The sequence below is a fragment of the Manihot esculenta genome, chromosome 5, assembly GCF_001659605.2.
Source record: "Manihot esculenta cultivar AM560-2 chromosome 5, M.esculenta_v8, whole genome shotgun sequence".
Classification (NCBI taxonomy): domain Eukaryota; kingdom Viridiplantae; phylum Streptophyta; class Magnoliopsida; order Malpighiales; family Euphorbiaceae; genus Manihot; species Manihot esculenta.
The window spans coordinates 26,547,073-26,689,793 of record NC_035165.2 but is presented as its reverse complement, the minus strand read 5'-3'; the positions used below and the strand labels follow the sequence as shown (position 1 = coordinate 26,689,793).

The 142,721-nt window shown below is 40.3% G+C and overlaps 8 protein-coding genes and 2 non-coding genes across 14 annotated transcripts; 2 read left to right on the top strand and 8 right to left on the bottom strand.

The window, feature by feature from the left end:
• Window positions 1-57,969: 57,969 nt before the first annotated feature.
• LOC110615414 lies at window positions 57,970-58,916 on the bottom strand. The gene is made up of 2 exons (XM_021757255.1): window positions 58,603-58,916; window positions 57,970-58,324 (listed from the first exon to the last, which is right to left on the bottom strand). The coding sequence occupies exons 1-2, from the start codon at window positions 58,914-58,916 to the stop codon at window positions 57,970-57,972; spliced, it is 669 nt and encodes a 222-aa protein (XP_021612947.1).
• Window positions 58,917-61,309: 2,393 nt separating this feature from the next.
• LOC110615637 lies at window positions 61,310-66,211 on the top strand. Of its 3 annotated transcripts, XM_021757626.2 has the most exons (6): window positions 61,311-61,612; window positions 63,136-63,180; window positions 63,261-63,666; window positions 64,591-64,622; window positions 64,742-65,723; window positions 65,818-66,211. In XM_021757626.2, the coding sequence occupies exons 3-5, from the start codon at window positions 63,336-63,338 to the stop codon at window positions 65,702-65,704; spliced, it is 1,326 nt and encodes a 441-aa protein (XP_021613318.1). In that variant the 5' UTR covers window positions 61,311-61,612; window positions 63,136-63,180; window positions 63,261-63,335; the 3' UTR covers window positions 65,705-65,723; window positions 65,818-66,211. The 3 variants fall into 3 exon arrangements, with proteins under 3 accessions (XP_043812838.1, XP_021613318.1, XP_043812839.1); XM_043956903.1 differs by having other exon boundaries at window positions 61,310-61,612; window positions 63,093-63,666; XM_043956904.1 differs by lacking the exons at window positions 61,311-61,612; window positions 63,136-63,180; window positions 63,261-63,666 and having other exon boundaries at window positions 63,673-64,657.
• A 1,233-nt stretch (window positions 66,212-67,444) lies between these two features.
• TRNAL-CAA lies at window positions 67,445-67,528 on the bottom strand. Its single transcript has one exon. It is a non-coding gene; the product is annotated as a tRNA-Leu (tRNA).
• Window positions 67,529-69,517: 1,989 nt separating this feature from the next.
• Window positions 69,518-72,623, bottom strand: LOC110614305 (protein YeeZ). Of its 2 annotated transcripts, none has more exons than XM_021755811.2 (8): window positions 72,345-72,623; window positions 72,097-72,189; window positions 71,516-71,594; window positions 71,334-71,409; window positions 70,943-70,982; window positions 70,722-70,856; window positions 70,318-70,455; window positions 69,518-70,007 (listed from the first exon to the last, which is right to left on the bottom strand). In XM_021755811.2, exons 1-8 carry the CDS (start codon window positions 72,554-72,556, stop codon window positions 69,719-69,721), a joined length of 1,062 nt encoding a protein of 353 aa, XP_021611503.1. In that variant the 5' UTR covers window positions 72,557-72,623; the 3' UTR covers window positions 69,518-69,718. The 2 variants fall into 2 exon arrangements, with proteins under 2 accessions (XP_021611503.1, XP_021611504.1); XM_021755812.2 differs by having other exon boundaries at window positions 69,518-70,004.
• Window positions 72,624-73,501: 878 nt separating this feature from the next.
• TRNAL-CAA lies at window positions 73,502-73,585 on the bottom strand. Its single transcript has one exon. It is a non-coding gene; the product is annotated as a tRNA-Leu (tRNA).
• Window positions 73,586-75,530: 1,945 nt separating this feature from the next.
• Window positions 75,531-79,445, bottom strand: LOC110615498 (26S proteasome regulatory subunit S10B homolog B). Its single transcript, XM_021757364.2, has 10 exons — window positions 79,287-79,445; window positions 78,632-78,751; window positions 78,001-78,137; window positions 77,688-77,849; window positions 77,500-77,586; window positions 77,323-77,409; window positions 77,101-77,238; window positions 76,442-76,633; window positions 76,268-76,366; window positions 75,531-76,077 (listed from the first exon to the last, which is right to left on the bottom strand). Exons 1-10 carry the CDS (start codon window positions 79,387-79,389, stop codon window positions 76,003-76,005), a joined length of 1,200 nt encoding a protein of 399 aa, XP_021613056.1. The 5' UTR covers window positions 79,390-79,445; the 3' UTR covers window positions 75,531-76,002.
• Window positions 79,446-82,131: 2,686 nt separating this feature from the next.
• On the bottom strand, window positions 82,132-86,423 carry LOC110615497. 2 transcript variants are annotated; one of them, XM_021757362.2, is made up of 7 exons: window positions 85,968-86,422; window positions 85,736-85,878; window positions 84,655-84,926; window positions 84,329-84,483; window positions 83,220-83,482; window positions 82,894-82,956; window positions 82,132-82,578 (listed from the first exon to the last, which is right to left on the bottom strand). In XM_021757362.2, exons 1-7 carry the CDS (start codon window positions 86,257-86,259, stop codon window positions 82,333-82,335), a joined length of 1,434 nt encoding a protein of 477 aa, XP_021613054.1. In that variant the 5' UTR covers window positions 86,260-86,422; the 3' UTR covers window positions 82,132-82,332. The 2 variants fall into 2 exon arrangements, with proteins under 2 accessions (XP_021613054.1, XP_021613055.1); XM_021757363.2 differs by lacking the exon at window positions 82,132-82,578 and adding an exon at window positions 82,581-82,714 and having other exon boundaries at window positions 85,968-86,423.
• A 659-nt stretch (window positions 86,424-87,082) lies between these two features.
• LOC110615664 (peroxidase 9) lies at window positions 87,083-89,784 on the bottom strand. Its single transcript, XM_021757661.2, has 4 exons — window positions 89,212-89,784; window positions 88,616-88,807; window positions 88,336-88,501; window positions 87,083-87,595 (listed from the first exon to the last, which is right to left on the bottom strand). The coding sequence occupies exons 1-4, from the start codon at window positions 89,479-89,481 to the stop codon at window positions 87,183-87,185; spliced, it is 1,041 nt and encodes a 346-aa protein (XP_021613353.1). The 5' UTR covers window positions 89,482-89,784; the 3' UTR covers window positions 87,083-87,182.
• Window positions 89,785-89,927: 143 nt separating this feature from the next.
• On the bottom strand, window positions 89,928-94,808 carry LOC110615663 (GTPase HflX). Its single transcript, XM_021757660.2, has 14 exons — window positions 94,239-94,808; window positions 93,759-93,901; window positions 93,449-93,565; window positions 93,026-93,140; window positions 92,718-92,855; window positions 92,397-92,492; window positions 92,165-92,278; window positions 91,835-91,903; window positions 91,550-91,620; window positions 91,367-91,460; window positions 90,633-90,761; window positions 90,390-90,479; window positions 90,201-90,282; window positions 89,928-90,114 (listed from the first exon to the last, which is right to left on the bottom strand). The coding sequence occupies exons 1-14, from the start codon at window positions 94,596-94,598 to the stop codon at window positions 90,056-90,058; spliced, it is 1,677 nt and encodes a 558-aa protein (XP_021613352.1). The 5' UTR covers window positions 94,599-94,808; the 3' UTR covers window positions 89,928-90,055.
• Window positions 94,809-98,492: 3,684 nt separating this feature from the next.
• LOC110614461 (probable ubiquitin-conjugating enzyme E2 18) lies at window positions 98,493-101,465 on the top strand. The gene is made up of 6 exons (XM_021755996.2): window positions 98,493-98,651; window positions 98,753-98,856; window positions 98,967-99,069; window positions 99,324-99,387; window positions 101,053-101,141; window positions 101,247-101,465. Exons 1-6 carry the CDS (start codon window positions 98,622-98,624, stop codon window positions 101,340-101,342), a joined length of 486 nt encoding a protein of 161 aa, XP_021611688.1. The 5' UTR covers window positions 98,493-98,621; the 3' UTR covers window positions 101,343-101,465.
• The last annotated feature ends 41,256 nt before the right edge of the window (window positions 101,466-142,721 follow it).

Here is a 142,721-nt window from a genome sequence, read left to right as displayed (position 1 = left end):
CTGGTAAGCGAGCTCCTCCTACGGAGATTCCTACTGCGGCTCCAGCCCCAAAGAAGGCTCGCACTTCCAAGAAGCCTACCACTGTGCTCCCTCCTGGTGAGAAGAAGGAGTCTATGGAGCTATTGTCTTCTGCTCCAAATAATGAAATTTTGAACGTTGATGAAATCACTCCTCAATCCACCGCGACCTCTATTGCTGAGCTGCTACAGGAGAGGATATTCGGTGGGATTGCTGATGTCTCAGATCCACATTTACTTGCTCTCACCAGCCTCTTAGCCTGCTCTACTCGGCAGCAGGTGGCTTTTCACTCTCGAACTCAGGAGGAGCTAGGAGATAGTCTCTGAGAGATGCTCCTCATGGTGAGTCACTTCGCTATTTTGAGTTGCTTTTTTTTTGTTATTTTTCTAATTTCTTTTGCTATTTTTTCCTTCCACCAGGTGCTGGGTGTCTTTATGGATGTAACGACCCGGAAACCGCTACCCCTCTGTAACGGCCCGAACCGCTACCGGCACTAGGATCCAGATCGGCTTAAGGCCGCCGGGACCCGTAGCAAGCCTAACATACATCCTATCACCTGGTCAAATCCCATACATGATCAAAACTTTAACATAAAAACTTAAACATCTAATGCAAACACCGAGCTTGACCTGTATGCGACATAACTGAAAACATAAAAAACCCCCTACTAGAGCCCTCATCAAAACTCTAGCTGGGTCAACATAACATACATCAAGCTAGAGTCACATCCAATGAACCAAAACCTAACCTGTGCATGCATCAAAACCATAAACATAAGACCTCCACTAGAGTCCTCATCAAATACTCTAGCGTGGTAAACAACACATGCCACCAGTTTGGTTCACACACAACTCAACATTAAAACATTTCATACATCATGTACAAAAAGGGACTAACCAAGCCTTAGGGCCAAGCACAGTACTAATACTTAACACAACTCTACTACTTGCATTACATTACATTTCATTATCTTACAATCCATTATATCAATTTACATTACATGTCCACACTAACACACTAATCTATTACATAAGCAAAACCTTAACTCTTGAGACTTCCCAATCTTCCTCAAACCTGCAACACTGGGGTTAGGGGAGAGGGGTGAGCTAAAAAGCCCAGTGAGTAGAAACAATGAAAACAGTTCATTAATTACATGCTTTCATGAAATGCGTCACAACACAAACAATTCACATCACGGATTGGACATGACCTCCAAAGCTCCCTCTGTCGGTGCCCGACCCCCAAAGGAGCTCACACAGGACTTTCATTACATAACATGGTGCCCGGCCCCCGAAGGAGCTCACACAGGACTTTCTACATTGTGCCCGGCCCTCAAAGGAGCTCCACAGGACTTCTCTTATCATGACAGATCGTGGGCCATTGGGGTCGCCTTGGTCCATCCACATCAACAGTAAATAATGCAATGCGTCATATTCGTGTAACTAGTGCAATTAACCTATTACATATAAACATGATGCATGAACATGCTTTAGGCATTTGATTTCGTAAAATAAAAGATTAAATTTAGTTCTACTCACCTCTGGCAGACGCTGGACTGACTCTGCAACAGCTAACACTGATGGCCTCCTCGGTCCCTCGGGTCCGATCCTACACAGGTGGACTCGAATGAGGTGCCAAACACACTCTAAACAACTCATAAACAACTCCCCAAAAACCCCTCAAACATCACCAAAGCATGCATAGAAAACAACCATGAAAGGGCTGGACAGGGCACTTTCGACGGCACTTTTGGCGGCCGAAGGTCCCTTCCAGAGCCGAAAGCCATGCAGGTTCAGCGGCATGTTCGGCGGTCGAAGTCTCTCTCCAGATCCGAAAGTCAGGCACTTTCGGCGGTCGAACATCACCTTCGGCGGCCGAAAGTCTGCTCCAGATCTGAAATACAACTTTCGGGGGCAAGGTTAGGCGGCCAATCCATGCATTCATAGGCAGGTTCGGCGGCCGAAACTACCTTCGGCGGCCGAACCTGAGTTCATCAGAACTCAGCCTCTCGTGCATACCAGCCTCCAAAACCTTACCAAACACCCCAAACAAGCACCCAACCTTTTAAAAACATGCATAAACCCTTAATCATGCACAAAGGAGCTTAACAACTAGATAAAACTCCAAAAACAATATCATAAAGTATACATAAATAGCTTATGACCCACATAAGCCAAAACCATCAAAACTACTCAAAACCTCACTTGCTCTTTCCCAATCATGCATACACTCTCCCACATGCATAAAGGAGCATAAACTAATATAAACTCCTCAACACAAACATCACATAACATACATTGGGCATAAAATCCACATAAACCTAAACATGCATATCTACCCATATTCAACCATCAAAACATCATTAAACTTACTTAAAACTTCATTGAAACGCAAGGAAAGCAAGGATCTACACTTACCTCTTGAAGATCGAGGGGTGGTGCGATCCCTAACTTGGAGGTGTAGAGGATCCAAGCTCCAAAAGCCTCCAAGCTCCCAAAACTCCTATTTAAGCTTCAAAACTTCAAAACAAGGGTAGAACTCATGAAAACTTGAGGGATGGGTAGAGAAAGCATGAAAATGACCAAAGGAGAGTATAAAATCACCTGAGCTCGAGAATGGGGAGAAAACTCGCCCATTTCCGATCTGAGGGCTCTTTATAGGTGGCCTGGTCAACGACCTTCGGCAGCCTAACGTGCTCCGTAAACTCATGCATGTTCGGCGGCCGAACTTAAGGTTCGGTGGCCGAACCTTGGTTCGTTCAAACAAAGCTTTCGGAGGCCAAAAGCGCTCCTGAAACCTTCCCATGTTCGGCGGCCAAACTTCACTTTCGGCGGCCGAACCTGGCAAATGCCTCCTTGGTCTTTTCTTTTCAAAACTCAAGTCTTTTTTATTTAAAACCATGAAATCAGTAAAAACATTTTAGAAAACACATTTTACCCCTCTAGAAGACTCTGGCATCTTCAAAATTCTAGATTCCAACGGAGATTCCGCCGGAAGGTAGGGATTTCGATGCCGGAATCTATCCGGGTATTACAATGGAGATCGTTGCTCGTGATCGGTCACTTCAGAGCTCGATGGACCGCAGGATTAAGGAGGCCCGCTGTGAGGAGAATCTCGTGGCTACTAGTGATGTCTGAGGCTAACTCGCTGCAATCCATGGTCATCTGGGGACCCTTAGAGATGAGTTGGCTTGGGTGTAGGATGATGTCAGGAATGCTGACAAGAGGGCAACTATAGCGGAGTCTCGTCACAATGAGGTTTTGGCGCAACTGTCCTCTATGGAGGATGCTCAGCGCGAAAGGGATGAGACCGTGGTCCATCATGACAAGGCCTAGCGTCAGTGTGAAGCAGCTAGGGAAGAACATGACGACGTCCAGGCCTGGTGTGAAATGGCAATTGCCCAGAAGGATGAGGCCCTAGCTCAGATTGTTGTTGTAACAGCCCGGAAACCGAACTGCCACCGGCACTAGGATTCAGATCGACTTAAGGTCGTCGGGACCCGTAGTAAGCCTGCTATCCTGTCTGAATACCTGTGAAATCCCATACATGATCATACATTTTCTGTAAAAACATAAAACTTTTCTTCATTCCAAGGCTTAACCTGTGCATGCACTCTCTCTGTGCTCTACCAATCCCTACTAGAGCTCCTCATGGCTCTAGGCGGATCAAACTCATAATGTTAAGCCTGGTTTTGCTCATAAACATACATCAATAAAGAAACATACATACACTGATCATGTGACTCCACAAAGGGATTACAAGTCTTATAAGTCAAGCACTATTCTATACATTGTACATACACTGTACATATCCATTATCTCTATACATTTACATGTCCACACTAGCTATTACACCACTCTGAACTCTTCCTGTACCCTGCTGAGTTCTCTCTGACCTCTGAACCTGCACAACTGGAGTTAGGGGAGAGGGATGAGCTACGATAGCCCAGTGAGTAGAATAGGCAAATAACAGATGATAAAACATGCTCTCATGGAATGCAACACATAAGCACATCACCTCGGCCGGACGGATCAAAACTCCCTCTATATCATCTGGGGTACCGGAGTACCATGTGCCTGGTCCCCGTAGGGCTGTTCCAGGTCTTTGTGTGCCTGGTCCCCGTAGGGCTGTTCCAGGTCTTCCTCTGAGGGCTAATGAATCCTCACGAAGTCCGTGCCGTCTCACATAAGCAATGTACAAGGAGCAATGCCAAGTACAAGGATAAATGCAATGCATCATCTTTGTGTACACTAATGCACTCACCCTAGAGCATATTCATGATGCATGAAGCATGATAAAATATTCAATTCTCAGATTAAAACATTAAGTTAAGTTCCACTCACCTGGTTATCTCTGCACTGACTCTGCAGGTTCGGACACTGGACTCACTGCTGACTTCCCTGATTCCTCTGGTCCGTTCCTACACAGGTGGACTCAAATGAGGGACCAAACTCACTCAAGAACATCTCTAAGAAACTCCCCAAAACCCCTCTAAACAATCCTAAAACCATCACATACAACATGCAAAAGAAAGCTGGACAGGGCACTTTCGGCGGCAGGTTCGGCGGCCGAAACCCCACTCCAGAGACGAAACTCATGCATGTTCGGCGGCACCTTCGGCGGCCGAAGGTCTCGTCCAGAGACGAAACTCACACACTTTCGGCGGCCGAACTCCCTCTTTCGGCGGCCGAAGTCTCTTTCTAAACCGAAAGTCTAGCTTTCGGGGGCAACCTTTGGCAGCCGAACTGCCTCCACAAAGGGTTCAGCGGCCGAACCTTCCTTCGGCGGCCGAACCTGGTTTTGCCCGAAGGACAGAACCCTGCTCTGTTTCATGCAAACTTTGCCCAAAAACCTACCAACATGCATATCACCTACTCCCAACTAGCATATACACATAGATATGCACCAAGGGGTCTAAAACTACCCTAAAACCCCAAACAAACAGAGCACATAACACTTAATCATGTTGGAACACCTCAAAACACCAAAACCTCACCTAAACCTAAACATGCCTACTACCCATACAAACTGCATAAAACCTTTCAAAATCATCAAAGAAGCTCAGGATCTTCACTTACCTCTTACACAACTTGAGGATGAAGGATCCTAACGTGGAGATATGAAGAAAAGCTCTTCCAAAGCTCCAAGCTTCAAAACTTGGTTCTTTTGCTCAAAACCTTCATAAGTCACCAAAACTCTTAAAACTCTTGAAAGATTTGATGAAAATCATGGAAAACATGAAAGTCAACGTAGGAGAGGCTGAAACTCACCTCTGGCTGCAAGTGGAGGAGAAATAACCTCCTTCCACCGACCCTTGGCCCTTTTATAGGTGGCTGGCCAGACCACCTTCGGCAGCCGAACGTGAAGCCGCAACCATGCAATGTTCGGCGGCCGAAAGTGACCTTCGGCGGCCGAACCTTTGCATTTCTCCCTTGTTGCTTTTCTTTCAAAACTCAATGCTTATCACACTTCAAAACATGAAAACAAGTGAAAATACCGTAGAAAATATGTATTACCCTTCTCGAGGGTTCCGACACCCGAGATTCCACCGGACTACAGGAATGCCGATGCCGGACTCGAGCCGGGTATTACATTCTCCCCCCCTTAAGAACATTCGTCCCCGAATGTCCCTAACACAACATAAACACATAGAAAAGGGGAAAAACTAACCTTAAAACAGATATGGGTATTGCTGGAGCATGGACTCCCGAGTCTCCCAAGTACACTCTTCTAGGTTGTGGTGGTTCCACAGAACTTTCACCATTGGTATATCCTTGTTTCTCAGCTTTCTGATCTGGGTGTCAAGGATCCGCACTGGCTGCTCTTCATAGGTGAGATCACTTAAGATTTCCACCTCAGGTTCACTAAGAACCTTCTCTGGATCTGACACAAACTTTCTCAACATAGAAACATGGAATACCGGGTGAATTCTTTCCATAGAAGCCGGTAAATCTAGCTTATACGACACAGGCCCGATCTTCTGCAAGATCTCAAAGGGACCAATGTACCGTGGGGCTAGTTTACCCTTCTTTCCAAACCGAACCACTCCTTTCATTGGAGACACTTGAAGCAATACCATATCCCCCTCCTGGAACTCTATCTGTTTCCTACGGATGTCTGCATAGCTTTTCTGTCTGCTTACAGCTGTTCTAATCCTCTCTCTGATGATAGGCACTAACTTGCTGGTTATCTCAACTAACTCTGGCCCTGCAAGAGTTTTCTCTCCTACCTCTTCCCAGCAAACAGGTGTTCGGCACTTCCTCCCATACAGAGCTTCATAAGGAGCCATCCCTATGCTAGCATGATGGCTGTTGTTGTAGGCAAACTCCACCAGAGGTAGATGCTGCCTCCAAGAACCGCCAAAGTCTAACACACACATTCTCAGCATATCGTCAATGGTCTGGATGGTTCTCTCTGATTGACCGTCTGTCTGTGGATGGAAAGCAGTGCTGAAATCCAACCTTGTGCCCATTTCATTTTGCAGACTCCGCCAAAACCTGGAGGTGAACTGAGGTCCTCGATCTGATACTATCGACACTGGCACTCCATGCAACCTTACTATCTCGTCTACATACACCTGCGCCAACTTGTCCACAGAGTAGTTACTCCTAACTGGAATGAAGTGAGCAGATTTAGTGAGTCTATCCACAACCACCCATATGGAGTCTAGTCTGTTAGACGTCGCCGGTAACCCCACTACAAAATCCATAGCGATGTGCTCCCATTTCCATTCTGGAATCGGCAGTGGGTTAAGCATTCCAGCCGGCTTCTGGTGCTCTAGCTTCACCCTTTGACATGTCTCGCAGGCTGACACGAACTGTGCCACTTCTCTCTTCATTGCTGGCCACCAATACACCCTTCTCAGATCTTGATACATCTTGGTAGCTCCCGGGTGAATGCTATACCGCGTATTATGAGCTTCCCTCATAATATCTGCCTTCAAACTGCTATCATCTGGTACACATAACCTCGTACCGTGCCGAAGAATCCCCTCACCGTCAACTCGAAACTCGGCACTATTGCCCGACTGAACAGTCCTGGCAATCTTTACTAACTCGGGGTCTTCGTGCTGTTTCAGAGCCACTTGCTCTAGAAACACTGGTGTCACTCTCATCTGTGCGATCAAAGCACCTGTACCAGATAACTGCAACTGTAACCCTTCTTCCATGAGTTTGTAGAACTCCTTCACCACCGGTCTTCTCTCTACTGCAATGTGGGATAAACTGCCAAGTGACTTTCGGCTTAAGGCATCAGCTACAACATTAGCCTTGCCCGGATGATACTGGATCTTACAATCATAATCACTGAGCAATTCTACCCACCTTCTCTACCTCAAGTTTAACTCTCTCTGACTTAAGATGTGCTGCAGGCTCTTATGATCCGTATAGATCTCACATTTTACCCCATAGAGGTAATGCCTCCACATCTTAAGTGCAAAGATAACAGCTGCCATCTCAAGATCGTGTGTCGGGTAATTCAGCTCGTGCTTCTTCAGCTGTCTAGAAGCATAAGCTATCACTCGGTCATTTTGCATCAACACACAACCTAATCCCACTCGGGATGCATCACAGAACACTGTGAAATCTTCATCACTGATCGGCAGAGCTAACACCGGTGCTGAAGTTAACCGTCTCTTCAACTCTGCAAAACTTTCCTCACATTCCTCTGACCACACAAACTTCTGATTCTTTCTGGTCAGTCTGGTCATAGGAGCAGCTATCTTCGAAAAGTCCTGAACGAACCTCCGATAGTAGCCTGCCAAACCCAGAAAACTCTTGATCTCAGTCACTGTCGTGGGTGTAGGCCAGTTGGCTACTGCCTCTACCTTCTTGGGATCTACTGCTATTCCTTCTTCTGATACAACATGTCCCAAAAAGGAAATGCTCCTTAGCCAGAACTCGCACTTGGAGAACTTGGCATACAAGCCATGCTCTCTCAAGGTTTGCAGCACTATCCGCAGATGCTGGGCATGCTCTTCTGCATTCCTGGAGTACACCAAGATATCATCTATAAAGACGATCACAAAACGATCCAAGTACTCCCTAAAAACTCTGTTCATGAGATCCATGAATGCTGCAGGGGCATTAGTCAACCCAAACGGCATCACTAGGAACTCATAATGCCCATATCTGGTTCGAAAAGCAGTCTTGGATACATCTCCTTCCCTGATCTTCAACTGGTGGTATCCGGATCTCAGATCTATTTTAGAAAAACAACCTGCTCCTGCCAGCTGGTCGAAGAGATCATCGATCCTGGGTAATGGATACTTATTCTTGATAGTGACTTTGTTCAACTGTCTGTAGTCGACACAAAGTCTAAGAGGTCCATCCTTCTTTCTGACAAATAATACTGGAGCACCCCAAGGGGAGGTACTCGGGCGGATGAAACCCTTAGCTACCAAATCCTGTAACTGCTCTTTCAACTCTCGTAACTCTGCTGGTGCCATCCTGTAGGGAGGAATAGAGATCGGTCTGGCATTGGGCATCAACTCAATCTCGAACTCTATTTCCCTATCCGGTGGTAGTCCTGGAAGCTCTTCAGGAAACAAATCTGGGAAGTCTCTAACAACTGGTACTGAGGATGGTTCCCTAACCTGACTGTCTAGCTCTCTCACATAAGCTAGGAACCCCTGACACCCCTTCCTTAACATCCTACGAGCCTGGAGGGCTGATATCAAACCCTTAGGTGTCCCTCTCCTGTCTCCTCTGAAGACACACTCTGACCCATCCTGGTCTCTGACACTGACTACCTTGTCTCTACAGTTCAGGGTAGCATCATACGTAGATAACCAATCCATCCCTAGAATGACATCAAAATCTGTCAACTCTAGAACCACCAGGTCAGCTGGAAGGTATCTACCCTCTATGCACACTGGACTGAACCGACAGACTGACTCTGCCAAAGATGGATCACATTTGGGTCCACTGACCCATAGAGGACACTCTAACTCAGACACTATCAGACCCAACCTCTCTGCAGCTCTAGAAGAAATGAAAGAGTGAGAAGCACCGGGGTCCATTAAAGCATACACCTCTGAACACCCAATGATGAGATTACCTGACACCACCGTGTTCGACATGTCTGCCTCCTGCTGAGTCAGGGTGAAAATCCGTGCTGGGGCTGACGGACCTGCACCTCGGGAACCCATCCCTGATGAAGAGGCTGCCCCTCTTCCTCTTCCTCTGCCACTGCTTGGTGGAATGGCTGAAGCTACGGGCTGTACTACACTGCCCGCACTCATCTGCTGGGATGGTGCAACCAAAGTCGCCTGAGGACATTCCCGTGCATAATGTCCCTCCTGCCCACATCTATAGCAAGCTGTGGATCCCAACTGACAAGCTCCTCTATGCTGTTTGCCACACCTCTTGCACACTGGAAAATCTGCGCCAGAACTGGAGCCACTACTCATTCCCAGACCCGACTTAAGCCTGTTCCAGAACTTGCCTCTCTTTCCTCTGAATTTCTCCCATCTCTTCTTACTTGCACTTGTTGTACCCTGTGAGGAGGAACCTGGTTTAACACCAGAAGACTGTGCCTTGACTACACCTTGACTTATAGCACTGGCCTCCATCTTTCTAGCAGCATCCACAATAGAGTGGAAACTTTCCTTCTCCGCATGAAGAATCAAAGAGAAATACCTGGGGTGAAGCCTTGTGGCATATCTCTTTGCCTTCTTCTGATCTGTATCATATGCCTGACCGACATATGGCAACAATTCCAGGAACTTATCTGTATATTCATCAACACTCATCTCCTCCGTCTGTCGCAACTGCTCAAACTCCACAACCTTTAGTTCCCTGGAACTGTCAGGAAAAGCCCATCCAGCAAATTCGTTGGCGAACTCTTCCCATATCATACTCTCAAGTCTCGGGGTCACATAGTTCTTGAACCATTCTCTAGCTTTCTTACACTTTAACGTGAACCCTGCCATCTCAATGGCTCTACCATCATCTGCTCCCAACTCACTTGTTATCATTCTAACTGCACTGAGATACTCAAAGGGATCATCTCCTGTATTGAATTTAGGAGCATCCAACTTTAAGTACTCGGTCATCTTCACCTTACTTCCCCCTGACGAACTGGGTTGCTGTGCTTCCACAACAGGGGCTACTGGTTCAGGAGGTGGTGGTGGAGGAACTAGTTCCCTCACTTCAGGCTGTACTGGACTTGGATAAACAGGTGGGGGTGGATACATGTGATATGGTGGATAAAAGGAAGGATAGGGTATATAGGGCATGTAGGGTGGATATGGGGCAAAACTGGAGTAATCCGACGTGCCTCCCATCGGATACTCTGGACCCTGTGAAAAGGGTGGATAGCCAAACCCCGAGGCCTGAACGCCTCCCTGGGACTCCCCCATACCTTCTTCTGACCTTCCTACACCCATGCTTACATCTCTACTCTGATCCTCTTCCATCACACCTCTTTCTTCTACTGACCTTCCCCCTCTGCTTACTCCTCTCCTGCTCTCGTCAGAAGACCTTCTAGGGTCTCGTGACGTTCCTTCCCTGCTTGACCTGTGAGATCTTGCCCTTGGCAAGGCAGGTGGACGAGCAGCTGTACCCTCACTTATAGGTGGGACTCCAGTCAATCTCGCGGATCGACGAGTTCCTCGCATCTTCACTCTCTGGCAAACAACAAATCACATAACACATCAGCAACACATCAAAAACATGCACATGCATAACTCAGGGCATTGCACATCAGCATATAACGACAGGACTGACATCCTATCCTAGTGGACATGTTTTTCCCTATGTGCTTGACCTGCTAAACCTCTCTATGAGCCCAACTCTCTCTCTATAGGTCCGACCATGTGCACCTAGGGCTCTGATACCAATCTGTAACAGCCCGGAAACCGAACTGCCACCGGCACTAGGATCCAGATCGACTTAAGGTCGCCGGGACCCGTAGTAAGCCTGCTATCCTGTCTGAATACCTGTGAAATCCCATACATGATCATACATTTTCTGTAAAAACATTAAACTTTTCTTCATTCCAAGGCTTAACCTGTGCATGCACTCTCTCTGTGCTCTACCAATCCCTACTAGAGCTCCTCATGGCTCTAGGCGGATCAAACTCATAATGTTAAGCCTGGTTTTGCTCATAAACATACATCAATAAAGAAACATACATACACTGATCATGTGACTCCACAAAGGGATTACAAGTCTTATAAGTCAAGCACTATTCTATACATTGTACATACACTGTACATATCCATTATCTCTATACATTTACATGTCCACACTAGCTATTACACCACTCTGAACTCTTCCTGTACCCTGCTGAGTTCTCTCTGACCTCTGAACCTGCACAACTGGAGTTAGGGGAGAGGGATGAGCTACGATAGCCCAGTGAGTAGAATAGGCAAATAACAGATGATAAAACATGCTCTCATGGAATGCAACACATAAGCACATCACCTCGGCCGGACGGATCAAAACTCCCTCTATATCATCTGGGGTACCGGAGTACCATGTGCCTGGTCCCCGTAGGGCTGTTCCAGGTCTTTGTGTGCCTGGTCCCCGTAGGGCTGTTCTAGGTCTTCCTCTGAGGGCTAATGAATCCTCACGAAGTCCGTGCCGTCTCACATAAGCAATGTACAAGGAGCAATGCCAAGTACAAGGATAAATGCAATGCATCATCTTTGTGTACACTAATGCACTCACCCTAGAGCATATTCATGATGCATGAAGCATGATAAAATATTCAATTCTCAGATTAAAACATTAAGTTAAGTTCCACTCACCTGGTTATCTCTGCACTGACTCTGCAGGTTCGAACACTGGACTCACTGCTGACTTCCCTGATTCCTCTGGTCCGTTCCTACACAGGTGGACTCAAATGAGGGACCAAACTCACTCAAGAACATCTCTAAGAAACTCCCCAAAACCCCTCTAAACAATCCTAAAACCATCACATACAACATGCAAAAGAAAGCTGGACAGGGCACTTTCGGCGGCAGGTTCGGCGGCCGAAACCCCACTCCAGAGACGAAACTCATGCATGTTCGGCGGCACCTTCGGCGGCCGAAGTTCTCGTCCAGAGACGAAACTCACACACTTTCGGCGGCCGAACTCCCTCTTTCGGCGGCCGAAGTCTCTTTCTAAACCGAAAGTCTAGCTTTCGGGGGCAACCTTTGGCAGCCGAACTGCCTCCACAAAGGGTTCGGCGGCCGAACCTTCCTTCGGCGGCCGAACCTGGTTTTGCCCGAAGGACAGAACCCTGCTCTGTTTCATGCAAACTTTGCCCAAAAACCTACCAACATGCATATCACCTACTCCCAACTAGCATATACACATAGATATGCACCAAGGGGTCTAAAACTACCCTAAAACCCCAAACAAACTGAGCACATAACACTTAATCATGTTGGAACACCTCAAAACACCAAAACCTCACCTAAACCTAAACATGCCTACTACCCATACAAACTACATAAAACCTTTCAAAATCATCAAAGAAGCTCAGGATCTTCACTTACCTCTTACACAACTTGAGGATGAAGGATCCTAACGTGGAGATATGAAGAAAAGCTCTTCCAAAGCTCCAAGCTTCAAAACTTGGTTCTTTTGCTCAAAACCTTCATAAGTCACCAAAACTCTTAAAACTCTTGAAAGATTTGATGAAAATCATGGAAAACATGAAAGTCAACGTAGGAGAGGCTGAAACTCACCTCTGGCTGCAAGTGGAGGAGAAATAACCTCCTTCCACCGACCCTTGGCCCTTTTATAGGTGGCTGGCCAGACCACCTTCGGCAGCCGAACGTGAAGCCGCAACCATGCAATGTTCGGCGGCCGAAAGTGACCTTCGGCGGCCGAACCTTTGCATTTCTCCATTGTTGCTTTTCTTTCAAAACTCAATGCTTATCACACTTCAAAACATGAAAACAAGTGAAAATACCGTAGAAAATATGTATTACCCTTCTCGAGGGTTCCGACACCCGAGATTCCACCGGACTACAGGAATGCCGATGCCGGACTCGAGCCGGGTATTACAGTTGTCCTTGAGCAGGAGCTTAGCAAGTGCGTCGAGGACCTAAAAGGCCTGACCTTGGTAGCCGAGGAGTCACAAATTCAACAACAGCAACTCTGCCAAGAGGTTAAAGCTCTGGAGGGGAGGTGTTCTACCCTGCTTGAGGATGCCAAACTTACTGAGGATAAGGTCTGGTTGGCCTGTGAGGAGCGCCTGCAGGAGTATAAGGGCTCTGCTGAGCTGAAGACTAAGATCGATCAAGCTTGCGAGAGGTGCTTATAGGAGTATAAGGACTCTTCAGAGTTAAAAGCTGAGATCAAGCAAGCCTGTGAGGATCATCTACAGCACTATAAGGACTCCTCCGAACTAAAGACCAAGATCGAGGAGGCCTGTGAGGTGCGACTTGCAGAGTTCAAGGCCTCTGACACGATGAAGGAGGAAATATGGAACAAAGCCTTCCGCATGTTCGCCTTTGGGTTCAACCAAGGCCTGAAGGCAGCCAGGGATACCCCCTCCACCCCCTTAGCTCAGCTTCGAGCTCCTAAAGCCTATTCTAATGGCGAGGAGGTGCGTTATTGGGAGGATGATAACCCATTGCCTAAAGGTGCTCCTTCTTTGCCAACTGGACCTCAAGAAGAGGGTACTGGGCCTCAGAGAGTGAAGTTGGGTCCCCAGCAGATGACGTTGGGTTGGCAGCAGGGACTGCTGGACTCCCAAAGGGTCACAATGTAGATAATGTAGATAATAGTGTAATCAATGAGGTTGAGCCTCTAAGTATTATTTTGCCTTTGGGCTTGTCTCCTGTAATTATAGATGAATAAATAAAAACAGTGATTTTCCTTTCTTGTATTTGTGTTACCATTTTTACTCTTTGCTTTCTACTTTGATGCTTGAGTGTATGATGATCTGGGAGCGTGTGTCTTGATGATGGACGATATTTTTACCTCGGCTTTGTAATACCCGGCTAGATTCCGGCATCGGAATCCCTACCTTCCGGCGGAATCTCCGTTGGAATATGGAATTTTGATGATGCCAGAGTCTTCTAGAGGGGTAAAATGTGATTTCTAAAATGATTTTTACTGATTTCATGGTTTTAAATGAAAAAGAATTTAGTTTTGAAAAGAATAGACCAAGGAGACATTTGCCAGGTTCGGCCGCCGAAAGTGAAGTTCGGCTGCCGAAAGTGAAGTTCGGCCGCCGAACATGAGTTGGTTTTGGGAGTGCTTTTGGCTTCCGAAAGCTATGCGTGAACAAACCAGGTTCGGCCGCCGAACCTCAAGTTCGGCCGCCGAACATGGGGGTGTTTCGCATGCACGTTAGGCCGCCGAAGGAAGTTTGGCTGGCCACCTATAAAAGCCCCTCAGACCGAAAATGGGCGAGATTTCTCCCCATTCTCGAGCTCAGGTGTGTTCATGTCCTCCTCTAGTCGTTTTCTTGCTTTTTCTTCAAATCCTTCACGTTTTATAAGCTATATGGTTGTTTTGAAGAGTTTTAAAGCTTGGATCAAGGTTTGGAGAGCTTGGAGACTTTAAGAGTTTGGGTTCTCCACATCTCAAGCTTTGGGTCGCACCAACCCTCGATCTTCAAGAGGTAAGTGTAGATCTATGCTTTCCTTTATATATTAAAGAAGTTTTAAGCAAGTTTGAAGATGTTTTGATGGTTGAGCATGGGTAGATATGCATGTTAGGGTTTATGTGGGTTTTATGCCCAATGTATGATAATGTATGTTCATGTGATGTTTGTGTTGGGGTTTAGGTCAGTTTTCAAGCCCCTTGAGCGTATGGGAGAGAGTATGCATGATTGGGAGAGAGAGTATGTGAGGTTTGGTTTGTTTTGATGGTTTTCGCCTATGTGGGTCATAAACTATCAATGTATGTTTTAGATGTTGTTTTTGGGAGTTTAAGCTTGTTTGAACTCCTTTGTGCATGGTTAAGGATGTATGCATGTGTTTGAGAGGTTGGATGCTTGTTTTGGGGTGTATGGAAGGTTTGGGAGGCTTGAAATGCACAAAGGCTGAGTTCTGGATGAACTCAGGTTCGGCCGCCGAAGGTGGTTTCGGCCGCCGAACCTGCCTGAGGATGCAGGGATTGGCCGCCTAACCTTGCCCCCGAAAGTTGAGTTTTGGCTTGAAAGCAGACTTTCGGCCGCCGAAGGTAATGTTCGGCCGCCGAAAGTGCCTGACTTTCATCTCTGAAGAGAGGGTTCGGCCGCCGAAGGTGCCCCCGAACCTGCCTGACTTTCGTCTCTGTCTGGGACTTTCGGCCGCCGAAGGTGCCGCCGAAAGTGCCCTGTCCAGCCTTTTCTTGAATGTTTTCTATGCATGTTTAAGTGATGCTTTAGGGGGTTTTTGGGTAGTTGTTTATGAGTTGTTTAGAGTATGTTTGGCACCTCACTAGAGTCCACCTGTGTAGGATCGGACCCGAGGAACCGAGGTGTTTAGCAGTGTTAGCTACTTCAGAGTTAGTCTAGAGCTAGCCAGAGGTGAGTGGAACTAACCCTTATGTTTTAAATCAAATGTTTTCAGCATGTTCAAGCATGTTCATGCATCATGAATACCATGTTATGCAATAGGTTGTTTGCATTAGAATTCACGAATATGATGCATTGCATAATACGATGATAATGATGTGGATGGATACTGGATGATCCTCTAGCCCTCAGTATGTTATGACATGATGTGGAATGATATGATATGGCATGTATGATATGATATGAGATGAGAAGTCCAGGTGTGGCCGTATCGCCCCTGGCATAGAGCATGAGAAGTCCAGGCGTGGCCGTATCGCCCCTGGCATAGAGTATGTGAAGTCCAGGCGTGGCCGTATCGCCCCTGGCATAGAGTATTGTTGACTTGTTATGGTACGAGATTGATATGTAGAGGGCTATTGGTGACAGATTCATCCTTGAGGTGATATATTTGTGATGTGACGCATTCCATGATAGCATATGTTAAAATGAACTGTTTTCTTTTATGGTTTCTGCTCACTGGGCTTTCTAGCTCACCCCTCTCCCCTAACCCCAGGTTTACAGGGTCAGAGGTAGTTCAGGAAGACGGCAAGATATGGTTATGGTCATGATATGTAATAGAATAGAAGTGGACATGATGTAATGTAAGGTTATGTATTAATGTAAAAAGAGATGTTTTGCATAATGATATTATGATATATGTTCAGAGTTATAGTATTGTGCTTGGCCCGAGTTGGTTAATCCCTTTATGCATGAGTTTTATTTTATGTTGTTACATGTGTTGGACCGAGCTTGACATAGGGTATGCTGACCCTAGGGGTTCTATGAGTTCAGTCATAGTGCATACACAGGTCAAACTGGTTAAAGGTAAAGTTTTAAATGTTTTATGGATATGTTTGATCATGTTTGGGATTATACCAGCTGTACAGGATGCATAGCAGGCTTGCTACGGGTTCCGGCGGCCTTATGCCGATCTGGATCCTAGCGCCGGTAGCGGTCCGGATTTCCGGGTCGTTACAGAATGGTATCAGAGCCCTAGGTTCACATGGTCGGACCTATAGTGTGTCGGGCTCATAGAGGTTATAGTAGGGCAAGCACAATAGGAAGATCATGTCCACTAGGATAGGATATGGAGTCCTGTCTTGTATGATGATGTGAAATGCCATGATGATGAGCATGTGCATTAATGTTATGATATGTATGTTATGTATGTGATGCAGGTTCATGTGTTTCCACATGAACCGTATAATGCTAATGTTTATGTGCTATGTTATGCTTTCAGAAGTCAAGATGAGAGGAACTCGTCGATCTGCGAGATTGACTGGAGCTCCGCCAGAGAATGAGGGCATGGATGCCCATTCCCCTGCTCTGCAGAGGGCAAGATCTTGTAGGACAATCAGGGAAGGTACATCAAGGGACCCTAGAAGGTCTTTTGATGCAGGTCGGAGGAAATCAGTTCATGAAGGTATGTCAGCGGATATGATGGAAACAGAGGAGGATAACCAAAGAAGAGATAGTAGTTTGGGCGTGAGTATGTCAGTAGAGGATATGGGAGAGTCCCAAGGAGGCACTCAGGCCTCGGGCTTTGTTCCACCGCAGTATCCACCCTACCCGCAAGGGCCAGGGTATCCGATGGGAGGTACATCGGATTTCTTTAGCCATAACCCATATCCCACCTTTATGCCCTATCCTCCCTTTTACCCACAGTACCCCATGTTTCCATCCTCACCCTTTTTCTCAGGTCCAGCAAACCCTAACCCAGGGGATGCTGCACCTCCTTCTCCACCAGCAGAACCAATAGTCCCTGATGTCCGGATACCCAAACCTGGTTCATCAGTTGGGGGTAAAGTAAAGATGACAGATTACCTCAAGTTGGATGCCCCCAAGTTTGAAGCAGGCGATGACCCTTTTGAGTACCTCAGAACGGTAAAGATGATAATAGATGAGCTAGGAGCAAGTGACAGTAGAGCCATTCAGATGGCAGGGTTCACATTGAAATGCAAGAAGGCAAGGCAGTGGTTCAAAAACTATGTGGACCCAAGGTTGGAGAGCTTATCCTGGGAGCAGTTTGCCAATGAGTTTGCAGGATGGGCTTTTCCAGATAGTTCCAGAGAACTGAAGATGATTGAGTTTGAGCAGCTAAGGCAGACAGAAGAGATGAGTGTAGAGGAGTTTACGGACAGGTTCCTGGAGCTGTTGTCGTTTGCAGGACAAGGTCTTGACACAGACCTGAAGAAGTCTAGGAGATATGTTATGAAGCTTCACTCCAGGTATTCCTCGTTGATTCAATCAGCAGAAAGGGAGAGCTTCCATGCTATAGTAGATATGGCACGGAGAATGGAGGCTAGTGCCATTGTCCAAGGGACAGTTAAACAGTACGTGGCACAGTCTTCGGGTTCCAAACTCCCGGGGACAAGTGATGTTAATCTCTCCTCTCTGAGCGAGGCTGTCACAAAAAGTAAGAAGGGAGACAGAGGTCTCAGAAGATCAAAGAAGAACAAGTTCTGGAATCGGATAAAGTCTGGTTTGGGATTAGGAGGTGGCTCGAGCTCAAGCACAAAGGTTGCAGAGTGTGCAAGGTGCGGTAGGCCGCACAAGGGAGTTTTTCGGTTTGGGACTACAGCATGTTACAGATGCGGCCATGAGGGGCACATAGCTCGAGAGTGCCCTAAGGCAGCTTTTATGACACCGTCCCATCAGACAACTCCAGGCAGTATGGCTCAGCCATCAGCTCCAGTCATGTTTCAGGGCAGTGGTAGAGGCGGAGACAGGGGGACAGCCCCTTCTTCAGCAGGTTCCCGTGGGGAAGGTCCATCAGCTCCAGCGCGGATCTTCGCCATGACCCAGCAGGAGGCTAACACATCGAACCCGATGGGATCAGGTAATCTCACTCTGGTGTGTTCTGATGTGTCTGTTTTATGAACCCTGATGTTTCTCTTTTCTTTGTTTGCTTGTGAGCCCTTGTGAGGTTGGGTTGATAGCTTATGGGTTAGAGTATCCCCTTGGGGTCAGTGCACCCAAGTGTGATCCATCTGTGGCAGAGTCAGTTTGCCGGTATAGTCAGAGTATGTGTTGTGAGTAGATGCCTTCCAGCTGACCTAGCGGTTCTAGATTTGACTGTTTGACGTCATTCTAGGGTTGGATTGGTTCTTCTACTAGTGGTACTACCTAGTCTGCAGAGACAAGGTAGTCAGGTTCAGAGGTCAGGATGGATCAGAGGTAGTCCTTAGAGGGGACAGAATAGGGATACCTAGAGGTTCAGTATCAACCCTATAGGCTCGTAGGTTGTTCAGGAAAAGTTGTCAGGGGTTCTAGCTCTTCAGAGAGAGTATAGCAGTCAGGTCAGGGAGCCCGCCTCAGTGCCCATTGTTAGAAAGTTTTAGATGTTTCCCCAGACGAGTTCCCAGGACTACCACCTGTCAGGGAGATAGAGTTTAAAAAATAGAAGTAATGCATGGAATTGGACCAATCTCTATCCCTCCCCACAGGATGGTATCATCAGAGTTAAAAGAGTTATAAGGATCAGTTGTAAGAGTTGGTAGTTAAGGGTTCCCATCTGACTGAGCACTTCGCCTTGGGGTGTTCCAGTGTTGTTATGAGGATGAAGGATGGATCCCTAGGACTTTGTGTCGACCACTAGTCGTTGAACAAAGTCACTACCCAGAACAAGTATTTGCTACCTTGGATCGACGATCTATTTTAAGCCAGCTAGCAGGAGCTAGTTGCCTTTCCAAGATAGATCTGAAGTCTAGGTACCATCAGTTAAGATCAAGGAAGAAGATGTATAGAGAGCAGTGTTTACAACCAGATATGGGCACTATGAGTTCCTAGGAATGTCGTTCGGGTTAATGAACGCCCCTACATCATTCATGGACCTCATAAGCAGAGTTTTAGTCGGTTTCTGGATCACTCCGTTATTGTCTTCATTGACGGTATCTCGGCGAGTTCCAGAAATGCAGAAGAGTATGCCCATCATCTGAAATCAGGATTGCAAATCCTGAGAGAACATGGCTTGGATGCCTAGTTCTCCAATGTGAGTTCTGGTCGAGGAGCATATCCTTCTTGGGTCATGTGTGTCGGAGAAAGGAAAGTGAAGTAGACCTGAGAAAGTTGAAGTTGTAGCCGACTAGCCCAGGCCCATGGTAATGACTAAGATCAAGAGCTTTTTGGGTTGGGCAGGTTACCTAATGGAGGTTCATCTAGAACTTCTCTAGAGTTGCCGCTCCTATGGCCAGATGGATCAAGAAGAACCAGAGGGTGTGTGGTCTACTCAAAGTGATGAGGGCTTTGAAAAGCCAAAGGAAATGTTGATGTCAGCACCAGTGGTGGCTCTGTCCGCCAGTGATGGAGGTTTCACAGTGTTCTGTGATGCGTCCCGTGTGGGACTAGGTTGTGTGTTATGTAAAGTGGTAGAATGATTGCTTATGCTTCTAGGTAGCCGAAGAAGCATGAGTTGAATCATCTTACACACGATCCAGAGATGGCAATGGTAATACTTGCACTCAAGATGTGGAGGCGGTACCTGTATAAGGTATGAGGACAGATCCTTACAGATGGAAAGAGCTTGCAATACATCTTGAGTCAAGAGAGGAGAATCAGAGGCAGAGAAAAGGAGTAAGAGCTGCATAGTCAGAAGATGAGAAGAATCAAAACTGCTGTAAGTCAGCAGGAGAGTATGGAGTCGTCCGCAAGAGGCATGAAGAGTTTCAGAAGAGAAGAAGAGTTTTGTCAGAGTGCACGGCGGAAGTGTGTTGAGGTTCTCGAGGAAGTTGAGGTTTGCTGGAGGTGTCTCCTAAAGAGAGGGTGATTCGTTATGGGCAGAAAGGTAAATTAGCTCTCAGATACATTGGACTCTTTGAAATCCTGCAAAAGGATTTGGGAATGCATCCCAGGAGTTAGATTTACCCACTTCAATGGAAGAGATCCATTCGTTTTTCCATGTTTCCACAATATATGAGTTCGTGTCGGGTCCGAATGAGGTTCTTAAAGGAACCAGAGGTGGAGATCATAGAGGATCTCACCTATGTTAAGCAGCTAGTACGGACTGCAGACACACAAGTCAGAAAGTGTGGAAACAAGGAAAACCCGATGGTGAAAGCCCCTTATAATCACCTAAAGATGAAAAGTTCACCGGGGAGACCGAGGGTTTATACTCCAGCAATGACCGTGTCTCTCTTTCAGAAGAGAGGTTTTTAGGTTTTGCTTGCTTGTTGCTTGCTTGCTTATGTATGTTAGATGATATATTTTGAGTTGCCTGTTTGTTTGTTTGAACATTCGAGGACGAATGTTCTTAAAGGGGGGAAGAATGTAATACCCGGCTAGATTCCGGCATCGGAATCCCTACCTTCCGGCGGAATCTCCGTTGGAATATGGAATTTTGATGATGCCAGAGTCTTCTAGAGGGGTAAAATGTGATTTCTAAAATGATTTTTACTGATTTCATGGTTTTAAATGAAAAAGAATTTAGTTTTGAAAAGAATAGACCAAGGAGACATTTGCCAGGTTCGGCCGCCGAAAGTGAAGTTCGGCCGCCGAACATGAGTTGGTTTTGGGAGTGCTTTTGGCTTCCGAAAGCTATGCGTGAACAAACCAGGTTCGGCCGTCGAACCTCAAGTTCGGCCGCCGAACATGGGGGTGTTTCGCATGCACGTTAGGCCGCCGAAGGAAGTTTGGCTGGCCACCTATAAAAGCCCCTCAGACCGAAAATGGGCGAGATTTCTCCCCATTCTCGAGCTCAGGTGTGTTCATGTCCTCCTCTAGTCGTTTTCTTGCTTTTTCTTCAAATCCTTCACGTTTTATAAGCTATATGGTTGTTTTGAAGAGTTTTAAAGCTTGGATCAAGGTTTGGAGAGCTTGGAGACTTTAAGAGTTTGGGTTCTCCACATCTCAAGCTTTGGGTCGCACCAACCCTCGATCTTCAAGAGGTAAGTGTAGATCTATGCTTTCCTTTATATATTAAAGAAGTTTTAAGCAAGTTTGAAGATGTTTTGATGGTTGAGCATGGGTAGATATGCATGTTAGGGTTTATGTGGGTTTTATGCCCAATGTATGATAATGTATGTTCATGTGATGTTTGTGTTGGGGTTTAGGTCAGTTTTCAAGCCCCTTGAGCGTATGGGAGAGAGTATGCATGATTGGGAGAGAGAGTATGTGAGGTTTGGTTTGTTTTGATGGTTTTCGCCTATGTGGGTCATAAACTATCAATGTATGTTTTAGATGTTGTTTTTGGGAGTTTAAGCTTGTTTGAACTCCTTTGTGCATGGTTAAGGATGTATGCATGTGTTTGAGAGGTTGGATGCTTGTTTTGGGGTGTATGGAAGGTTTAGGAGGCTTGAAATGCACAAAGGCTGAGTTCTGGATGAACTCAGGTTCGGCCGCCGAAGGTGGTTTCGGCCGCCGAACCTGCCTGAGGATGCAGGGATTGGCCGCCTAACCTTGCCCCCGAAAGTTGAGTTTTGGCTTGAAAGCAGACTTTCGGCCGCCGAAGGTAATGTTCGGCCGCCGAAAGTGCCTGACTTTTGTCTCTGAAGAGAGGGTTCGGCCGCCGAAGGTGCCCCCGAACCTGCCTGACTTTCGTCTCTGTCTGGGACTTTCAGCCGCCGAAGGTGCCGCCGAAAGTGCCCTGTCCAGCCTTTTCTTGAATGTTTTCTATGCATGTTTAAGTGATGCTTTAGGGGGTTTTTGGGTAGTTGTTTATGAGTTGTTTAGAGTATGTTTGGCACCTCACTAGAGTCCACCTGTGTAGGATCGGACCCGAGGAACCGAGGTGTTTAGCAGTGTTAGCTACTTCAGAGTTAGTCCAGAGCTAGCCAGAGGTGAGTGGAACTAACCCTTATGTTTTAAATCAAATGTTTTCAGCATGTTCAAGCATGTTCATGCATCATGAATACCATGTTATGCAATAGGTTGTTTGCATTAGAATTCACGAATATGATGCATTGCATAATACGATGATAATGATGTGGATGGATACTGGATGGTCCTCTAGCCCTCAGTATGTTATGACATGATGTGGAATGATATGATATGGCATGTACGATATGATATGAGATGAGAAGTCCAGGTGTGGCCGTATCGCCCCTGGCATAGAGCATGAGAAGTCCAGGCGTGACCGTATCGCCCCTGGCATAGAGTATGTGAAGTCCAGGCGTGGCCGTATCGCCCCTGGCATAGAGTATTGTTGACTTGTTATGGTACGAGATTGATATGTAGAGGGCTATTGGTGACAGATTCATCCTTGAGGTGATATATTTGTGATGTGACGCATTCCATGATAGCATATGTTAAAATGAACTGTTTTCTTTTATGGTTTCTGCTCACTGGGCTTTCTAGCTCACCCCTCTCCCCTAACCCTAGGTTTGCAGGGTCAGAGGTAGTTCAGGAAGACGGCAAGATATGGTTATGGTCATGATATGTAATAGAATAGAAGTGGACATGATGTAATGTAAGGTTATGTATTAATGTAAAAAGAGATGTTTTGCATAATGATATTATGATATATGTTCAGAGTTATAGTATTGTGCTTGGCCCGAGTTGGTTAATCCCTTTATGCATGAGTTTTATTTTATGTTGTTACATGTGTTGGACCGAGCTTGATATAGGGTATGCTGACCCTAGGGGTTCTATGAGTTCAGTCATAGTGCATACATAGGTCAAACTGGTTAAAGGTAAAGTTTTAAATGTTTTATGGATATGTTTGATCATGTTTGGGATTATACCAGCTGTACAGGATGCATAGCAGGCTTGCTACGGGTCCCGGCGGCCTTATGCCGATCTGGATCCTAGCGCCGGTACCGGTCCGGATTTCCGGGTCGTTACAGGCTTGTACTTCGCTTATACTTAGATTATTTTCCATTCAAGTTGCTTTAGTGGCCTTGTCGATCTGCCTACATAATTTAAAGGTTGGAATCCTTCTCTTCTTGTTGGACTTGTGAAATCTTTTTAATTCATCATAATAATAAAAGCCTTTGATAGTGCCTATTCTTAACAACTCTTCAACTTACTTAGCCTTGGGTGATTAATAAACTAAAATGCTTCTTCTATGACTTCGCTAATTGATCTGGCCTGAGCTGAGGGCTCAGCATCAGGTTGGGTTTTTTACTTCGTGAGTTTTTTACTTCGCGAGTTTTTCATATTTTGATAAGAACAATCTGTCTCTTGGCTCGCGAAGTCCTCCGCGTGATGAGTTCAGCCGTACATAACACTTAGAGGGATAGTCTTGCTAGGACAAGTGTCATGCTTCAGACAACTTTAACTTCTATTCTTGTTGTGAGCTCGAAGCGCCTTATCCCTTTTCAATGCACCCTTCTGGCAGTTACCCAAGTCTGGGTCGTGTATATCGCTGTTGCCTTTCTTATTTTATTTGAGTGTTTGTTCTTCAGAGAATAGTCCGAGCTGATTGGTAAGTCTGTCCGCTTAGTTGAGCCCACGAGTCAGTAATTTTTATTTTTGAAGTATCTCATCTTTTGAGGTTGGATCAACCTTCTTGGTTTCACGCTGAGTCCTACTTGGCTCGTTTGTTCATATTTTTATTTTGCCTTAGTCTCTTCTGATGAGTGGAGGGGCTCGTAACCGTCATTTTTATTAGCCGTTTTTCATTTTCTCTTGGCTTTGTCCTTCTTGGCATTTGATTCTTTTTTTAGCTCGATCTCGTGTGACTCATTTTGGCGTTCAGGTTCATTCGGCCTAGTTATCATTTTTGGGCTCTTTGGCCTTGCGTGAGATTCAAGCTCATAGGTTTTACTGTCGTCTCGTCCACCCAGCTCGGTTTTGTGGTGCTGGGGGTCAATTTTTGAGACCAGTCACCCACCTCACTGAGGGCTTCTCTTATGATTCAGGCACTTTAGCCTTACTATCGCTTCGTCCTCCCAGCTCGATTTTGTGGTGCTGAGGGTCAATTTCCGATGTCAGTCACCCACCTCACTGAGGGCTTCACTTAGGATTCAGGCTTTTTGGCCTTACTGTCACTTCATCCTCCCAGCTCGGTTTTATGGTGCTGAGGGTCAATTTCTGATATCAGTCACCCATCTCACTGAGGGCTTCACTTAGGATTTAGGCTTTTTGGCCTTACTATCGCTTCATCCTCTCAGCTCGGTTTTGTGGTGCTGAGGGTCAATTTTCAATGTCAGTCACTCACCTCACTGAGGGCTTCACTTAAGATTCATGCTCTTGTATCCCTCTCAGCTCGAGTTCTTGGTGCTGACACTCAATTTTCGAGGCCAGTCATCTACCTCACTGAGGGCTTCTAGTGCCTGTTCTTTCTTTCTTTTTTAAAGGAAATTGAGACACATAAAAATAACATCACTGATTTCAAATGGCATAGTTTATTTCATTCATATTCGTCAGAGTACAATTGTTCATTTACACTGCCTATATTTCAAGGAAAATACCTCTTCAAATGTTGGATGTTTCAAGCATGGGGTTTCAGATTTCCTTGCAGGTCTTCAATCCGATATACACCAGGCTTGACAACCTTGGTTATTCTGAAGGGGCCTTCCCAGGTCGGCGCTAACTTTCCCACTGCTGCTCTTTCTCCCGTGGATTCCAATTTTCTCAGTGCTAAGTCTCCCACCTTCAGGCTTTTTTCCCTGACCTTTTGATTATAGTAGCGAGCCGTTTTTTGCTGATAAACCGCTGTGCGGATTTGGGCTTTGTCTCTGATTTCCTCTAGGGCATCCAGATTACTCCTCAACTTGTCACCATTGGTATCTTCGTTGTTGAACTGGACACGGTGAGTGGGGATTTGCAGCTCGATGGGGACCACAGCTTTGGTGCCAAATGCCAGTACGAATGGTATTTCTTTCGTTGGCGTTCGAGGGGTGGTCCTTAATGCCCATAGAATACTGTTGAGCTCATCCGCCCAATTCTTTTTTGCTCCATCTATTCATTTTTTCATCCCTTGAAGGATGGCTCAGTTTGTGACTTCCGTCTAGGCATTGGTTTGAGGGTGGGCTACCGAGGAGAACTTGTGCCAAATGCCCATATTCCTTGTGAACTCTTTAAAGGTTTTGCAGTCGAACTGCTTACCATTATCTGATATGAGCACCCTCGGTATCCCAAATCTGCAGATGATATTGTTCCAAACGAAGTCTATCATTTTCCATACTGTGATGGTGGGGACGGCCTCATCTTCTGGCCACTTCAAAAAATATTCCACTGTCACTATTACAAACTTTTTATGTCCTGTGGTCTTAGGGAAAGGACTTAGGATGTCTATGCCCTACTGTGAGAACGGCTACGGGCTAGATATGCTGAACTGTGGAGTGGCTGGAGTGTTAATGGCGTTGGCAAACCTTTGGCATACACCACATCTCCTGAAAAATTCTTCTGCCTCCTTCTTAACTGTGGGCCAGTAGTACCCTTGCGTGAAAATTTTATTTGCCAGTCCCCTTGCCCCTTCGTGTGCTTGCAGATTCCCTGGTGAATCTCCTCCATAACCCTGGTTGCCTCTTCTAGGCTTACACATCGGAGCCACGGACTGGACTTCCCTCTTCGATATAGGGTCCCCCTTACTGCTTGATAATTGACAGCTCGAGCTGCAATTTTCTTTGCTTCAGCTTTGTCTTCAGGGAGCTTCTCTTTCTCCAGATACTCTAGGTATGGGGTCATCCAGCTTTGCCCTTCTCTGATCTCCATTATTGCGATAGGCTTCTCGAAGGCAGGGATACGGATGTGTTGTATGTACACTTCATCTGGGAGTTGCTCTAACTCCTCCTTAGATAAACGGCTGAGCAGGTTTGCCTCCTCATTCTCTTCTCGTGTTATTCTTTGATACTGCACAGTGATTCCCTGTTCGCCAAGCTCAGCCTCTACAGCTTTCACCTTCGCTAGGTATTTCTGCATGGTGGGGTCCCTTGTCTGGTATGCCCCCGTTATCTGATTGACCACTAGCTGAGAGTCGTTGTTTATTTTTAGGTCGGTTGCCCCTACTTCATCGCTATCAGCATCCCATTTATTAAGGCTTCATACTCTGCCACGTTATTTGAAGCAGTGAACTCCATCCGTAAGGCATAACAGACTTTAAACCCTTCAGGCCCTTTCAGCATTATTCCAGCGCCACTGCCTTCAACACTGGATGCCCCATCTACAAACAGCTTTCAGCTGAACTCTGGTGAGGGTTGTTCATCATTCTCTCCCTCTGTCACACCAGACGATCTTCTACTGGACTCTGACTGCTCCTTATTAAAGGAACATTCTGCTATGAAGTCAGCAAAGGCTTGAGCTTTGATGGCTGTCCGAGGTTGGTATTTAAGGCAATACGAGCCGATTTCAACAGACCAAGCAAACATCCGACCTGACGTCTCTGGTCTGTGAATAATTTTCTTTAAGGATTGATCTGTCATCACCACTCCCTGATGGCTTTCAAGATAGACCTGAATTTCCTCATGGCCAATAGCAGGGCATATGCCAACTTCTCTATGTTCAAATATCTGATCTTAGTGTCTTTGAGCACCTTGCTGACATAAAATATTGGTTTATGTTCTCCTCCCTCTTCCTTTACTAGCACGTCACTTATAGCTTATTCTGAGGCTACTAAGTAGATCAGGAGTTCTTCCCCGGCTAGTGGACTACTGAGTACATGTGGTGAACTGATGTATTGTTTGAGGTTCTTGAAAGCTTGCTGGCAATCCTCAGTCCACTCGAAATTTAGAACTTTTCTTAGTTTCTTGAAGAATGGTAGGCACCTTTTTGTTGACTTTGACATGAAACGGTTGAGTGCTACCACCCTTCTTGTGAGTCTCTGCACATCTCTTACGCAGGTTGGCTCAAGCATCTTCAGTATGGCTTTCACCTTCTCTGGATTTAGCTCGATGCCCTTTCCACTGACCATGTAACCCATAAATTTTCTACCTCTGATGAAGAAAGCACACTTCGCCGGATTCAGCCTCATTTTATACTGTTATAGCACCCTAAATACCTCTTTCAAATCTGTCAAGTGTTGTTGGAAGGTCTGACTCTTTACCACCATATCGTCTACGTATACCTCCACATTCCTTCCTATCTGCCCTTTGAAAATTTTATTCATCAGCTTTTGATATGTCGCCCCCGCATTTTTCAATCCAAAGGGCATGGCCCTATAACAGTAAGTGATCAGTCCAAATTTAGACCACTTTATCATGATATTATTGATGTTAATTTACACTTTTTCTGCCTAATTTTGTGATTTTGATCTTATTCTGCAGAAAATGGTGTAAAGAGGCGATTTGGAGAAAATACCCCTAAAACTGCCTAAAATGGAACAAAGGAGAGCAAGCATACCAAGTTGCAACTGAAGAGGAGACAAATAAGGAAAGTAATTTGAAATTCAAATTTCAAATCTCCAAAAGCATTCAAAATTCAAGATTCAGCTTATTAAGGAAAGTGCTAAATAAGGAAAGTGGCAAATAAGGAAAGTGCATTCAGCAGAGCGGTTTGAAATTCAAATCTTCAAGAATCCTTTTCCTTATTAAGGAAGCCAAATCTTATGAAGGAAGCCAAATCTTATGAAGATGCACATTCAAATTTGAAATTCAAATTCAGCTTGTCAAAGAAGCCAAAGAAGACACACATGCAACCTCAAGTCTTGCACATTCAAAATTCAAAATTCAAAGAGAGGCTCCACCTCATCAATGCAAGGTTAGGCAGCATGGGCAGCATCTTGGGCAGCAAGGACATCAACTTGGGCAGCAAGGAAGACCTAGAGCAGCACATAAATCCTATATAAAGACCCTTAACCAGCCTCACACCTCTTCCTCTCTTCTCTACATTCGGTCGGCGCCTCCTTCCTCCTCTCCACCACTCGGTTCCTTCTTCTTCTCTTCTTTTGGTTTTGTTTCAGCCATGAGTGGCTTAAACCTTTTATTCTAATTGAAGTTTAGGTGAGACTTTGGTTTTTTTATGGATTAGGAGATCTGAACATATATTGTTTAACTTTTGTTTATTCAATATTTATGCAATTTCATTCCATTATTGCTTTGTTATTTTGATCAATGTGGCCAGTTGATTCTTGATTGCAAGGTGATATATTGTTAGTTTGAATAGTTTTAAGTCCGTAATTGCTTGGATTGTTCAAACACAATAACACTTGGTGTAAAAACTAAGGAAATTGCATGATCTAGCGATATCTCCATGCGTTTGGGTAGTTAGAATTAGATCTCTCTATTTCTTAATGCAATTGATAGTTTTTTTGATGCCTAAGGCCCCCTGGCAACTTGTTGATTAGTGATTGGTTAGAGGATGTTCCCTAATTAATTTATGCTTAAGGAGAGACATGGTGGTGAGAAGCGTCTTCCATCTCCATAACTAATTTATTGAATCAAACAAAGGAACCTAAGTATCAATGATTAATCCCAACAACTGAAGTGGATCCAATTCTTCAACTAGAGCTTTCTTATTATTGATTTCTATTTACTTTTATTATTCGCTTACCTTATTGCTTTCTTTATTAGTTTAACTGAATCAATCTCAAAACCCCTCTTTCACTTTTATTGTCAGTTTATTTTGCTTTCAGTTTATTCTCTTGGTCTTGATAAGGAAGATAGGTAAGTTTTCAATTCTCTGTGAATTCGATCCTTTCACCACTATCTGCAGTAGGAATATTGTTGATAACTGAAAAGGTTATTTTTGACCGGCTTCGACAACCGACAGTCAGTAAGTCCCGTTCTCAGTTATGAACGAGGTCTTCTCCTCATCTAACCTATCCATTGGGATTTGGTGATAACTAGAAATTGCATCCAAAGACAATATATAATCGAAACCGGCTGTAGAATCGACCATTTTATTAATATCAGGGAAGGGGTAACAATCTTTTGGACAGGCCTGATTCAGATCAGTAAATTCTATATGCATTCTATATTTGCCATTGGCTTTTTTAACTAACACAGGATTTTCTAACCACTGTGGGTATATGACTTCCCTAATGAACCCCGACTCTTCTAATTTCTGCACTTCCTCCCTGGTAGCCTATTGCTTCTCCTTCCCCACCACCATGTTCTTTTGCTTTATCGGTTTTGCCCCGGGGAGAACATTTAGCTTGTGGGTCATCACTTCAGGGTCTATTCCTGGCATGTCGGATGGCTTCCAGGCGAAGCTCGAGGCATGGCTTCGGATTAAGGCCATTGCTGTCGTTTTCTGTTCTTCGGTCAGGCCGGCGTTGAGGCTGAAAACCCTATTTGTCTCTTCCTCTGATAGTGGGAAGGTTTCCAGCTCCCCCACAGGCTTTGTCCTTGCCTCTTTCTTCTCATCCCTGACCTCCATGGCCTTTGAGTTGATTCCCTCATCTACTGAGCTCGGTTTTGCCACCGTGGCCATGTATGTTGCCCTTGCTTCCTCCTGACACCCCTGAACTACTCCCACTCCTGCCTCTGTCAGAAATTTCATGGTCAGGTACTTAATGCTGGTTACCGCCTCAAAGTCATACAGCACAGACCTTCCCAATATCGGGTTGTAGCTTAACGAGAGCTTCACTACCAAGAACACGATATAGTGAGTCTGGGACAGGGGTGGCTCTCCCAGAGTCAAGGCCACCTTCACCTTCCCCTCCACGGCCACTGGGGTTCCTCCAATCCCCTTCACCGGGGCTTGATCCTGTACTAGCTGCTCCTCTGGTATCCCCATCTGCTGGAAGACCTTGTATGGCAGTAAGTTCACTTTGCTTCCATCATCGACCAGGATCTTCTGAACTCGATAGTTGTGGATGACGGCTTCAATGACAAGTGCATCATCGTGGGGCATCTGTGTTGTAACGACCCGGAAACCGGACCGCTACCGGCGCTAGGATCCAGGTCGGCTTAAGGCCGCCGGAACCCGTAGCAAGCCAAACATACATCCTGTGAACTTGTTTAATCCCATATATGATTAAAAACATCCATAAAAATTTAAAACTTTTCTTTCCAAGCCAAACCTGAGCATACATAACATATCATAAACTCCTCATCAAATACCCCAATGGGTAACATATCATGACATATGGTAGGCTTAGATAACATAAACATCATAAAACATTTTTGGATCATATACACAAGGGATTAAAACAACTCCAGTCAAGCACATTCTAAACTCTCATTACATTACATAACATACTTTTACATTACAACTAATCCATGTCCACTTCTATGCTATTACAGAGACTTCTCTTACTCTTGCTGACTTCTCTATCTACTCTGCACCTGCAAGACTGGGGTTAGGGGAGAGGGGTGAGCTAAAAAGCCCAGTGAGCAAAAAGTAAAAACATGATATTAATTCCTCCATTTTTAGGTATTTTATTCTCCATTTTATTATTAACATTTGCTTTTAATTCCACACTTTTTAAGTATATTATTATTCATTTTATTAATAACATTAAATAACATAACTTTTACTTTACATGCTTTCATGAAATGCAACACATCACATTTAATCACATAAAGGATGGTATTGTCACCATTAGTCCTCACATCTCCAAGTGCCAGGGGCGTAGAATGGGCCTCGCTGGTCTTTCTCTTACATAGTGCCAGGGGCGTAGAATGGGCCTCACTGGTCTTCCATAACATATCATCATAACATAACATTAGAGGACTATGGATCACCCAATAACCATCCACATCAACATCAAATTATGCAATGCAACATATTCGTGAATTTCTAATGCAAACATCCTGTAACATCGCATGGCATTAATGATGCATGAGTATGCTATCAGATTCATTCATTTGTTCATTTATTCATTACTTAAAAACTTAGGGAATAATTCCACTCACCTGGTGACCGAAGCTTTATCAACGGACTCTGAAAGACTATCTCACAACCGGAGGTCTCGGATCCTCGGGTCCGAACCTACACAGGTGGGCTCAAATGAGGCACCAAACAACAAGAACATAACTCTAAACATACCCCCAAAAACCTCCTAGAAACACCTCAAAACAATCCTAGAAAACATGCAAGAAAAGGCTGGGAAGGGCACTTTCGGCGGCACCTTCGGCGGCCGAAAGTCCCTCCAGAGCCGAAAGTCAGGCAGGTTCGGCGGCACCTTCGGCGGCCGAAACTCCCAGACAGAGACGAAACTCATGCATGTTCGGCGGCACTTTCGGCGGCCGAAAGTCTCGGACAAAGCCGAAACTCCAACTTTCGGGGGAAAGCTTCGGCAGCCTAAAGCTGCCTCCCAAGCTGGTTCGGCGGCCGAAAGTACCTTCGGCTGCCGAACCTGGTTTCTGCCAAAGGGCAGAAACTTGGTTCTTCATGCCCAAAACAACCCCCTACACAACCAATCATGCATAAACCTATTCTACAACAAGCATACTCAAGCATACAAGCTCCTAGGGGTCTCCAACAAGCTTAAACCCCAACTACAACACACAAGCAAGCCACATTGCACATAAACACACATTAAAACCATGGATTTTTCATAAAAACCCATCAAGCCTACTCATGCATTTCTACCCCAAAAACTTGCATAAAACTTACTTAAAACACATATAGAACTAGAGATCGGCTCTTACCTCTTGAAGACCGAGAGAAAAACGATCCTAGCTCGAAGATGGGGAGATTCGAGTTCTTGAACCTCAAAGCTCCAAAACTTGCTTAAACTTTAAAACTTCTTCAAAAACAAGATGTAACTTGTTAAGATCTAAAGGATTTGAGGGAAAACACTTAAAATGACCAAAGGAGAGCTAGAACTTACCGTCGGCCGAAATGGGAGAGAAAACCTCGCCTGTTTCGGTCACGGGGTCCTTTATAGGGCTGGTTCTGTCACCTTTCGGCGGCCTAACGTGCCCATCTCATGCATATTCGGCGGCCGAACATGAGGTTCGGCGGCCGAACCTTGAGTTTTTCAAACAAGGCTTTCGGAGGCCTAAAGCGCTCCCAAAACCCCACCATGTTCGGCGGCCGAACTTAACTTTCGGCGGCCGAACCTGGCAAAGTCTCCTTGGTCTATTTCATCCAAAACTCAATTTCCTTTTTGCTTAAAAACATAAAATACATTAAAAACATTTCATAAAACATGGTTTTACCCTTCTAGAGGTTTCCGACATCCGAGATTCTACCGGACGGTAGGAATTCCGATACCGGAGTCTAGCCGGGTATTACATTCTCCCCCCCTTAAGAACATTCATCCCCGAATGTTCACCAAACAACACATAACATACATACTAAGCACATCAACACATAGGGGTCTAACCTTAAAAGAGCTGAGGGTATTGCTGGAGCATAGACTCCCGTGTCTCCCAAGTGCACTCTTCCAAGTTATGGTGGTTCCACAGGACTTTCACCATCGGGATTTCCTTGTTTCTTAACTTTCTGATCTGCGTGTCCATGATCCGTACTGGCTGTTCAACATAGGTGAGATCCTCTTGGACCTCCACATCAGGCTCACTAAGAACCTTGCTCGGATCTGACACAAACTTCCTCAACATCGAAACATGGAAAACCGGATGGATTCTTGCCATTGAAGCAGGTAAATCTAGCTTGTACGACACATTCCCAATCTTTTGCAAGATTTCAAAGGGTCCGATGTATCGTGGGGCTAGTTTACCTTTCTTCCCAAAGCGAACCACTCCCTTTATTGGAGACACTTTGAGCAATACCAGATCCCCCTCCTGAAACTCTAACTGCCTTCTGCGGATGTCTGCATAACTCTTTTGTCTGCTGGAAGCAATTCTAATTCTTTCTCTGATTATGGGTACCACCCTGCTGGTAATCTCTACTAGCTCAGGCCCTGCCACGGCCTTCTCTCCAACTTCCTCCCAGCATACAGGTGATCTGCACTTCCTTCCGTACAAAGCTTCATACGGAGCCATCCCGATGCTAGCATGATGGCTGTTGTTGTAGGCAAACTCCACCAAAGGTAGATGCTGCCTCCAAGAACCGCCAAAGTCCAGCACACACATCCTGAGCATATCCTCTATAGTCTGGATGGTCCTTTCTGACTGTCCATCAGTCTGGGGGTGGAAGGCAGTACTGAAATCCAACCTAGTACCCATGGCATTCTGCAGACTCCGCCAAAACCTGGAGGTGAACTGGGGCCCTCTATCTGACACTATTGAAACAGGAACCCCATGCAGCCTGACAATCTCATCCACATATACTTGCGCCAACTTGTCCACAGAGTAGCCACTCCTGACAGGAATGAAGTGAGCAGATTTGGTGAGTCTGTCCACAATCACCCATATGGAGTCCACTCTGTTGGACGCCGCCGGTAACCCTACTACAAATTCCATAGCTATATTTTCCCACTTCCATTCTGGAATAGGTAGCGGGTTAAGCATTCCAGCTGGCTTCTGATGTTCCAGCTTCACCCTCTGACACACTTCGCAGGCTGACACGAACTGTGCCACTTCTTTCTTCATTGCTGGCCACCAATAAACCTTTTTCAAATCTTGATACATCTTGGTGGCTCCGGGGTGAATGCTGTATCTTGCATTATGAGCCTCTCTCATAATGTCTCCTTTTAGCCCTATGTCATCTGGTACACATAATCGACTCCCATAGCGGAGGATCCCCTTACTGTCGAATCTGAACTCACTACCATTGCCTGACTGAACAGTCCTGGCAATCTTCACTAACTCGGGGTCCTCATGCTGTTTCTGAGCAACTTGCTTAAGGAACACGGGTGTCACTTTCATTTGAGCCAACAAGGCACCTGTACCCGACAACTCTAACTGTAGCCCTTCTTCGATGAGCTTGTAGAACTCCTTTACTACTGGTCTTCGTTCTGCTGTGATGTGGGATAGACTGCCTAGTGACTTCCGGCTTAGGGCGTCTGCCACGACATTCGCCTTACCCGGATGATACTGAATCTTGCAATCATAGTCACTCAGCAGCTCCACCCATCTCCTCTGTCTCAAGTTCAAATCTCTTTGACTCAGGATGTACTGCAGGCTCTTATGATCTGTAAAGATCTCACATTTTACCCCATAAAGGTAGTGCCTCCACATCTTGAGTGCAAAGATTACTGCTGCCATCTCCAGGTCGTGTGTGGGGTAATTAAACTCATGCTTCTTCAGCTGCCTAGAAGCATAAGCAATCACCCTCTCATTCTGCATAAGTACACAACCCAGTCCCACACGGGATGCATCACAAAAGACTGTAAAGTCCTCATCACTAGATGGCAGAGCTAAAACTGGTGCTGAAGTCAACCTCTTCTTAAGCTCTTCAAAACTCTCTTCGCACTGGTCGGTCCACAGAAATTTCTGATTCTTCCTGGTTAACCTGGTCAGAGGAGCCGCTATCTTTGAGAAGTCCTGAACGAACCTCCTGTAGTAACCAGCCAAACCCAAGAAACTTCTAATCTCTGTCACTGAAGTGGGTCTAGGCCAGTTAGCCACAGTTTCTGTCTTCTTGGGGTCCACCTCAATACCATTCTCTGACACTACATGCCCCAAGAACGAAATGCTCCTCAGCCAGAACTCACATTTAGAGAACTTGGCATACAAGCCATGTTCCCTCAAAGTCTGCAAGACCAACCGCAGATGATGGGCATGCTCTTCTGCATTCCTGGAATACACTAAGATATCATCTATGAAGACAATAACGAAGTGATCCAGGTATTGGCTAAATACTCTGTTCATGAGGTCCATGAATGCTGCAGGGGCGTTTGTTAACCCGAACGGCATCACTAGGAACTCATAGTGCCCATATCTGGTTCTGAAAGCTGTCTTTGGCACGTCTTCATCTCTGATCCTCAGCTGATGATACCCAGATCTCAGATCTATTTTGGAGAAACAACCTGCTCCTGTTAGCTGGTCGAATAGATCATCGATCCTAGGCAACGGGTACTTGTTCTTGGTAGTGACTTTGTTCAACTGTCTGTAGTCGATACAAAGTCTGAGGGATCCATCCTTCTTTTTCACGAACAACACTGGAGCACCCCAAGGTGAGGTACTCGGTCGGATGAAACCCTTGTCTACCAGCTCTTGCAACTGTTCTTTAAGCTCTTTCAGCTCTGCTGGCGCCATCCTGTAGGGAGGGATAGAGATCGGTCTGGTTCCTGGCATCAATTCTATCTCGAACTCTATCTCCCTCGGAGGCGGTAAACCTGGCAGTTCGTCTGGGAAAACATCTAAGAACTCTCTAACCACAGGCACCGAGGCGGGCTCTCTGACATCTCTGTCTAGCTCTCTCACATGAGCTAGATAACCCTGACAACCCCTCCTGAGCAGCCTACGAGCCTGTAGGGCTGATATCAAACCTCTAGGTATACTCCCCCTGTCTCCTCTAAAGACAACCTCTGACCCATCCTGACATCTGAACTTAACTACCTTGTCTCTGCAATCTAAGGTAGCACCATGGGTAGATAGCCAATCCATCCCTAGAATGACGTCAAAATCTGTCAAGTCTAGAACCACTAGGTCGGCGGATAGGCATCTTCCCTCTATGAAAACTGGACTGTACTGGCAGACTGACTCTGCCACTGACGGGTCACACTTGGGTCCACTGACCCATAGGGGACACTCTAACCCAGAGACCATCAAACCCAACCTCTCGACTGCTCTCGGAGAAACAAAAGAATGGGATGCACCCGGGTCCATTAAGGCATAAGCATCTGAACAACCAATGATGATATTACCTGACACCACGGTGTTGGATGCGTTTGCCTCCTGCTGTGTCATTGTGAAGATCCGTGCTGGAGCTGACGGACCTTCCCCTCTGTAAACCGATGAAGAAGAGGCTGACCCCCTCCCTCGGCCTCTGCCACTAGCCTGTGTTGCGGCTGAAGCTGCTGGCTGTGCCACACTACCTGAAGTTGTCTGCTGGGGCTGTGCCGTAGGAACTGCTCTAGGACACTCCATGGACATGTGTCCCTCCTGCCCACACCTGTAGCAGGCTGTCGTCCCAAAACGGCATACCCCTCTGTGTAGCTTACCACACCTTGCACACACTGCATTATCAGCACCAGAGCTTGAGCCACTTCCTAATCCCAGACCTGATTTGATCTTGCTCCAGAACTTATTCTTCTTTGGTTTCTTAGTGGTACTGCCCCACTTCTTACTAGCTGAACTCAAGGATGAAGGGTCTATCCTCCCCCCACCTGGGGTCTTAGAACCTGAAGGCTGTGTCACTGACTGTTTAACTGTCCCCTCGATGATTGCACTAGCCTCCATTCTCCTGGCCATGTCTATAATGGCATGGAAACTTTCTCTATCAGCTGACTGAACCAAGGAGGAATACCTGGAATGGAGCCTCATGATATACCTCCTTGACTTCTTCGGATCTGTGTCCAGATGTTGCCCAGCAAACGGCAACAACTCTAAGAACTTGTCGGTGTACTCATCAACACCCATTCCATCTGTCTGCTTCAGCTGTTCAAACTCAATCATCTTCAGCTCCCTTGAACTGTCAGGGAACGCCCATCCTGCGAACTCATTCGCAAACTCCTCCCATGAAAGACTGTCCACCCTCGGTTTCACATAGCCCTTGAACCACTCACGGGCCTTTTTGCATTTCAGGGTGAAACCAGCCATCTGAATGGCCCTACTGTCATCCGCCCCTATCTCATCTGTAATTGTTTTGACCTTCTCCAGGTACACGAACGGATCATCACCTGTATCAAACTGGGGAGCACCCAACTTCATATAGTCGGTCATCTTGGCCTTGCTCCCTCCAGATGAGGTAGGTTGAGGTCTTTGGGTTTCTGTAACTGCGGTTTCTGCTGGTGGTGGAGGTGCGGCATCCCCTGGGATAGGGTTTGCTGTGCCTGGATGGAAGGATGGAGGTGGGTACATAGGGTACTGTGGATACTGTGGGTAGAAAGGTGGATATGGCATGTGAGAAGGGTAAGGATTAAAACTGGGGTAATCCGATGTACTTCCCATCGAATACCCGTGGTATGGTGAAAAAGGTGGGTACTGGGGTGGTGGAATAAACCCCGAGGCCTGAGTACCTCCCTGAGACTCACCCATGCCCTCTTCTGGCATGTTTACACCAAGGCTACCGTCCCTCCTCTGCTCCACATCCATCTCTTCTTCTCCATCAACTGACATTCTTTCCTGCACTGTACCCCTTACTGATCTGCTTCTACCCAGATCCAAAGACCTTCTAGGGTCCCTCACTACTCTGTCCCTATTGGACCTGCTTGACATTGCCCTTGGCAATGCTGGAGGACGGGCGCTCGTGCCCTCATCCTCCGGTGGTACTCTAGTCAATCTAGTTGATCGACGAGTTCCTCGCATTCTGTTTATTGAAAAACAGCACAGATAACAAAACATTAGCATCCAATGGTCCATGTGGAAACACATGAACCCACATCATATACATAGCATATCTCATAGCATACATACTTTCATGCAAGACAGGACTCTACATCCTATCCTAGTGGACATGATTTCCTATTGTGCTTGACCTTTCTATCACATCTATGAGCCCGACACTCTAGGTCCGACCATATGAACCTAGGGCTCTGATACCATTCTGTAACGACCCGGAAACCGGACCGCTACCGGCGCTAGGATCCAGGTCGGCTTAAGGCCGCCGGAACCCGTAGCAAGCCAAACATACATCCTGTGAACTTGTTTAATCCCATATATGATTAAAAACATCCATAAAAATTTAAAACTTTTCTTTCCAAGCCAAACCTGAGCATACATAACATATCATAAACTCCTCATCAAATACCCCAATGGGTAACATATCATGACATATGGTAGGCTTAGATAACATAAACATCATAAAACATTTTTGGATCATATACACAAGGGATTAAAACAACTCCAGTCAAGCACATTCTAAACTCTCATTACATTACATAACATACTTTTACATTACAACTAATCCATGTCCACTTCTATGCTATTACAGAGACTTCTCTTACTCTTGCTGACTTCTCTATCTACTCTGCACCTGCAAGACTGGGGTTAGGGGAGAGGGGTGAGCTAAAAAGCCCAGTGAGCAAAAAGTAAAAACATGATATTAATTCCTCCATTTTTAGGTATTTTATTCTCCATTTTATTATTAACATTTGCTTTTAATTCCACACTTTTTAAGTATATTATTATTCATTTTATTAATAACATTAAATAACATAACTTTTACTTTACATGCTTTCATGAAATGCAACACATCACATTTAATCACATAAAGGATGGTATTGTCACCATTAGTCCTCACATCTCCAAGTGTCAGGGGCGTAGAATGGGCCTCGCTGGTCTTTCTCTTACATAACATACATAACATAACATTCCAAAGTGCCAGGGGCGTAGAATGGGCCTCGCTGGTCTTTCTCTTACATAGTGCCAGGGGCGTAGAATGGGCCTCACTGGTCTTCCATAACATATCATCATAACATAACATTAGAGGACTATGGATCACCCAATAACCATCCACATCAACATCAAATTATGCAATGCAACATATTCGTGAATTTCTAATGCAAACATCCTGTAACATCGCATGGCATTAATGATGCATGAGTATGCTATCAGATTCATTCATTTGTTCATTTATTCATTACTTAAAAACTTAGGGAATAATCCCACTCACCTGGTGACCGAAGCTTTATCAACGGACTCTGAAAGACTATCTCACAACCGGGGGTCTCGGATCCTCGGGTCCGAACCTACACAGGTGGGCTCAAATGAGGCACCAAACAACAAGAACATAACTCTAAACATACCCCCAAAAACCTCCTAGAAACACCTCAAAACAATCCTAGAAAACATGCAAGAAAAGGCTGGGAAGGGCACTTTCGGCGGCACCTTCGGCGGCCGAAAGTCCCTCCAGAGTCGAAAGTCAGGCAGGTTCGGCGGCACCTTCGGCGGCCGAAACTCCCAGACAGAGACGAAACTCATGCATGTTCGGCGGCACCTTCGGCGGCCGAAAGTCTCGGACAGAGCCGAAACTCCAACTTTCGGGGGAAAGCTTCGGCAGCCTAAAGCTGCCTCCCAAGCTGGTTCGGCGGCCGAAAGTACCTTCGGCTGCCGAACCTGGTTTCTGCCAAAGGGCAGAAACTTGGTTCTTCATGCCCAAAACAACCCCCTACACAACCAATCATGCATAAACCTATTCTACAACAAGCATACTCAAGCATACAAGCTCCTAGGGGTCTCCAACAAGCTTAAACCCCAACTACAACACACAAGCAAGCCACATTGCACATAAACACACATTAAAACCATGGATTTTTCATAAAAACCCATCAAGCCTACTCATGCATTTCTACCCCAAAAACTTGCATAAAACTTACTTAAAACACATATAGAACTAGAGATCGGCTCTTACCTCTTGAAGACCGAGAGAAAAACGATCCTAGCTCGAAGATGGGGAGATTCGAGTTCTTGAACCTCAAAGCTCCAAAACTTGCTTAAACTTTAAAACTTCTTCAAAAACAAGATGTAACTTGTTAAGATCTAAAGGATTTGAGGGAAAACACTTAAAATGACCAAAGGAGAGCTAGAACTTACCGTCGGCCAAAATGGGAGAGAAAACCTCGCCTGTTTCGGTCACGGGGTCCTTTATAGGGCTGGTTCTGTCACCTTTCGGCGGCCTAACGTGCCCCCACATCTCATGCATGTTCGGCGGCCGAACATGAGGTTCGGCGGCCGAACCTTGAGTTTTTCAAACAAGGCTTTCGGAGGCCTAAAGCGCTCCCAAAACCCCACCATGTTCGGCGGCCGAACTTAACTTTCGGCGGCCGAACCTGGCAAAGTCTCCTTGGTCTATTTCATCCAAAACTCAATTTCCTTTTTGCTTAAAAACATAAAATACATTAAAAACATTTCATAAAACATGGTTTTACCCTTCTAGAGGTTTTCGACATCCGAGATTCTACCGGACGGTAGGAATTCCGATACCGGAGTCTAGCCGGGTATTACATGTGTAACGACCCGAAAATCCGGACCGCTACCGGCGCTAGAATCCAGATCGGCTTAAGGCCGCCGGGACCCGTAGCAAGCCAAACATACATCTTGTGAACCTGTTTAATCCCATACATGATCAACATCATACATAAAAATTTGAACTTTTCTTTTTCATTCATGAACCAAACTCAACCTGTGCATGCATTAACATAGACATTAACATTAACCCCACCTTGGAGTCCTCATCAATGCTCCAATGGGGTGACATAATCATGCATTAAGTTTGGTTAAACATAATCATCCATAAACATTTAAGATCATGTATCTAAAAAAGGATTTACAACATACTATGGTCAAGCACACTTCTAAACCTCAATATCATCATTACATTACATAACTCAACATTACATTACAATAACCATCATGTCCACTGCTAGCTATTTCATAACCAAGACTTTACTCTATCCGACCTCCTGCTCTATCCTGTACCTGCAACCCTGGGGGTTAAGGGAGAGGGGTGAGCTAACAAGCCTAGTGAGTAAAATCGTAAAAACATGTTAATAAACATGCTCATATGAAATGCATCATAACTCAGACAATTCACATCAAGGGTTGGGTGAACTTGTCACCAAATAGTCCCAGCATCATTTCCTGCCAGGCCGTAGCATGGGGTCCTGGTCTTCCTGTCATATCATACATTACTTACCATTTCCCCAGGGCCTCCTCTGGGCACCTGGTCTTCGAGTCCCATATCCATGCCAGGCCGTAGAATGGGGTCTTGGTCTTTCCTCAGGGACTACTTGGGTCATCCAACATTCACCCACATCAACAACAAAGAATGCGATGCAATATATTCGTGAAATCTAATGCAATCATCCTATTGCATAATCATGATGCATGAAACATGATAAACAAAACATTTAATTTCTCATTTTAAAAGATTAAGTTTAGTTCCACTCACCTCTGGCTGACTCTGAAAACTCTGAAGCAGTGCTCACTGCAGAACTCTCTGGTTCCTCTGGTCCGAACCTACACAGGTGGACACAAATGAGGGACCTAACACACATGATCATGACTCTGAAATACTCCCCAAAAACCCCCAAAATACCTTAAAAAAATCATAGAAAACATGCAAAGGAGGGCTGAACAGGGTACTTTCGGCGGCAGGTTCGGCGGTCGAAAGGCCCTCCAAAGCCGAAAGTCATGCACCTTCGGCGGCACTTTCGGCGGCCGAAGGTTCCCTCCAGAGACGAAACTCATGCATGTTCGGCAGCACCTTCGGCGGCCGAAACTCCCTTCCAGAGCCGAAAGTCCACTTTCGGGGGCAGGGTTCGGCAGCCGATTCATGCTACCACAGGCAGGTTCGGCGGCCGAAAGAGCCTTCGGCGGCCGAAAGAGCCTTCGGCTGCCGAACCTGGTTTCTCCCAAAGGGCAGAAACTTGGTTCCAACATGCACAAACGCCTCCCAACTCATTCAAACATGCATTTTCCTATTCTACAACATGCATACTCAAGCATACAAGCTCCTAGGGGCTTTAAACCATCAAAAACCCCAACTACAACACATCAAACAACCCACATTGCTTATAAACATACATAAACCCATAAACATAAAAAAAACCTAACATGCATTTCTACCCCATAGATCTTCATAAAACTTGTTTAAAACATGCAAGGAAGGTTGGATCTAAGCTTACCTCTTGAAGATCGAGAGGGAAGACGATATTAGCTTGGAGGTAGGGAGAAATCCACTCTTTGTTCTCCAAGCTTCCAAACTTGCTCTTTTGCTCAAAGATCTTCAAACCAAGTGAAAGCTCATAAGAAAAACATGAAGATTCAAAGGAAGAAGCTCAAAATCGATGAGGGATGGCGGAGAGCTCACCTTGGCCGAAAACGGGGAGAAAAGCTCTCCCGTTCGGACATGGGGACCCCTTTATAGGTGGCTAGCCAGGCCACTTTCGGGGGCCTAACGTGCCTCCGCATGCATGCCATGTTCGGCGGCCGAACTTAAGGTTCGGCGGCCGAACCTGGACTTCCCTCACTTATGCTTTCGGGGGCCTAAAGCACTCCCGAAACGCATGCACGTTCGGCGGCCGAACTTGGGATTCGGCGGCCGAACCTGAGTCTTCCTCTCAAGACCATTTTCATTCAAAACTTAACTTCCTTCTTACTTAAAATCATAAAATACATCAAAACATTTTATAAATACATCATTTTACCCTTCTAGAGGTTTCCGACATTCGAGATTCTACCGGACGGTAGGAATTCCGATACCGGAGTCTAGCCGGGTATTACATTCTTCCCCCCTTAAGAACATTCATCCCCGAATGTTCACCAAACACATAAGCATAGCAACAAACATGAACATACCTACAAAGCACATAAAACTTACCTTAGAAGAGATGAGGATATTACTGGAGCATGGACTCTCGTGTCTCCCAAGTACACTCTTCAATATTGTGGTGATTCCAAAGGACTTTCACCATCGGGATTTCTTTGTTCCTTAGCTTCCTGATCTGGGTGTCTAGGATCTGTACCGGCTGCTCAACATAGGTGAGATCCTCTTGGATCTCCACATCAGGCTCACTAAGAACCTTGCCCGGATCTGACACGAACTTTCTCAACATAGAAACATGGAAAATCGGATGGATTCTCTCCATTGAAGCAGGCAAGTCCAGCTTGTACGATAGATTCCCAATCTTTTGCAAGACTTCAAAGGGTCCGATGTACAGCGGAGCTAGCTTACCCTTTTTTCCAAACCGAATCACCCCTTTCATTGGAGACACTCTGAGCAATACCAAATCCCCCTCCTGAAACTCTACTTGCCTTCTGCGGACATCTGCACAACTCTTCTGTCTGCTTGCAGCAGTCTTGATCCTTTCTCTGATTATGGGTACCACCCTGCTGGTGATCTCCACTAGCTCAGGCCCTGCCAAGGCCTTTTCTCCAATTTCTTCCCAGCAAACAGGTGACCTGCACTTCCTTCCATACAAATCTTCATATGGAGCCATCCCGATGCTAGCATGATGGTTGTTATTGTAGGCAAACTCCACCAAAGGTAGATGCTGCCTCCAAGAACCGCCAAAGTCCAGCACACACATTCTGGGCATATCCTCTATTGTTTGGATGGTCCTCTCTGACTGTCCGTCTGTCTGTGGATGGAAAGCAGTGCTAAAATCCAACCTGGTACCCATAGCGTTCTGCAGACTCCGCCAAAACCTGGAGGTGAACTGGGGCCCTCTATCGGACACTATTAAAATAGGGACCCCATGCAGCCTGATGATCTCATCAACATACACCTGCGCTAACTTGTCCACAGAATAGCCACTCCTGACAGGGATGAAGTGAGCAGATTTGGTGAGTCTGTCCACAATCACCCATATGGAGTCCAATCTGTTGGACGTTGCCGGTAACCCCACCACGAAGTCCATAGCTATATTCTCCCATTTCCACTCTGGAATAGGTAGTGGGTTAAGCATTCCAGTCGGCTTCTGATGTTCCAACTTCACCCTCTGACATATTTCGCAGGCTGACACAAACTGTGCCACTTCTCTCTTCATAGCTGGCCACCAATAAACCTTCTTGAAATCTTGATACATCTTGGTGGCTCCAGGGTGAACGTTGTATCTGGCATTATGAGCCTCTCTCATAATGTCTCCCTTTAGCCCTACATCATCTGGTACACACAATCTGCTCCCATAGCGGAGGATCCCCTTACTGTCAAATCTGAACTCGCTATCTTTGCCTGACTGAACAGTCCTGGCAATCTTCACTAACTCTGGGTCCTCATGCTGTTTCTGAGCCACCTGCTCCAGAAACACGGGTGCCACTCTCATTTGGGCAATCAAAGCACCTGTACCAGACAACTCCAACTGTAGACCTTCATTTATGAGCTCGAAGAACTCCCTCACTACCGGCCTCCTCTCTGTTGATATATAGGACAAACTGCCAAGTGATTTCCGGCTTAAAGCATCTGCCACAACATTCGCCTTACCCGGATGGTACTGGATCTTGCAATCATAGTCACTGAGCAGTTCTACCCATCTTCTTTGCCTCAAATTCAGCTCTCTCTGACTCAGGATGTACTGTAGGCTCTTATGATCTGTGAAGATTTCACATTTTACCCCATAAAGGTAGTGCCTCCACATCTTGAGTGCAAAGATTACCGCTGCCATCTCTAGGTCATGTGTAGGGTAATTCAACTCGTGCTTCTTCAGCTGCCTAGAAGCATAAGCAATCACCCTTTCATTCTGCATTAGCACACAACCCAGTCCCACACGGGACGCATCACAATACACTGAGAAGTCTTCATTACTAGATGGCAGGGCTAACACTGGTGCTGAAGTCAACCTCTTCTTGAGCTCCTCAAAGCTCTCTTTACACTGGTCGGTCCACACGAACCTCTGGTTCTTCTTGGTCAATCTGGTCATGGGAGCTGCAATCTTAGAGAAGTCCTGAACGAACCTCCTGTAGTAACCTGCCAAACCCAAGAAGCTCTTGATCTCTGTCACTGTAGTGGGTCTAGGCCAGTTTGCTACAGCCTCCACTTTCTTGGGGTCTACCTCGATTCCATTTTCTGACACCACATGCCCCAAGAAAGAGATGCTCCTCAGCTAGAACTCACACTTGGAGAACTTGGCATATAAGCCATGTTCTCTCAAGGTCTGCAGAACTAACCTCAAATGATGGGCATGCTCCTCAACATTCCTGGAATACACTAAGATATCATCTATGAAGACAATAACAAAGTGATCCAAGTATTGACTAAACACTCTGTTCATGAGATCCATGAATACTGCAGGGGCGTTGGTTAACCGGAACGGCATCACAAGGAACTCATAATGCCCATATCTGGTCCTGAATGCTGTCTTTGGCACATCCTCTTCTCTTATCCTCAGCTGATGGTACCCCGATCTCAGATCTATTTTGGAGAAACAACCTGCTCTTGCTAGCTGGTCGAACAGATCGTCGATCCTTGGCAACGGGTACTTATTCTTGGTAGTGACCTTGTTCAACTGCCTGTAGTCGATACAAAGTCTGAGAGATCCATCCTTCTTTTTCACAAATAGCACTGGAGCACCCCAAGGTGAGGTACTCGGTCGGATGAATCCTCTATCTACCAACTGCTGGTGCCATCCTGTAGGGAGGGATAGAGATCGGTCTAGTTCCAGGCATCAATTCAATTTCAAACTCTCTTTCCCTAGCAGGTGGTAAACCTGGCAGCTCGTCTGGGAAAACATCTAAGAACTCTCTGACCACGGGCACTGAGGCGGGCTCTCTGACAAGACTATCCAGCTCTCTCACATGAGCTAGAAAACCCTGACAACCTCTCCTGAGCAGCCTACGAGCCTGTAGGGCTGATATTAAACCTCTAGGTGTACTCCCCCTGTCTCCTCTGAAGACAACCTCTGACCCATCCTAACATCTGAACCTGACTACCTTGTCTCTGCAATCCAAGGTAGCACCATAGGTTGTAAGACCCCGCTCGTTCAGACATCGGAATTCCTACCGTCCGGTGGAATCTCGGGTGTCGGATCCTCTTTGGGGGGTAGAGCAAGGGTAAAGGAAAGGTTTTCTAAAATGTTTTTAAGTGTTTTATGGTTTTAAATAGAAAAGAGTTGAGTTTTTGAAGAGAAAAGACCAAGGAGGCGTTTGCCAGGTTCGGCCGCCGAAAGTGAAGTTCGGCCGCCGAACATGTGAAGGCTTCGGGAGCGCCTTTGGCCTCCGAAAGTCTTGTGGGAGCAAGCCAAGGTTCGGCCGCCGAAAGTGAGGTTCGGCCGCCGAACATGCATGAGTTTAGGGGGCACGTTAGGCTGCCGAAGGTTGATGACCAGGCCACCTATAAAGAGCCCTCAGATCGGAAATGGGCGAGTTTTCTCCCCATTCCCGAGCTCAGGTGAGTGTATGCCCTCCCTTGGTTGCTTGTGAGTCTTCTCTTCAAAATCCTTCAAGTTTTCATAAGATCTACCCTTGGTTTGAAGTTTTGAAGCTAAAGTAGAAGTTTTGGGAGCTTGGAGCTTTTGGAGCTTGGATTCTCCACACCTCCGAGTTAGGGATCGCACCAACCCTCGATCTTCAAGAGGTAAGTGTAGATCTTTGTTTCCCTTGAGTTTTTAAGAAGTTTTAAGTAAGTTTTATGGAGGTTATATGGTTGAGTATGGGTAGATATGCATGTTTAGGCTTTTATGGGTTTGATGCCCAATGTATGTTATGTGATGATGTGTTGAGGAGTTTAAGCTAGTTTCTTTGCTCTCTTTGCTTGTGGGAGTGTGTATGCATGCTTGGGAGAGAGTATGTGAGGTTTGGGGTTGTTTTGGAAGGTTTTGGAGGCTGGTATGCACGAAGGCTGAGTTCTGATGAACTCAGGTTCGGCCGCCGAAGGTGGTTTCGGCCGCCGAACGTGCCTGAGGATGCATAGGTTTGGCCGCCTAACCTTGCCCCCGAAAGTGGAGTTGTGGCTTGAAAGCAGACTTTCGGCCGCCGAAGGTAATGTTCGGCCGCCGAAAGTGCCTGACTTTCGTTTCTGGAGAGAGGGTTCGGCCGCCGAAGGTGCCGCCGAACCTACCCGAGTTTCGTCTCTGGAGGAGACTTTCGGCCGCCGAAGGTGCCGCCGAAAGTGCCTGTCCAGCCTTTTCATGGCTGTTTTCCTATGCATATTTCTATGATGTTTAGAGGGGTTTTTGGGGAGTTTCTTATGAGTTGTTAGCATGTGTTTAGTACCTCATGTGAGTCCATCTGTGTAGGATTGGACCCGAGGAGAGGTGTCTAGCTTCAGTGCTAGTTGACCCTGAGTTTGTTGAGCAGAGGCTTCAGGTGAGTAGAACTAAACTTAATGTTTTACTTTAAGAAATTTTAATGTCTAAAGCATACTCATACATCATGTTATGTAATAGGATGTTTGCACTAGTTCATCATGCCCATGCACCATGTTTATATGTTATAGGATGATTGCACTAGTTTCACGAAGGTGACGCATTGCATAATGTGCTATGTATATGATGTGATGGGTGGACCAAGGCGACCTCAATAGCCCGCAAGTCTGTCAATGAGTCTTTGTCAATCGGGCGAGTACATGTAGGAAAGCCCCATGAGAGCTCCTTCGGGACCAAGTTTTGACAGAGGGAACGTTGGGGTCATGTCTAACCCTGAGGGGAAGGACGTTACGTGAACCCTCAAAAATCACCCGCAAGAGGAAGAGATTTGCTAGCATGAACTCAAGCGGGGGTGAGATGTTTGTTGTGATATAATTGTGATATGACGCATTTCATGAATGCATGAATAAGAAGAATAATTGAATTGAATAAAATGTCTTTATAATAAAATACATAAAAAGGGTGGAACAATAAAAGGCATAATAATATACCTAAAAATGGAGGAACTAAATCAAATGTTTTTCTCTGTTTCTACTCACTGGGCTCTTGTAGCTCACCCCATTCCCTTAACCCAGTTTTGCAGGGCCAGAGTAAGTAAGCCAGAGTATGTCAAGCCAGAGTAAGTAAGCCAGAGTAAGTCAGAAAGAGCTATGGGATAGAAGAGGTTCAAGCATGGGTTGCCATGTTTGGTTGTAATAGCTTAGCTGCTTATTGTATATGTTCATGGAGATAGTGATAGTATGTAATGTAAGTTGCTAAAGAAATGATATGTTATGTAATGCTATGTATGTTTATTTTGCTTGTATAGCTTAGTTATGGACATGATGATAGATGGACTTGTTGTATGGTCCTTATGTATATAAAGAATATGAATGGAAAGAGTAAAGAGTAATGTTATAAAGAGATAGAGCCAAGTTAAGAAAAGTATAGATATGTCATGTGTTGTAGCATGAGATGTATAGAATTGTGCTTTGCCTTGAGTGTTGGTAAATCCCTTGGTTTTGCATGATCAATAAGAAAGTTAAAGAAATGTTTTAAGAATGTTTTCAAGTTATATGAGATGTTTTAATGTTATGAGATTTGAATGGCCCGTGAGGGAAGAAAGGGTTTCAAATCCCTTGACCCAAAGCGGTTATATTTTAAAGAAAGCTTGATGCCCCTTTTGGTAGGTGGTTCTATGTTTTCATGCATAGGTCAAGCTAAGGAAAGGAAAATAAGTTTTAAAGGTTCTATGAGATCAAAGTTTAAGTTTTCAGGCAAGTTTGATCATGTATGGGATTATACCTAGAGTTTTAGGATGTTTAGCAGGCTTGCTACGGGTTCCGGCGGCCTTAAGCCGATCTGAATCCTAGCGCCGAGCAGGTCGGGCCGTTACTAGAGGGGTACCGGTTTCCGGGCTGTTACAGTTGGTATCAGAGCAGAGGTTCCTCAAGAGTACGGTGTTTTGATGCGAAGATGCTCAGACATCGGAAAGAGGTTGTGCTAGATGTTAGGAGGGCAAGCACATTAAGAGAGATTAAGAGTAAGATCATGTCCACTAGGATAGGATGAGGAGTCCTGTCTTGCTTGATGATGTGTAATGCCATGTGTGATGCATGTGCATTTATGTTGTATTATGGATGTTGATAGTCCCTTAGCTGCGAGATGGCAGGATATGTACTGATATGAGATGAGCTGAGAGACCAGGTGTGGCCCTTGGCACAGTTGGTCATGGCATGTTCTGCTATGTTGTAGGCTGTAGGTGACAGGTTCATCCATGATATATGTTGCATGAGGGGTCATGTGTGTATCACATGGACCATATGATATGAGGCTATGCTATGTGTTGTGAGTTCATGTGTTTGTCATGGACCACATGATGTGATGTGATGCTTATGTGTGCTTGTGTGCCTGTTGTGTTTCAGACAAGCTGAGATGCAAGGTGCTAGGAGCTCTATGGAGTCAGATCCATCTGAGTGGGAAAGCGAGCCTTTTCCCCTTGCAAGGTCAGGTGGAGATGACAGAGTAAGAGACCCTGAAAGGTCTGTTGAAGTCAGCAGAGAAGTTATGGTGCAGAGGAGGGATGTTAGTTTGCAAGTGAACATGGATGAGGAAAGTATGGAAAAGTCTAAGGATTTTAAGAGTTCAAGTTCAGGAGAAGTTGATCCCTCCATGCTGAGTACAGCTACCAAGAGAGGTAGAAAGTGGGGAAGAGCCAGAGCCCCTAAGCAATGGGGCAAGACTAGGAAGGGTAGGTTGTGGAAGAGGTTTAGGCTTGATGCTGAGGATGGCTCGAGTTTTGGCCGAGGTCCTACAAGATGTTTGAGGTGCGGAAGGTTGCACAGAGGGCCTTGTCGAGTTGGGACAACGGCATGCTTCAGGTGCGGACAGGAAGGGCACGTCGCGCGTGAGTGTCCTACTGTGCCCAGGAGAATGTGGTCCCAGCAGCGAGCTGCAGGTGATGTGGCTCAAGCCAGTGATCGAGAAAGGGGAGCAGACACATCGAACGCAGTGATGCCAGGTACGCTCACTTGTTCATGTTCTGATGTGTGTGTTTGTGCTCTAGTGTGTTTCCCTTTTCTGTTGTTGCTCTAGGAGCCTTTGAGAGGTTGAGTTGATAGCTTCTGGGTGTAGAGTGTTCTCTTTGGGTTTGTAGACCGGATAGGATCCATCTGTGACTGAGATTCAGGCCAGTGTCCGATGAGGGTAGATGCCTTCCACCCGAGCATGAGGTCCAAGACTTGAGTGTCTGGATATCAGCCGGGGGATGGATTGGTTTTCTACTTGTGGAGCTGGTGATACTTGCGTCTGCAGCGCAAGGTGGTCAGGATCGAAATGCAGGATGGGTCTGAGGTAGACTTCAGAGGGGACCAAGTAGGTTGCCTAGAAGTTTGATGTCAGCTGTCAGGCTCGTAGAGTGTATGGGAATGGTTAGTAGAGAGTTTTAGTTGAGTTTGAGAGGGCAGCAGGCAGGTCTAGGAACCAGCCCTAGTGCCATAGATAGAGCGAGTGTTCAGAGGTTTCAGGCTAGTGTCAGGTTGGCCATCAATCAGGGAGGTAGAGTTTGGTTCAGAGGTGGTGCTTAGTACCCATAACCATTTCTCTCTTTCCTTTCGGGATGGTACCTGCAGAGAGTAAGAGTACAGCAGAGAAGAGTAAGAGAAGAATAGAAGGCAGAAGAGAAAAGTAAGAGCAGTGAAGGAAGAAGAAGAGAAGGATCAGAGTAGCGCAGCAGAAGCTTGTGGCGTTCAAGCGCAAGTTTGAGGTTTTGATTGTTTTTTTTGTGTTTTGTTTGAACATTCGGGGACGAATGTTCTGTAAGGGGGGAAGAATGTAAGACCCCGCTCGTTCAGACATCGGAATTCCTACCGTCCGGTGGAATCTCGGGTGTCGGATCCTCTTTGGGGGGTAGAGCAAGGGTAAAGGAAAGGTTTTCTAAAATGTTTTTAAGTGTTTTATGGTTTTAAATAGAAAAGAGTTGAGTTTTTGAAGAGAAAAGACCAAGGAGGCGTTTGCCAGGTTCGGCCGCCGAAAGTGAAGTTCGGCCGCCGAACATGTGAAGGCTTCGGGAGCGCCTTTGGCCTCCGAAAGTCTTGTGGGAGCAAGCCAAGGTTCGGCCGCCGAAAGTGAGGTTCGGCCGCCGAACATGCATGAGTTTAGGGGGCACGTTAGGCTGCCGAAGGTTGATGACCAGGCCACCTATAAAGAGCCCTCAGATCGGAAATGGGCGAGTTTTCTCCCCATTCCCGAGCTCAGGTGAGTGTATGCCCTCCCTTGGTTGCTTGTGAGTCTTCTCTTCAAAATCCTTCAAGTTTTCATAAGATCTACCCTTGGTTTGAAGTTTTGAAGCTAAAGTAGAAGTTTTGGGAGCTTGGAGCTTTTGGAGCTTGGATTCTCCACACCTCCGAGTTAGGGATCGCACCAACCCTCGATCTTCAAGAGGTAAGTGTAGATCTTTGTTTCCCTTGAGTTTTTAAGAAGTTTTAAGTAAGTTTTATGGAGGTTATATGGTTGAGTATGGGTAGATATGCATGTTTAGGCTTTTATGGGTTTGATGCCCAATGTATGTTATGTGATGATGTGTTGAGGAGTTTAAGCTAGTTTCTTTGCTCTCTTTGCTTGTGGGAGTGTGTATGCATGCTTGGGAGAGAGTATGTGAGGTTTGGGGTTGTTTTGGAAGGTTTTGGAGGCTGGTATGCACGAAGGCTGAGTTCTGATGAACTCAGGTTCGGCCGCCGAAGGTGGTTTCGGCCGCCGAACGTGCCTGAGGATGCATAGGTTTGGCCGCCTAACCTTGCCCCCGAAAGTGGAGTTGTGGCTTGAAAGCAGACTTTCGGCCGCCGAAGGTAATGTTCGGCCGCCGAAAGTGCCTGACTTTCGTTTCTGGAGAGAGGGTTCGGCCGCCGAAGGTGCCGCCGAACCTACCCGAGTTTCGTCTCTGGAGGAGACTTTCGGCCGCCGAAGGTGCCGCCGAAAGTGCCTGTCCAGCCTTTTCATGGCTGTTTTCCTATGCATATTTCTATGATGTTTAGAGGGGTTTTTGGGGAGTTTCTTATGAGTTGTTAGCATGTGTTTAGTACCTCATGTGAGTCCATCTGTGTAGGATTGGACCCGAGGAGAGGTGTCTAGCTTCAGTGCTAGTTGACCCTGAGTTTGTTGAGCAGAGGCTTCAGGTGAGTAGAACTAAACTTAATGTTTTACTTTAAGAAATTTTAATGTCTAAAGCATACTCATACATCATGTTATGTAATAGGATGTTTGCACTAGTTCATCATGCCCATGCACCATGTTTATATGTTATAGGATGATTGCACTAGTTTCACGAAGGTGACGCATTGCATAATGTGCTATGTATATGATGTGATGGGTGGACCAAGGCGACCTCAATAGCCCGCAAGTCTGTCAATGAGTCTTTGTCAATCGGGCGAGTACATGTAGGAAAGCCCCATGAGAGCTCCTTCGGGGCCAAGTTTTGACAGAGGGAACGTTGGGGTCATGTCTAACCCTGAGGGGAAGGACGTTACGTGAACCCTCAAAAATCACCCGCAAGAGGAAGAGATTTGCTAGCATGAACTCAAGCGGGGGTGAGATGTTTGTTGTGATATAATTGTGATATGACGCATTTCATGAATGCATGAATAAGAAGAATAATTGAATTGAATAAAATGTCTTTATAATAAAATACATAAAAAGGGTGGAACAATAAAAGGCATAATAATATACCTAAAAATGGAGGAACTAAATCAAATGTTTTTCTCTGTTTCTACTCACTGGGCTCTTGTAGCTCACCCCATTCCCTTAACCCAGTTTTGCAGGGCCAGAGTAAGTAAGCCAGAGTATGTCAAGCCAGAGTAAGTAAGCCAGAGTAAGTCAGAAAGAGCTATGGGATAGAAGAGGTTCAAGCATGGGTTGCCATGTTTGGTTGTAATAGCTTAGCTGCTTATTGTATATGTTCATGGAGATAGTGATAGTATGTAATGTAAGTTGCTAAAGAAATGATATGTTATGTAATGCTATGTATGTTTATTTTGCTTGTATAGCTTAGTTATGGACATGATGATAGATGGACTTGTTGTATGGTCCTTATGTATATAAAGAATATGAATGGAAAGAGTAAAGAGTAATGTTATAAAGAGATAGAGCCAAGTTAAGAAAAGTATAGATATGTCATGTGTTGTAGCATGAGATGTATAGAATTGTGCTTTGCCTTGAGTGTTGGTAAATCCCTTGGTTTTGCATGATCAATAAGAAAGTTAAAGAAATGTTTTAAGAATGTTTTCAAGTTATATGAGATGTTTTAATGTTATGAGATTTGAATGGCCCGTGAGGGAAGAAAGGGTTTCAAATCCCTTGACCCAAAGCGGTTATATTTTAAAGAAAGCTTGATGCCCCTTTTGGTAGGTGGTTCTATGTTTTCATGCATAGGTCAAGCTAAGGAAAGGAAAATAAGTTTTAAAGGTTCTATGAGATCAAAGTTTAAGTTTTCAGGCAAGTTTGATCATGTATGGGATTATACCTAGAGTTTTAGGATGTTTAGCAGGCTTGCTACGGGTTCCGGCGGCCTTAAGCCGATCTGAATCCTAGCGCCGAGCAGGTCGGGCCGTTACTAGAGGGGTACCGGTTTCCGGGCTGTTACATAGGTAGATAGCCAATCCATCCCTAGAATGACGTCAAAATCTGTCAAATCTAGAACCACAAGGTCGGCGGACATGCATCTTCCCTCCACAAAAACTGGACTACACTGGCAGACCAACTCTGCCACTGACGGGTCACACTTGGGTCCACTGACCCATAGGGAACACTCTAACCCAGAGACCATCAATCCCAACCTCTCAACGGCTCTCGGAGCTATGAAAGAATGCGATGCATCAGGGTCCATTAAGGCATAAATATCTGAACACCCAATGATGAGATTACCTAACACCATGGTGTTGGATGTATTCGCCTCCTACTGTGTCATGGTGAAGATCCATGCCGGAGCTGATGGACCCTCACCCCTGAATCCCGCTGAAGAAGAGGCTGCCCCTCTCCCTCGGCCTCTGCCACTAGCCTGAGTCGCGGCTGGAGCTACTGGCTGTGCCACACTGCCTGAAGCTGTCTGCTGAGATTGTGCCCCAAAAGCTGGCCTAGGACACTCCCGTGCTATGTGTCCCTCCTGCCCACATCTGAAGCAGGCTGACGTCCCAACCAGACATACCCCTTTGTGCGGCTTCCCACATTTCTTGCATACTGCATTATCTGCACCAGAGCTTGAGCCACTCCCTAATCCCAGACCTGACTTGATCTTGCTCCAAAACTTGCTCTTCTTAGACTTGGCTTTACTCCATCTCTTACTGCCTGAAGCTGTTGCACTCAAGGTAGAGGGATCTAACCTTCCCCCACCTGGGGTTTTAGAACCAAAAGACTGTGCCACTGACTGTTTGACTTTCCCTTCGATGATAGCACTAGCCTCCATCCTCCGAGCCATATCTACTATGGCATGGAAACTCTCCCTCTCTGCTGATTGAATCAAGGAGGAATACCTGGAATGGAGTTTCATGATATACCTCCTTGACTTCTTCTGATCTGTATCCAAATTCTGCCCAGCAAACGGCAACAGCTCCAAGAATCTGTCTGTATACTCATCCACACTCATCTCATCCGACTGCCTCAGCTGCTCGAACTCAATCATCTTCAATTCTCTTGAACTGTCAGGGAAAACCCATCCTGCAAACTCATTTGCAAACTCCTCCCATGATAGGCTATCCAACCTCGGGTTCACATAGTTCTTAAACCACTCTCGGGCCTTTTTGCATTTTAGTGTGAACCCAGTCATCTGAATGGCTCTACTGTCATCAGCTCCTATCTCATCTGTAATTGTCTTGACCCTCTTAAGGTACACAAATGGGTCATCACCGGTTTCAAACTGGGGAGCACCCAGCTTCATGTAATCGGTCATCTTGACCTTGCTCCCCCCAGATGAGGTAGGTTTAGGCATTTGGGTTACTGGGACAGTAGGTGCTGCTGGTGGTGGAGGAGGTGCAGCATCCCCTGGGGTAGGGTTTGCTGTACCTGGATGGTAGGGTGGGGGTGGATACATGGGGTACTGTGGGTACAGTGGGTAGAAAGGTGGGTATGGCATCTGAGAGTGATAAGGATTAAAACTGGGGTAATCCGATGTACCTCCCATCGAATACCCGGGATTATGTGAAAAGGGTGGGTAGTAAGGTGGCTGAACAAATCCTGAGGCCTGAGTGCCTCCTTGGGACTCTCCCATTCCCTCTTCCGACATACTTACTCCGAGACTGCCATCCCTCCTCTGATCCACATCCATCTGATCCCCCACATCCTCTGACATATCCCCTTGCACTGTCCCCCTCACTAATCTGCTTCTACCCAGATCCAAAGACCTTCTAGGGTCTCTTACTGCTCTTTCTTTGCTGGACCTGCTTAACATTGCCCTAGGCAATGCAGGAGGACGGGCATCAGTGCCCTCGTCCTGAGGTGGTACTCCAGTCAATCTTGCAGATCGACGAGTTCCTCTCATCCTGTTTTCTGAAAAAACAGTACACATCACATAGAACATTAGCATCAAATGGTTCATGTGCAAACACATGAACCCCCATCACATACATCACACATCATAGCATAACATTAATGCACATGCATATGATCATGGCATTTCACATCATCATTCAAGACATGACTCTTTATCCTATCCTAGTGGACATGATTTTCCTATTGTGCTTGACCTTCTATAACATCTATGAGCCCGACACTCTAGGTCCGACCATATGAACCTAGGGCTCTGATACCACTCTGTAACGACCCGAAAATCTGGACCACTACCGGCGCTAGAATCCAGATCGGCTTAAGGCCGCCGGGACCTGTAGCAAGCCAAACATACATCCTGTGAACCTGTTTAATCCCATACATGATCAACATCATACATAAAAATTTGAACTTTTCTTTTTCATTCATGAACCAAACTCAACCTGTGCATGCATTAACATAGACATTAACATTAACCCCACCTTGGAGTCCTCATCAATGCTCCAATGGGGTGACATAATCATGCATTAAGTTTGGTTAAACATAATCATCCATAAACATTTAAGATCATATATCTAAAAAAGGATTTACAACATACTATGGTCAAGCACACTTCTAAACCTCAATATCATCATTACATTACATAACTCAACATTACATTACAATAACCATCATGTCCACTGCTAGCTATTTCATAACCAAGACTTTACTCTATCTGACCTCCTGCTCTATCATGTACCTGCAACCCTGGGGGTTAAGGGAGAGGGGTGAGTTAACAAGCCCAGTGAGTAAAATCGTAAAAACATGTTAACAAACATACTCATATGAAATGCATCATAACTCAGACAATTCACATCAAGGGTTGGGAGAACTTGTCACCAAATAGTCCCAGCATCATTTCGTGCCAGGCCGTAGCATGGGGTCCTGGTTTTCCGTCATATCATACATTACTTACCATTTCCCCAGGGCCTCCTCTGGGCACCTGGTCTTCGAATCCCATATCCGTGCCAGGCCATAGAATGGGGTCCTGGTCTTTCCTCAGGGACTACTTGGGTCATCCAACATTCACCCACATCAACAACAAAGAATGCGATGCAACATATTCGTGAAATCTAATGCAATCATCCTATTGCATAATCATGATGCATGAAACATGATTAACAAAACATTTAATTTCTCATTTTAAAAGATTAAGTTTAGTTCCACTCACCTCTGGCTGACTTTGCAAACTCTGAAGCAGTGCTCACTGCAGAACTCTCTGGTTCCTCTGGTCCGAACCTACACAGGTGGACACAAATGAGGGACCTAACACACATGATCATGACTCTGAAATACTCCCCAAAAACCCCCCAAAACACCTTAAAACATTCATAGAAAACATGCAAAGGAGGGCTGAACAGGGCACTTTCGACGGCAGGTTCGGCGGTCGAAAGGCCCTCCAGAGCCGAAAGTCATGCACCTTCGGCGGCACTTTCGGCGGCCGAAGGTTCCCTCCAGAGACGAAACTCATGCATGTTCGGCGGCACCTTCGGCGGCCGAAACTCCCTTCCAGAGCTGAAAGTCCACTTTCTGGGGCAGGGTTCGGCAGCCGATTCATGCTACCACAGGCAGGTTCGGCGGCCGAAAGAGCCTTCAGCTGCCGAACCTGGTTTCTCCCAAAGGGCAGAAACTTGGTTCCAACATGCACAAACGCCTCCCAACTCATTCAAACATGCATTTTCCTATTCTACAACATGCATACTCAAGCATACAAGCTCCTAGGGGCTTTAAACCATTAAAAACCCCAACTACAACACATCAAACAACCCACATTGCTCATAAACATACATAAACCCATAAACATAAAAAAAAAACCTAACATGCATGTCTACCCCATAGATCTTCATAAAACTTGTTTAAAACATGCAAGGAAGGTTGGATCTAAGCTTACCTCTTGAAGATCGAGAGGGAAGACGATCTTAGCTTGGAGGTAGGGAGAAATCCACTATTTGTACTCCAAGCTTCCAAACTTGCTCTTTTGCTCAAAGATCTTCAAACCAAGTGAAAGCTCATAAGAAAAACATGAAGATTCGAAGGAAGAAGCTCAAAATCGATGAGGGACGGCGGAGAGCTCACCTTGGCCGAAAACGGGAAGAAAAGCTCTCCCGTTCGGACATAGGGACCCCTTTATAGGTGGCTGGCCAGGCCACTTTTGGGGGCCTAACATGCCTCCGCATGCATGCCATGTTCGGCGGCCGAACTTAAGGTTCGGCGGCCAAACCTGGACTTCCCTCACTTATGCTTTCGGGGGCCTAAAGTACTCCCAAAACGCATGCACGTTCGGCGGCCGAACTTGGGATTCGGCGGCCGAACCTGAGTCTTCCTCTCAAGACCATTTTCATTCAAAACTTAACTTCCTTTTTACTTAAAATCATAAAATACATCAAAACATTTTATAAATACATCATTTTACCCTTCTAGAGGTTTCTGACATCCGAGATTCCACCGGACGGTAGGAATTCCGATACCGGAGTCTAGCCGGGTATTACAATTTGAATGCCATGGGCGTCCTCAGGAGAGAAAGAGATGACCGTTGGGGAGTGATCTACCACCTGTAGGACTTCATTGCTACTCCCTTCTCCATCTCGGCTTCTTTTCCTTCCCCTCCTGCTCATCCAGCCTCCAGTTCCTCTGACAATCATGTTAATGGTCCCACTAAAGTCGTCATTCACTGGCCCTGCCCCCTGTCTACGGGGCCTTTCTGCGGTGGGATTCTGCTGGGGTCTTTCTCCCTCAGGTTTCTTCACGAAGTTCCGGAGGTGTCTCCTCTTTATCAGCCTTTCGATCTCATTGATCAGCTGGTAGCAGTTATTGGTGTCATGGCTGTGGGTGCGGTGGTACTAGCAGTATTTGTCAGGGTCCCTCCGACTTGCATCTACTTTCATGGGCTTGGGCCACTGGAGGAACTCCTCGTCTTGAACCGCCATGAGCACTTTAGCTTTGGAGGCGTTGAACGGTGTTATTGTTTCAGGGACCCGAGGTGGGAACGGTCTCTGCTCCCTTCTGTCCCAGGGCTGCCTATATGCCTCAGGTCCTTTGTTATGCCTTCTCTCAGGTCTCTCTGACCTCCTCTCTTCTAGGGCTTTCCCTCTGTCTGCAGCCTCCCTGGTAAACCTGCTGGTTGTCAAGGCGTCATCTTGCCTTATATACTTCTCTGCTCTCTTCATTAGTTCTGCTAGGGAGGTGGGTGGCTTTCTGCACAACAAGCCAAAGAACTCAGGGGAGGTGGTCTCTGTAATACCCGGCTAGAGTCCGGCATCAGAATTCTACTTTCGGTGGAATCCAGGATGTCGGAACCCTCTAAAAGGGTAAGATTTATGTTTTACATAGACAATATAGCAGGCTTGCTACGGGTCCCGGCGACCTTAAATCGACCTGGATCCTAGCGCCGGTAGCGGTCCGGATTCTGGGTCGTTACAGTCTCCTTCTGTATGGCCTCTACAGCCCAGCTTTCATCCAACTCCGGGATCTACAGGGCTTCCGTGTTGAAACGGGCTACATATTCCCTCAGGGACTCGTTCTTCCTCTGCCTAACTGTCTCCAGGTAACTGGTTTTCCTTTCAGCGGTGACCCCTGCTATGAACCGGCTGATGAAGACGTTGGCGAGGTCGCCAAAGCTTTTGATACTTTTTGCATCCAAACTGTTAAACCAGGCCCTCGCTGGCCTTGTGAGCGTTGTAGGGAATACCTTGCACATTAAGGCATCCGACAGGGTTTGCAGCTCCATGAAAGTTTTGTAGTTTAAGATATGTTCCCTCGGGTTCCCCATTCTGTCATATGTCGCCATGGGAGGCATCATGAACTTCTTAGGGATGGTCTCCTATTGGATCCACCCCGAAAAAGGCGAGGATGTGGGTAAAAGGGTCTGGCTATGGTCCTTTGCCCCCAGCTCGGCCAGGAGCTGCTCTTTCATCTTTTGCAGTTTTTGATCTACGTCTTTCTCCTCCTGTCTAGGCCTCTTCTCCAGGCGGTACCCCTCCTTCCACTCTTCACTCTTTGTCCTCCTAGCCATTTCTACAGAATAGCTTTCTGCCTCATCATTCTCAATGAGTTCTCTCACTCTTCTTCCACGAGCCCTGGCTGCTGGCTCCTCCTCCCTATCAGCTCCTCTACTCCCTTCTCCAGTTCTGTGGCTACTTTGCTAAGGGATTGGGTGGTTAAAAGTGGGTTGAGGTTCTGTGGTAGGGGTCCCTTCAACTACAGGGAATATGTCCAATGGGGTATTGAGACCCCTTTGCTGCATTATTTGCCCCAGCCAGTGGGCGGTGTTTTGCAACTGGAGGGCCATGGTTTGGAGTTCTTGGTTGGAAATGGTGGTTCTAGGTGTGTTCCCTGCCGAGCTTGGCATGGGGTTAAACAACATCGGTGGTTGGCTGGTGGGGGTTGTAGAGCTAGAGAAAGAGAACTACTGCTCTTCTTGGCCAGAGCTCAGGTCATTTGGAGTGTTAATGGTGTGATTTTTATTGTGGTTTACCATTGTGGATCTCAGTGGGTTTTGCAAGAAAGGAACTCCGATGACGAGAAGATCACCTTCGTTCCCACAGATGATGCCAATTGATGTTCTGAGATCCAGAATAATCAAGTTTACAATGCGATTGTAAGTTTAGATGGAGAGGAAGATGTTCCCTTCATTTTATTCTTTTCCTTTTGTCTGCTAGTGACGTCTAACGGCCTCTCTGCTACAGTGCCATCTGTCTTTGTCACGCAGGTCCGTACGTACGGGAGTGTCAGACCCCTCTACGCCAAGCAACAATTTAATTCTTCCAGCGCACATGTGGGCAGAGCTGCGAAGTGACTGGGCCTGCTATCCTTTACCACGTCACATCATCGGGCTGGATTTCTCGTTACTGGACCTGGGCTCGCGGATGACCCGACTTGCCCCGTGTGTTTGGATCAAGGTTTAAGATATTGGGCCGGCCTACTGGAATGGACTTCCGAAACCTTAGGCCTGCTTTGTTTCTTTGGACTTGGCCTCCTCCAGAGTAAATGAGGCTCCCGACGATCATCAAAATTCAATTAAATTCTTATACTTTTAGTTAAAGACTATATAAGTCCGATTTGTTTTTTATCAATTAAGCTCATATACTTTTACTTAAAGACAAAATAAATTCAGTCATAAAATAATAATATTTTTAATAATAAAATACTATTTTTGGTATTAAGTATTATTTTTATTAATAGAATTTCATTTTTATAATTATTTTTTAAACATTTTCATGTTAATTAAAATAATAAGATCAAATTAAAATAATAATGTTTTATTATGTAAAAAATATTATATTAAATCAAAACTTATTTGGCTCTTGAATAAAAGTATATGGACTGAATTGATAAAAAAAAAAATTAGACTTAATTGGCTATTGAATAAAAATATAGGGTTTAATTGAACTTATTTTTAAAAGTTCTTTTATCTCAAATTATCCTACTCATTAAATAAAATTTATTATTCATTCTTTTGATTTTTTTTATATTTATCTTAAGAAACAAATATTTATAATTAATAATAAAGTATCGATAATGTGAATAATTGTGATTTCGTTACTTGACTGAGAAGACTAGTGAGCAGTGGGTAAGTTATTTAATATGAGATCAATTTAAACATAAAAATTTTTAAAATTTTAATATTTAAAAAAATTTAATTTAAATTAATAAATTAATAATAAAAATAAATAAAAACTAATGAGATACATTTTTTAGTTAATAAATTTAAAATATAAAAATATTTTAATATAATTTTAAAATTAAAAGATATTTTAATTAATCATGATAAAATAAGAACAAAATATATAGATACAATATTAAAACTATTATTAATTTTAATTAATAAATTAAAAAAAAATAATTTTAATTTATAAAATAAAAATATAAAAATATTTTAATGTAATTTTAAAATTATAAAAATATTTTAATTAATTAAAATATATTATAAAAGTACAATAATAATTATCCTTTATATAAATTTTAAAGTTGTTTGAAAGTGAAGAAAAAGGAGGTAAATTCCAAGCTTTTGTACTCGCCATGAGAGAAAGAGTCCAGTCATACGCGTGGTGAAGAAGAAAGCACCCTTCACAGCCTCATTAGATTTACACTTTTGCCCTTCAGATTCAGGAATAAGGACAGCACAAAGGCACGACAAGACACCATTGAACAGAAAAAGCAGAGGAAAAAAATAGACAAAGTTTGAGAAAAAGAAGGGCAAAAAGCGGAACTGTCATACGTGGCACAATTCCCCATGTGGGCTTCACTCTCACATCGTTCTCTCAGCTCCGTTATAACGATCAGCCTCGAACCCCCTTCTCCTCTCACGTCGTTATACTGCACAGCGTATAAATCCAATCCTCGATTCCATTCTGTCTGGCCTTTACCATTTTTATTCTCTTTAAAAGGTACACAGTGAAGACGAAGACGAAGACGAAGACGAAGCGCTTATGTTTTAATCTCGCGTTCTGTTCGTTTCGTTAAATCATATTTGCCTTTAGAATGGTGAGAATTTATTGCTTCCGTTTTGTATTTTTGAGTTATTTTTCACACAGAGAGTTCATAAACCCTAGTTTGATTTTATCACTGATTGATGTAGTTCTTAATTGTTATTTGCATTTTTTTAATATGATTTTTTCTTTTGAGATTTTAAACGATTTCATTTGATTTGTAGGTTTCTTTTATTTATGGATTTTTATTATGAAAAATAATTACATTCATTTGTCTGCCGGCTGGTAGATGTATGCATTTATGTGTACAAGTATGTAATGATTTATTTGGATAATGGTTTTCGTTTCTGCATTTCCCCACAAATGATTATTTAAGTGCTAGATTGTGTATTAATGCGGATTTGACGCGTTTGTTGAATAAATGATTGTGTTGTGGGTTCATCTAGTACGGATATAGATGCATCTAATGAGTAATAATCCATGAATTCTCACTTTAAACAATTGTTTTCCTGAAATTTATTAGCTTGTTGCTTGGATATCTTAAGTGTTACTTTATTAATGTTTGGGAGCTATGAAGTAGTAGTAGAATTAATACGTCGGCAATCTGTACAAGGAGGGTTATCCCGAAGACCCTTATCCTTTTTCTTATGCGTCAGACATTTATCTACTGCTAATATGTCCAATGGTGTCCCATTAAGCCAATTACCATTTGCAGTCAAAGAGGATGAAGTTCAAACTTCATTTAGAGAAGGAGAAAAGTGTTTATGGACTAAAATTTGATATCTTTTGAGGACTTTTTTTTTTCACTTGGTTCACTAGATGGCATTTACCTCAATGTGAAATGAGGCCTACTAATTCTGACTACATTCTCCTTCTCTAGTAATTCTAGAGGTAGGATTCATGAAAATATTCATCTAGCTGTTATGGATTTCTGGTTTAGCAACGCTGGGAGTTATTTTATTTGGTTTCCTGTTGACTATATCAACTCTTATTTTCTAGTTAGAAGAGAGAAAGCCTTCATAATCATTAAGGAATTGCTTTGCTATGATCCCAAGATCAATGCAAAATAATCATTAAGCTCTATCTCAAGCAGTTAAACATGATCTAGACGGGTAAAAGGTTTAAAGTTCTGGTGCAATATGTTTGATGAAAAGAAAGCTATAGATTGTTATTGATGTCAGCTTAGTTCTTTCTTCATTTTCTTAACGTGCTTGGGAGAGGGTGAGTTTAGACATGACCTACACTGTTGCCATCTTCTTTCATTTTACAAAAAACATGTTTAAGTAGGTAATATAAAATCTTAGTGGGTGCATGTGCATTTATTTTAGGTTTTGGTTGATCTATATTTAATTTGCAAGCTGGCATATTACCTCCTCTTTTTTTCTTCTCTAGAAAACTGTATAGCTTTTAAATTGTTTAGAATATGAATACTATGGCTGTTTAGAATATGAATGCTATGCGCTTTTGCGATTTTCAAGTATGCTTGTATCTGTGATTTTTATTTAATGTTATTTTCATGATGCTTTTCATTACAGAATCATGATTGATACCCCCCCTCCCGTGGTTTTTTTCCTTCAGGATAATGTAACATTTTGATTTATTCACCTGGAGACATGATTTGAGGTCAGTATCCACTTTTTTCCTGCTTTTAATTTTTCTTAAAAAATCTGATATTGTTGTGTGTATTTTTGCCTTTTCAACAGGAGACTTGGTATGAGTTTGTTGCTAAGCATTTCTTCTTGAGTTTTTCTTTAGTAGTCTCTTGTATTTGAGTGATCATGGGATCAGCTTGCTGTACTGCTACGAGAGAAAAAGACCTGCCCAACAGAACTGGAGGTAACACTGTGACTAGGAATGTCATGTGCTCTCCAACGTGGAGCTTCCGTTGGGAAAGTCGAAGGCGTGTGGCTGGTGAGGTTTATGATTCACCATATCAAACTTCTCTGGGATTCAGCAGAGAAGTTAGTGTGGAGGTGAAGGGGCCATTGTGCTCTGATAGGGGTATCCTTTCTGATGAGGTTAGTCTGCATGAGAGTTTTGGAACACATGTCTCTCTAAAGTCTCCAGTACATGAAGGAATGTCAGCAAATCTGATTGTTCAACCTTCAGGTCAAGTGTTGCACTATTTTTTTAACCCCATTCTAAGGCTAAGTAATTCATATTAACTTGTTTCAGATAGCTAGATCGCATTTTGCATAGATAAAATTACAAATATGTCATCTAAATGCCATGTTGTTTCTATCTGGGCAAGTTTACCCTTGGCGTGCCTTTCTATCCATGAAAAATCCTCTCAAGATTTATGCATAAGTTGTTCAACAGAGATGCATCATGTCTTTGGAAAGCTGCACTTCTATATCTCTGAATAATAGATTCATAGTTCAAATGGTTGTGTACTTGTTCTACTTGTATCTTGGTACTACTAAAGCTCACTCATACTCGCATATAACATAGCTCCTAGTGTTAATATAGCAAATATGGTTACAAACATTTATGGTTAGTTGGTTACTAATCTCATTCTGTAATTATTTTAGACTGCTAGCATTCTACATGTTTTTGAGCTGAATCTTGTATCATGTCTAAGCTCCATGTAAACCCAAATTGTTTTGTTCTTCTTCAGCCTCATAAAAGTATTTTCTATTTCCAGTTGCCTCCTTTTTTGTACAAAAGATTTACCAATCTTCCTTTGGATTTGAATAAATGTCTATTCATTGCTATTTGCAATATGAACTGTCCCTTTTTCTTTCTGCAATCACTTGGCTTATTCTATGTTCTCCAAGGGTCCTTTTACTGATGTTGATGCTTTATTTTTGTTAATAAATCTCCTTTTATAATATATAAATTCATGAATTGTGAAATTGAAACATGGAAAAACTCCTGTTGGAAAAGGGGAAAAAAAGAACCTGGAAATCTCGTTTCTCAACCTGTTATTTCACTGCTTGTCCTTGCTCGTGGCAGATCAGAATGTGGTGCTAGGTCTTTGACGCCCACATTTGTTGTGTTCATCTCATTTCTTTTTTGCATTTCTTTTTGCAGGCCTATCCATGGAAAGCAATTATCCTGTACACGTGAGTTTGAACTAGTTGAAAACTTGAAACAAAGTGTATTACCTTTACCTTTTTTTTGTATTTTTTCCTTCTTCCTGATGATAGCCAATGCCCTTCAACTTCTTTCTGATTGTCTTCAGGGAAAGAACTCAGCAGAATCTCCTGATACTGAAGAACTGCCTGCACCAAAGCTTTCTTCTTCTTTACATTCATCGTTTTCAACATCGGATGCCGATCCTTTACCTACCTGTCGTCATCCACTTCCTCCAAACTCAACCCCATCGAGACGGGCTCGGCGTTCACCTGGGCATCAGCTATTAAGGCAGATTTCTGATAGTCGAATTATGGGACTGAAGTCACCAAATAATTACTCATTATCTGAAGGTAGGTCATCATTTGTACTCTCGACTTGCAGCCATGACTTAGCAATGGGATCACATGGTGGTTCTTCTGATGGTTGGTCCATGCGAACCTTTTCTGAGCTTGTGGCTTCTTCACAAAGGGAGAGATGGTCTTTTGACAGTGAGCACCTGGGCTACGGTTTGAGCAAAGTAAGTGGATGCAGTAGCAGGTTTTCATGTTCCCCCTCCTTAGATATTCAAACTTGTGGGGCTTGTTCGAAATTCTTGACAGAGGGATCTTCTTGGAGCAGTCGGAGAATCCTTGCTAGCAATGAACTCTCGATGGTTGCTGTGCTGGTATGTGGTCATGTGTACCATGCTGATTGCTTGGAGACCCTGACACTGGAAGTTGACAGGTATGACCCAGCTTGCCCAATATGCACGGGAGGAGAGAAGCAAGTCTCAAAGGTGTCTAAAAAGGTTTTGAGAGCTGAAGCAGAATTGAAGGCCAGAAGCCACAAGATCTCAAGAAGCCGTGTTATAGATAGTTATCTTGACAGTGATTCTGATGATTTTGACTACCAAAAAAATGCCATATGGAGAGGAGCTCCAAAGATGGAGGCTAGTTCCAGTGCAGAAAGTTCATCTGCAAAGCCGTTTTTGAAAAAGAATTTTTTATTTGGGTCCAAATGGAGCAGGTCCCTGTCAGAGAAGGATTCTGCCAGGAAAAAGGGGTTTTGGGCAAGATATCGCAAATATTGAGCTCTTTAACTATTGCAAGGTAAGGATTTTTGTCTTTTTTACGCCAAAAATTTGGAAGATTTCTTGTTTAAGGCATGCTAATCAATGATAGTTGTCTTTCCTCTTTGATGTAGATGATATGTTGGAGGTATAATTATATATGTGAAGTCGAATGCAGGGGCTGCGAGCAATCCCACCAAGGCTCCTGGCAGATTTGAACAGCCAAAGTACTTGGTTCTCCCCCTCAAATTTTCCTCTTCAGTTAACCCTTTTGTTCCTATTTGGTCGAAGAAAATAGGAAAAAAAGAATCAGCTGATCCTACCACAATCTTAGTAATAGGATAGTCTTACGTCGAAGTATCTGATTGGTAGAGCCCTTGTTTTTTTTGTCGTCAAGGGTTGTATACTTTATTATGTGCTGGCAATTAGTGGTGAATTAGTCCTTCCTTTGTATCTGCAAGAGTATTTGTGACGTTATGTGTCAATTTGAAGTAGATGATAAAAAAAGGTATTGAGCTTTGTATTTAATTCCTCTGACACCATAAATTGCAAGGTTCTATGAAGTTAGAGAAAATGCCTTTTTCTCCATCAAGTAAAATGTGAATTTAAGCAAGCGACGAAAAGCAATGTTTTAAATTTAAAACCAGTAATCATTCACATTTAACTTGAAGTCTGAAAATGGTGCCTCATTTTAAGACATATCTACACTTTCATTTGTAATATAAAACCTTTTTTTCTCTACTTTAAGCAACATCAAATCTACTATCCCATTATTGATTCACTTCAGAAGGGAAATTAACCTTCAGAGAGAAACAGGAAAGCAGAAGGATAGTAGCCAGGTTTGCATTTTTTCAAAGGAGTGCTATTTGGGTTTGCGAATCTTAGTGGTCGATCTTCTTTTATTCTTTTGTTTTTCTCGAGAGAATTTTTTTTGGTTTTTTAGATTTATGCCCTCCTTTCCATTTCTCTCACCGAAGATACGGTGGTTTTGTTTTATTTGTGTTATTTTTGTATGAGAGAGTCTTGTTTTTGTTTTGTTTGTGTTGAATTTGTTGTCTAGAACTACTCCGATTAGCTCTAAGGAGAATTCTGATTTAAGTAACATTAATATTTTGATATTGTACCACTACATCCGACGATTTATGATCATATCTGCTATTATAAAATTCAGTTCTGTTATATCATCTCCTCTATTACTGGTAGAAAACTTCATTTGTCTAGTATTAAAGGCCTTTTGCATTGCATATTGATTTTTTTTTCAATCGCTGTGGCTTTGTCTCTATCGATAATCGGCCTTAGTGTTCATAAAACTGTGGCAGTACGTTGGTGATAGCTATCAATGTCATTATCTATCAATGTCATTATTGAATCTAGTCATTGAGATAGAAAAATCTATCTTGACTCACTTTATTAGTTTCTATTCAGCTGACTTTGGTATGCAAAAATAGGAGAAAATAAATTTTTGATAACACATTAAAATTTGGGTCTATATAATTTATCACTTTTATATAGTTGAAAAATCATAGAACTGCCATTTTTACTATTTTATTCTAAATATAAAAAAAAATGTATATTGTGTTTTCTTGTAAAATTATTAAGAGTTGTCTGAATCAAATTTTATAGAAAATTTATTAATAATAGGTTAAAGTAAAGTTTGTTTGGAAGCATCCCATAAATAAGAGGGGAGACGATTATTTGAAATGTGAGCAAATTGTATTTGCTTCTTATTTGTTTAGGGCGAAACAAAGAAAAATTTTATATTGTCAGAAGTGGGATTTGAACCCACGCCCTCTCTCGAAGACCAGAACTTGAGTCTGGCGCCTTAGACCACTCGGCCATCCTGACATATTGTTTAAGTCGACTTAACAATTACCAATAATCAGTTTTTTTTGTGCTGCTCATTAAAATTTAGCCAAGTTCACAATTTAGTTATTACTTCTTTTTAATAGTAAGTAATTTAATCTTTAAATTTTTATTTTTATTTTTATTAAAAATACTCCTATTACTCTTACTACTAATCAACTCTTAATTAAGAAAAGTATAAAAAGTATCACATAGTTTTATTTATTTTTCATTTTAAGTTATATAGTTTATTTCGAAATTTGTAGTTTAATTTTATGTTAAAATAATATTTTTGTGATATGAGCTGGACGGTAGTATAAGATTTAGAAATTATTATTATTTGTAAATCAACAAGTACTTAAATACAAAATTAAATTATAGATTTAAAGTAAAAAAATTAATAAAACTATAAGAATTTTTTTTATATTTGTTTCAAATTGAAAAAAAAAAATAAATTAAAGAATTAAATAGTTACAAATATTAAAATTATAAAATTAAATTATTAAATTTTTATAAAATTAAAGAAATTAAATTATTATAAAAAATAAAATTTCAATGATCAAATTATTATAGTTTAATAGTAAATTTTAAATTATTTTATTAATATGATAAAACTGAAATTAAATAATTTTTTAGTAAAATAATAAGCATTAAATTGTGAATTTTATTAAAATTGCATTGCAAATTTATTTTTAACGTCACCACAAAACTCTTTTTTCTCTATTTTACCATTATTTTATCACACTTTAATAATATAGTGTTTGGTGCTATCTAATACCTTAATCCCATTTGCATGAACAATCCCCCCCTCCTTTTTTATTTAATGGATATCATCCACAAATTAACTTTTAATTCAGTACTGCTTATTCAACTATAAGGAAATCAGATTTTGCGTCTCAATTCAATCCATATGATAAAAAAATAACATTATAATCCAGCTGTTAGCTGATATGAGTATATAAGCAATTACAAAGGGTAGTTTAAAAGCATACATTTTATATTTTGAACAACATCATTCAACTTTCAAGGAATGGGTTAGTTAAGCTTGTATCAATTCAGTTACCGGTTAAATTTCACATTAGCTTCTCATAGGATAATAATAAAATATCCTGTTGAAATTGCCACACTTATCCAATAAAAATAGATAAATTTCACGCAATAAGTAATAATCTCATCTGATCAAACGCTAGAGGTGCAGTTCAACTTGTGTATTGTGCAAGTCAGGCTTCCCATACCTCTAATTTTATTTATATTCAGAGTAAATAAGCTGATTACAATAAAGGCTTTGTGCAAGTAGACTGACATTTTTAAAACGTCCTGAATCTTATTAGAGTCATAATTACGCGTACTGTAAAACTGACAGAAAAGACGCGTGTAATGAATAGAATATGAACCAAGTGACTCAGCATTTATTAGCCGACTGCTCGCAATACATACTTACTATAGCACGTCACTGTCCATTCAAAAAGAACAACTGTGTAAATGTTCTAATATAACTAAACTATAAATATCTCTGAATTAATCACCAATAAATTTTAGCAATTTCCGATCCAAAAAACTTTTAATCTCTCCTAAAAACTAAAAACTTCCATAAACCAAATGCTACAATGTTATTAACTCCCTCGTGAATCAAACTCTTGTCTACATGTTCACATCTCCTTACCTCGACAGATAGCAAGCATATCAATTTAAAATAGTGATAATCCGGATAACATAACCCTTATAAATATTTTATAAACTCCTCTCGTTAAGTGAATTAAACTTAATTTAAATATAATATTTAATCTCTCATAAATATTTAATCTCTCACGAATATTTCATACTCCAGTTCCGAGCTTAAAGATATGTTGAATCAATAGGCACTCTTCCCTGACTTTTACGGGTGAATTAAACCTTACCGAAATTTAAAACTGCCAACTTACCCTATGAATTTCTCACAATCATACCCATACCTGCAGAAGACTGGAAGTTTCCCTCAGTATTGAGAAAAGGTTGCTCCAATATTCTTTTTTCTTTTTATTCAAAAATGCAACACAAGTAACATTTGAGACACTTCTTATCAACCCATAATTGTTTGTACAACACCAGAAGACAAAACCCACCTCCACAATGATTGAACAAAAAGCTGGATTCTTTTTTTTTTTTTTTTGGGGGGGGGGGGGAGGGGAAGAAATATATTGACAAAAGTACTGCTCATGATTTTGATGGAATGGATTGAAATGGATTTTTCATCTGATCTATAATGCTAAGCAATCCCGATTTATAACTCGGATGAAGAAGCCTGACTCCTAGTTCTCTTTTCATACGCTCATTGCAAACACGTTTCTCTCCTCTGGAACTATCCTTGTTACTTGATATAGCTCTTTCAGAAGATGTACTTTGCTTAACCCAGCCGGGCCACTTCTTCTCAATTAAGTCCTCTGCATATGCAAACACTTCCTCACGGGGAGCTGGGTCATCATCCACAATATTGTAAATTCTGCTGATAATGACATCATAGAGGATACTTCAGCAATTCACACGGAATAAACCAGAAGAATAAACAATTCTAAGAAAGTAGAGTTTTATTCGGAGTTGCACATCCACCATATGATATTACATAAAGTCGTTATCAACTTTTCATAATGGTTTAGTTTCAAAGCGGCAGAGCTTCCTTCTTTCATCCTTGGAGATTGTGTCCTAATGCTTCAATTAGAGGTCTAAAATAATTACTCAGTTCTCGTATCCCATAACCTGAATGGATTATGTATAATTTAACAGAGTATAGGAAGAGAAGGTGGGTGAAGACTTACCTTCTTGGGGACATAGAGATGCTAGCCTTGAGTGCTTGGCAAATGTCCTCAACATGAACTCTGGAAGTATACTGCCTGGATGCCCTCATTTTCTGATTTTTTGACAAAACCTCCTGCTTAATTATTGTGTCAACAGCACTGCCAAGAAAAATGTCTCAAACTTTAGATTCATGATGCAACAACATAAGAACAAGGATAGTTACATAATCAATTAGTCAGAAAGAAACGATCAGGATTATCCTAACAGTCAGTCAAAAGTCAAATGGTATGACTGGGAGTAATGTGTATGCTTGTATTGTGCTAAAAGACAAGCCAGACATGAAGTGTGAAGTGAACTGTTGAAATCAAGTCTGAATATAAACAAAAGCCAACATGTGCGAGCATATAGAGATAGCAACCATAACCTTCTACCAGGACCATAGATACCTCCAAGTCGAAATACTTGCGTTGAGAAGCCAAGACTGCTGCCCAGATTTAACCATCCTTCCTCAGCTGCTAGCCTTGATTTAGCCACCTCACTTGCAGGGTCTGCTGGGTAACTGCCACATGGACATTATGCATGTGTGATTAGTGGCATTTGATGTAAACACCTAGCATAACAATTGAATCCAAGATGGTTGCTTACTCCTCATCCACCCAAGCACCACCGCAGTTACCATATACGCCTGCCAACAAGAAGCAGCATGTGGTCAAACCAGAGTACTTGAAATAGCATTGGTACTTCTCAGTTCTCACCCAAATGGCAATAATATATTCAAGAACACAAAATGCAGCTTTTTCTGCAGAAGTCCCAAAATTTAGTCAAGTGAAGTAGCAAGCAGAGTCACCAGGGTTTTCGCCTTTTCAAGGTAAAAAAAAAAAAAAATTTTCTAAAACCTCATCCGGAAAGAAGAATTTCTGGGATCAGGGAGAATAACAAAATAGAGGAATAGAAGGCTAAAATAACATAAAATGTTTGCATGACATGCAAAATATAAAGATGAGTCTCATATGCATGCAAACATGCAAAGACATACTAGTAGATGATAGATAACTGAGCCATTGAAGATTTCCATCCATCATTGTATTTCTGAGGTCTTCATGCTGAAGCACCTAAATAATGACAAGAATGCAACAAGCAAACCTACCATGCTGAGAGGAATCAAATAAATACCAAATAAAAATATTATGGGAAAACTGTAAAGTAATTTCAACATACCGGATCACCAATGCCCACAACAGAAGGGATGGATACAAGGAGGTGGGTATAAGATGTCATAAGATTTAGAATGCCCAACCTGGGCAAAAGAGTCCAAAAATATGTTATTAAAACCATTCTATAGCCATAGCTTCTGCCAATTTATGATTCACACTGCTAAATATGTTAGCGACAAAAAAATTATTCACTTTTCTAGATTATGTATTCAAGATACGTATCCAATGTAGTTCTCAGTTCTTATCATTGCCCCATTTGTCCTTTGCTCATGTAGAGTAAAACTGGTATTTTCATTGCATATAATATCCTTATTATTATTATTGCATACATCTAATAACCATTAGAATAAAATTTTTCTATTGAGATTTCTGTATAATTAATTAAAATATATATACTGAATACACGAAGGTGCAAATATTGAATCTAATAATTATAAGCTCATCTTCACATGAGCTCGCTTTACCCAAATTAACATTTAATGAAGCAAATAACAAAGGTTGAACTAATGAAATAGTTAGACCAAAAAAAACTAATGAAATAAAACGAAGCTTTGTATCTTTGGTTAAAGAGAACAAGAAACTCACTCTGGTTCATTTGCATCGAAGAGGCAAACATCGAATCCTCTCTCCTCAAGTTCCTCCTTCTTCAATGGGCTTGTGCAAGTCCCAGTGACAACCCTAATTGATGATAAAACAATACTCCGACTTTTTCTTAAGCATTTCATTGAACAATTAATCATGCTTAATTAATATATCAATAGTGAAGACTGAAGAGTAACATAGCATATCAAGCAGTCCAAAGACACTTGCATAAAAGTAGAAGAGTTGCTTACCAGCCTTCCTTTCTGAGGCTCTGGGCAAAGAATTGCCCGACAAATCCCATCCCAAGGATAAACATCCGATTCCGACATTCCGATTCAATCTTATCGGACCGGGAACTTGAACTGACAACTGCAGCTGAGCACAGCAAAGACGTTGATGGAAAATACCTTTGAAAATTATGCACTGGAAGAGGAACGCTAGCCAGTGCATGGTAGATCTCCATCGCGAAATATCAGATGAAAGTATTGGCTCGGTGACTGGAACAGTGAGTCTTACGCCGACATTAGTTTCGAGTTTCGACGATTGAAATTACAGTGAGTGGGCTGCGATTGCAGGCGCTAATGGGCTAGGCTTTTTCGTACATTTCAGGATTTGGACCCAATTCTTGCTCATGTGACATATTCGGGTTTGGGCCCATGCTAAGAATTTAATCATCTTAAGGATGATTTACAAAGATGATCTACCCTATAATATAGGAAAAGTTACCGTTTGATTCCTATAATATAAATAAACTTAATAGTTAATAATTAGTTCATTTGTTAATTTTATATACAACACAAAATCTAAAATACTATCCATATAAAAAGATTAATTATTAGATAATTTTATAAAAATACAATACCAATTAATGAGTTTTTTTATATAATAAATATTTAATAATTAAAACTAACAAAAAGATAAATTAATAAAGTTTTTAAAATTTTAAAAATATTTTAAAGTATTTTTTAAAATTAAATAATTTACTAATAAATTTTAGTATATTATACAAAATTAAATAGGAAATTTTTCTATAATTTAACATATATGTCTTTTATAATGATATTTTTTTAACGATATTTATAATGGTATTTGAATATCTCATTAAGAGTTAAATGAATAAAGTTATAAGGAAGAAAAAGAAGATGCCAATACAATCTTCAAGAAAATGGAAAAGTTGCTTTCTTCAAGAACTGTATTCTTTCTTAACTTGTAGAAAAGAAAAGAAGTCTATGGAAAATATGATAACCTTGGTAGTGAAATGGGCAGCCAACCTTCCTTACAGTTGATGTCAAGGTGCTTTGGCTTCAAAACCTTTCACTGATTCTTTGAATTGAAATGTGAGTAAATTATATGAAATGGTTTACAATTATTTATGGCAATAATAAAAGTAAAACGTATTTCTCTCTATTGTCAGAAGTGGGATTTGAACCCACGCCCTCTTTCGAAGACCAGAACTTGAGTCTGGCGCCTTAGACCACTCGGCCATCCTGACTTGCTGTTGACTTCAACAAAGTAATGACACATATTTCACTCTTATTTTTATCACACTTTCATATAGTGGTGCTATCTAATGTACTAAACCCATTTGCATGCACAATCCCTCATCTCTTTTTTCTTTTTTTAATTATATGGATACCATCCACAGTTTACCCTTAATTCAATAAAATAAAATTTTAAGTCTTGAAACAGTTTTTATCAAAAAAAAAAAAAATTATTGTCCATTGTATTAGATAATCTGAATATAAAAATAATTAAAAAAAGGGTATAAAAGCATACATCTTGTACCATGAACAATATCATTTAATTCCAAAACATGGGAGAAGAAGCAATAACCCAATTGAAATTGGGAGTTGGGACAACATATTTCTAGTGGAAATTTCTCTTCATCATCACAGCAATATCTATCTTTATCTTTGATTTTGTTTATATCACACTATTAATTTTGGATAGCAAAGGTAACATATTTTCATTGTAACGGTTACCTGGTATTAGGGTTGAGCCGTATTCGGTTCAAACCGAAAAAATCGACCGAACCAAATTAATTTCAAAATTCAGTTTGGTTTTTTATTTAATTCGGTTCGTTTCGGTTTTTAATTTTAAAATTTTCGATTATTTCGGTTCGGTTTGATTTTGATCAGAAAAAAATTGAAAAAATCGAATCAAACCGATTAGTGATAATAATATATTATTTTCAATAATACAGAGAAATTAAATTATATTAAGATTAAAATATTTTAATTAAATTTTAAAATATTAAAAATAAAGTGTAAAAAATAAAAAATTATTAAAAATCAAAATTGATCAAACCGAATCAAATCGAACTGAATCATATCGGTTCGATTCGATTCAGTTTCTAATTAAAATCGGTTCGATTTGATTTTCATAAATACTAAATTTTCAATTTTTAATTTATTTGATTCGATTTAATTTTAAACTAAACCGAGTGAATGATCACCCCTACCTGGTACACTACACACATATTCTCTAACATAATTAGGTGTTGATAGTTTATATCCCTTCAATCCCACACTTTGGGACCACTACTCTATCCTATGGGGGCACAAGTCAGGAGTGCATTATTAGATTATAATCAAATAACCAAATTTGAATAACAGAAAATTAATTATTTTTTAAAAAGTATATTCAATTCGGTTGAATTATTGATTGACTTCTAAAAAAATTTAATTTTTATTGTACTTTTGATTTGATAGCTAAAATAATCAAATTATTAATATACTTAATATAATTTTATTAAGAAAAAATTTAACATTTAACTTCTATAAAAAATTTATTAATTAATCTCTCAATTTTAAAAAATATATTAAAATATCTATAACATTTTAAAAAAATTATTAATTAATCTCTTTTTTCACTATTTAACCCTTATGATTTGAAAAAATTCATTAATAAATTTTTAAAATTTATAAGAAACCTACTAATTAATTTTTTTATATTAAAATATGTTTAAATAGTAATAATTAAAATTAATGAAAAAAATTAATTAATAGATAATTTAAAATATAAATAACGTTTTAATCTATATTTTAATATATTTTTTAAAATAATAAAATTAATTAATAAACTTCTCTATATTTAGTTGTAAATTTTTTTATTATTAATAAAATTCTATTTATAAGGATCATTGTAAAAAAAATTTCAAAAGTTTGCGTTAAACGGAAGTCCCCATGATTCAAAAATCATAGGAAATAAATGTTAATGTTGAAATAATCTAAGAATTAAATCATACTACATATTCATATGTATTTTAATCATTTCAAAAATAATTAAGAGAGACCTTTAATTTGATAGAATAAAAAATAAAGGAACTAAATTGTTAAATTTTAAAAATATTGTAAGATATGCGTTATTTTAACGTAAAAAGAATTCACCCTATTTAAAATATTAGGATTTTAAAATAATGTATTAATACCAATATATAAAAAAATAAAATATAAATTTAACATTTATCAGAAAGTATTCAAAATGAACAATGCATCAGTTAAATTCTAATTCAACCCAACTATAACTTAAACCGACTATCGGCTAGGCCAAGTTAACCATGCTTTTTAAACAGTTGTACACGTCCCCTTTTGGCAATGGACTAATAGTGATGAGCATTCGTTTCTGTCCCAATTTGATTATGGGACTTGTTTTGCTGGAAAAAGGGGTGTGAGGGGCGAATCCACATCAAAATTAGCTCCAAAGGAGTCTGCGAATAACCTCAATATTAGATGTAGAAACAGTGAAATTTCTTTAACGTCCTCAGGCTCCTGAGCCTCATTACTAAAGTTTCCAGAGCGAAATCCAGATCTTGAGAAACTACCAACTGTCATAGGATACAATGAATCTAAAATTTCTGAAAGAAGAGCACTGCCCTGTATTCCGTGGCTCTGCAAATAGAAAAGGCTTCTAGTCTTTCCCAAAATCAGCATTATAGTGTGCACTTGATTCAAGTTTCTTTGCCTCGTTAAGCTTCCTTACAGCCTGCATAAAAAATATATAGTTAAGCATGCTGTGCAATCATAAATTTTATACAACAGCAAATTTTATTCTTTCTGCCTAAAGAGTGCTCAATATTCTCAGGATGAATACTGCACATATGTTTGGCATTGGGACATATTAAGGCCATTGCAGCATAGAAAGTTAACTCAACAACATAGTTACTTGAAGTTACCTTCATAAAATCTTCGTGGATGACATAATCACGTTCTGCACGGATTGCCGACATTCCAGCTTCCGTGCAAACATTGCGGAGATCAGCTCCATTAAATCCCTGATGTAGTTGCAACAATCATTAAAATGACGCACTTTATATGTATAAATCTAAAGAAGCTGCCTACTGACATACCTCTGCAAGTTTCACAACAGCCTCGTAGTCAATTTCCCCGTGCTTGGCAATTCCAGCAGCATGAATCTTAAGGATTTCCATTCGTGACTGTTCATTTGGCAATGGAATCTCTATTTTTCTATCTAACCGCCCAGGACGTAGAAGTGCAGGGTCAAGAACATCAGGTCTGTTTGTTGCCATTATCATTTTAACCTGCAGCGTGCAACAGGATGAATCATGTTTTTTCCCAATTCATAAACAATGGCAATGGTCTATACCGTTGACAGGAAAAATGTCAACTAAGGTTATGAGCCAGAACACAAAAAAAAAATCATTAGGTCTTTATATACATTTAGGGTTACATTACATTTGGACAAAAACAACAATTTTCTTCATGTACAAACCTCAATTATGATATCCTCATTAATAAACTACACCAGCGCTTATTGTTCAAGGCAATAATTAAGCCAATGAAGATATTTATCAAAATTTCTTTGGAAGACTAAACACAGGCATAATCCCAGAATATCCTAAAGTAACCCCTTTCACACCCAAGATAAATCGATGAGAAAAACCCAATACATTATTCCCAAAAAATCATTTGAAATGAAAAAATATAAATAAAAATGCAGGTATGAAATCACAGTGCTGGATTGGATATATAATATACTTTAATGTACCTTCCCAAGCTGATCAAATCCATCAAGCTGATTAAGTAGCTCCATCAGTGTCCTTTGAATTTCACGATCAGCACTTGTTCCCTCACTAAAACGGCGCCCACCAATGGCATCTATCTCATCCATGAAAATGATGCAAGGCTAGAAGATAAAAGTAATTTGTAATGCTCATGGAGGCGGGAACCACAAAGGAAAAAAGCAAATTTAGAAGTTCAAAGTTCTTACTTGGTGATCACGTGCATATCCAAACATTTCTCTTATCAACCTAGCACTTTCTCCTATGTATTTGTCAATAATGGCACTCGAAACAACCTTTGTCAGGAAAAAAAAATACAACAGGTCAACAAGAGCCAATCAAGCACCAAAGAAAAAAATAACTCGATAGAGAAAACAATATCTTACCTTTAAAAAGTTGGCATCTATATTACTTGCAATAGCCCTAGCCAACAAAGTCTTTCCAGTACCAGGAGGTCCATAAAGAAGAACACCCTGAAACAAACATTTCACAGGAATATCAATCAACTTTATCCATGTGCATATGACTAATGATAAGTAACATAATACAACAAGGAAAATAGCCATATAATCACCTTCGGAGGTTTAATCCCCACTCTAAGGAAAAGCTCAGGGTTCATGAGAGGTAGCTCAATGGATTCCCTCAATTCTCTGATTTGATCAGACAAACCACCCACAGCTGAGTAGCTCACATTACCAGGATCTTCATGCAACATGTTATAAACAACTGGATCTACCTGTCAAGCCAAGGAACACACTTTGAACATCATGCATGATGTGACAGAAGTAATTCAAACAGAAGTATGATAGGGGAAAAAGAAATATCCTTGACCAGTACACTTTCCAGCTTTATGTCAATGTCCAAAGAGAAAAACAACAATAACTTACTTCACGAGGAAGAGACCGCATGATTGTGAGTGTTGTCATATCTAATACCACTCTAGTTCCTGCAGTCAATTTTTCCTTGTCCACTTTGCTTCGGCAGCCAACCACATATCGGGGACCACTGCTTGCTTTAACAATCACTGAAACCATACAGAAGCAACCATTACTATATGATTATCAACTGTGGTGACTAGCTCTTATAGCTAATCAACCAAACAAAGCGGTAGACAATAAAAGATGAGATATGGAATCAAAGACTGCAAAGACCTGTTTTGCATTAATGCACCTTCTTCATGTATATATTAGAAAGTAACTTGTATACATTGATAAACAAAATTTAATACAATTACATTTGACATAACAAAATTTAATGCAATTTTCTCTGCAATTTTTTTTTTCTTTAATTACTGTATCCCACAACATTCCTGCAATTCGTGGTCTTGCAACAAGGGATAAATTGTAAAAGTCACAAAGATGACAGTAATATACAGTTCAGAGAACCACGAAGAATACTTCCCAACATTTGGAAAAAAGCAATGGTACCAAAATGAACAAGTAGGAAAAGCCAGCCTAAAAGAACTTAATTCATAAAATTTTATGGAGGGAAAATAGGAAATTCAGAAGGAGAACTTACTGCGTTCATTATCGAGAGGGCGAAGAACTTCACCTATGATCTGCCCAACACTTTGAAGGGACTTCAAATCATCCTCTGTCTTGTTGAACTCTTTCTTTGCAGATCTCAGGTTCTCCCTCACTGCAAGAAGGTATTCACTACTCAATGGCACCCGCCATCTTAATTGGAATGATTACAAATGCAAAAGCAACATCACAATCAAGTTTTGGAGCACACAGTTGGTTTCATAACACTGTTACTCTCTCAGAAGGTAGAGATTAGTATTTCTCATTTACATAAGATTTTCTTTCACTTTAAATCTCCAATTAGAATCAGAATTCATTAAGTAATAAAGATAATCCATAATTGCAGCTTCCAATTCCAAAATTCCGAAGCTTAATGGATGCATTACAGCACAAGAACGAAAACTGAACCCTATTCATTTCTCTTTTTTTTATAGATTAACTATTCCAAAATCTCATAAACAAAAAATCGCTTTATCAAATGAAGCAGCCACGACTACGAATTAAACCTAAATCTATTTTAGCTCATTGCGAAATTAAAAGGAATAGCTTTCAAACGGCAAAAACCACCAAGGGCATATTCGATTTGGATCAATGAAGCAAATGAAAATAAGGTACAGATATCTATTTTTTCAATAATTTGCTCAACTGACCAGCTCGTACTCTGGATTCCAACTCCTTGTGCTGGAGTAACTTTTTGCGATAGTCCGCCACCACAGTACGCCGTCGCGCTGCCTCTTCTCCGTCGCTGCTCATGGTTATATTCGCGCTTGTTTCCCCACTTTTTCTTTTCCTCTTCCAAACCAAACGACTTTATATACAGAGCCGCCGCTTGCTTGAAGGTCAGGTCACCCGGATTCCTCCACTGTGAATAATAAAATTACATTATATTTTTTTTACTTTATTCATTAAAAATATTAACGATTATTTTTGTAATAAAATTATTATTATTTATTAACAATACAGTACAAAAATAATATATAATATAAAGTAAAAATAAGTAAAATTATATTATAATTTTTTTGTACATTTACCTTAAAAATATTTAACAACCTGTGCAGCTATTTGACTTCGTTTTATGCTATATTTTTGTGGGGCAAATAAAATTGAAAGTAAAATTTGAAAAAATAAATAAAAAAAATTTTCTCTCATCTTATTTGGATCTAATAATAATAATAAAGAAGAAGAGAAAGTAACTAATAAAAATTACTATTCATTTTTCTGTAATTAAAAAATAAAACGAATGAAGTTATTTTTATTCATATAATTATTTATTTTATTTATAAATATAAAGGATAAAATAATATTTTATAATCCAACCTATACAAACAGATTAAAAGAAATAAAAGCGCTCTCTTGTTTTTTGTCCTAGTTTCTCTACTGTTTGAAGGGTGTCTCTTACTCTACTGTAGATAGTAGGCTTTCTCTTGGCTCTACTTCTCCCATCCAATAGTGGGTCTTTTTCCTACCCAATAGTGGGCCTTCCTCTCTAATTCCTTCAATACTATAAGATAATTTCACTTTTTTTAACATAAACTTTATAATTGGATGGAACGTTTTTATTTTATTTTATTTTTTTAAATTTTTTATAGTAAATTGGAGTTTGGGAGAAGAGATTTTTCTTCCAAATTTATTATTTTTTATTGTGATTGAATTTTTTTTTATATATCTCCTCAAATTCCTTTATTAATATTTTAACGATCTTTAATAAATCTATTAGTTTCAAACATCAAAACTTTGATGGTAGATTATCTCTATAACACTCAGCGATTCCTACTAATCTTGAATTGCTCCCGTTTTTAGGAGCTCTACATTCCACCTATATATTCATTGCTCTTTGGTTATTGTTGTGTTTTAAAATTTTGTCAAATTTTGGTTGACTATTGTTTCTTACACTAGTAGTATATGGCTAAATTTTATGATTTCTAGTAAATGGTACGTTCTTTTAATCATTTTACAGAAGTTTTTGGAATTTATATTGTGGTTGTGTTATTTCTTGTTGGATAAGAATTTCTTAACTTCATTTCTTGGGTATAAAATTTATATTTTATCATTTTTAATATAATATTCTACCTACAGTAAAAGAAAAAAAATTATAAAAATCATCTAAATCGGTAAATTGAGTGCTATAATTATTGAGAGTTAACATTTAATCGATTAAAAATTAATTTGAATTAAATAAATCAAAAAATTAAATTAAGCTACTAAAGAAATTAATATAAATTAAATCAGTTTAATTCAATTTAATTAAGTTTAATCAGTTAGATTTTTAATCCATTTTTTATTTTTTAATTTTAATATTTAATTAAAATATTTTAATTTGAATTATAATATAATTTCTCTCCATTATTAAAATATATAATACTAATTGATTCAATTTTATTAGAATATGATTTCTCTATAATATTAATTAATTAGATTTGATTTCGTTGAATTTTTTTAATAAAATTAAATTAAATCTAACGGAAAAAAATATAACATTAAATTAAAATTTTAAGTTAATTTAGTTGGATCCATTATCGCAATCTGAATTGAATTCTGCGCAACCCCTATCGATTACCATTTGGACGGATTGGAAAGGATCGCTTTATTTATCTCTATCTCGCAAAAATTCGAGCACTGATTAAAAGTTGACAAATCTTTTGCAGATTTTTTTTATTGTAAATTATCAATATAAATACATCTTTATTTATTGAAATTACATATTAGTAATATAAACAATATAATTTTAGTAACATATATATTTATGCATTTAAATATAAAAAATAAATTAAATTTTAAATAATAAATATTATGAATGATGATAGCAAGTTATAAGAATTCTGGTAGAGAGATCCCAATTTCTGCCCCTTGCAGAATCAGTAGACGGTGTCGTTCGATTTAGTTGAAAAATAAATTGAATTAAATAAATTAAAAATTAAAGTTTTAATATTTATAAAAAATAAATCGAATTAATTTTAATTAGAAACTGAATTAAATTAAATTAATTTAATTCAGTTTGATTTAATTCAGTTTAATCGATTTAAATTTTTAATAAATTTTTTATTTATCCTTTATTTTTAATATTTTAAAATTTAATTGAAATATTTTAACTTAATATGATTCAATGTCTTCATATAATTAAAAATAATATATAATTATCACTAAATCAATTCGATTTAATTTTTTTTTTATTAAAATCGAATCGAGATAACTAAAATTTTTAAAATTAAAAATTAAACCCAACTGAAATTAATAAAAAATCAAATCAAAAATTTAAATTAATTCGATTCGATCGATTTTTTTATTTAAACCTGCTCAACCCTAAACTCAAATGAGCCAATCAGAATCAGCATAAATTATAATATTCATGCCTAATTTACCCCATAGATGATCATACTTCAAAATATATTTCATTTAAAATTCTAACTTTTTTAATTATTTCATAAGAATAATTCAAATTCAAATTTCTTTTTATGTGTTTGAGGGCCATTTGGAATAAAGAAACACTATTTGTAATGGACCAAAAAATAGAAATAAAATTACAGAATTAATTTCAAAGTCTAATTAAAAAAAAAAACTTAAGAATGTGAAAAGACTTCTACAAGAAAACTCGGCCCTTTTTTTTTAAATATCCATGCAATTTGCCGATACATATAATACAAGGAACTAACAAATGCATGAAATCAGAAGATAATATGTGCTAACTGCTAATACAAGCTAAGATTTTGCTTTCTTCAATACTTCCTTTAGGACCAGAGCAATTCTATGCGACATATGGTGTTCCAAGAAATTCTCTTTCACCCTCTCATATCCTTTCTTTCCCATTGTCAGCCTCCTTTCTACATGCGTAGCTAATTTCACTATGTTATTGGCAAGCGGAGTTATACCTCCTTTCCCAACAGGATGCAACAAGCCTGTTGTCCCGTTCACTACAATCTCCATGGTTCCTCCAGCTGCCGTACCCTTGATAATTGTTGAATCGAAGATGAGAATTTAATTTGGAAAACAGAAGGAAATTGATAATCTGATGCAGATGTGCTTGCATAGTCAATGAAGTCCACTCAAATGATCCAAAGCATGGGCATACAACTCATATAAGCTATATATGCAAACAATATATAGTCATGCCTTTCAACTTTACAGGTAAAAGAAAGGTTGTAAAACAAATTGCATATATTTATGTTGCTCATGTAGCTCCTGGAATTACTAGCAATGACTTGCTATCAGGCAAAAATGGTTAGATTGAGCAAAGCATTTTGATTAAACTGAAAGGCTTACCAACACAGGCAGTTGAAAGGCCATTGCTTCAATGGTTATCCTCCCAAAGCACTCTCCCCTGGCCTACACATAGATATCAACTTTAAATTTAAGCAACGAGACAATGTTCAACATAATTGTACGTGAATTCTGAAGTGAAAGCTTGCAGGAAAAACATGTGAAATGAAAGAAAATGAGCATAAAAGTTCTCCAAGGAAGTCTTTGGCATTTGAAATTCTCATGCATTAATTCATGAATTGATCCTAGATAAAACTATCAATTTTTCAATCTATATTTAATAATGGCAACTGCAGCACCCTAGACAGTGAGACGTATGCAAAATTAACCTGAGAATTCTGAACAAGAACATCAATAGAGGCCAAATATGGAGCAACAGTCAGGGTTTTGTTTATGAAGTGAACACAGTTTTGAATCTTTTTCTCCTGAACAAATTTACGCAGCTCTGTTTCGAACTTTGTCTGAACATTCATGTCACTTCCAACCACTACTGCATGCAATGATGGCACCTGCAGCTTCTTCTCTTGAATCAGTTGCAGACTCTCATAAAAAGAACGAAGAAAGAGATCCTGCCCTTTTCCTCGTGAAACACCTGCAATTGCATGTGCCTAATGCTCAATAAATGAAAGATTTGCAAGAATAAAGCAGCTAAAAAGACGAGTGGTAATTAGAAATGTATATTGGTAACACTATGCAACACCAAAGTTGCAAGAGGTGTCATTCCACATCGTAAAAATGGGGAATGGATCAACAATGAAAAGCTATATATAGAGAACAAACACATTCAGGGCAATGTTGTTGTTGGTGACATAATTTTCAAAATAAGAATCTGAGCAAAGTGAGCGACTCCATCATTGACAGGGTCATAGCGAGTTGCATCCAATGATTGATGCAGATAGATATTCAACATACAGTGCAAAACTCACTGTTTATGCATGCCTCTAGCAAGAGGTGGTTAGCATTCAAGAATTTATCTGTGAAAATTAAAATTTCATTTTATGCCATGAGAAAGATATTAAATTTGCCATTTCTCTTAAGAAGATTAGAACCACACATTACCTTTCCTTTAAAGAGGTTGACAATATTGTCTTTCATTATTAAAAATAGATCAATCAATTAGTTTCTTTTCTCATAAGAAATACATCAACATATCTCCTTTTTCCCAGAAATAAAAGGTTGAAGACATGCCATTTCATATAGAAATAGATAAGCCAACCATCTATGCAAATATGGTATAACAAAAAAATAGAGCTATGCAAAGGATGGACTTTTTCACTACTTACTAACGTGACATTCTTATCGGTACATTTTATTTTCTTTGCATTATTTTGTTAAATTAAGGGGCAAAAAAAAGGAAATATTTGGATACAACAAAACTCTAACTGTGAATAAAATGGCCCAGGTGGAATTATCTATCATGCTGATAGGAACAACATACTATTTATGATGGCAAAGAGTAAATCATCATTTCTCACTCCAAGAGATTCCCGAACATGCTCACGGAGAGCACGTTTAGCTACAGTATCTTCAGCCACTTCCATGAGGTCCTTGCTATTTCCAAGATGCACAACATAAGTTTCAGGCATTCTAATTCTGCAATCAAAACAAGCTATATAAGAGGTTCGTCCATCTGAAATGTCACAAATAACATATGGAGAATGAAATATAAATCATCTGCAATGTGGGGGGAAAACTGAAATAGAAAAATCCTGGTGTGAATTAGTGCACCAGTAAGACAGACACTTACAAAAGTAAGAAGCATACCCTAACCGCTCTTTAGTCCTGTTCTTCCAGTAATCTGCTGTTGTATGTGAATCAATCATAGCACCTGCAACAAAAGGGAGGTGCTTAACATACTCTAGTTTGAAATAATGCCCTCGCATCTCATGAATCCACCAGAGAACCTTTGGTAGAACTTGTTGAACATTCTCCTTCAGCACAGCATCCAGCCACTTCCCAGCAACAGCAGTATTTAAAACAACCAAGTCAGCCTTGAGAGCTGTATCTATGGCACTCTGACCTTTTGCAGGCAAGACCTAACAATAAATACAATTCAACATCAGCAAGACCACAAACATGTTATCAAAATTACAAAGATATCATTTTCTTTATTTGAGAGTAAAGAAAGACAACCCAGGATTAACCTAGCTGGTAACCAGGTTGGCTCTCCATCTTATTCCTGGGGTTCTGATATTGCGACTAGACCACAAAGTAGCTAATTCTTTTTCTTGCAAATCCCTTGTCCATAGAATGATGGTCTGCCTTTGGCAAGACCATGGCAGGTGAATAATGGTGCACAAAAGTTGGCTCCCGATACCACTTAACAACAATACGGAAAAAAAAAAAAAAAAAAAAAAAAAAAAAAAAAGGAAGAAGAAAGGAGGAAATCAATCAATCAAACGGGCTTTCAAGCCAGAACACAAGGAAAATAAATGCAACGTCTGGGAATATCTCCAACATTTCTTTAATCAATATTCGTGCTCCAAGGCAATACAGTTTCTCTAAATTTATAATTATATCCTCACCAATATCATGTGAAGATAGGCATATAAACTTATCTTATTATCTGAAATATAGTCATCAGGCAGATAATAACAAAGCTCAAAATCACTGCACTAGGAGCCACTGATATTTTCTCAAGAATTCCGGCACTATATGAACAATGAAGCTCCTATAACCATAATCCCATGACGAAAAAGGCTTCTTCACATTATACAACAATTACAACTAGAAAAGTTTTCCCAGCCAAAGCAAGTACTAATGGCTGAATTTTAAGAAATTACTCTTTTCCAGTTCAAAAGAAAATCATTTAAACCAGAAAATAGAAAGAAAGCTCAAAAATCACCTGAACGCCTCGGTCCAGCATTTTATGCTCCAAACTGTAGATCACCTCATCAGGTTCCGCTGGTTTCTGGTTAGTTATCCAAATAACTTGCGCACCAACACCTCTTAACAGAAACGCCAACTCCATCAACAACAAAGGACCACCTGCAACATTGAAAATTCACCACTCATTTTCCTGAGCAACAGTCACAAAGCAAAAAATTTCAGTACAGAGACAAAAATATGGAGGGTACCAGAAAGAGAAAGCTCGTGAGATACGAGGAGAACGAGCTTCGACTTCATGAAATAAAGAGGATTCGGGGCAATACTGGGTGTTTGAGATTGAGAAACTGAATGAATTGGAGCTTTTTGAACTTCATTTGCTTCTCTAAAATGGTTATCAGTACCGCTAGGCGTAGAATGACAAGAATCGAACGCAGATCTCATGAAAAACACCATTACAGTTGATAAAGTGAACAATGCGAAAATCATCAGTGGCCATCTCTTCTTGTGCATTGTAATCCACGAGCTTGATTGTTTACCCATTCCACTTCACCCTTAAATTCGTGGAAATTTTTGTGTTTAGAATCCAAAGAAGAAGCGGATCGATTCAGAATCATTGCCGGAAATTCTCTGCCATTGGCAATTCATTACAAGAGAATGATCACCACCGGACTTAAAATGCGAGAAAGATGAGTAGCGTCGACGGATCCGGGACTGGCTGGGCTTATAAAGGCATCTGATTGGGCCCACTAGCCCCGCATAATTTGGGCTTCATTATGGGCTTCCATTACTCGGCGACCAATTTTTTTTCCTTACGTTTCTGAAATTTTAATTTAATTATTTTTAATTTTTTTATCTAAATTAATTTAAAATTTTAATTTAAAATCCATTTAAGAATTTACCCTAATAGTAATTTATCTTAATAATAATGTAGTTTTCGATAGTTTTCTCAATACTAAGCTTTGTCAATACAATTTCTTATAATATTATATTATAGATTTTATATGCGAATTTCCCTTGCTCACTTGTAAAACATATAACTTCTGCATCATGTTAAGAAGATTTAAACCGTTGTTTACCATGCCATTCACTTTTATTATAAATTGGAAGGGTATACTGATAATACATGGTTATCATATCATTGAATCCCACATCGACTGTAAAACGTGATAATGTGCTCTTTATATAGAATATAAGCAATTCTCTCTTTAAATTAATTTTTGGAGTGCGTTAGATCTCGTTCAAATTTAATATTTATAAAAAATTTAAAGAAAAATTAAATACAATATAAACTACACGAAATAATAAATAAAACTCGATTCAAAATAAATAAAAAATATTTTTTTTAAAAAATAGTAGTTGCTTCATTTTAAATATGCTACTAATATACATAAAATATGCTTAAATTTCTTTCATCATATTGCCTAATAGTTGTACTGATTTTTTTTTTCCAAACAAACAAGACCTTAATTAACCCCACGACAATTCTTCCTAATTTCACCATTGAAACCAGTAAGGGGATTGATATTGCCCATCTTGACCATTGATTTAGCAAATTGGTGAAAGAAGAAGTCCTCATCCTCAGCAAAGCTTCTAACCAAGTCCATAATGTAGCCAATGTTCCCTGTGAAAAGCACTGCGTCTGAAGTGAGAAGCCCTTTGCCACACAGAATGAGCTTGAAGTAGCTGTTGTCAAATCTTACAGGAGAGGAAAAATCCAAAGGGGAGATGTTATTGTCACCACCTGATATTGGGCAAACTGACTTCAATCCTAAGTAGTAGGTTTTCTCTAGAGTCTCATCACGTTGATTTTGCCCATTTTGGTTGTACAGCCTCTGCTTGAAGGTCACACACCTTGCCACCCCAATTGTATGACCTCCTGAAACATCAAGGTAAAAGGTACTCGTAAAATACATCAGCTTTAGTTTGTGATCTAACATCTAGTTTAAGAACATGCCATATTATTTTCTAGTTTAAGAAAAAAATAAAAACCTTCTAATTTTCTAAAGGATTGACTAGCAGTATTTTGTGCAAATTAAAATAATTTATTGAATTAAATTAATTTGAAAATTCGATTCGATTTTGTATTGTTTTTATTTGAATTTAATTTTAATTTTAGAAAATTAGTTATTTGAATTTAGTTTAATTTTAATAAAAAAAATTGATAAAATTAAATCAAACCGAATATTATATCATTTTGATAATATAAAAAAATTAAACTTTAAACAAAGTTTAAATATTTCAATTAAACTATAAAATACTAAAAATAAGGTGAAAAATAAAAAAATCTGTTAAAAAACTTAATTAAGTGAATCAAACTGAATGTTGATTTCTCTCCTAATTTGATTTATTTTTTATATAATTTTATTTTTAATTTAATTTATTTTATTCGATTTAATTTTGAACCGAATAGACGAATATTCATATTAATTTTTATATGAGGAAGGTAAAAGGTGATGTACTTTATTATTATAAATCAAAGTTCATGCGTTTTGTTGTACAACTTATAAGTTCATATGTACAGGTGGCAAAATTTAGCCGAAACATCAAACTCCCAATGTTGAGAAGCACAATTTGCTAAAAACAAAAGAAACCCATTACCCACAATATTTCTCTTACCTGATAGTGCAACAAGATCAACCTCATTCAGACCCTGACGCTTGAAAAATGTTATCAGGTTTTGGATTGTGGAGTTGGGTGGTGGAATGTTGGTGTTTGAGCCGCTTAGACTTGCAGCCCTTGAGTCCCTTCTTCCAAGTGGGAGCTCCCAGTAAGGTCCACCAGTCTGTAGCATGAAGTGAGAAATGCATTAGAAATAGATAAATCATGTTCTGATCTCTGAGATGTATCCTGAAGTTGAATGCAATTTAGAATTTGAGGTTGAGTTTCTTTTGCTTACAAGTAGAATGGAGCCACGAGCGGCTAAGGCAAGAATATCAGCACAAGAGACGATTTGAGGGCATGCTTCTTCTAACTTGGCTTTTATCTCGTCAATTACTTCAAATCCTCTAATGGAGTTCCTGTTTGGTCCAGAATTCTTTTCACTCACTACTGTTGCACTATCGTCCAGCAATATTGACGCATCACAGCCCTGTAATTAAGATGAATAATTCGGATACTTGATATAGCAAGAAATTAACCTATTATGAATATTTCTTTTGAAAAATTTATATCAAATAGCCAAAACTATGCCATTTTTTCCAATGATAAATTACTATCAAGTTTTATATTTTTTCAAAATTAACTATTTAGTTTCTATTTATTAATCACTTAATTATAACGTACTTATATTTTGGAAAAGTTGACCATTTAATGTTTGTGTAATAATATAGAACTTGATTTAAAAAAAAAGTTATTTTAATTGAGTAATAGAAAAATCGAGAATAAAATAATTTAAATTTGATAAAACACATGAACACCCTTTCCCAATGGAAAAAAAAAAGAAAAAAAAAAAAGAAGAAGAAATAATCCTAGCTTTGTGGGCAGATGTGAAACCTGCACAAAGCAATCATGAAAATGAAGCCTTAGAATAGACGCAGCCATCCTAGGCTCCTCAGCGATAGCCTTCTTCAGGACAGACATGACTATGTCATTGGCTTGAGGGCAAGAAAACTGATAAAATTCAGGAAATAAGCCAAATGAGACACCACCACCACCTATAGGGTCAGTACCACCCCAGCCAGAGAAACCAGGGTGAGCTAGGGAGCCAGTGAATGACAGGACACTCAGTATGGTGAAACCAAAAGTAACTTTCAACAGAGCCATTGATAATAGGGAACTTCAGGAGCAGTTCTTGTCAATGGACTAATTGGTTGCTCAACTCTGATATTTATAATCGATGAAGCCAACCACTCCCCTTCCAAATCCGGCTAAAGCACCTAATGAGGATAGGGACGACCATCTCCACCTGGTCTTTATTCCTCTTCTGGCATAGAAATGATACGTACGTACATGTGAAACTGTGACTTTTTTAATGAATTTGGTTGTAATAGCGTTTCTGGTACCAACTGCTCCAATATCATTTCCTCGCATCTTCTGCTCAACTTGGGGACTTCGATTTGCTTGTGGGCTTACTCTAATTCCATTGTCTAACTAGTACAATCCACAATAACATACAAAGGTCTGAGTATTGAGCATAGAAACATATACTCATCAACACAATCTACATGGATATCTTTGTCTTTAGATACAATTGGTAATACATATACAAATAATTGAAAGATATTGAGAAGATAATTATATCATACCAAAGTATGGCAACTATTCAAATTTTGTTACATCTTGGATCGGGTATGCCATGTGCCTATGTACAAAAGCTTTCCGCTTTCCTGGTACTGTTTCAAACAATCACTGCATGTTTCTCTCTCTCTCTCACTCTGTGTGTGTCTTTTTTCCCCACTAGTTAAAAAAAAAAATTTTTGTCACATAAATGCGAACATACAAGAAGAATGATCACATGTAAACAGTTAGAATTTAAGCTTTACAGAGCTGTCGCATAGGGGTGAGCAGTCTTGCAAAACGAAGAGGGACATATGCCTTTACCAATGTTCCATTCTCCATATATTCCTATTTCAATAAGGGTAAAAAAGGGGTGAGAAATGAATTATAAAAATATAATTATCACAAGAAAAAAAAAACAAAATGAAAGCAATCAAGAAATGAAGGATACTCACAGTTCTCTCCACCATCCCAACCTGGTGTATGGTACTAAGAAGATCTCCTTTCTCAAATGGGATCAAAGCTTCCACCCATACCATAGAATCCTGTAATAAAGAAGTTTCTCCCTTAAGGTTTCAATCGCAATGTCTCAGGTGAAGGTAGAAAATCAGTTCAAGAAGAGTGAAGACATAAAAACAAGCAGAATATATTTTCAAAAACACCACCAAAAAAATAAAAACATTAAACAAACACAATACCTTAAGTTTTTCCTGAACTGCCATGCAGAAATCTTGCAGACCCACACCATTTAAAGCAGATATGCAAGCAACATCTGGTCTCTTCTCTGCTTCCACTTTTGTTTTTGCAGGATCACTAACCCTATCAACCTGCCATATGAAGTAGATTACTCGTACAGTACATACTAGCATCCGCAAAAAATAAACAGTGCAATTTTCTAGACACAATACTGCAGGTCTGTTTCAGGTAGATTAAATTGTCAGTACTACCAACAAGCTCAACATTGTGATAAAACTTATATTCAAGCATTTCTCTAGCAAGCTAACTGGACATTCAATCGATAACCACTACCACAACAGACTACCCACCAGCAGGAGTACATAATTAATGAAACTTATCACATGGCCAGAAACAGAACTCTTTCATTTTATTATCAACACAACATACCAAGTGCATATGAGTGTCCTGTTAATTTCAAAGCTGCAGTAAATTAGTTGAAATGTTCTGAATGGATCAACTTTTATCCATTGATTTATATCCACCATCAAATGATCAGGAAGCAAAATGAAACACCAAAAAGTGTACAAAAGAAAGACAGTTGCCACCTAATTAAAGACAACCAGGTGTTACAAAGTGACAAGAATTATGGAGAAAATTACTACCACATATTCATAATTATATAAAAGGAATATATAATTCAATTGCTCTTTCACAAGTTTCAGCACTGAATCACCAGGGAAATATGTAAATGCACCTTATTCCAAACCATTAATTTTGGAATTGATGACACATCCAGTTCTGACAGAACTCTCTCCACCGCCTCTATCTGTTGCGCTGCTAGTGGATGACTGAACTTCACAATAGCACAGAATAAAACAATTGCATTAATACACTAAGATGCATCTAATTCTCTATTTGGAAAATGAAAAATGCATACCTGATGTCTACCACATGAACCAAAAGTGACGATTCTGATATTTCTTCCAGAGTTGCTCTGAAGGCAGCAACCTGTTAAGAAGCAGTCATCAGACCCAATCAACAGCATATCATGAGCTTCAACCTGGGATTGGGTACTAAAGTATATGGTTTAAACTCCATTCCAACTTCTTACTAGCGAATTAAGCAAAGAAGACAACAAGAACATTATAATGTGCAATATGTAAATGAAACATGGAAATTTGCTTATCATAGAAGGTTCATCTCTAAGCTGTGAAGGGCTCACCAGTGTAGTTGGCAACTTCTGGATGAAACCAACAGTATCTGTGAGAAGAAACTCATTCCCATTCTTCATCTGGACATAAACCAAATGACACAGGTATTTCATGTTATCACCAACTTTAGTTGCTAACTTGCATAGATATCAATTTGGTGGACAAATTTCTAAAGAGCTTTGGGGGGGGGGGCAAGGCTACAACTATCTATGCAGTTTGCTACAAAGTGAAAACGCATTAATTAAGATTAGTTTTTCAAGTACATAATGCAGAATATATACAATTCATAAGCATGTTGCCAGTAACCCTCTATTTCTCTCAGTTCACATGATAACGCAAACCTGAACCCTTCTTGTGGTTGGATCAAGGGTTGCAAATAAGCGATCTTCAGCAAGAACATCAGCTCCAGTTAACTGATTTAAAAGTGTGCTCTTTCCAGCATTTGTATAGCCAACCTATATTGCCAGATGCCTTGTGTGAGATATTAGTAAATGCAATAAAGTGCATCTTTGTATGCTTCTTTTACAAAAAAGTTAGAAAAAGAAAATAGCTAGCATTCATGGGCTTACTTACCAAAGATACTACAGGGACAGGTACAGAAACACGTCTGTTCCTGTACTGCTTTCTGTGTTTTCTAACAGATTCTAGCTCTTTTTTAAGGACACCAATCTAGCAAGACAAATAATTAAGAAAAGTCAAGCCATATCCTTTTTATGCACATGAAAATAATGTGTAAAAATCAAACACAAGTAACCAAAAAGTCCACAAGGCAGAGGTTAACAGCTTTACTCTGAAAGAGAAAGCACATCAAATATCTCACTTTTCTAACAAAAAAAGGAACTTTCAACATCGAATAAGTGTTTATCTAGTCAAAATGAGAACAACTATACATACTTGAGTGCGTAGGATACGCTTGTCTACTTCAATTTGTTTCTCACCCATACCCTTGACCTTTCCTCCTGCTTGGCGCTCAAGATGAGTCCACATTTTAGTTAATCGAGGTAACTGGTATTCCATTTGTGCCAAAGTGACCTAGAATAACCTTGCAATTGTCAGAGTGTAATACACATGCAAATTTTTCCTTTCACTAGTTATGAGCATGATGATAATGGCAAAGATCCTCAAAAAACTCGAACTTGTGCACTTGTTAGGAGACATTTCATTTTTCTTAAAAATGAAAGGAAACATAACTGAAAACTTGCCTGCAAAGATGCTTCATGTGTTGCTGCTCGCTGGTCAAAGATATCCAGGATAAGGGCAGTGCGATCACAAACTCTAACATCTCCACCAAAAGTCTTTTCCAAGTTGCGCAGTTGCCTAAATATTTGACATTTGAATGAATATTTAAAATTTAAGAGCTCAAGAAGACCCATATACAAAATCACACTTGGATATGAATCATGTAGGTTTCAACTCCCAAACTAATGAGACAATGCTGACACCCCAGGGAATGGTGAATAACAACTTTTCATGATAAACCGGAAAACAAGAAAATGATTTCATCTACATGGAAAACCATAATCAGAAGAACATTAACAACAGAACAGTAATAACAAAAAAAGTTATTGAAGACATAAGAGGAAGCATGTGCACAAATGAGATAATGTAAGTTCTATCAATCTTACCCTGGAGAAAGCTCATCATCAAATATGACAGTCTCAACATCCAAAGCATGTATTGCACTCTTAATTTCTGCAACTTTACCAGATCCAATATATGTCCTCGGGTTTGGAGTAGTCAGTCTGCACAAAAAGTGAGAAATTGAATATCCCCACCCAGTTGCAAAGAAAATTTCGTAAAGAAGAATTTACATGCCTTTCATTGTTAGTTACTTAGTTCTATAGTTATAACAAACTTTATAAGCATGCAGGTTAAGAAAGTATAGTGTTACAATGTTATAACAAAACTATGTCATATGCCAAAACTTATACTCACTTCTGATAAGTGGAGCCAACAACCATCAGTCCAGCAGTATCAGCAAGCTGAGCCAATTCCTTCAGCGATTCCTCAATACCAAAAGAATCAACTTTAACACCTTTTTGCTCAACACCCACAAGGTAGGCTTTTTCTTCAAATACCTAAATGAGCAAGACATTACACGTTAAACATTATTTTGCTCCCAAACGTGAGAACTGGATAACATTTTTGGTCTAGTGAGACCAACTTCATTGAAGTTCCCTAGTCATTTGCTGCCACTCAACAAAGAATTGTACATACAAAACTGATTCATCTATCCAAGACCCATCTGTCCATTACTCTTCTCACAAACTAAACCAATTCCACAATTTGGGTCCTCATTACAAAAATGAGTCAATAGTATTTTTAGCCTCAAAAACGCAATTCTCTATTCTGGCTAATTAAATTTTCAACTCATTAAAAACCTAAAAACGACTTGAATTCAATGGTCTAACTAACCTCTCTTCCATTTCGAAGCTTAAATCTATTCTCAAAACTATCTTCTTCTGGTCTCTTCTTCTTAACTCTGGTTGAAGAAACAAAGGTTTTATCATTTGATAAGGCGCCTCCAGCGACAAGGCCATTGACATCCTCCTTATCCTCTTTCGTATCGATTACTGGACTTGGCAAGGAAACATTCTCAGGGGATACAACTTCAACTCCATGTTGGAGAACTCTGGTGATGAATCTGGACGAATTCGTAGTGTGCGCAGTGGAAGTGAGAGGGAAATTCGGTTTCTTAGGATTTGGAGTCCACACCAAATACTGCTCGTGAATAGGAGGCGAGAGTCGAACCAGAGAGCAATAGCACGCAATCATGGCGACAGTAGAGTGGGAATCCCAGTCTCTGCACTGCTTCAGGACACTTCCATTCCTTCACGGCCGAGAACGTTGCTCTGGAAGCTTCAATGTGGATCGAACAACGTCATATGTATCGTAGGGCGTCGATGCATGTCGTTTTGTGTGGCCACCGGCGTTTTGATTAAATCCCTTGTTTAACAATGCAATTATGCACACAAGGCTTTGAACGCAAGCGTGGATTTTTGAGCAGGAAATTTGTCGGATGAAGATTTTTCTTAAGGCAACTGAATTTTTTTTTCAAAAGATAATGATTAATTTTAGGAAAATTACTATTTATTCTGTTTGGATTTTGAGAAGTATATTAAAATATTTTAGAAATTTTAAAAGTATATTAATTAGTATGTTTATTAATTTTAATAATTAAATATTATAAAAAAATTAAAATATTTTTAATATGTAATAAATAAATATTTTAATAAAAATAAAAGATTAATTAATAATTTTTTTATATTATAATAATTAAATATTAAAATACTTAACGATTAATATTAGTAAATAATTAATTGATATTTTTTAAAATTAAAAATATATTTTTTAAAATTAAATAATTAATTAATAAATTTCTTTATGTAGTAAAAATTAAATAATTTTTTTTATTTTAAATAAAATAATTATGAGAAAATAACTCGATTAAATTAAATTTTTATAAAATTTATTATTTCAAAAAGAGTGTAAATGAGTAATGCAAACCATTTTGCTTGTAAGAAATTATTATCTCAACAAAACTAAGTCAATTAAATTTTCACATATTATATTATGTTTTGAATGATTTATTTTTTTTAAATTGATTTTTTCAAAATACATTAATATAGAAATTATTTTTCTGTCTATTTTTTAGATTTTTTTTTCAGTGTATTTAAAGAATAGAAATATTGTTATAAGAATTATTTTATTTTAAATGGAGATTAGGAAATGTGAGAATAAAATATGAAATCTCTCAAATTTATTCAAATATATTTACTATCAGATTAAATCTGTGAGTACGATTTTTATAATATTTATCAAGTAATATTCAAGTTATGATTTTAATATGTATCAAATCATATAACTTTAAGTAATATGATTTGAATTTGAATTTATTGAATAAGTGATATGACTTTATTCATTAAGTTAAGTTAAATTAAATTAAATAATATTTATCAAGTGAATTAATATTGATTTTACACCTACAATTTAACCTATTTGTAATTTTTTGTTTAAATTATGATAAAAGTTTCGATTTAAGTTCTTAAACATTTAGCCAAAAAAAATTAATTTAAATTAATAAGTCGAAAATTCTGTTAATTTTTTTAGTTTTAAGTTAAATTGAATATAAATTAAAAATTTTAATTAATTTAAATAAAAATTAAAAAAATGATTAATTTCAATAAATAAAATGTATGGATAATGAATTAGAGAAACTGTAGTAACCGTCAGCCGATAGTATGTAAAATGCAGACACGTGTTAACGCGTGAATGAGCGACTCGCAACTGCTCATAAGATCAGCTAAGACAAACGAGCTACCGACATGAGAACTACGGTGAGTTCTCGATCTTTTAAGAAAATTAATTAATTAGTTTATATTTTAAAATTATTTAGTTAAAATATTTTTATTTATAAGATAGAAAAATAATGAAAATTTTCAAAATACTCCTTAATTATAATATTTTTTATTTGATTATATTAATATTCTATTTAATTTTAAATTAATTGAGATATCTTTTAATATTTAAATTATATTTAATTACGTGAGTTTTTTTATATAAATTTAAATTTCATTACATTAATTGATATTTTTTTATTATTTTTATTTTAAAATTAAATTATGAATAAAAAAATTATTTTAATTAAATGAACTTTTTATTTTAACTTTAAATTTTAAATTTTTTAATGAATATAGTTTTATATAATTTTTAATTCAATTATAATTATAGATTTGCGATTAATTATAGTTTTATATAATTATAGTTTTAAAATTTTATTATAGTTTTATGAATACAATTTGCATATAAATTTGCAAATTTTTAAATAAATTTGCGTTTAATGAATATAGTTTTATATAATTATAGTTTTAACAATTTTCTATACATCTCTTTATTCTGAGAATTTTTAACATAATATTTTAATTTTTATCAATAATTTGTAATTTTGAGAAAAATAATATAAAATATTTAAATTTTATTGTTGACTTGATTATATAATTTAAAAATAAATTCAGTTAATTAAAAAATTAATATTAATTTTAAAATAAATATTATATTTTATTATAAATTATATTTTCATATATTTTATATTTATTTCATTATTATAAATTTTATAACAATTTATTTTTTTATAAAAAATAAAAATTGAAACTATTATATTTAAAGTTGATATATTTAAATTTTCATTTAAAAAATTAACAATTCCACTATTTATTTTAATATTCATAAAAAGTTTGAATTAATTATAATTTTACGTTATTTTATATTAATCCTTATATTTTGTTAATAATATTTTTTTTCCATTATTTATAATACTATTAATTATTTAAAAATTATTTCATATAAAAAAATATAAATACATAAAAATTTACGAATGAGTATTAACAAGACTAATATTTTATAAAATTAAATTTTTTATTCTTTCTGTCAAGAAAACTCAACTTATTTTAAATTTAGTTAAAAATAAAAATAGATTTAAAAAAATTTATTAGTGGGACATATATATATATAAAGGTATGAAATATTATTAATAAAATTGAGCTTATAAAAATATGTATTTTAATGAGTAAATTAATTTAATTTAGTATAATTTTATTTATTAAAATTAAAATAATGATTTATATTTAATTTAAGTACAATAAATAAGTAACTTTTTTTTTGAAATGGAATAAATAAGTAACTTAAAAATTAGATAAATTAAAACAAAAAAATAGTAAATTTAATGAATTATGAAAGAAAAATTTAATAAATTTAATGGGGACAATGCTAAAATATTTTAATTACATATAAATGATTTCAAGGAGACAGTGGGAGCAAGTGCCCTCGTCATCTCATATTAAATCCACCCTTAGTAAAAAAAAATCATAATAACTAAATAATACACATAATTAAAATTATATGAATTAAATAATATAAATATTTAAAATTTTTAATATTTTTCATAAAAAAATAAAATATTAAATTTTATAAGATATAAAAAATATTTTAATTAAATTATTTTAAAATATAAATAATTTTTTTAAAATTATAAGAACTTAGCAGAAATATACAGAGAAGAATTTGCAGACTCTTCTGCAAAAGAAGGTGTTGCAGATGATTGATGGGATTATAGAAGAAACAAAATCCTCTTCAAGCAGGTGTTTTTTCATTGAAGGAGAGTTGAAATACCAAGCTCATTTCTCATCAACGTGGGCCTTCCATGGTGATAAAGTTGTAAGTTCTAAGCGTGTAGCTTAAGCTATCAGAAATTCTGAATTGAACTTTCATTTTTATTTGTTCATTAAGTTGATGCTTAAAGTTATTCGGTAGCTCTGTTTTAGATATATGCCATCAAACGTTAATCAGCTTGAAGCACTTTTTTTTTAAAGAAAACAATAAATTATTGTCACAAGTTTTTATCTCAAATCGAATATTTTAAGTTAATTTTCTTTTTTTTTTTTAACTTAATTGAGCTGCAATTCGGTATCAGACCAATCGGTTTCCCGGACCGAACCGGCCGGGGCCGTATGGATGCAGACAATTGGTGTCAAATCCAAAGGATGCGAACGTGTCAAAATCACGCGGCAACACAGTTACCTATCCATTACGAGTGGGAAATTTGATCCTTCGAGAATATCTCCGCAATTTGACAATCTTCCTCCAATCACAAAATTAGAAAACTAATTTTTTTTATTTATTTATTTTTTCAATAAGAACTTTTTTTAAAAAATATTTATAAATTTGCAAGCTCATTCTACAAAACCACAACGTCACACAAAGGTACGGGACGGCTTCTCCTCTCTGGTAGAATTGCAAACCATGACAAGCTCCTCGGCTCCGTCACGCAAGGTCTTTTCTATAAATCCTGCCCTAATTTTTCTGCTTTCGGTTTCGTGATACTTCATTCATTTTCCTTGAGAAATTTTTATTGACATTTCTACTTTGCGTAGGCTTTAAGCAAGATCGCCTGTAACAGATTGCAAAAGGAGCTCGCGGAATGGCAGTTGAATCCCCCTACAGGTTTCAAGCACAAAGTCACTGATAATCTCCAACGGTACTGTTTTAATCTTTTTTTTTTTAATTTTTTTTGTAAATTTTTTTGGCTTGAATTTTGGGGACTGTGATGGTTAATTTCTGAGTGTGATGTTTTTTGTGTGGGTGTAGTTGGGTGATTGAAGTCAACGGAGCTCCGGGAACTCTATATGCTAATGAAACTTATCAGCTTCAAGTGGATTTCCCCGAACATTACCCTATGGAAGCACCACAGGTCAGTGATAGTTTTCACTCTGTCCTTTTGCCTTCTTTCTCTCTTTGGTTGGTCGGAGCAGTTTGGAGAAGAAATGGGTTCGAAATTATTGTTCCAATTTTTTGCTGTTTAAAAGGAAAACTTGTTCGGTTATGTGTAGTTGAGTTAGCAGCAGTTAGGGATTCCAAACTTGAACTATTGTCGATGATTATATGAATTATTTTGGAGATGCTTGTCTTCAGCTTTTCTGAAATTTTGTTGTTTTGGTGGAACAGGTGATTTTTCTCCCGCCAGCTCCTCTACATCCTCACATCTATAGCAATGGGCATATCTGTTTAGGTATTGCATTTACCTTGCTTATTTCTATATTTGCCCAGTGTATCTATTAAATTACTAAATTTGAGAGCCCCTGCTTCAACCATGTCACTGTGCTTCACATGAAATTGAAATATTATTTGTATGCTTTTAAAGTTTATGAATATCCGTTGTTTATTTGCTGTTTTTCCATTTTTGCACTGCTGAAAATACTGCTTTAGTTTTTTCTATATTGTTTTTATCCCTTAGTATTGATGAATATCTGATTGTAGTAACCTCTTCAAAATAGTTGATAAGAGGGAGAACATTGGCGAACTCGTGTTTTGCATCAATATGAAGTCTAGGTTCATTCATGTGCGGTGTGTTTGCTTGAGATTATGTCATTACCTAACTTCTAAACTTCTTTGTTTTTACTATTTAAAATTGTTGATCATTCGTGTGATTGTCTCTTTCATGGTGTTTATATAAGTGGAGTGCTTGCATTTAATGTAAATTCACATGTATTTCAGCAGTTTGACAGAGGTTTTAAGTGTGAAAAGTACCATAGAAAGGAAGATGATTTTCTTAAAACTGTAATAAACCTGATTTCTTGGTTATAGTGTAGTTGCAATGCATGTTCAAAGTATGTCAGTGGTTCATATTCAGTGATTGTGCTCTAGACCTGTCAGGGATTCTTGGAGTCTTGCTTCCTAGTAAACTTTTTAATTATTGCATCTTTACAGAAAACGGTGGATACATTATGCTTAAAATGTACTGTTTTTCCATGAAAATTTTAGCTGAAGAGATTTGTAACCCAAGTTATACAACTATATATGCCTTTTGTTTATGGATATAAGCAACTACTATTCTGATTAACTGTGTTAAGCTTTATTGCCTGCACTTCAGTATTTTCATTTAGCAACTATTTAATGTTGGATTTAAACTTTATTTTCTGAAGAGCATCTTGATCAATTTTTACATGATGGTTGATTGTTTGGTTGCCTTGGACTTCTTCTTCAACATGGTTAGATGAGCTTCTTGCATATCTTGTTACTGGTTAGGCAGTGTGGTATTATTGCATTAGCCTTATTTATCTTTTGGCAGTTGCCTACTGCTTCTCTTTCATCTCAAATTATAACTGATGTGGACATTAACTTTGATTTATTATACAGACACATATCTTGTATTTATATGAATACTGGTTGATTAATTGATTGGAAAGGATATTGTTTGATCACATACCATGTGCCAAATTTTGTTGGATTTTTTACATCCATGATCTTTTGGGTACTTGTACAGGAAGTATGTTTGATTCTTCTTACTAGATCATTTAAAATCCCATAAGAAGGGCTGTTCATCCTCCCCTTCCTTGCAATAAATTGTCCTTTAAAGTACTTGTTAAAGGAGATTAATGGCATATCACTGTGCTATTTGTCATTTTTATGTTGCCTGTGTGCATGTTTGCATATTTCTATTCACTGTTGAGCCATACTGTAACAAACTTAGAACCCATTCCCACCCTTGCGAAGTATCAAGATAAGGTGGATACAACCCTTCAAGACTGAGAATTGTGTCTTACCTTTTTTTCTGCCAGCCGAATGGTACACATTTGTATTTTATTGGTTGCTCGTGTGCTTGTTATGTTATGCGCCGGTTGCTCATTACTGTCCTATTGATAATCTGGTATTACTTTGTCAATTTCACATGCAGATATTCTCTATGATTCATGGTCGCCAGCTATGACTGTGAGTTCTGTCTGTATCAGCATTCTCTCCATGTTGTCAAGTGCTACTGCGAAGGTCTGTTTAAAATTTCAATGAGTTTATATCTATTCATATGCTATTACCACGCCTTCCTAGTTAAGGCATTACTGTATGTCTCATATGTGCTCTACCCTGATGCAGCAACGCCCCGTTGATAACGATCGCTATGTGAAGAACTGTAAGAGTGGGAGATCTCCCAAAGAAACAAGATGGTGGTTCCATGATGATAAAGTGTAATTATATAGTAACAAGCATCCATTAGTTGGTGTATAAAAAAGACATGACCTATTTGTCATGTGGTAGTGGAAAATGGGGGCAGGCAAGGCCATGACCCTCTAAACCCGTTTACTTAGCCCTTAACCGTGGTTCATGTACTTGTAGTTTTCTCTGAACGTCGTTACCTTCCTAAAGAAAATGCTTTTTAAAAAATCTATATTTAATAATAGGATTAGAAAGAAAAGAAAGGTGTCCATTTTCTAGTGTTTCAATTGGGCTGGAAAAGTCTCACTCTCAGCGATATAAAATTTTGCATTTCGGCATGCTATAGGCTCAAGCCCCGACTCTTGTTGGTGGCCAAAACAATCTCATCACAATCGATGGTTAGTAAGTTTTGAGACCTTAATCAACATTTTTATTATTTTTAGAACTGTGGAATAAAGCAATGGTACGATATATATATCTCAGATCCATAGCCGCATTAATAAAGATTTTAGGATTAATTTTAAATATTCTAAATATGGACTTCCTCTATTCTCTGTAGCTGTGTCTGGATTTTGTTTTCTCCCACTCTAGACTTTGGCTTTCACTTTATTATTATTTTTTTTTCTTTCTCCACCTTGTTCTTTTGTCATCTCATTCTTTTATTCTCCATCTCTATCTGTTCACCTACTATAGTAATTTTCTTCATCTACCCTCCATATCTTGTGAAGACCCTCCATATCTTCCAAAATATACGATTATTAGCCTAATATCTCAGATTTGGTTTCAAAGGCTCTTTTACGCGGCTGTTAAGAAAATGCTTCTCAACTAACAATCTCTTTTACTTGATTATTAAGAAAATGCTCTTCGACTCACAACTTCAGACAACTCTAAGAACCTCTACAAAAAAATGTTGGTTGGAATATTTATTTCACACAAGTTCTTTGGAGTGGGAGTCATTAAGGTTGCTTTGACCAAATCCTAGAATACTAAACAACCATTTTTGGTCACACCCCTAAAATCAAACCACTTTACTTTTGACCATGAGTCTGAAGTCCAAAAGGTTTGGAGGAATATACCATGGTGTGTTCATAACCAATTACTGTCTTTGCAGGAATGGCCGCCAAACCATGTGTATGATGACTTAGACTTTAGCAAATCTCCTTTTTGGGTACAAATTTATGGTTTAGCACCAAACCAGATTAACAAAGAAAATGCTCGAATGATAGGGAACAGGGTGGAGGAATTTGTAGAAGATGATCTGAATTTGGATGGGTTATGGGCTACCCCATACTTTTTAGATTACACGCTAATATAGTAATAGGAAAACTGATTGTACCAAGGGTTAACATTTAGAAAGCCAATGGAACAAGCCAATAGTGTCCTTAAAATATGAGAAGCTTTTTGATATATGTTTTCAATGTGGAATTATGGGATATCTGTCCAGGGATTGCAATACAGGCATAGTCATGGGAAGGAACACAGGGGTACTTTCAAGCAAGTCCCTCTTTAGCCCACACCTTAAAGCTAATCATTTCAAGAGACCCAACCAAGCCATGACACCCTCTCCAAATCTAAACCCCTCTAATAACCTATCCATCAAACCTACAGTGACCAAAGAGCCATCTTCCTCAACACTCCACACCTGTAGTTATATACATGGCCCCATCCATGTGTAAACCATTGCCACCTCTCCAGCTTTTGTCAATCCACCCATACTTTCCTTCTTCACAACCTTCTCATCCCATGGACAATTTAGTGATGAGAAAGGACATTCAAACTTCTAAACCTTGCAAGAATCTAACCATCGAGGAGCCTGGGGTTCTACTGGCTGCCTGAGAATCTAAAGGTGTGATCGGGAAAGGGAAATAATCGATGAGAGCTCCTGCTACTTGTCAAATCAATCTTGAGAAAGAAGCTTTGAAAAACATGAAAACCTCTTCAAAGAAGCAGTATGATCCAGAAATCCTGTTCCAAAAACATCAAATCCTAGCTCTTTTTTTAGAATACTTAATTAATACAGGATGAGAGAAAGTTTATATGCAGAAGTTATTTAAGAGCTTTCTGTACCTGACTATGTATTTTCAATCAGTGATAACAGAGTTATTTCTTGCTCAAGACTCTAGGTATGGGAGCTCAAAACATGGTTTTGAGGAAGGACAAATGCATTTAATGAAGTTCAATCAACCTTAACAGGAAGGGAACACAGGATTTTTAGGTTGCACCAACACAGGATTTTTAGGTTGCACCAAGTCTATTTTTATGGGCCAAGATCTTGAAGCTAGAAGCTTAGGCCTAGAAGATAGAGACCCAACCCCTGTGAATCGAGACCCTGATACAGTTGAACCTAGCCTCCAATCCCCTCCACTTAGCCCATCTCAACATGCTACCTCGTCCCTCTAGACAATCAGAAAAAAAGGCTTCACCAAAGACTTGGTCCCTCTAACAATTCCAAAACCTTATCTAGAACCTATAAATCTCATACCTCTAGATCACCTTGTCCAAATAGCAGAGGACGAAGCCAAGCCACCCAAGAAGAACACTAGAACAATCATACCAAAGAAGAAAAGGAAGCGCTTAGCCAGGGGAAGAGCTAATACTGCAAGTACTGTGTTAATCTCTAAAATTGAAGAAACTGAAGAGGGGAATGTGTTGGGAAATCCCGAGATTATTGCAACCCAAAGGCGCAGCGGAAAAATAAAAATCTCGGATTTCCTTTTCCCAGAATCCGAGTGCTTCGTTTATTTCATAAGAAGGATGTGAGACTAACCTATTAATCTCGTCGAGAAGATACAATGGTGGACTGATGGTGCTGCTTTTTCAAACGAACACCCTCTATGGTATCCACATGAACGTCTTCTATCCTTCTAGAGTGCTAGCTCTCTCAAAGATGGATAGATTATGTGCTCCACAATCTGCAGCTATTAGACTGAGTTTTCTCAAAACGTCGTCAACCCCCACAATTCGTAGTAGGAGTATTTATATATATTTCAGTCTTTTGTTTTCCACCAACTCTTTTCCTAAAAGAGTTGTGCTCAGAACCCACTATCACAATCTCGCAGATACTCAAATATCTTATGTGATAGAGTCCTTTATCTGTAACACTTACAGATAGACTGCAGATCTTTTAAATATTATTATCTCATAATAATAAATAATTAATAATAATAACACTTTATTATTATTAACTATATTAATAATTAATATCAATAATAATAATAACACTTTATTATTATTATTAGTGATATTAATAATTAATAATAATAACACTTTATTATTATTAATTATATTAATGGACTTTGGGCTTTTAGCCCATTAATATGACATAGCACATCAACAACGTTCTTTTGTGTGTGACCTAATAGGCTCACATTAATTGGCAATAGGCTCAGTCCCACAAGGCCTATAAGTCATAAGTGGCCTCTAACAAGACATTATGACTATCCAACTAATATGAGGATCAATAGTTCAATAAAGCCTAATAAATAGAACATGAATTAATCCCTTTGTCACACGATATCTAGTTTGAACATAAGTCATGGTCAATGTCAAACTTATAATGTTCAAACTTATGATTTCTCGATCTCTAAGTAGACTGATAAATTCAAATAATATTGATCATACTATCAATTTATTTGAGCACGGCCATACATTTCTCAGTCTCACTTATCGAGGGGCCCAGAAGATATCTCTCTCATGGAGAGGGACAAATCCTATCTTGATTGTTCATTATCCTCTACATAATTTCTATTATGCTCAATCATAACCTTTATGATTGTCCGATTAAAGACAACGTTTGGTTATGTCAAAACATAATGGTCCTTATGTTAGAAACTATGACAATCTCAAGTCAAAGGATTAAGACATAACTACTTTGAGATTCACTTATGACAATGACCCATGTAGTGATCTCAATGCGGGTCCATCCAATACTTTATTCTCTAACAAGTATTTATGATTATTGAATTATATCAACATATACATAATCATCTCATGATTATCAATCAATAATCATACCAGTTATATTTTATTATTATCAACATAATAATAAGTAACCAGGGATGATAATCATTATTATGTAATATGCAAACAAATAATAATGATAAAAATCTCTTTTATTAATAACCAAAACGACATACAAAAAGGTCCAAGATAATGGTCTAGGGCATATACATTAATAGAATGAAGCTTGAGTGAGTCTACAAGAAACATGGATGAAACCAGATAAGAGGTTAAGAATGTCTAAAATTGTGGAGGAACATGGAACTAGAAAAGCATCCAAAATACAATCTGATTAAGCGTTGGTGGAGGTAGCCAGCCATAAATAGCCCTAACCCCATCCCTGAAGATTTTTAGCTGGAACTGTCAGGGTGTGGAGAACCCTTTGAATTTCCATCAGTTGAAAGAGTATTGTCTAGCCTATTTCCCGGAGGTCATTTTTCTCATGGAGACAAAAAACATAGAGCCTTTTGTTAAGAAGAAGCTCAGTAGGTGTGGTTTTGATAACTTTTTGACAATTGAGCCAACTGGTAAGGCAAGAGGCTTAGCAATAGCATGAAAATAACATTGTGTAAGCTCAATTATTTTTTGTGGGGGATTTTTCTCAATTGTTTTTGTGGTGGATTTTTTCTTCCATATTTGTATGTCTAATCCTCTTATAAATGAAAAATGGGACCTCCTTTTTGTGTATGCTAGTTGCAATGATAAGGATAGAATTAATCAGTTTCGTTCTTTGGTGGATTATAAAAACAATTTAAGGTCTAAATTCTGTGTGGTTGGAGATTTTAAATATTATACAAATGGCAGGGAAAAGAGGGGTGGTAATGGAGTTTCAAGATATAAGACTGTCCCTACCTTTATTAATTATATGGGTTTAGTTTATTTGGATTTTAGGGGGCCTCCAATGACTTGGTCGAATAGAAGGGATGGTCAAGATCACATTACAGAAAGAATTGACAGGAGTATGGCTTCAACACCATGGCTATGTAGGCATAGTGTTAGACCTAAATGTCCTAATCCTTGTTTTGATGATTAATAAACAATTGGTGTGCTACTAATTATCTTCAAAGGTGTTTTGTATTGAGCTTGCAGGTCCCTTATTATCTTCAGTCACAAAAGTGAAAAGTGCTAATTATGGAAGCATACTACAAGAAAGGGATTATAAAGTATTTTCTTTCTTATTATACGTTGCCAATTTATTTATTGTGAATTTCAGGTAATTAATTGTGATGGCTCAAGGTTTCATTCTTTTCTAAAAGTTTTTTAGATATGACCATTTTTTTAAAAGTACTTGACTTTTAGGGACTAAAATGAAATTTTTCAAAAGAAGTGATTTTGAAATTATTCTTTATCAAAATGAAAGAGCTAAAAATATACGTTACAAAAATTCAAACGGATTGAAAAATGGAATTTTATAGCCTAAGTTATGATTTTTCAAAGATTTAAAGAAGGATTTTTGTGCCCCTTAAACACAACCTTCGGCTTCCGAAAGTCAGGGACAAAAACGAAAGTCCCATATGTTCGGCCGCCGAACATTAACTTTCGGCCGCCGAAAGTGGTTTTTCAACCAGCCCCCTAAAGTGCAACCTTCGGCTTCCGAAAGTGAGGGACAGAGACGAAAGTCCCGCACTTTCGGCCGCCGAACTTTTAACCTTCGGCCGCCGAAAGTATGTTTTAAGTCTGCCTCGGAAGCCAAAAGTTCGGCTTCCGAAAGAGAGGAACAGAGACGAAAGTCACCCAAGTTCGGCCGCCGAACTCTGACTTTAGGCCGCCGAAAGTTCTTTTTTAAAGGAATAGTTTCTTCACCTCAAATGGTTCGGCCGCCGAACTCTAAGCTTAGGCCGCCGAACCTGAGTTTTTCTGGGCACGGTATAACGGTTATTTCTGAACATAAACGGCTCTATTTGCATTTAATGCATCCCCAATGGCCATATTTATGATAGAACTATAAATACAACTTGCTTTTGATGTTAAGGGGTTACAACAACCATCTAAGCAAACATTTATTGAGATTACAGCGTTTTTCATTCTCTCTCTCTCTAAACCTTGAGCCAAAGCATTAATTTCTTGAAAGCTTGTTTTTGAGTTGTAATTGGTTGGCTTTTCAGAGTGAGTAAAGGTTGTTGAGAGATTTTGTTGTTGTGAGTGTGGCATTGAGCAAAGAATTGCTCTTGAGTGAAAAAGAGATTTGTAAAGAGCAAAGGCTTGCTCTAAGATTGTAAGGGTTTTAATCTTCACCCAAAGAAGATTTGATAGTGAAGTTGAACTCTCAAGGTGGACCTTGAGGAGAGGACGTAGGCTTGAGATAGCTGAACCTCTATAAATCCTTGTGTTGATTATCCTCTTCCTTATTGCCTTCTAATTTGTGCTTTCTCCTTTAAATTTTTTATAAACCCAATTCACCCCCTCTTGGGTTGCTTCAAGGGACAATAAGTGGTATCAGAGCAGGTCTCCTATCTTGAAGATATAATTATCTTGGAGTAAAGATCAAATGGCAGCCCTCAATTCTCAAGAAGGTCAATCGGTTGTGAGACCACCTTTCTTTGATGGAAATGACTTTCTATATTGGAAAAATAGAATGTATTATTTCCTCAAATCGGAAGGAGTTGATTTGTGGAATATTGTAGAGAATGGTCCTTTCTTTCCCACTAGAATGATAGATGGAAACCAAGAGCAAAAACCTAAGAGTGAATGGAGTGAACTAGAGAAGAGAAGGGTAGCCCTTAATGACAAAGCCATTCACATCTTATTTTGTGCTCTTAGTAGAAGTGAGTACAACAAAGTGTGCATGAAGTCTACCGCAAAAGAAATTTGGGATGCTTTGGTTGTCACTCATGAAGGAACTAATCAAGTCAAAGAAAACAAGATGGAATCCCTCATTTACCAATATGAGTTGTTCAAAATGAAATCCGATGAAACTATTAGTCAAATGTATGATAGGTTCATTGAGATCATTGGAGGGATGAAATCTCTTGGGAAGACATTCACAAATGAAGAGTTGGTGAAGAAAATCCTTAGATGTCTACCTAAAGAATGGCTACCAAAGGTAACTTCTTTAAAGGATGCCAAAGACTTGAGCAAAGTGCAATTGGATGAACTCTTGGGGAATCTCATTGACTATGAGATGACTCTAAAGAGAGAGCAAGTGGAGGAACCTAGCAAGATGAAAAAGAACATTGCTCTAAGGGTAGCCTCCGAAGATACTAGTGAGGAAGAAGAAGAGATAAGTGAGGAAGAACTAGCCTTGGTAACTAGGAGAATAAGGAAGTTGCTTCTTCAAAATAAAAAGTTCATCCCAAGGAAGAATTTTAGAAAGGAAAAGGGTGAATCAAGCAAAAAGGAAGTTGTCATTTGCTATGAGTGCAATAAGCCGGGTCACTACAAAGTGGATTGTCCCAAGTTGAAGAAGCCTATCAAGAAGTTCAAGAAGAAGGCCTTCAAAGCAACATGGGATGAGTCAAGTGATACCGAAGAGGAGGAGGTTGGTGATGAAATTGCCAACATGTGCTTCATGGCTCTAGAGGAAAGCTCCGATGAGGTAACTATACTTGATGACTCTACTTTATGTGATGATGTTGTTGAGTTTTCATATGATGAACTTGTAGGTGCTTTAAAATTGATGAATGATGAGCTTGAAAAGAGTCATAAGAAAAACAAGTTTTTGAAATGTGAGTTAGCTAGCTTGAAAAAGGAAAGTGAGAACTCACCTAAGGAACCTTTACCCTTAAATGATCCTTTACAAAAATCCTTAGATGAGCTCTCATTAGAAAATAAAAAGTTGAAAAATGAAGTCCTTGAGTTGAAAAATTCTCTTTCAAAATTTTTAAAAGGCAAGGACAAACTTGATGAAATTTTAGACTCTCAAAGGTCTCCTAGCATCAAGTATGGCCTTGGCTATAATAAATCAACTCAAGCAAACTTTTCTAAAACCGTTTTTGTTAAAGCTACTAACTCACATGAACCTAAGATTTCTAGCTCAAATGGAAATGTGCCTAAAGCCTCTACTAGTAATATGTCTATGAGAAATGCACATGTACACCAATCCACTAGTCACAATACTCATATAAGACACACACCTAGGCAATTTGCATATAAGAGAAATGATCATTATAGAACACACACTTCTAGTTCACAAAATCACCACTCTAATCATATCTCTTGTTCACATGCTTTTAATAAACAAAGAAGAAATGGCCACATGAGAACTCAAACACACTCACTCACCTATGGACCTAGAATGAGAAAGTTCAATGGTCATTGTCACTATTGTGGCAAGTTTGGTCATACCAATTATAAGTGCACTATTAGAAAATTGCATCTTGGATATGGTAGCATATGGAGATTGGATAGTGAAATGACTAACCCCCAAGGACCCAAGTACATTTGGGTACCTAAAAGTGTTTGAATTCCTTTTTCTAGGTGTGCTTGAAATCCTCAAAAATTGAAAGCAAATGGTATCTAGATAGTGGATGTTCAAGGCACATGACCGGAAATTCAAGCCACTTCATCTCTCTTGAAAAGAAAGACGGAAGTGGACAAGTAACTTTTGGAGACAATGGAAAAGGTAAAATTGTTGGCATAGGTAAAGTCGGTAAGGAAAACTCTCCTATTCTTGATAAAGTTCTATTAGTTGATGGTTTGAAGCATAATTTATTAAGTGTAAGTCAATTATGTGATAAAGGTTGTAGAGTTATCTTTGAACCAAAATCATGTTTTGTTTCTAGAATGTCGGATAACAAAATAATGTTTGTTGGTGAAAGAGTTGAAAATATTTATCTTATTGACTTACAAACTATGACTAACCAAGATATGAAGTGCTTTGTGTCTATTAGTGATAACTCTTGGATTTGGCATAGAAGGCTTTCTCATGCTAGCATGGATCTCCTCAAAAATTTAAGCAAAGATGAGCTAGTTGATGGCCTTCCAAAGATCAAATATGAAAAGGACAAAATATGTGATGCATGTCAAATGGGTAAGCAAGTTAAGAGTTCCTTTAAAGCTATTAATAATGTAATCTCTTCTAGACCTTTGCAACTCTTGCATATGGATTTATTTGGTCCAACTAGAGTAGCTAGTCTTGGTGGCATGCATTATGGTTTTGTTATAGTTGATGACTACTCTAGGTATACTTGGGTTGTGTTCCTTGCTCATAAGGATGATTGTTTTGATGCTTTTAAAAGTTTTACAAAGAAAGTTCAAAATGAAAAGGATTTTCAAATTTCTTCAATAAGGAGTGATCATGGTAGAGAATTTGAAAATGAAAAATTTGAAGTCTTTTGTAATAAGTTAGGGATCACTCATAATTTTTCATCTCCTAGGACTCCCCAACAAAATGGTGTTGTTGAAAGAAAAAATAGAACTCTTTTAGATATGGGGAGGACTATGTTAAGAGAATATAATTTACCTACTTATTTTTGGGCGGAAGCCATAAATACGGCTTGTTATGTTTCAAATAGAGTTTTAATTAGACCTCTCTTAAATAAGACTCCTTATGAGCTTTGGAATGGAAGGAAACCTAGAGTTAGTTATTTTAGAGTTTTTGGTTGTAAATGCTTCATATTAAACAATAAGGATAATCTAGGCAAATTTGACTCCAAAACCGATGAAGGTATCTTCTTGGGATACTCTATCTCTAGTAAATCATATAGAGTATTCAATAAAAGAACCTTGATAGTTGAAGAGTCAATGCATGTTGTTTTTGATGAATCTAATCCCTTTGCTCCTAGAAAGGAGGTATCTTGTGATGATGATCTTGTAGGTAACCTTGATGAGTTGACCTTTGAAGATCCTCAACCTCATGGAGATCAAAGTCAACCCAAGGAGGATTCAATAGAGGCAAAGGAAGATGAAGTTGGACTTCAAGAGCAACAAATACAAATTACACAAAGTCAAGGAGTCCAACATGACTTGCCAAAGGATTGGGCCTACAAGAAAGATCATCCCAAGGATCAAATAATTGGTGATACATCACAAGGGGTAACTACTAGATCTTCTATTAGACATGTATGTAATAATATTGCATTCATATCTCATATAGAACCTAAGTCTATAGATGAGGCTATTAGTGATGAGAGTTGGGCTCTTGCTATGCAAGAAGAACTCAACCAATTTGAAAGGAATAAGGTTTGGACCTTAGTTCCTAGACCAAACCATCACCCAACCATAGGCACCAAATGGGTGTTTAGAAATAAGCTTGATGAAGATGGCAATATCATAAGAAACAAAGCTAGGTTGGTAGCTAAAGGCTATAACCAAGAGGAGGGCATAGACTATGATGAAACATTTGCCCCCGTAGCTAGATTAGAAGCCATTAGAATCTTGCTTGCATATGCATCATACATGAATTTTAATCTCTTTCAAATGGATGTGAAAAGTGCTTTTTTAAATGGTTTTATTGAGGAGGAGGTTTATGTTAAGCAACCTCCGGGGTTTGAAAATCATGACCTTCCAAATCATGTTTTTAAATTGTCTAAAGCCTTATATGGTTTAAAACAAGCTCCAAGAGCTTGGTATGAAAGACTAAGCAATTTTCTTTTGCAAAATGGTTTTTCAAAAGGCAAAGTGGATACAACACTCTTTGTAAAAAATCATGAAAATGACATCCTTGTAGTGCAAATATATGTTGATGATATCATATTTGGTGCTACTAATGTGTGTTTGTGTGAAGAGTTTTCAAAAGTTATGAAAAGTGAGTTTGAGATGAGCATGATGGGAGAACTCAAATTCTTCCTTGGGCTTCAAATCAAACAAGCTAAGGATGGCATCTTCATCAACCAAGCCAAATACACAAAGGAGCTAATCAAAAGGTTTGGAATGGAGAATAGCAAGCCTAGTAGAACTCCAATGAGTACAAACACCAAGCTTGACAAGGATGAAAAGGGTAAGCCAATTGATGAAAAGCTCTATAGAGGTATGATCGGAAGCCTTTTATATCTCACCGCATCTAGACCGGATATCATGTTTTCCGTATGCTTATGTGCACGTTTTCAATCATGTCCTAAAGAGTCTCATTTGCATGCCGTTAAACGCATTCTTAGATATTTAAATGGTTCATTGCATTTGGGGTTATGGTATCCTAAAAGTACATCCTTTAGTTTATGTTCCTACTCGGATGCCGACTTTTCCGGAAGCATTCTTGATAGGAAAAGTACCTCGGGTACTTGTCAACTTCTAGGACAATCCCTTGTTACTTGGTGTAGCAAGAAACAAAATTCGGTTGCACTTTCAACCGCCGAAGCCGAATATGTGGCGGCGGGTCTTTGTTGTAGTCAAATCCTTTGGATTAAGCAACAATTAAGAGACTTTGAAGTGTCTCTTGATCACATTCCTATTAAATGTGATAATACAAGTGCAATCAATCTAACCAAGAACCCCATTCAACATTCTAGAACTAAGCATATTGACATTAGACATCATTTCATTCGTGATCATGTATTAAATGGTGATGTTGTTCTTGAATTTGTGGATACAAACAACCAATTAGCTGATATTTTTACCAAACCCTTAAATGAAGAAAGATTTAACTTCATTAAAAGGGAATTGGGAATGCTAGATGGTGTTGCTTGTTTAGTGTTTTTATTTTTTTATGTCTGTTTATCTCTTTGAAAGTTTGCCAGATTGTTTGATATAGTTTTAATTATTTTTTAAATTAAAAAAAAAAAAGGGGGAGGAAGCCCAAAAATTCCAGGTTCGGAGGCACATTCGGCCCCCTAACCTTCAATTTCAAGGGCAATATGAAAAGCGGGAAATGTATTTGTCTTTTTCTTTTCTCTTTTTCGGCCGCCTAACATTTTATTCGGCCGCCGAACCTTGTTAATTTTCGGCCGCCGAAGATTAAGTTCGGCCTCCTAAAATTGCCAATTTTCGGCCGCCGAAGCTTAGTTCGGCCGCCGAAACTGCGCGTCCTTAAAAGCCCCCGCGACAGCTCATCGTCTTCCTTGCGCGACTCTCTCTCTCCCCCGAAGCTCTCTCTCTCTCCCCGAAGCTCCCTTCGTCTCCCTCTCCTAAAATCTATTGATTCTGAGCCATTTTCCCTCAAAAACCTCCATTTTTACTCTTTTTTCTTCTCTGAAACACCAAAAATCCGTTTCTTTTCTTCTCAAACAACCCATTTCGAGCTTTTTCCATTTGGGTAAGTTTTCTGTTTTCTCTCTCCCTTTATGCGTTTTTGAGTTATTTTCTGTTGATTTGATCTTGTTTTTAGCTCCTAATCTGTTTAGGGTTGTGTTTTTATTGAGTTTTGTTGATATGGGTATATATATATAACCTGCTTTTTTTTTTGTTAGCTGGGTTGTTTTATTGTTATGGGTTACTTTGTTGATTAGCTGTGGTTCTGATAATTTTTTTTTAACATATGAAATATTTTTTTTTCATGTTAGCTGGGTTATGTTAGTTGGTTTGTGTTGATTTACATATTTTCTTGTGGTTCTGCAAATTAGAAAGCACTCTGTTTTCTTTTTTAGTTCTGGTTTTGAATGTGGGCATAGTGTAATAATTTATTAGCTGAGAATTTATATAAAAACTGCCTGTTATTTTTCTTGTGTTTTGTTGCTCTCTGTTAGCCTGTTAGCTAGGTATATATATATATATATATAAATTTTTTTTGTAGCTATCTTTATAACACATGTTGTTAGCTGGATTATCTGTTTGGTTTGTTTTTACAATTTTTTTTTATGCAAAACATACTCAGGTTTATTTTTTATTTCTGATCTTGAATATGTGTATGGTGCAATAACAGTTATTTGACTGGTTTGTGGTTCTGTGCTTTATGGGTTGAATTTTGTGATAATGTAATTGCTAATGGGTTGGTATTTCATTGTCTGTTTGTTTATATCATTGCCTCTTTAGCTGTAGTTTGTCTGTGTAAAAATGGGTAGAAAAACCACTGCTCGTAGACATCCATATTTTAGAGGTCAATCCAGTAGACAATCTGAGACTACTAGGTCCCCCTCCCTAGACCCTCCTGCCTCTCCCCCCTTTGAGTTTCCTGTAGTTAGAGAGGAGAATCCAGCTTTTGAGCCTTTTTCTCTCAGGTTTGTTCATCCTGGGAGAACAGTTCATGCTAATAGTGTTCAGCTCTTTCGCTCTCAGGGATTCCTTCAGCCCTTCAGAGCCCAGGGTTGGGAGCACCTTCTTATTACTCCATCAGACACCCATCCTAGGATTGTTAGGGAGTTCTATGCAAACCTACACACCTTTACCCGTCACACTCCCCCCCACCTGGTCAGTTTTGTAAATGGTCAGAGAGTTTTCCTCACTCCTGACATCATTGCTCGGCATCTAGGTGTCTCCAACTCTGGGGCTGTTGTCTCTACCACTCATAAGTGGATCACTGGTGAGGTCTCTTGCCTTCACCAGACTAGGATTATTTCAGGAGACGTAGATCGTGAGGAGCCCTCTAGGCTTAAGGCTTGTGACCTCAACACTCTCCCTAAAGTTGTTCACCACATAGTCACCTATGAGATTCTCCCTAGATCGGGTCATAGGACTGCACTCTCCTACTCTGACATGTTTGTAGTATCTTGTCTGCTAGAGGGTCGAGCCCTTAACCTGCCACATATTATGATTCACTCTATAGCAGACTCCCTTAGGCTGAGTCGAGGCTGTCTCCCCTTTGGTCGTCATCTTACTCTTCTTCTCCGAGCCCTAGGTGTTGACCCAGGTACCGAGTCGGCCTTACCTTTGTCTAGTGAGTACACCCCCTACACTGAGGCTACCCTCCACCACATGGGTTTGACTAGGAGAGGCAATGAATTTTATAATTCTAGGAGAGATTTTGCAGCCCGCAGAGCAGCACATGCAGCAGCACAGGCACATGATGATTCTGATGAGGAGTCAGATGATGCTTCTCCTGCTGATCTTGAGACAGAGCGAGCTCCCCGAGGCGATGCTAGTACCGGGCGGTCCACCGAGCAGGGTACATCTTCACGGACTGCATTTGATCTGTATGATGCCATGGGTCGTCTGGAGCTGCAGGTTGCTCAGATGTCTGATCACCAGACTCAGATATCTGATCGCCAGACTCAGATGGAGCAGCAGTTAGCACGACTTACAAACCAGCAGCAGACCCTGATCGAGCAGCAGAGCCAGATTTTGCACCTTCTTCAGCAGTCATCTGGAGTGCCACCTCCTCAGCCTCCTCAGTGATTTTTTTGTTTATTTAGTTACTCCTTTTTTCTCTCTCTTTTGGTATTGCAATATTTTTTTCTTTTTGATGATGTCAAAAGGGGGAGAATGGTATAATGGTATCATATATGTATATATTTGATGTTTTGGATTTGGATATTGGCTATTTTAGTTTAACTCTTTTGGTTTTATGGATTTTGATACATTGTGATATCTATTTGACTCATGATTATTGTGTATAATTATAACTCTTCTTGAGATGCATTTTTTGTTGGAACTCATTCATTCATATAGGATCCATCCATTGCATCTCATTGCATTGAGTCAAAACCTCCCTTATGTGCCTTCTCTCATTTTAAATATGGCATAAATTACTTTTGACAGGGGGAGCACATTAAGGGGGAGTAATTTTTAAAATGCACACACTACACCTATTATTATTATATTGATTACCAATTGTTTGTCATCATCAAAAAGGGGGAGATTGTTAGACCTAAATGTCCTAATCCTTGTTTTGATGATTAATAAACAATTGGTGTGCTACTAATTATCTTCAAAGGTGTTTTGTATTGAGCTTGCAGGTCCCTTATTATCTTCAGTCACAAAAGTGAAAAGTGCTAATTATGGAAGCATACTACAAGAAAGGGATTATAAAATATTTTCTTTCTTATTATACGTTGCCAATTTATTTATTGTGAATTTCAGGTAATTAATTGTGATGGCTCAAGGTTTCATTCTTTTCTAAAAGTTTTTTAGATATGGCCATTTTTTTAAAAGTACTTGACTTTTAGGGACTAAAATGAAATTTTCCAAAAGAAGTGATTTTGAAATTATTCTTTATCAAAATGAAAGATCTAAAAATATACGTTACAAAAATTCAAACAGATTGAAAAATGGAATTTTATAGCCTAAGTTATGATTTTTCAAAGATTTAAAGAAGGATTTTTGTGCCCCCTAAACACAACCTTCGGCTTCCGAAAGTCAGGGACAGAAACGAAAGTCCCATATGTTCGGCCGCCGAACATTGACTTTCGGCCGCCGAAAGTGGTTTTTCAACCAGCCCCCTAAAGTGCAACCTTCGGCTTCCGAAAGTGAGGGACAGAGACGAAAGTCCCGCACTTTCGGCCGCCGAACTTTTAACCTTCGGCCGCCGAAAGTATGTTTTAAGTCTGCCTCCGAAGCCAAAAGTTCGGCTTCCGAAAGAGAGGAACAGAGACGAAAGTCACCCAAGTTCGGCCGCCGAACTCTGACTTTAGGCCGCCGAAAGTTCTTTTTTAAAGGAATAGTTTCTTCACCTCAAATGGTTCGGCCGCCGAACTCTAAGCTTAGGCCGCCGAACCTGAGTTTTTCTGGGCACGGTATAACGGTTATTTCTGAACATAAACGGCTCTATTTGCATTTAATGCATCCCCAACGGCCATATTTATGATAGAACTATAAATACAACTTGCTTTTGATGTTAAGGGGTTACAACAACCATCTAAGCAAACATTTATTGAGATTACAACGTTTTTCATTCTCTCTCTCTCTAAACCTTGAGCCAAAGCATTAATTTCTTGAAAGCTTGTTTTTGAGTTGTAATTGGTTGGCTTTTCAGAGTGAGTAAAGGTTGTTGAGAGATTTTGTTGTTGTGAGTGTGGCATTGAGCAAAGAATTGCTCTTGAGTGAAAAAGAGATTTGTAAAGAGCAAAGGCTTGCTCTAAGATTGTAAGGGTTTTAATCTTCACCCAAAGAAGATTTGATAGTGAAGTTGAACTCTCAAGGTGGACCTTGAGGAGAGGACGTAGGCTTGAGATAGCTGAACCTCTATAAATCCTTGTGTTGATTATCCTCTTCCTTATTGCCTTCTAATTTGTGCTTTCTCCTTTAAATTTTTTATAAACCCAATTCACCCCCCTCTTGGGTTGCTTCAAGGGACAACACATAGTAATGCTCAGGTTTTCCATCTGGATGATTTGGGATCTGATCATAGGCCACTCTTATTAGTGGTTGATTCGACTTTTTAAAAAACTAAGAAAATATTTATTTATGATAGAAGATGGAGTGAGATGGTTGAAGTGGAGAATTTAATTCGAGATGTGTGGCAACAAGAGCAACGAGGGTATCAGATGTTCCAAATAGTCTCAAAACTCAAAAACTGTAGGCACTCTATGGTCAGTTGGAGTAGGCAACACAATCTAAATTCATAGGTCCAGATTCATCTCCTTAAGAGGCAATTGGAGGAATGTAAAGCTGTGGGAATTGATTGGAATGGGAAAGTTATCCAAGAACTGGAGGCAGCTTTATTGAATGAAGTTAAAAAAGAGGAAGAGTTTTAAGTGCAAAAGGCTCGCCAAGACTGATAGAAGCTAAGAGATAATAATACCTCCTATTTTCATGCAAAGGTAGCCAATGCAGACGCATAAACTATATTTGTTGTATTCAAGATAAATGGGAGCAATGGAAGTATTCCTTTTTAGAGATTTCAGGAGTTGCGGTGGATTATTTCTCTGAGCTATACATCTCTTTTCAACATGAAAATTTGGAAGTGATAGTTGAAAATTTCAGACCCCAAGTCACAGATCATATGAATGCTTCTCTTACCAAGCCAGTCCTAAGGGAATAGATTAGAGATACAGTGTTCTCCTTATACCCGCATAAAGCCCCAGGGGAGGATGGTTTCACAGGGCTATTCTTTCAAAGATATTGAAATAATATTGGGGATACAGTTTGTAAGGCCGTCTCTAAATTCTTTGACCAAAGAGTTGTGCTGAGAAGCACTAATCATACAATCATCTCTCTTATTCCTAAAAGTAAAAGAGTTTCCTCCATGGGTGATCTAAAATCAATCAGCTTATGTAATCTCTTGTATAAAATTATTTCAAAAATTTTGACTAAGAGGCTACAACCGCTCATGAATTCTTTGATTGGTTTGGAACATAGTGCATTTACAAAAGGGCATATAGTGCATTTACAAAAGAGCGTATTATTTTTTATGACATCTTATTGTGCCATGAAGTTATGCACTACCTAAAAACCAAAAGGAGAGGCAAATAGGGAGGTTTGGCTTTGAAGCTAGATATTAGTAAAGCTTATGATACAATTAAATGGAGCTGTTTACAAAAAATGATGGTTAGTTTTGGTTTTAATGAAAGATGGATCAAATGGGTGATGGCTTGTGTTTCAACAGTCTCTTACTCAATTCAACTAAATGGCCATAGAGTTGGGTATATTCAACCAGAACAAGGGCTACGGCAGGGAGACCCTTTGTCCCCCTATTTATACTTATTCTACACTGAAGGGCTATTTCATGTGATGCACAGAGAAGGTTTAAGAGGAATTAAGGTAGCCAGAGGAAATCCATCTATAACTCACCTATTATTTGCTAATAATGAATCCTCTTTTCCAGTACCTCTAATGAAGAAGTTGAGATGATCAAGTGAGTCCTTCTAAGGTATTCTATGGCAAGTGGCTAAAAAATTAATTTCCACAAGTCTTCGATGGTATTTAGTTCAAATACATCTAGAGAGACTTGTATGGCCATCTTGAGAATTTTGCAAGTTAGAATACTGGAAGGTCAGGACAAATTCTTAGGGCTTCTTGTATTTTTCCGTGAATTATAAGACATCTTTTTAACCATATAAAAGAGATGATCTCTGTAATACCCGACTAGATTCCGGCATCGGAATCCCTACCTTCCGGCGGAATCTCCGTTGGAAATCTGGAATTCTGAAGATGCCAGAGGCTTCTAGAGGGGTAAAATGTGTTTCTAAAATGTTTTTACTGATTTCATGGTTTTAAATGAAAATGAATTGAGTTTTGAAAAGAAAAGACCAAGGAGGCGTTTGCCAGGTTCGGCCGCCGAAATTCAAGTTCGGCCGCCGAACATGCATGAGTTTAGGGGGCACGTTAGGCCGCCGAAGGTCTTCGACCAGGCCACCTATAAAGGGCCCTCAGATCGGAAATGGGCGAGTTTTCTCCCCATTCTCGAGCTCAGGTGAGTTTTTGTCCTCCCTTGGCCGTTTTCATGTTTTTCTTCATCTCCTTCATGTTTTCATGAGTTTTATGGTTATTTTGAAGAGTTTTAAAGTTTGGATCAAGGTTTGGAGAGCTTGGAGCTTTTGGAGCTTGGATTCTCCACACCTCAAGCTTTGGGTCGCACCAGCCCTCGATCTTTAAGAGGTAAGTGCGGATCTATGCTTTCTTTTATGTTTCATGAAGTTTTAAGTAAGTTTTAAGAGGTTTTAATGGTTGAGTATGGGTAGATATGCATGTTAGGAGTTATGTGGGTTTTATGCCCAATGTATGTTTATGTGATGTTATGAAGAAGTTTTAAGCTAGTTTATACTTGTGGGAGTGAGTATGCATGATGGGGAGAGAGTATGTGAGATTATGGGTTGTTTTGATGGTTTTGGCCTATGTGGGTCATAAGCTATCTATGTATGTTTTGATGTTGTTTTTGGAGTTTAATCTAGTTGTTAAGCTCCTTTGTGCATGGTTAAGGGTTTATGCATGTTTTGGTGAGGTTGGGTGTTTGTTTTGGGGTGTTGGAAGGTTTAGGAGGCTTAATGCATGAGAAGCTGAGTTCTACCCTTCTGGGAAGAACTCAGGTTCGGCCGCCGAAGGTGGTTTCGGCCGCCGAACCTGCCTTTGGATGCATGGATTGGCCGCCTAACCTTGCCCCCGAAAGTTGAGTTTTGGCTTGAAAGCAGACTTTCGGCCGCCGAAGGAAGGATTCGGCCGCCGAAAGTGCCTGACTTTCGTCTCTGGAGTGGGACTTTCGGCCGCCGAAGGTGCCGCCGAAAGTGCCCTGTCCAGCCTTTTCAAGGTTGTTTTCTATGCATGTTTAAGTGATGTTCTAGGGGGTTTTTGGGGAGTTGTTTATGAGTTGTTTAGAGTGTGTTGGCACCTCATTCGAGTCCACCTGTGTAGGATCGGACTCGAGGGACCGAGGAGGCCATCAGTGGTAGCTGTTGCCGAGTCAGTCAGCGTCGGCTACAGAGGTGAGTAGAACTAAACTTAATCTTTTATATACAAAATCAAATGCCTAAAGCATGTTCATGCATCATGTTTATATGTAATAGGGTTGATTGCACTAGTTTCACGAATATGGCGCATTGCATTATTTGATGTTGATTCAGGAGGTTTGGACCAAGGCGACTTCAATAGCCCACTTCTGTCATTGAGTCTTGGGTAAGTCCTTTGAGAGCCGGACAAGTACATATAGGAAAGTCCCTGTGCGCTCTCGGTGGACTAGGTACCCTGTCATGTATGTGAAAGTCCTGTGTGAGCTCCTTTGGGGGAGCCGGGCACCGACAGAGGGAATTTTGAGGTCATGTCCGATCCTTGAGAGGAAAGGATGCTAGCAAAAAGAACTCTCAGAAACAGGTCCGTGGGGATTAGATAATTGCATGAGCCCCGAGACGGACAAGATACGGTTATGTGATTCCTTTGTGTTATGACGCATTTCATGAGAGCATGTAATTAATGAATTGTTTTCTTTGTTTCTACTCACTGGGCTTTTTAGCTCACCCCTCTCCCCTAACCCCAGTTTTGCAGGTTAGAAGTAGTCCAGGAGGACGTCAAGGGTAAAGGTTATGGTTATGTAATAGATTAGTAAGCTTTTAGTGTGGACATGTATTAAGATTCGATATCCTTTTTGTAAGATGTTATGTATTGTAAGAGTTATGTTTATGGATTAGAAATGTGCTTGGCCCTAAGACTTGGTTAGTCCCTGTTCAATACATGATGTATGTTATGCTAGATGTTGAGTGGAGTTTGAACTAATCTTGTGGCATGTGTTGTTTACCACGTTATGTTATGGATGAGGACCCTAGTGGAGGTCTTATGTTTGTGGTTTGATGCATGCACAGGTTAGGTTCTAGTTCTTTGGATGTATCCCAGCTTGATGTATGTTATGTTGACCCGACTAGAGTTTTGAGGGCTCTAGAAAAGGGGGTTTCTTTATGTTTCCAGTCATGTTGCATACAGGACAAGCTCGGTTTATACACCATATGTTTCAGTTTTTATGTTAAAGTTTTGATCATGTATGGGATTTGACCAGGTGTGTAAGACCCCGCTCGTTCAGACATCGGAATTCCTACCGTCCGGTGGAATCTCGGGTGTCGGATCCTCTTTGGGGGGTAGAGCAAGGGTAAAGGAAAGGTTTTCTAAAATGTTTTTAAGTGTTTTATGGTTTTAAATAGAAAAGAGTTGAGTTTTCGAAGAGAAAAGACCAAGGAGGCGTTTGCCAGGTTCGGCCGCCGAAAGTGAAGTTCGGCCGCCGAACATGTGAAGGCTTCGGGAGCGCCTTTGGCCTCCGAAAGTCTTGTGGGAGCAAGCCAAGGTTCGGCCGCCGAAAGTGAGGTTCGGCCGCCGAACATGCATGAGTTTAGGGGGCACGTTAGGCTGCCGAAGGTTGATGACCAGGCCACCTATAAAGAGCCCTCAGATCGGAAATGGGTGAGTTTTCTCCCCATTCCCGAGCTCAGGTGAGTGTATGCCCTCCCTTGGTTGCTTGTGTGTCTTCTCTTCAAAATTCTTCAAGTTTTCATAAGATCTACCCTTGGTTTGAAGTCTTGAAGCTAAAATAGAAGTTTTGGGAGCTTGGAGCTTTTGGAGCTTGGATTCTCCACACCTCCGAGTTAGGGATCGCACCAACCCTCGATCTTCAAGAGGTAAGTGTAGATCTTTGTTTCCCTTGAGTTTTTAAGAAGTTCTAAGTAAGTTTTATGGAGGTTATATGGTTGAGTATGGGTAGATATGCATGTTTAGGCTTTTGTGGGTTTGATGCCCAATGTATGTTATGTGATGATGTGTTGAGGAGTTTAAGTTAGTTTCTTTGCTCTCTTTGCTTGTGGGAGTGTGTATGCATGCTTGGGAGAGAGTATGTGAGGTTTGGGGTTGTTTTGGAAGGTTTTGGAGGCTGGTGTGCAAAGGCTGAGTTCTGATGAACTCAGGTTCGGCCGCCGAAGGTGGTTTCGGCCGCCGAACGTGCCTGAGGATGCATGGTTTGGCCGCCTAACCTTGCCCCCGAAAGTTGAGTTGTGGCTTGAAAGCAGACTTTCGGCCGCCGAAGGTAATGTTCGGCCGCCGAAAGTGCCTGACTTTCGTTTCTGGAGAGAGGGTTCGGCCGCCGAAGGTGCCGCCGAACCTACCCGAGTTTCGTCTCTGGAGGAGACTTTCGGCCGCCGAAGGTGCCGCCGAAAGTGCCTGTCCAGCCTTTTCATGGCTGTTTTCCTATGCATATTTCTATGATGTTTAGAGGGGTTTTTGGGGAGTTTCTTATGAGTTGTTAGCATGTGTTTAGTACCTCATGTGAGTCCATCTGTGTAGGATTGGACCCGAGGAGAGGTGTCTAGCTTCAGTGCTAGTTGACCCTGAGTTTGTTGAGCAGAGGCTTCAGGTGAGTAGAACTAAACTTAATGTTTGACTTTAAGAAATTCTAATGTCTAAAGCATACTCATACATCATGTTATGTAATAGGATGTTTGCACTAGTTCATCATGCCCATGCACCATGTTTATATGTTATAGGATGATTGCACTAGTTTCACGAAGGTGACGCATTGCATAATGTGCTATGTATATGATGTGATGGGTGGACCAAGGCGACCTCAATAGCCCGCAAGTCTGTCAATGAGTCTTTGTCAATCGGGCGAGTACATGTAGGAAAGCCCCATGAGAGCTCCTTCGGGGCCAAGTTTTGACAGAGGGAACGTTGGGGTCATGTCTAACCCTGAGGGGAAGGACGTTACGTGAACCCTCAAAAATCACCCGCAAGAGGAAGAGATTTGCTAGCATGAACTCAAGCGGGGGTGAGATGTTTGTTGTGATATAATTGTGATATGACGCATTTCATGAATGCATGAATAAGAAGAATAATTGAATTGAATAAAATGTCTTTATAATAAAATACATAAAAAGGGTGGAACAATAAAAGGCATAATAATATACCTAAAAATGGAGGAACTAAATCAAATGTTTTTCTCTGTTTCTACTCACTGGGCTCTTGTAGCTCACCCCATTCCCTTACCCCCAGTTTTGCAGGGCCAGAGTAAGTAAGCCAGAGTAAGTAAGCCAGAGTATGTCAAGCCAGAGTAAGTAGCCTGAGTTCAGTCAGAGTAAGCTATGGGATAGAAGAGGTTCAAGCATGGGTTGCCATGTTTGGTTGTAATAGCTTAGTTATGTTTATGTTTATGTATAAGGAGAGATGCTTATTGTATATGTTTATAGTGATAGTTATGTAATGTAAGTTGCTAAAGAGATGATATGTTATGTAATGCTATGTATGTTTGTTGCTTGCATAGTTTAGTGGTGGACATGAGCATGATGATATATGGACATGATAGATGGACTTGTTGTATGGTCCTTATGTATATAAAGAATATGAAAGAATAGAAAGAGTAATGTTATAAAGAGATAGAGCCGAGTTAAGTAAAGTATATGCTTGAGATGTATAGAATTGTGCTTTGCCTAGAAGTGTTGGTAAATCCCTTGGTTTTTGCATGATCAATAAGAAAGTTAAAGAAATGTTTTAAGAATGTTTTCAAGTTATATGAGATGTTTTAATGTTATGAGATTTGAATGGCCCGTGAGGGAAGAAAGGGTTTCAAATCCCTTGACCCAAAGCGGTTATATTTTAAAGAAAGCTTGATGCCCCTTTTGGTAGGTGGTTCTATGTTTTCATGCATAGGTCAAGCTAAGGAAAGGAAAACAAGTTTAAAGGTTTTTATGAGACCAAGGCCTAAGTTTTATGAAAAAGTTTGATCATGCGCGGGATTATACCTAAAGTTCAGGATGTTTAGCAGGCTTGCTACGGGTTCCGGCGGCCTTAAGCCGATCCGAATCCTAGCGCCGAGCAGGTCGGGTCGTTACTAGAGGTGTACCGGTTTCCGGGCTGTTACAGATGGTATCAGAGCAGAGGTTCCTCAAGAGTACGGTGTTTTGATGCGAAGATGCTCAGACATCGGAAAGAGGTTGTGCTAGATGTTAGGAGGGCAAGCACATTAAGAAAGATTGAGAGTAAGATCATGTCCACTAGGATAGGATGAGGAGTCCTGCCTTGCTTGATGATGTGTAATGCCATGTGTGATGCATGTGCATTTATGTTGTATTATGGATGTTGATAGTCCCTTAGCTACAAGATGGCATGATATGTACTGATATGAGATGAGCTGAGCGACTAGGAGTGTCCCTTGGCCCGGTTGGTCATGGCATGTTTTGCTAGGTTGTAGGCTATAGGTGACAGGTTCATCCATGATATATGTTGCTTGAGGGGTCATGTGTTTATCACATGGACCATATGATATGATGCTATGCTATGTGTTGTGAGTTCATGTGTTTGTCATGGACCACATGATGTGATGTGATGCTTATGTGTGCTTGTGTGCCTGTTGTGTTTCAGACAAGCTGAGATGCAAGGTGCTAGGAGCTCTATGGAGTCAGATCCATCTGAGTGGGAAAGTGAGTCTTTTCCCCTTGCGAGGTCAGGTGGAGATGACAGAGCAAGAGACCCTGAAAGGTCTGTTGAAGTCAGCAGAGAAGTTATGGTGCAGAGGAGGGATGTAGGTCTGCAAGTGAATATGGATGAAGAAAGTATGGAAGAGTCTAAGAGTTCAAGTTTAGGAGAAGTTGATCCCTCCATGATGAGTACAGCTACCAAGAGAGGTAGAAAGTGGGGAAGAACCAGAACCCCTAAGCAATGGGGCAGAACTAGGAAGGGTAGGCTGTGGAAGAGGTTTAGGCTAGATGCTGAAGATGGCTCGAGTTCTGGCCAAGGTCCTACAAGATGTTTGAGGTGCGGAAGGTTGCACAAAGGGCCTTGTCGAGTTGGGACAACGGCATGCTTCAGGTGCGGACAGGAAGGGCACGTCGCGCGTGAGTGTCCTACTGCGCCCAGGAGAATGTGGTCCCAGCAGCGAGCTGCAGGTGATGTGGCTCAAGCCAGTGATCGAGAAAGGGGAGCAGACACATCGAACGCAGTGATGCCAGGTACGCTCACTTGTTCATGTTCTGATGTGTGTGTTTGTGCTCTAGTGTGTTTCCCTTTTCTGTTGTTGCTCTAGGAGCCTTTGGGAGGTTGAGTTGATAGCTTCTGGGTGTAGAGTGTTCTCTTTGGGTTAGTAGACCGGAAAGGATCCATCTGTGACTGAGATTCAGGCCAGTGGCCGATGAGGGTAGATGCCTTCCACCCGTGCATGAGGTCCTAGACTTGAGTGTCTGGATGTCAGCCGGGGGATGGATTGGTTTTCTACTTGTGGAGCTGGTAATACTTGCGTCTGCAGCGCAAGGTGGTCGGGATCGAAATGCAGAATGGGTCCGAGGTAGGCTTCAGAGAGGACCGTGTAGGATGCCTAGAAGTTTGATGTCAGCTGTCAGGCTCGTAGAGTGTATAGGAATGGTTAGTAGAGAGTTTTAGTTGAGTTTGAGAGGGCAGCAGGCAGGTCTGGGAACCAGCCCTAGTGCCATAGATAGAGCGAGTGTTCAGAGGTTCCAGGCTAGTATCAGGTTTACCATCGGTCAGGGAGGTAGAGTTTGGTTTAGAGGTGGTACTTGGTACCAGAACCGTTTCTCTCTTTCCTCACAGGATGGCACCTGCAGAGTTATAGGAGTAGTAGAGTGCTTGGTAGACAGGGGTTTTATCTGACTCAGTACCTCACCCTGGAACGCTCCAGAGTTGTGAGGGAAAAGAAGGATGGATCCTCGAGACCCTGTAACGACTGTCAGCAGTTAAACAAGGTCACTACCAAGAGCAGGTATTCCCATGCAGGATGGATGATCTATTGGGACAGCTAGCAGAGGCTGTTTGTTTTCCAAGATAGATCTGAAATCCGGGTACTACCTGTGAGAGTTAGAATTAGTTTTGGGCTAACGGTGAGAAGGAGCCAGTTAGTAAAGATGAGAAGAGAAGAGATGAGTGGCAGAATAGAGGGTATAAGTATAGCAAGGAAGAGTAAGAGAAGAATAGAAGGCAGAAGAGAAAAGTAAGAGCAGTGAAGGAAGAAGAAGAGAAGGATCAGAGTAGCGCAGCAGAAGCTTGTGGCGTTCAAGCGCAAGTTTGAGGTTTTGATTGTTTTTTTTGTGTTTTGTTTGAACATTCGGGGACGAATGTTCTGTAAGGGGGGAAGAATGTAAGACCCCGCTCGTTCAGACATCGGAATTCCTACCGTCCGGTGGAATCTCGGGTGTCGGATCCTCTTTGGGGGGTAGAGCAAGGGTAAAGGAAAGGTTTTCTAAAATGTTTTTAAGTGTTTTATGGTTTTAAATAGAAAAGAGTTGAGTTTTCGAAGAGAAAAGACCAAGGAGGCGTTTGCCAGGTTCGGCCGCCGAAAGTGAAGTTCGGCCGCCGAACATGTGAAGGCTTCGGGAGCGCCTTTGGCCTCCGAAAGTCTTGTGGGAGCAAGCCAAGGTTCGGCCGCCGAAAGTGAGGTTCGGCCGCCGAACATGCATGAGTTTAGGGGGCACGTTAGGCTGCCGAAGGTTGATGACCAGGCCACCTATAAAGAGCCCTCAGATCGGAAATGGGTGAGTTTTCTCCCCATTCCCGAGCTCAGGTGAGTGTATGCCCTCCCTTGGTTGCTTGTGTGTCTTCTCTTCAAAATTCTTCAAGTTTTCATAAGATCTACCCTTGGTTTGAAGTCTTGAAGCTAAAATAGAAGTTTTGGGAGCTTGGAGCTTTTGGAGCTTGGATTCTCCACACCTCCGAGTTAGGGATCGCACCAACCCTCGATCTTCAAGAGGTAAGTGTAGATCTTTGTTTCCCTTGAGTTTTTAAGAAGTTCTAAGTAAGTTTTATGGAGGTTATATGGTTGAGTATGGGTAGATATGCATGTTTAGGCTTTTGTGGGTTTGATGCCCAATGTATGTTATGTGATGATGTGTTGAGGAGTTTAAGTTAGTTTCTTTGCTCTCTTTGCTTGTGGGAGTGTGTATGCATGCTTGGGAGAGAGTATGTGAGGTTTGGGGTTGTTTTGGAAGGTTTTGGAGGCTGGTGTGCAAAGGCTGAGTTCTGATGAACTCAGGTTCGGCCGCCGAAGGTGGTTTCGGCCGCCGAACGTGCCTGAGGATGCATGGTTTGGCCGCCTAACCTTGCCCCCGAAAGTTGAGTTGTGGCTTGAAAGCAGACTTTCGGCCGCCGAAGGTAATGTTCGGCCGCCGAAAGTGCCTGACTTTCGTTTCTGGAGAGAGGGTTCGGCCGCCGAAGGTGCCGCCGAACCTACCCGAGTTTCGTCTCTGGAGGAGACTTTCGGCCGCCGAAGGTGCCGCCGAAAGTGCCTGTCCAGCCTTTTCATGGCTGTTTTCCTATGCATATTTCTATGATGTTTAGAGGGGTTTTTGGGGAGTTTCTTATGAGTTGTTAGCATGTGTTTAGTACCTCATGTGAGTCCATCTGTGTAGGATTGGACCCGAGGAGAGGTGTCTAGCTTCAGTGCTAGTTGACCCTGAGTTTGTTGAGCAGAGGCTTCAGGTGAGTAGAACTAAACTTAATGTTTGACTTTAAGAAATTCTAATGTCTAAAGCATACTCATACATCATGTTATGTAATAGGATGTTTGCACTAGTTCATCATGCCCATGCACCATGTTTATATGTTATAGGATGATTGCACTAGTTTCACGAAGGTGACGCATTGCATAATGTGCTATGTATATGATGTGATGGGTGGACCAAGGCGACCTCAATAGCCCGCAAGTCTGTCAATGAGTCTTTGTCAATCGGGCGAGTACATGTAGGAAAGCCCCATGAGAGCTCCTTCGGGGCCAAGTTTTGACAGAGGGAACGTTGGGGTCATGTCTAACCCTGAGGGGAAGGACGTTACGTGAACCCTCAAAAATCACCCGCAAGAGGAAGAGATTTGCTAGCATGAACTCAAGCGGGGGTGAGATGTTTGTTGTGATATAATTGTGATATGACGCATTTCATGAATGCATGAATAAGAAGAATAATTGAATTGAATAAAATGTCTTTATAATAAAATACATAAAAAGGGTGGAACAATAAAAGGCATAATAATATACCTAAAAATGGAGGAACTAAATCAAATGTTTTTCTCTGTTTCTACTCACTGGGCTCTTGTAGCTCACCCCATTCCCTTACCCCCAGTTTTGCAGGGCCAGAGTAAGTAAGCCAGAGTAAGTAAGCCAGAGTATGTCAAGCCAGAGTAAGTAGCCTGAGTTCAGTCAGAGTAAGCTATGGGATAGAAGAGGTTCAAGCATGGGTTGCCATGTTTGGTTGTAATAGCTTAGTTATGTTTATGTTTATGTATAAGGAGAGATGCTTATTGTATATGTTTATAGTGATAGTTATGTAATGTAAGTTGCTAAAGAGATGATATGTTATGTAATGCTATGTATGTTTGTTGCTTGCATAGTTTAGTGGTGGACATGAGCATGATGATATATGGACATGATAGATGGACTTGTTGTATGGTCCTTATGTATATAAAGAATATGAAAGAATAGAAAGAGTAATGTTATAAAGAGATAGAGCCGAGTTAAGTAAAGTATATGCTTGAGATGTATAGAATTGTGCTTTGCCTAGAAGTGTTGGTAAATCCCTTGGTTTTTGCATGATCAATAAGAAAGTTAAAGAAATGTTTTAAGAATGTTTTCAAGTTATATGAGATGTTTTAATGTTATGAGATTTGAATGGCCCGTGAGGGAAGAAAGGGTTTCAAATCCCTTGACCCAAAGCGGTTATATTTTAAAGAAAGCTTGATGCCCCTTTTGGTAGGTGGTTCTATGTTTTCATGCATAGGTCAAGCTAAGGAAAGGAAAACAAGTTTAAAGGTTTTTATGAGACCAAGGCCTAAGTTTTATGAAAAAGTTTGATCATGCGCGGGATTATACCTAAAGTTCAGGATGTTTAGCAGGCTTGCTACGGGTTCCGGCGGCCTTAAGCCGATCCGAATCCTAGCGCCGAGCAGGTCGGGCCGTTACTAGAGGTGTACCGGTTTCCGGGCTGTTACAAGGTGATAGGAGGTATGTTTGGCTTGCTACGGGTCCCGGCGGCCTTAAGCCGATCTGGATCCTAGCGCCGGTGGCGGTTTGGGCCGTTACAGAGGGGTATCGATTTCCGGGCTGTTACAGTTGGTATCAGAGCTTTGGGCCTCGAGAGTACGGTGTGTTGCACATCGGAAAGAGGTTGGCTTAGAGGTCATAGAAGGGCAAGCACAATAAGAAAGATCAAGAGTAGAATCATGTCCACTAGGATGGGATGTAGAGTCCTGTCTTGTATGATGATGATGTGATATGCCATGATGTTATGCTATGTATGCTATGTATGTTGAAGGTTCATGTGTTTCCATATGAACCGTATAATGCTAATGATTGATTGTATGCTTGTGTGTTGTTCTTCAGAGGAGCCAGAATGCGAGGTGCTCGTCGATCTGTGGAATCGACTGGAGTTCCATCTGAGAGGGAAGGTATGGATTCCTTTCCCCCTGCTCTGCCTAGAGCGCAGTCGTGGGGAGTCAGCAGATGGGAAACATCAAGGGACCCTGGAAGGTCTTTTGATGTAAGCAGAGAAGGAATGGCTCCAAGAAGGATGTCAGCTAGTATGAGGGAAGTAGAGTTGGAGGTTCAGAGAAGGGATGTCAGTTTGGGAATCAGAGTGCCAGAGGAAGGCATGGGAGATTCTCAGGAGGATGCTCAGACTCAGGATTCTAGGATTTCAGGTTCAGGAGGGATTGATCCCTCCACTTTGAGTACAGCCTCCACGAAGAGCAAGAAGTGGGGCAGAGGCCTCAGAAGGTCGAAGAAGAAGTTTTGGCAGAATTTGAAGGCTAGTTTGGGTTTTGGTGGTTCGAGCTCTGGCTCAGGCAGTTCAAGATGCGTGAGGTGCGGAAGGCCGCACAAGGGAGTCTGCCGTTATGGGACTAATCTATGTTACAGGTGCGGACAGGAGGGGCACATAGCACGTGAGTGTCCCACTGCGCCCAGGTTGGCTCCGTCCCAGCCAGCAGCTCCAGGTAGAACAGCTCAGCCAGTAGCTCCAACCATGTTTCAGGTTGGTGGTCGAGGCAGAGGAAGAGGGTCAGCCCCTCATTCCTCAGGTTTCCGTGAAGAAGGTCCGTCAGCTTCAGCTCGGATCTTCACCCAAGCTCAGCAAGGGGCAGACACATCGAACACAGTGGTGTCAGGTATGCTCACTTTTAGATGTTCTGATGTGTGTATTTTTGTGAACCCTAGTGTTTTTCTCTTTCTTTAGTTGCTCTAGGAACCGTCGAGAGGTTGAGTTGATAGCTTCTGGGCGAGAGTGTTCTCTTTGGGTCGGTAGACCCGAGTGTGATCCATCTGTGGTAGAGTCAGTCTGCCGGTCCAGTTCTGTGTTAGTTGAGGGTAGATGCCTTCCACTCGATTTTGAGGTCCTAGACTTGACTGTCTGGACGTCAATCGAGGGATGGATTGGTTTCTGCTCGTGGTGATATCTTGGTCTGTAGAGACAAGGTAGTCAAGTTCAGAGGACAGGATGGGTCAGAGGTAGTCTTCTGAGGGAACACAGTAGGGATGCCTAGAGGTCTGATGTCAGCCTATCAGGTTCGTAGGGTACATAGGAGGGGTTGTCAGAGGGTTCTAGCTCTTGTTTGAGAGTTTAGCCGTCAGGTCAGGGAACCAACCTCAGTGTTAGTTGTTAGAGAGAGTTCTTAGTTGTTTTCTTAGGCTAGTTGTCAGGTTTACCACCTGTCAGGGAGTTAGAGTTTGGAGTAGGAGTGGTGTCTGGAACCAGAACCATTTCTTTCCTTCCCTACAGGATGGCGCCTGCGTAGAGAGAGGTAGTAGTCCGAGTAGAGGCGAGACTTGGTAGACAAGGGGTTTTATCCGACCTAGTACCTCACCCTGGAGTGTTCCAGTGTGGTTGTGGGAAAAGAAGGATGGATCCTTGAGACTTTGTAACGACTGTAAGCAGTTAAACAAGGTCACTACCAAGAGCAGGTATTCCCATGCAGGATGGATGATCTATTGGGACAGCTAGCAGAGGCTGTTTGTTTACCAAGATAGATCTGAAATCCGGGTACTACCTGTGAGAGTTAGAGTTAGTTTTGGGTTAATAGTGAGAAGGAGCCAGTTAGTGAAGATGAAGAGAAGAGTAAGGATCAGAGTAGCGCAGCGGAAGCTTGTGGAGTTCAGGAGAAGGTGAGGTATTGCTGAGATATGTTCGAAAGACCGGGAGTTTATACTCCAGCAGTACCTGTGTCTCTCTTTTAGGAGAGAGGTTGTTAGGTTTTGCTTGCTTGTTTGCTTGCTTGTTTTATGATTGCCTGTTTGTTTGTGGAACATTCGGGGACGAATGTTCTTAAAGGGGGGAAGAATGTAATACCCGGCTAAATTCCGGCATCGGAATCCCTACCTTCCGGCGGAATCTCCGTTGGAAATCTGGAATTCTGAAGATGCCAGAGGCTTCTAGAGGGGTAAAATGTGTTTCTAAAATGTTTTTACTGATTTCATGGTTTTAAATGAAAATGAATTGAGTTTTGAAAAGAAAAGACCAAGGAGGCGTTTGCCAGGTTCGGCCGCCGAAAGTCAAGTTCGGCCGCCGAACATGCATGAGTTTAGGGGGCACGTTAGGCCGCCGAAGGTCTTCGACCAGGCCACCTATAAAGGGCCCTCAGATCGGAAATGGGCGAGTTTTCTCCCCATTCTCGAGCTCAGGTGAGTTTTTGTCCTCCCTTGGCCGTTTTCATGTTTTTCTTCATCTCCTTCATGTTTTCATGAGTTTTATGGTTATTTTGAAGAGTTTTAAAGTTTGGATCAAGGTTTGGAGAGCTTGGAGCTTTTGGAGCTTGGATTCTCCACACCTTAAGCTTTGGGTCGCACCAGCCCTCGATCTTTAAAAGGTAAGTGCGGATCTATGCTTTCTTTTATGTTTCATGAAGTTTTAAGTAAGTTTTAAGAGGTTTTAATGGTTGAGTATGGGTAGATATGCATGTTAGGAGTTATGTGGGTTTTATGCCCAATGTATGTTTATGTGATGTTATGAAGAAGTTTTAAGCTAGTTTATACTTGTGGGAGTGAGTATGCATGATGGGGAGAGAGTATGTGAGATTATGGGTTGTTTTGATGGTTTTGGCCTATGTGGGTCATAAGCTATCTATGTATGTTTTGATGTTGTTTTTGGAGTTTAATCTAGTTGTTAAGCTCCTTTGTGCATGGTTAAGGGTTTATGCATGTTTTGGTGAGGTTGGGTGTTTGTTTTGGGGTGTTGGAAGGTTTAGGAGGCTTAATGCATGAGAAGCTGAGTTCTACCCTTCTGGGAAGAACTCAGGTTCGGCCGCCGAACCTGCCTTTGGATGCATGGATTGGCCGCCTAACCTTGCCCCCGAAAGTTGAGTTTTGGCTTGAAAGCAGACTTTCGGCCGCCGAAGGAAGGATTCGGCCGCCGAAAGTGCCTGACTTTCGTCTCTGGAGTGGGACTTTCGGCCGCCGAAGGTGCCGCCGAAAGTGCCCTGTCCAGCCTTTTCAAGGTTGTTTTCTATGCATGTTTAAGTGATGTTCTAGGGGGTTTTTGGGGAGTTGTTTATGAGTTGTTTAGAGTGTGTTGGCACCTCATTCGAGTCCACCTGTGTAGGATCGGACCCGAGGGACCGAGGAGGCCATCAGTGGTAGCTGTTGCCGAGTCAGTCAGCGTCGGCTACAGAGGTGAGTAGAACTAAACTTAATCTTTTATATACAAAATCAAATGCCTAAAGCATGTTCATGCATCATGTTTATATGTAATAGGGTTGATTGCACTAGTTTCACGAATATGGCGCATTGCATTATTTGATGTTGATTCAGGAGGTTTGGACCAAGGCGACTTCAATAGCCCACTTCTGTCATTGAGTCTTGGGTAAGTCCTTTGAGAGCCGGACAAGTACATATAGGAAAGTCCCTGTGCGCTCTCGGTGGACTAGGTACCCTGTCATGTATGTGAAAGTCCTGTGTGAGCTCCTTTGGGGGAGCCGGGCACCGACAGAGGGAATTTTGAGGTCATGTCCGATCCTTGAGAGGAAAGGATGCTAGCAAAAAGAACTCTCAGAAACAGGTCCGTGGGGATTAGATAATTGCATGAGCCCCGAGACGGACAAGATACGGTTATGTGATTCCTTTGTGTTATGACGCATTTCATGAGAGCATGTAATTAATGAATTGTTTTCTTTGTTTCTACTCACTGGGCTTTTTAGCTCACCCCTCTCCTCTAACCCCAGTTTTGCAGGTTAGAAGTAGTCCAGGAGGACGTCAAGGGTAAAGGTTATGGTTATGTAATAGATTAGTAAGCTTTTAGTGTGGACATGTATTAAGATTCGATATCCTTTTTGTAAGATGTTATGTATTGTAAGAGTTATGTTTATGGATTAGAAATGTGCTTGGCCCTAAGACTTGGTTAGTCCCTGTTCAATACATGATGTATGTTATGCTAGATGTTGAGTGGAGTTTGAACTAATCTTGTGGCATGTGTTGTTTACCACGTTATGTTATGGATGAGGACCCTAGTGGAGGTCTTATGTTTGTGGTTTGATGCATGCACAGGTTAGGTTCTAGTTCTTTGGATGTATCCCAGCTTGATGTATGTTATGTTGACCCGGCTAGAGTTTTGAGGGCTCTAGAAAAGGGGGTTTCTTTATGTTTCCAGTCATGTTGCATACAGGACAAGCTCGGTTTATACACCATATGTTTCAGTTTTTATGTTAAAGTTTTGATCATGTATGGGATTTGACCAGGTGATAGGAGGTATGTTTGGCTTGCTACGGGTCCCGGCGGCCTTAAGCCGATCTGGATCCTAGCGCCGGTGGCGGTTCGAGCCGTTACAGAGGGGTATCGGTTTCCGGGCTGTTACAATCTCTAACAAGATAGCTGAGTGGAAGGAGCATTTGCTGTCTACGGAGACAATAGAAACTTTTATTAAAGCAGTAGCATCAGCCATTCCTGTATATGCCACGGCAAGTTTTCGACTCTCTAAGAGTTTTTGCAATGAAGTTAATTCCATGATGTGAAGGTTCTATTGGGAACAAACAAAGGAGGAAAGATGTATGATTTGGATTTCGTGGAAAAAGCTTTGTATCCTAAAAATTAATGGAGGCTTAGGCTTTCGTGATCTAGAGGCTTTTAACATGGCTTTACTAGCCAAGCAAGGGTGGAGGATCTTGAATAACCCTAATTCCTTATTATTCACAGTGCTGAAGGGAAATACTTTCCCACGACATCCTTCTTGCAAGCAAAAGCTCCCCGATCTGCCTCATGGGGTTAGAAGAGTATAATAAGGGCAAAGCAACTCTTAGAAAAGGGGGTAAGGTGGCAGGTGAGTGATGGAAAATCAATTCAGTGCAAGAAAGATCCTTGGATGCCTAGCTATTTTCCTAGTCCTTTAAAGCTGAAACCTAATCATGATCCAAACATTATCCAGTTAGCCAAACTTATGCATGAAGAGAGAGCAGAATGGAACATAGCACAGCTTAGAAAGAATTTATGTGATGAAGAGATATCACGTATTCTAGAAATTTCAATCTCCATCCTTAGGAGAGAGGATAGTTGGGAATGACACTTCACAAGGAATAGAAGATATGAGGTGAGATCAGGGTATTTTATTGCTAGAGAAATCCTTTACAATTTCTCATGGGAAGCTGAGGCGGGGTCGGGGCTAACCAATTCCACGAATCTATCAAAATTCTGAAAAAAGCATTTGGTAACATAACCTTCCTAAAAAATTAGCTATTTTTTTTATGGAATCTCTTGTAAGAGAAGCTGTCTACTAAAGAAGCTATAAACAAAAGAATACCTCAGGTCTCTCATGTTTGTGAGGAGTGTGGGAAAGCTGAGTCAACAAGACATGTTTTCTTTGAGTGACCAAGAGCAGTCGAAATTTGGTTCAACTTTTCTTTTCAACTGCGAGCAGATCAATTGAACCAAGAAAACATTAAAGACATTTGGACTAATATCCAAATTTATTTAAATACACAGGTTGGAAGTGACAGAATGATCACCCTTTTGGTTTTTTGCTTTGGCACATTTGGAAAAGAAAGAATCTCTTCATTTTCCAAGGACAATTCTAAGATTGTTCAGAAGTTATTCGAGCTCTTCAGGCAAATCAAGAGGAGTCAAGGGAGAATCAGTCTTTGCCATCTGGAAGCATGACCTTTATACCACCACCTTTGAACAAAATAAAAGTTAATTTTGATGCTACAGTTAACAAAATAGGGAGATTTACAATTTAGTCCCTGGGTATTGCCATTATTAATAAGTCAGTCCCTATATTTTTAGAAACCTATTAAAACGTCCTTATATTTTCTTTCCGTCAACGAAATAGTCCTTCCGTCCTCTTTTCCGTTAAAATTAGATAAAGGAGGAGAGAGAAAATTTTTAAAATCCAATTTTACCCCAAATAAAACCATTTATTTAGTCCTTGGATATTGTGATTATTAACAAGTTAGTCCTTACATTTTCAAAAATTTATTAAAACATTTTTATCTTTTTTCATATCTATTAAAACGTCCTTATCGTTTTTTTCGATCAATAAAATAGTCCCTATCTTTTCTCATATCTATTAAAACGTCCTTATCATTTATTTTCGTCAACAAAATAGTCCCTCCTCATCGTTTCTTTCTGTCAACGAAATCGTCCCTCTCTATATTTTTAGAAATATATTAAAACGTCCTTATTGTTTCTTTTTGTCAAAGAAATAGTCCCTATCTTTTTTCAGATCTATTAAAACGTCCTTATTATTTCTTTTTGTCAACGAAATAGTCCCTGTCTTTTCTTTTCTCCTCCTCTTCCTCCTCCTCCTCCTCAAAAGAAGAAAAAGAAGGAAAAGAAGAAGGAGAAGAAGAAGAATGTAACGACCCGGAAATCCGGACCGCTACCGGCGCTAGGATCCAGATCGGCATAAGGCCGCCGGGACCCGTAACAAGCCTACTATGCATCCTGTACAGCTGGTATAATCCCATACATGATCGAACATAAGCATAAACTTTAAAACATAAAACTGTAAACTTTTTCTTTAACCCGTTTGACCTGTGTATGCACTATGACTGAACTCATAGAACCCCTAGGGTCAGCATACCCTATGTCAAACTCGGTCCATCACATGAAACAACATAAAATAAAACTCATGTACAAAGGGATTATCCAACTCGGGCCAAGCACAATACTATAACTCTGAACATATAACATAAAGTCATATTACAATACAACTCTTTATGCAACAATACATAACCTTTCATTACATCATGTCCACTACTATTCTATTACATAAACATGACCATGGACGTAACTTGCTGATCTCCTGACTATCTCTGACCCTGCAAACCTGGGGTTAGGGGAGAGGGGTGAGCTAAAAAGCCCAGTGAGCAGAAACCATAAAAGAAAACAGTTCATTTTAACATATGCTATCATGGAATGCGTCACATCACAAATATATCACCTCAAGGATGAATCTGTCACCAATAGCCCTCTACATATCAATCTCGTACCATAACAAGTCAACAATACTCTATGCCAGGGGCGATACGGCCACGCCTGGACTTCACATACTCTATGCCAGGGGCGATACGGCCACACCTGGACTTCTCATGCTCTATGCCAGGGGCGATACGGCCACACCTGGACTTCTCATCTCATATCATATCGTACATGCCATATCATATCATTCCACATCATGTCATAGCATATTGAGGGCTAGAGGATCATCCAGTATCCATCCACATCATTGTCATCGTATTATGCAATGCATCATATTCGTGAATTCTAATGCAAACAACCTATTGCATAACATGGTATTCATGATGCATGAACATGCTTGAACATGCTGAAAACATTTGATTTAAAACATAAGGGTTAGTTCCACTCACCTCTGGCTAGCTCTGGACTAACTCTGAAGCAGCTAACACTGCTGAACACCTCGATTCCTCTGGTCCGATCCTACATAGGTGGACTCCAGTGAGGTGCCAAACATACTCTAAACAACTCATAAACAACTCCCCAAAAACCCCCTAAAACATCACTGAAACATGCATAGAAAACACTCGTGAAAATCTGGACAGGGCACTTTCGGCGGCACCTTCGGCGGCCGAAAGTCCCAGACAGAGACGAAAGTCAGGCAGGTTCGGCGGCACCTTCGGCGGCCGAACTCTCTCTCCAGAGACGAGAGTCAGGCACTTTCGGCGGCCGAACATTACCTTCGGCGGCCGAAAGTCTGCTTTCAAGCCAAAACTCAACTTTCGGGGGCAAGGTTAGGCGGCCAATCCATGCGTCCTCAGGCAGGTTCGGCGGCCGAACCTGAGTTCATCCAGAACTCAGTCTTTGTGCATTTCAAGCCTCCCAAACCTTCCATACACCCCAAAACAAGCATCCAACTTCTCAAACACATGCATACATCCTCAACCATGTACAAAGGAGTTTAATAGCTTGATTAAACTCCAAAAACAACATCAAGACATACATAGATAGTTTATGACCCACATAGGCCAAAACCATCAAAACAAACCAAACCTCACATACTCTCTCCCAATCATGCATACTCTCTCCCATATGCTCAAGGGGCTAGAAAACTGACCTAAACCCCAACACAAACATCACATTATCATACATTGGGCAATAAACCCACATAAACCCTAACATGCATATCTACCCATACTCAACCATCAAAACCTCTTAAAACTCACTTAAAACTTCATGAAACGTAAAGAAAAGCATAGATCCACACTTACCTCTTGAAGATCGAGGGTTGGTGCGACCCAAAGCTTGAGATGTGGAGAACCCAAACTCTTAAAGTCTCCAAGCTCTCCAAACCTTGATCCAAGCTTTAAAACTCTTCAAAAACAACCATATAGCTTATAAAACGTGAAGGATTTGAAGAGAAAGCAAGAAAGCGACTAGAGGAGGACATGAACACACCTGAGCTCGAGAATGGGGAGAAATCTCGCCCATTTTCGGTCTGAGGGGCTTTTATAGGTGGCCAGCCAAACCTCCTTCGGCGGCCTAACGTGCAAGCAAAACACCCCCATGTTCGGCGGCCGAACTTGAGGTTCGGCGGCCGAACCTGGTTTGTTCAAACAAGGCTTTCGGAGGCCAAAAGCACTCCCAAAACCAACTCATGTTCGGCGGCCGAACCTCATTTTCGGCGGCCGAACCTGGCAAAAACCTCCTTAGTCTTTTCTTTTCAAAACTCAAATCTTTTTCATTTAAAACTATGAAAATCATGTGAAAACATTTTAGAAAACACATTTTACCCCTCTAGAAGACTCTGGCATCATCAAAATTCCATATTCCAACGGAGATTCCGCCGGAAGGTAGGGATTCCGATGCCGGAATCTAGCCGGGTATTACAAAGAAGAAGGAGAAGAAGAAGAAGAGAAAGAAGAAAAAGAAGAAAAAAAGAAGAAAAAAAGAAGAAAAAAAGAAGAAAAAGAAGAAGAAGAAGAAGAAGGAGAAGAAGGAGAAGAAGGAGAAGAAGAAGAAGAGAAAGAAGAAAAAGAAGAAAAAGAAGAAAAAAGAAGCAAAAAAGAAGAAGAAGAAGAAGAAGAAGAAGAAGAAGAAGAAGAAGAAGAAGAAGAAGAAGAAGAAGAAGAAGAAGAAGAAGAAGAAGCAGAAGCAGAAGTAGAAGAAGAAGCGGAAGGAGGAAGAATTGATGAAGAAGAAAAGGAAGGAGGAGGAGGAGGATAATAATGAGGGGTAATTTAGTCTTTTACTATATTTTTAACGGCAAAAATAGACGAAATAACTATTTCGTTGATGGAAAGAAAACATAAGGACGTTTTAATAGGTTTCTAAAAATACAGGGACTGACTTGTTAATAATGGCAATATTCAGGGACTAAATTGTAAATCTCCCAACAAAATAAGGAGAGTTGGAGCTATTGCAGCCATTGCGAGAAATGGTCAAGCTCAACCATATGGATGGACCTATAGTGTAATACCCGGCTAGACTTCGGTATCGGAATTCCTACCGTCCGGTGGAATCTCGGATGTCGGAAGCCTCTAGTAGGGTAGAAACATGTTTTCATAAAATGTTTTAATGTATTTCATAATTTTAAGTAAGAAGGAAATGAGTTTTTGCATGAAAACAACCTTGGAGGAAAACTCAGGTTCGGCCGCCGAACATGCATGCACTTCGGGAGTGCTTTAGGCTCCCGAAAGTATAAGTGAGGGAAGTCCAGGTTTGGCCGCCGAACCTCAAGTTCGGCCGCCGAACATGGCATGCATGCGGAGGCACTTTCGGCTCCCGAACGTGGCCTGGCCAGCCACCTATAAAGGGGTCCCTTAGCCGAAAACGGGCGAGCTTTTTCTCCATTTTCGGCCAAGGTGAGCTCTCCGCCGCCCCTCACCGATCTTGAGTTCTTTCCTTCAAATCTTTCACGATTTTCACAAGTTTTCATCTTTGTTTTGAAGATTTTCGAGTATAAAGCAAGTTTTGGAGCTTTGAGGTTCAAGAAGCTCAATCTCTCCCATCTCCGAGCTAGGGTCGTTTTCCTCTCGATCTTCAAAAGGTAAGGGCCGATCTTGAGCTCACTATATATTTTAAACAAGTTTTAAGTTGATCTATGGGCTAGAAATGCATGTTTAGGTTATTGTTAGGTTTATGGGTTTATGTATGTTTATGAACAATGTGAGTTGTTTGATGTGTTGTAGTTGGGGTTTTTGATGGTTTGAAGCCCCTAGGAGCTTGTATGCTTGTTTGTGTATGATTGGGAGTGTTGTAGAATAGGTAAATGCATGTTTGGTTGGTTTTGGGAGGCGTATGTGCATGAGGAACCAAGTTTCTGCCCTTCGGCAGAAACCAGGTTCGGCAGCCGAAGGACTTTCGGCCACCGAACCTGCCTGGGAGGCAAGCCTTTCAGCTGCCGAAGCCTGCTCCCGAAAGAGGACTTTCGTCTCTGGAGGGCAGTTTCGGCCGCCGAAAGTGCTGCCGAACATGCACGAGTTTCGTCTCTGTCTGGGAGTTTCGGCAGCCGAAGGTGCCGCCGAACCTACCTGACTTTCGGCTCTGGAGGGACTTTCGGCCGCCGAACCTGCCGCCGAAAGTGCCCTGTCCAGCCTTCCTTTGCATGTTTTTCTATGATTGTTTCATGATGTTTTAGGGGGTTTTTGGGGAGTAGTTTAGAGTTATGTTCATGTATGTTTGGTCCCTCATTTGAGTCCACCTGTGTAGGTTCGGACCCGAGGAACCGAGGGCCCCAGCAGTGAGTCAGTTGCCCCAGTGTCTGGTCAGAGCTATCCAGAGGTGAGTGGAATAACTCTTATGCTTTAAAATAAATAAATCAGTCTTAGCATGATTCACGCATCATGAATGCCATGAGATATACTAGGTTGTTACATTAGAATTCACGAATATGTTGCATTGCATACTTTATTGTTGTTGATGTGGATGAACATTGGATGATCCATAGTCCTCGATCTATGATTTGACGATGTGATATGTACGGTACAGAATGTAAGACCAGTGGGACCCATTCTACGTTCGCTGGCACTATGTAAGAGAAAGACCAGGACCCATTCTACGTTCTGGCACATTGGAATGTTATGTTATGCTACGTAAGAGAAAGACCAAGACCCATTCTACGTTCTGACACAGTTGGACTATGTAGAGGACTATTGGTGACAAGTTCATCCTTGATGTGATTAGCTGTGATGTGATGCATTCCATGTTATCATATGTTTTATTATTCTACTCACTGGGCTTTAGTAGCTCACCCCTCTCCCTAATCCCCCAGGTTTGCAGGTACCGGGTAGACCAGGAGGTCAGCAAGAGTAATGAAGTCATGTGTATGTAATAGATAGTGTGGACATGATAAATTGTAAAATGATGGAAAGTTATGAATAGTAATGTATGTAATGATATTGAGGATTAGAGATTGTGCTTGACCCAATGTGTAAGGTATCCCTTTTTATACATGATCTTAGATGTTTTGTGATGTTCATGTAAACCAACTCAACGTATGTTACATCGCCCTTTGAGGCATTGATGAGATCCCACAGAGGGGTCAATGTTTATGATTATGATTATGTACAGTGCATGCGCAGGTTGAGTTTGGTGTATGAGAGAATGTATGAAAGAAAAGTTTTAAAATTTTTATGTATATTCTTGATCATGTATGGGATTAAACAGGTTTACAGGTTGTATGTCAGGCTTGCTACGGGTCCCGGCGGCCTTAAGCCGACCTGGATCCTAGCGCCGGTAGCGGTCCGATTTTCGAGTCGTTATATATAGGCAAGTTAAGGGAACTATAGATCCTCTTATCTCGGAAAGTATGGCTTGTACAGAGGCAATCTTTTTGGTTAGAGCTTGCAATTTTAGGTGGATGATTATTGAAGGAGACAATCAGTCAATAATTGAAGCTTTGAAAAACAATTCCCCACCCAGTAGCATTAGAGGCATTATTGGTGATATTGTTTATGTGCTTCCTATCTTCGAAGAAGTGTTCTTTAGCTTTGTTTATAGATTTGGGAATGGTGCAACCCATAGCTTGGCTGCTTGCATCATAAGGAATGCTTCCTTTGCGAATAATCCTTTACTGCAGTTTTATTTTATAACTTCTATCATGCCTACTTAAAGTTGAATGAATTTCTTATCTTGAACAAAAAAAAATGTTCTAAATAAATATAAAAAAGAAGTTTTTAAGAAAAGAAAAAAAAGAAGTTTTTGTCAATAATCTTTTTAGAGAAGTTAAAACATTCCAACTCTTATTGCCTTCTCTTGCCCTTTGGGCAGGAAGAAGCTTACATGAATTAGGTTTTGTTGCTTTGTGATTTTCACGACGATAGTTTTCTCTCTCCAATTGCTTTGTATTTTTTTTATAATTCTGCGTGTTTTCTTTTTTTTTCTTTTTCTTTTTGATGCAGTTTTTATACATCGAAATTGAAAGAAAGAGGGCATTATTAATTTGAGTATTTAATTAAGAGGATGTTGCATATTTTAAATGAGTGTCTCTAAATGAAACTTCCTATACTGGTGGTTCACATCTTCTTATCAGACTCTCCTTATCACATCTATAAAAACACAATTTTGAAATATAAATTTAGAATTTTATTTTAGCTTTTTTTTTTTGTATTATTTAGATTTGACCATTAATATTTAAAAAAGATTGTCTAGAGTGGATGAAACTTTTTTTTTCAATTGTAATGATGATTTGATCAAAAGTCCTCCCAGGTAATGGTGGCTGCAGCAAGATAATTTGTTTTTAGGTTTAGTGATTTAATTGTGGTTGAATTTTAATAATTTGATTTGTTTGGTTTATTTAGTTGGATTGAATTTGATCAATCTCTTGAATTGTATTTTGTACTCCTTTATTTTGTATTACAGATATAATTTAATTATACATGGTATAAAAATTAAAAATTATTTGA

Coding starts and splice junctions, on each gene's coding strand:
- LOC110615497 (XM_021757362.2), bottom strand. CDS start 86,259: ATGGGTAAACAATCAAGCTCGTGGATTACAATGCACAAGAAGAGATGG. Junction 84,484..84,654: donor AGGACTAAAGAGCGGTTAGG/GTATGCTTCTTA, acceptor TTTTGATTGCAG/AATTAGAATGCCTGAAACTT. Junction 83,483..84,328: donor ACTCTTTGCCATCATAAATA/GTATGTTGTTCC, acceptor ATGCAATTGCAG/GTGTTTCACGAGGAAAAGGG.
- LOC110614305 (XM_021755811.2), bottom strand. CDS start 72,556: ATGGAGATCTACCATGCACTGGCTAGCGTTCCTCTTCCAGTGCATAAT. Junction 71,410..71,515: donor TTGTGGGCATTGGTGATCCG/GTATGTTGAAAT, acceptor GTCATTATTTAG/GTGCTTCAGCATGAAGACCT. Junction 70,983..71,333: donor CAGTTATCTATCATCTACTA/GTATGTCTTTGC, acceptor TCTTGTTGGCAG/GCGTATATGGTAACTGCGGT.
- LOC110615414 (XM_021757255.1), bottom strand. CDS start 58,916: ATGGCGACATATGACAGAATGGGGAACCCGAGGGAACATATCTTAAAC. Junction 58,325..58,602: donor CGTTTCAACACGGAAGCCCT/GTAGATCCCGGA, acceptor CTTGTTGTGCAG/AAAGCCACCCACCTCCCTAG.
- LOC110615663 (XM_021757660.2), bottom strand. CDS start 94,598: ATGATTGCGTGCTATTGCTCTCTGGTTCGACTCTCGCCTCCTATTCAC. Junction 91,904..92,164: donor CAACCACAAGAAGGGTTCAG/GTTTGCGTTATC, acceptor GTTTATGTCCAG/ATGAAGAATGGGAATGAGTT. Junction 90,762..91,366: donor AATTAATGGTTTGGAATAAG/GTGCATTTACAT, acceptor TTCATATGGCAG/GTTGATAGGGTTAGTGATCC.
- LOC110615637 (XM_043956903.1), top strand. CDS start 63,336: ATGGGATCAGCTTGCTGTACTGCTACGAGAGAAAAAGACCTGCCCAAC. Junction 63,667..64,590: donor TCTGATTGTTCAACCTTCAG/GTCAAGTGTTGC, acceptor TTCTTTTTGCAG/GCCTATCCATGGAAAGCAAT. Junction 64,623..64,741: donor AAAGCAATTATCCTGTACAC/GTGAGTTTGAAC, acceptor GATTGTCTTCAG/GGAAAGAACTCAGCAGAATC.
- LOC110614461 (XM_021755996.2), top strand. CDS start 98,622: ATGACAAGCTCCTCGGCTCCGTCACGCAAG. Junction 99,070..99,323: donor ACCCTATGGAAGCACCACAG/GTCAGTGATAGT, acceptor TTGGTGGAACAG/GTGATTTTTCTCCCGCCAGC. Junction 101,142..101,246: donor TGTCAAGTGCTACTGCGAAG/GTCTGTTTAAAA, acceptor ACCCTGATGCAG/CAACGCCCCGTTGATAACGA.
- LOC110615664 (XM_021757661.2), bottom strand. CDS start 89,481: ATGGCTCTGTTGAAAGTTACTTTTGGTTTCACCATACTGAGTGTCCTG. Junction 88,808..89,211: donor TTCATGATTGCTTTGTGCAG/GTTTCACATCTG, acceptor TCTTAATTACAG/GGCTGTGATGCGTCAATATT. Junction 87,596..88,335: donor TGATCTTGTTGCACTATCAG/GTAAGAGAAATA, acceptor TTGATGTTTCAG/GAGGTCATACAATTGGGGTG.
- LOC110615498 (XM_021757364.2), bottom strand. CDS start 79,389: ATGAGCAGCGACGGAGAAGAGGCAGCGCGACGGCGTACTGTGGTGGCG. Junction 78,752..79,286: donor GGAATCCAGAGTACGAGCTG/GTCAGTTGAGCA, acceptor ACCTTCTTGCAG/TGAGGGAGAACCTGAGATCT. Junction 77,239..77,322: donor GATATGCACGTGATCACCAA/GTAAGAACTTTG, acceptor TTTATCTTCTAG/CCTTGCATCATTTTCATGGA.